This window comes from Eulemur rufifrons, chromosome 6 (genome assembly GCF_041146395.1).
Source record: "Eulemur rufifrons isolate Redbay chromosome 6, OSU_ERuf_1, whole genome shotgun sequence".
Taxonomy (NCBI): domain Eukaryota; kingdom Metazoa; phylum Chordata; class Mammalia; order Primates; family Lemuridae; genus Eulemur; species Eulemur rufifrons.
The window spans coordinates 5,077,499-5,221,677 of record NC_090988.1 but is presented as its reverse complement, the minus strand read 5'-3'; the positions used below and the strand labels follow the sequence as shown (position 1 = coordinate 5,221,677).

General features: G+C 44.2%; 1 pseudogene; it reads left to right on the top strand.

The window, feature by feature from the left end:
• The first annotated feature begins 66,446 nt into the window (after window positions 1–66,446).
• On the top strand, window positions 66,447–141,943 carry LOC138383635 (small ribosomal subunit protein eS6-like; annotated as a pseudogene).
• The last annotated feature ends 2,236 nt before the right edge of the window (window positions 141,944–144,179 follow it).

Here is a 144,179-nt window from a genome sequence, read left to right as displayed (position 1 = left end):
ACTGGGGATGCCCCTACAGCCGCTCCGTGGACACTCTTGGTCCTGGGCCCTCAGCGTCTCTGGCTTCCCTGTTGCCCTCCCTCCCCAGCCTCCACCCTCCTCCCTGTCTGCCCACTGACCACACTCCATGCCTCTCCGCCACCTCTGGCCGTGTCTGATTGGCAAAGTCTCTAGTTTGTTTTGCTGTTACGTGGGCCTTTTGTTTGTTTACACTGGAACTCAAAGTGCTAGTGCCACCCCAGCCTAATGGCTTTCCAAATACAAACATTTTAACAGGGGCGATGAAGGACAGTTGAGGATCAGCCTCATCAGTCGTGGGCAAAATGAGCCCAGAATCCTCCCGGGGCTACCCTTGCGGGCAGGAGAACCGAGTCCCAAAGGAGGATGTCGAAGGCTGGTGGAGAGCTCTCCCTTCCCACCTCCTGACTGACTCGGACCCTGGACCGCTGACCCTGCGCTCTCAGGTGTGGAAGCAGCGCGGCGGCCCACACCTCTGTCTCTGATGCCTCCTGGATGCCTGAGTGCCAGGCGCTGGTCTCATTCTTCCACCCGCTTGCACCACTCCCGCCCCGCCCCCTTGTTTGGACTCTCTACGGCCTTCTCTAGATTTTAAGGCTCTCAAGGCACCTCAATCATCCTTTGGCACCTTTGCATCTTCACTTTGTTCTTAGTAGGTGTATGAAAAAGTCTACCAAATTTTGCAAGCGTGTGAGGCAGCCCTTCCTCACAAGAATGCCCCAAGGCGATAAGGCCTCATTGCTTCCTGCAAGTTGGCCAGCACTTTTGTTAGTTTGCTTTTGCCCTTTTGCAGTAATGAGGTGTGGGAAGCCGGCAGGGGACTGAAGCCCAGAGCTCCAGATGCTAGGAGCTGCATTTGACTGCTTGGAAACTCCTCAGCACACTTCAGGAAGGCTATGAAATCTCAGGTGGGCCGTGTCCGTCCAGGCAGTTTTCCAAAATCACTCTGAGAGTGCCACACGGCCTGGGCAAGAGCAGTAGCTCCCTCCCCACAAGCCCCATCTGGGCTGGAGGTTCAAATGAAGACCTGGGTAAACAGCACCTTTAGAGTCACGTCAGCACGCACATTGCGACCAAGTGACCTCTGTTCCCATCGTGGCCATAGTATTGGATCTGAGTCTCCTTTTATTTTTATTTCTAAAGCCTCTGTTTTACAAGCCTTCTACTTCTGGTAATGGGCTCATAAAACACAATTCCAGTGCAAAGTGGTGATGATTAAATTAAAACTTAATGGGGCTTGAAGAGCTGGGGCAGTTCCTAGTGTGGGGGAAACAGAACCCATGTGGTCTTTCAGATCAAGTGACCAACCCATCAGAGAAGCTGGCTTCTCCATCAGCAACTGCCGGTGCAGACAGTTCCAGCTGAGGAGCCAGTTAAAGCAGGGCGAATTTGTGTTGTGAGGAAGAGGAGCAGGCTAGCTTAGAACCTGTGTCCTTCTGGCTATGTGACCACCATGCATGTAGCTGGCCCACACACCCACATGATCCACGGGGCTTGCAATAGCCTTTCTGGGTAGGGGCTACCTTTAGTCCCCAGGGCAGTACGATGAGTAATGGGCCTGGCAGGTCTGGGGCCAGCCCACCTCCTCCATGACTAGCTGGGTCAGCCTGGGCAAGTTCTGGGGATGCTCCGGGCTGTGTTTCCTCTGGGGAAGAGCGCTGGCGTAGTGACTGAATGAGAAAATGGACAGAAAGCAGAGTGCAGCCCTCTTCGTGCACGGTGGCTGCAGCTGCTTCCATCTCATGCAGACCCTGCTGGCTCAGCGTGGGGCCTGCCCCCCCCCACCCCCATGGGCTGGCTCCCAGGCCTCCCTGGGAGGTGGACCCTGAGGCCTGTTGAAATTAAGAAAAGTCCAAAGGTATGTTTCAACTGCAGCTGAAGCCCTGGGTCCACCAGCTCTAAAACTAACCCGTGCAGCAAAGGGCAACACAAGGGAAATTCTCAGCGGACGTGGTGCTACAGCCTCGGGTTTCTAGCAAAGCCCTCTGCCCATTCCGCCCTCTGCCCTGCCCATGTTACCCCCTTCAGAATGTGATATAAAGCTCTCGCTCACGAAAGTGGCTCTGCCAGACCTTTTCAGATCTGTTGGGGGAAATGGCAAAGTGTTTGCCATAGCAGAAGTCCTTGGGGGCATGCGAGGAGCTGAAGTGAGAGTGTTAAGGCCGGGGCTGGGCCCAGGGCACTCACTCGGGGAACGAGCTCCAACCTGAGGGAGCCCGCTCGCCCCTCCCCTGGTTCTCTGCTACGGGGACCGCGTGGCAGTGGGAGCAGGAAGAATGCGTGGCTCAGAGATGGGAAGGGTGGCTCTGAACCACGGGGCTGCTGTAGGCTGCCTTTGTCATCTTGGGCAATTTACTCCCCCAGGCCTCAGTTTCCACCTCTGTAGAGGGGGTGCCATGGTCAGTGCTGGCACAAGTCACAGCTTTCCCTGTGCCCCAGTGATGTCACCCTCAGAGTGTTGGTCTCTGCTGGCTGTGGGGAGGACACCTGGCTGGTGAGATCAAGGGTGCATGGGGTTAGTCCCCTGTTGGTGTCCCCACAGCACCCGGCAGCAGACACCTGCCAGAAAATGCTCACAGCTCAGTCTCCTGGGCCAGTCTCGGAGGGGCACGAAGCTGCCACTCTCAGGGTCGCCGTATCCCAGGGATAAGCTCACCTTCTGAGCAGAGACGGCTCCCTTTACCTGGAAAGAGGTGTGAAGCATGGATCAGGGTCCCTGACACCCTGGGGAGAAGGCCCTGAAGACCGGGGGGGCCAGGGAGGCCACCCTCCCTGTGTCACTTGAGACATTCCTGCTGCCCGGGCTGTCCCACTCCACTTTGCCAATCCCATGGGTCTTTCCTCACTGCTTAGCCCAAGAGGTAGGCACCAGTAAGAAATGGTCTCCTTTCAAATCATCACTGTCAGACAAGTATCCGACAGTCTAAACATACCTATGACTCAAAAAAAAAAAAAAATAGGTTACCACCCCACCACCAAAAATGTACTGCCCCCCACCACACCCCCCAACGAAACAAAACAATACATCAACCATTTAAAAGCAGACACTTTTTCACAGAGCCCTTGCCAAGGACCCCACCTGCTTCGAAGGTATTTTTTCTGGTGTTGTTTTAATGACGAGTTGTCCCCTTGGGACCTGTGTTCCCCTGTATTTGCTGGAGCATTTTTGTGAAGGATTCTTGAGCTTTTTTCTATTTTTTTAATGCTTTTGTGTTATGCCGATTTCTTGAGAGGTCTGAACTCTTCAAGCACATGGACACCTTTCCGACTCTCCCGCGGCTGCCTCTGCAGGGCTGAGGTGCAGGAAGGGCAGGTGGGAGGCCGGCAGGTAGGGAGGAGGAGCAGGAGCTCCCACCTGGCCAGGGCAGGGGTGGCGGGAATGATTCTGGCTGCCCTGGTGACCTTGCCCTTTAACTCCCCGTCAGAGTCTGGGGTCCAGGGAGGGTATGAGCCAGAGTCCGGGGTCATTTCTTGCCATGTTGCCACCATCCCCTCCCCGACGTCCCGAGAAGCCTAAAGAAGGGCATCCATCTCACAGTGTTGGGGGTGGAGCCCCTGGGCTAGGGCACCGCACAGCCTGCACACCTGTGTGCCGTGTCCCGGGACGTTTGCTTTCATCCTTGGGTTTAGAATGGTGAATGTGCCACCAACGAGTGTTTGACTTTATTCCAAGCGTCAAGTCAGCACCCTGAGTGGCTGCTGCCAGGTAAACAAGGAGCATTTCCTGCTATACTCTTTGATTCCAGAATTTGGGGAGGACAGAAAATCAGTATTTACATTCTATAGCTCACAATCTCAGTAGGATTGTACTTTTCCTGTAACGACATATTATTAATAAAAATGGCCTAATAACTTTCTTAGAGTTACTAATTATGAGAAAAGTGATGCACAGCTTAGCTAGAACAAGATGAAAATAAGTACAAAATCTTAGGTACAGTAAGATGCTTTCTTACCATCTTAAATTGTGACTAATCAGAGTCTGGCTTCTGTAGTAGGAAAAAGTACAAGTTCACCCGCAATATTATCGTGGACTTAGCAGCCTTCTGAGATATGCATAGAGCCCCTGGCAGAGTTAGATTGTGCTTCAGAAGGCTTTTGAAGAGCTTCCTACCGTACTTTTCCGTCTTTCAGAAGAGATCTTTAAATGCAGCTTCCAGCTCGTCAGAGACAATGCATGGAGCTGCTTTCTCACCTCTTCAGACTTGCTCTTGCAGCTCCTGCCTCTCCTTCTACCTGGTTAAAGTATTACATGTGCATAAGTGAAAACTGGCTTCCTGCTTTGCCAGGCTTCAAGCTGGAAGACAAAGAGATTGCTTCCTGGCCTGTTCCCCGGGCGTGAACTGAGAGAATGCAATGACCCCCTCTGCCACAGTGCTTTGAGGGTGGGAGAGGGTTTCCTCTCTCCAGACACAGGCTCTCCCCTTGCCTATCAAATGTATGACATTCACTTGATCTCACCTGGGCTTTTTGACTAAATTGGCTGAATCAATTCTATCCAAGCGCTCTTTCAAATAATGATTTAAAGAAAATAATACGCAGCCCTCAAAGAGAGCAATATCCTGTATGTTTCTGTTTATGCTCTATCTTTTTAAAATTTTAAAGTATTTAATTGATGGATAAAGATTGAGTATATTCAAGGTGTACAATGTAATGATTTGATATACATCTACCTTGTGCGATCAAATTAATGAACACATCCATCACCACCCATGCTGTACATTAGATCCCCAGGACTTGTTCTACTTGTATCTGGACCTACATGCCCTTTGGCTGCCGTCTCCCCATTTCCCCTAAGCCCAGCCCCTAGCAACCACTCTTCTGCTCTCTGCTTGCGTGAGCTTGACTCCTGTAGGTTCCACATATAAGGGAGACCATGCAGTGTCCGTCTTTCTGTGTCTGGCTTATTTCACTTGGCATAATGTACTCCAGAAAAATCCATGTTGTTGTAAATGGCAGATCTCTTCCTTTTTTATCGCTGAATAATATTCTATTGTATTTATGTATCACAATGAGATATCACCTCTCACCTGTTAATGGCTAGTATGAAAAAGAAGAGAGATATCAAGTGTTGATGGAGAAAAGGGAGCCCTGGCACACTGTTAGTGAGAATGTAAATTAGTACAGTCATTACGGAAAACACTATGGGAGTTCCTCAAAAAACTAAAAATAAAGCTACCATACCATCTGGAAACCCCTCATCTGGGTATATATCCTAAGGACCTGAAATTAGTATTTTATTATCTACACTCCTGTGTTCATTGCAGCATTATCTACAGCAGCCACGTTATGGAAATATCCCAAGTGTCCATTGACATGCGAATGGATAAAGAAACTGTTCATACTCCATCTTCATGCTCCTCAGCAGCCCCTGTTCCTTGGCCTCCCAGCCCCCTCAGAGACACCACCCTGCCCTCCAACCTCCCTGCTCTCAGCCCCTACACCTGCTGGGCAGAAGGACTCCACCCGTTCCTATCAGAACTCCATGGCGCCAGAGCCAAGCAGGCTGAGGACGGGTTTGTGGCACAATGTCAGAGAGACATTACGTCAGGAATCCTGAGTTGAGCTCCATTTTCACCAAGGACAGAGCAAGCATCACGGCATGGCAAACTGATTTAGATGAGATCACGGACTCTCAGTCTTAGCTGTGCTTCAGGGCCGACTGTGGAGATTTACACGTTTATATCATTAAGTCCCATCCTGGGAAATTCTGGCTCAGAAGATCTGGGGTGTAATTCAGATGCCTGTTTAAAAAAAAAAAATCCATAGTTGATTATGCTGCATCCGAGTGTGAAAACCACTGGGCCGGATCATTGGAAAATTTTATTGAAATTAAGATTGTGTGTCAATTGAAGGTGGCCGGCATGTGGAGAAGCCTCCCTGAATGATTTTAAAATCACAGAGTATCGAGCCCTATTTCTGTTTTTCCTGGAAGAGAGGAACAGACTGGCTGATACCTGAGGCTTTTTATCGTGCAGAATTTTTCTTGTATGTGCCCCATGTTGTGTGTTTGAGAACAGGATCTGGGCAATGTGTGCCTTTTCAGCTAAAAAATCATACAGCTTTAAAGTCTCAAGGCTGCAGGAAATCCTAAAAGTCATTTTGCGTTTCCTCCTCCCATTTACTGCCTGGATGCTGCCTATAACGTCTTCCTACATTTGTTTTCCACTTAGCATATTTTTAGGTACTAAATAATTCATTTTATTTAATTTTTAATTTTTTTAATTGACAAATAATAATTGTACATACTCATGGGATACATAGCTGTGTTTTGATATATATAATGTATGGTGACTAGGTTAGGATAATTAGCATATCCGTCATCTCAAACATTTATCATTTCTTTGTGCTGGGAACAATCAATATCCTCCTTCTAGCTATTTGAAGCTGTATAATATACTATTGTGAACTACAGTCATCCGGTAATGGTATGGAACACTAGGACTTATTCTTCCCATCTTGCTGTATTAATTACCTAAATTGAACTGTTTGATTTTCAGTAATGTTTGGTTGTGTTGTGAGCAAAACATAGAATTTTCAGTGGAATTTGAAGCCTCCAACCTTGGCCATGTGAATCTAAATCTTTGACATTAGTACATTCTCGCAGCCTTTCTTCTTCACAGCTTGCTGGCTGTGGTCGCTGTGAACACAACACCTTCAAGAAGGAACTTAACCTGTGACTGCCCGCTTTGGGTGAATGCTGTCCTGCCCGTCTCCCAGAACTCTGGTTCAGCAGAGAGAGAGCCCGGCCACATTCGCCAGTGCTTGTCCTGTTTTAGAGAGAGGAAATCACAGCCACTCGGGAAACCATTCATAGGGTTCTCCTGCACCCAGGGGCCAGGTCCTAAGGTATGTGAAAACAATGACAAAGGCCTTCTCTTCTCCCAAACCTTTGGGGAATCTGTCAAAGAGCTCCTAGTTTCCACAGAAGCACTTCAGAAGAGTTGATCATGAGTTTCCATTCTGCTGCTAAGAGAGAGAGGATTGGCAGGAGGGAGAGAATTAGTGGGGTGAGAAGTTTGCTGATATGCTGGGACCAAGCCCGGCAGGTTGAGGTCTAAGGGTGAGCAGATGGCCTTTCTGCATCCCAAGAAGCAGCACAAGTCTTTGGCGCTATGTGGTCAGAAACATGACCCATCTTGCATCTGTCTTTCTAAGTCCAACGTAGAAATTGGTTTAATCTATAAATCACTTCAAGTAATTTTGTAGATGTAAAGTTTTGGCCTTATATAAATAAACTAAAATAAACAAGGTACACAGCTAAGACATTCTGCTGCTTCTGTTTGTTTTCTTGCTTTGTTTCTGGAATCCTTAGCCTATGTGTGAGCAGCACGTGGTCGTTTATCCCTCCCCCACTCCAAAAAAACTACATTTTTCTATTTTTATGGATGTTCATCCAGAGGGAAACTTGGTAAGTTGTCTCAGTAATCTATACGGCCTCATTCTGCTCTGATATATGGTGATTTAAAAAAAAAATGTTTTTGCTGTTTAACCTGCTTTTCTCTCATTGCAGTTTAAACTTTTCTCTAGTTATGTGCCAAGTCAAATTACAACAAACAAACCATAAGACTTCAATATCCTATTTCTCACTAGACTATTGTAATCATCTTCTATGCGCTTAGACCTCATCAGTCATTCTTAGTTTCTCTCCCCCAGACTCAATTTATCACTACATGTTTTTGTTTTACCCTGAAGTTCATGGAGTTTCAAGAAGAAAACCCCAATTTGGAATCTCTGGGACCTGGGATTAGGAAGAGGAGAATATTCTAGATTAGTATAATTCTTTTACAGTGTCTTAAACCTTTTACTTTTTTTTTCCATCCTATCTTCACCACAAAATGACTGAAGAGGCCAGTTTTATTATTCACATCTCACACAGGGGCTTTGATGCCATGTGTTCTGGTTTTGAAGCCACTTTCTTCCCTGCCATATGCAGACCACCCTCGTTCTGCGGATTTAAGGCTCTAGGCCTGTCACCGCAGCGCCACCCTGCATTTGTGCCCTTAAGCTAACATGTCCTTCGCAGTCACAATGTACATGAAGAGGTCCCTCATTCTCCTCTCCTGGACCCAGAAGAATTGGACAGAGGGTGTGAAAGAAGTCAAGAAGAAACGAGAAATTCCTTTGTGCAACTTCCCCAACCATTCTCCTTACCAAACTCTAGCTCATCTGGGGTCTCCCTGCCTCTGCCTTTGCCTCCCGTCAGCGCACTCTTCACGCAGAAGCCAGAGGAGACCACAGGTCTCACACTTCTCTTCCTAAGATCCTCTCCTTCATATGCCTCCTGCGGAGCTCCTCCCAAGATGAATGGGTTGAACCGTGGCCCCATTGCGTGGCTGGTACTGGGGCAACTCCACATACTCACCACTTTCCACTCCTGCTGTCTGTCCCAGATTCTTCTCTCCCCTGGCTAGCACTTCTGCCCACCTCGGTAGCTTACCTGGTGCCACGCCATTGACCCTCAACTTGGAGAGGTTTGAGCACCTGGTCCCCATGCTCTCCTCCGGCAGGGGTTACGACATTTGCCCATTCACCATCACAGTTGGGCAAGGGAGTACCGGAAGGCATCCAAGCAGATCACCCTCGTGACAAACATCACTCCTCCCCTCCTCATTGCACGATTGCAGCCTGGCCATGTGCTGAGCAGCATCGATTAACCTGCAAGAGGGAGGCTGCTCTTCTTGTGCTAGTCCAAAGATAGGAGTCTGAAGAGCCAGGTGGCAGTTTTAGCTTACAATTCCACAGGATTCTTGCTATGTCCCCGGCGAAAGTCTTCTTTCAGGGACCAGGAATCCATAAATCCCATAGTTTCAGGAACAGAAAGTGGAGACTCTGGAAGTGGTAAGTGGGAGTCTAAGCACACCTCCTGCTGAGTCCATCCATTCATTCCTAATTTATTCTGCCTCTTGGGGTCCCAGTCCCATATGCAGGTTTTTGATTCCAAGTGTACACTGAGTACCAGAAGATGATGCCCCGTCCTGTTATGTATACACATTAGCTGTTCCTTCAACAGGCCATTTTGTTCTATTCACCCTGCAGCTTCTGGGAGGCGTGGTTGGGGAGATGTCTGATGAACTGCATGGTCATGAGTCTGCTCCCACAGCTCCTCAGGGGAAGGTAAATATCTTGGTACGATTTAGTGTGTGCACAGTCCTGTGCCAGTGACTCCAGTGACTCCAGCATTCCGTAAGTACTGGGGTATTGTTGCCTCTGAGTTCCCGCAGGCAGGAAAGGCAAACCTGTACCTGGAATACGTGTCTATTCTGCCCAAATGAATTGCTGCCTTGCCTAGCATGGAAGGGGTCCAGTGTTGCTACCAGTTGGCCAATTGGTCACACTCAGTGCTGGTCTTGGCTGTTAGCAGGATGGGCCTTTGGCAGTGACACTAGCTGGATCAGCCTTGGTGTGTGGGGACCCACGGTGTTGAGCTGCAAATCACCTCCATTCCTGCCATCATGACAACTCTGTTCCAGGTGGCCAGTGGGAGGGGCTGACTGTCATCTACAGTCATAGTCCTGTGCCACCTGGTGGTTCAGTGCCGTTTCTATCCTGGATGCCTCAGATAGGCATTAACATGTGGTAAGGAAGCCATCCACTTGGCACCCACTCCCACACGTCCACCCATGTGCCTCTTCCCAAGACCTACGTGACCTCGGTCTTTCAGCCTTTCTCCTTCCTAGTCCCTAATCAGCTGGCCAAACCACGTGCCACTGCCCACAAGTTTGTATCTATTCTATCCTGGGGTCACTTCTCCTTCTGCCTAGAACAGATGACCAGGTGCACCACCTGAAGCTCTGCTCACTGGGAGGGTTTTCACTACCACCCTCTTTCAAGGTGACCCCCGAGTGTGGCTGTAGCACAGTGACAGCTGAGGCAGACTCCAGAGGGCCAGGGACTGAAGGCTGTCAGCCAGAAGACTCCTGGGAGCCAGGGTGATGTGTCACAGCACTGACCAATGTCCTCTCCATTGCCACCCTCTTCTTATATAAGCCCTTGCTCCATGAACCACTTTCCCTGGTGGCTTTTCTCCATAGCAGCTGTCACCTTCTAATACAGGATAACATATGTTTATTTGCTTTGTTTACATCTCTCTTCCAAGAATTGTTAGCTCCTTGAGGAAAAGGAATCTCATAGCTTTAGTTCACAGTTTTATCCCTGCCCCTGAGTAGATGCCCAAAAGAGTTTGTTAAATGTTGATTTTTTTTTTTTTTTTTTTTTTTTTTTTTTTTTTTTTTGAGACAGAGTCTCACTCTGTTGCCCAGGCTAGAGTGAGTGCCGTGGCGTCAGCCTAGCTCACAGCAACCTCAAACTCCTGAGCTGAAGGGATCCTCCTGTCTCAGCCTCCCGAGTAGCTGGGACTACAGGCAGGCGCCACCATGCCCGGCTAATTTTTTCTATATATATTTTTAGCTGTCCATATAATTTCTTTCTATTTTTTTAGTAGAGGTGGGGTCTCGCTCTTGCTCAGGCTGGTCTCGAACTCCTGAGCTCAAACGATCCGCCCACCTCGGCCTCCCAGAGTGCTAGGATTACAGGCGTGAGCCACCGCGCCCGGCCTGTTAAATGTTGATTTAAGAGTGAATAAACGCTACCTCCTTGGAGAGGTAAACTCTAATAGATGACCCTACCCTCTTAAAAAAAAAAAAAAAAAAAACTGGACTAGGTCTGCCCTATGATTCTTTCTCACAGTACGTGTTCTTTTACATCAAAATAGCTGCCACTATTTTAATTTTAAATATATATGCGTGTGTGTGTGTGTGTATCTTTCGTTTATTTCATATATGTACCCACACTAGGTGGAGAATTCTTCTTTGAGGGGAGGAAAGGAGTCTTATTCTCCACTATGTCCCCACCACCTGGTCCAATAACTGATTATAGATGTTCAAGAAATATAAGGTAGATGAAAAGAAGGGAAAAAGAAAGAGAAAAAAGAAAGAGACAGGAAAAGACAATATGTAGCTGATTTTATGTACTTTATCACATTTCAGAGGGTAACACTTTTTTTTTCCGTGTTACACACACAGACACACACACACCGCCCCCAGCGGCTGACGTTTCCAGGGCCTGTGGGAATTCTTAGCTCTCGAGGCCATAAACTGGCGATGCGACTTAAGAGGATACCCTTCAAAGGCGCTGCTAGCGTCGGCAGGAAAGCAAGACAGGAGCAGAGGAAGTACGGAAGGGGCAGTGTGAGCCAACGGGCTGCTGAGTGAGAGAACAAACTGTAACAATGACAAGACAAGGATAACCGCGAGTGTCACAGAACCTTAGCGGAAGTAGGAAAGTAAGACATGAGTAAAGAAAATATGAAAACGGACATAAACAAACAGGTTGCTGAGTAAAAGGACATACTGTAACAAGATAAGGATAACTGCAAGTGTCACAAGAAACATGACAGAAACAACACAGGGAACATTATACAATGTTACAATTTGCCCCCCTCTTCCCCCATGGACTTTGGGTGCCAGGACACATCTGGTCCTAACCATATAAGGTGAAAAACTGCCCCACCCCACAGCAGGAAGGAGACAACATCCCCACTGGGCAAGAAAAAAGGGGCAGAGACAACGTCAGGAAAGGGGAAACCCAAGGAGCCCCCAGGGCCACTGTCTGCTGGGACACGTGCCTGCCCCTGCCTGGTTTGGAGCGCACTGTCACTGCTGGTAAAACGTTTCGCTTTTTTGCACAAATTGCTGTGCCCCTCGCTCTCATTCTTAGATTGTGGGCAGACAAGAACTGAGGTGCTCACATCAACTGCCGGTAGCAGAGGACTCCAGCTCTCCCGGCTGAGCCCAGAGTGACCCTGGTTACAGCCTGACCAGGCGGCCAGTGCCTCTAGCAAGGGCCCTTGTCATCTGATAGAAAAGTGAATATAATGCACCTTATTTGGGTGACAGATACACTAACAGCCCAGACTTCACCACTACACAGCATATCTATGTAGCAAAATTATACTTGTACCCCAGACCCTTATGCAAATTAAAAAACCCTCACATCCGGCTCCCTTGACGCCTTGCCCATGAGGCTCCTGTGCAAGCCAGAGCCATTCTCTGTGCAACAGCCCTGTTTCTCGCTTCTCTCTCCCTCTTCCTTTCTACTTCCCACCCCCCTCCCCCGTTCCTCCTCAGGCAGCAGAAAGCTTCCATGAGACGAACTGCTTTGTTCCAAACGCTTTCTGGTCCCTAAACATGCAGGTGTCCAGGGTGTACAGCATTCCCTCTCAAATTAGGATGGTTTTTCATCCCACAGGAGGGCTGTGGGGATGCCCGGCTCCTCCTTCCCGGCTGGAGAGGGGCTCCCAGGTGGTGCTGAGAGCCCAGAGCTGTGAGAAGGTGCTGTGAGTCCCTACCTTGTCCCCACTCCCAGCAATGGTGCTGCTTGCTGTGGGACCTAAGAGTCAGATGTCCACATCAGCACGGACTTGGCAGTGCTTTCAGCAAGAGACTGCAGTGACGTCTGTGTCCGAATGTGCGTGAGACTCCAGTGGCCCAGTCAGGTCATACTCTGGTGGGAAGAGACAAGGGAAAGGGAGTGACAAGCCGGAATCAAATTACAGGGGACTTTTAACGAGATGAGAAGGAGAACCCATTAAAGGGATGGCCCACACGCAAACACGCACAGGCCAGAAGATAGAGAAAGTCAAGGTACTCGCCAGCCCCCATTCTTGGTGCACCAAGACCTGTGTTTCCAGGTTCCCTTGTCCTACGTCACAGTGCTCTCAGCATGGAAGGAGAGGAGGCCACTGGCCTCAGGAGGGAGTTGGGAGCCCGCAGGCTGGTGTGGGGGGAGGTTGGGAAGGCTGAGCTGGGTCCTGTCCCAGGCTCAGGCCCAGCGTCCCTGGCCCCAAGGGCCCCAAGCTGACTGTCATTGGATTCTAGCCAATGGGAATGGGGCTGTGCTGGCCGGACTGGAGTCACTTCTAAGGTTAGGGGTCTGGGAGCCGGAAAGCACAGCAGCAATTTACATGGCCATGAGAATGGACTGGATTTTCATCACAGCCATCGAGAAGGAAAAATGAGTTCATTTTGTTATGTCCTGGGTTTGCTTACAGGCATGTAAGAAAACACAGTAATATGTATGTATTTTTCTTTTAAGCTTCTCATCAGATGTGCTGGTCACGGTGAGCCCAGGGGTCCCTGAGTTCAGTCCCGTCTGTGGGGGGCCTTGGGAGGGTCTAGAAGGCCCCACCCCACCTGTGCGCGCCTGCACTGATTGCTGCCCAGGGCTGCGTGGCACCAGGTGGGCATACTGCCCCACGGCGATGGCTCCCTAGGAGGAGACAGGAGTGAGACCGACCGTTTATGTGAAGACTCAGCTGCAGATCACTCCTGTGCAGAGAGCAGAGCCTGGTCTACTTCTATTCACACCTTTTGAGCCCGGTCAACTTGCAGAAGTGATGCTGCCCCAGGCAAAGCCATAAAGCCTCTCCTCTGAGCTCATTCTCACCTTCTCTCCCAGCTCACCCCATCTGATTCTCTCTAAATAACTGTCACACAGCAGCTGGCCTCTTATTTTCACTTCCATCCCCCACACTGACCCCTTTCCCTCCCTTCTCCTCACCACCTTCCAGCACCCACCCACCTCCTGTCTGCACCTGGCTGAGAGCACATCTCTCAGGGAAGAAGCTGAGTTTCAGGAGCCGCCTCCTCCCCAGCCCTTGCTCCCTACAGTTCCAGCTTCCCACCTGGCCCAGAGCCTGAGGAGCCCTCCACCACAGGCTTGCAACTGTCCCCTGGGCGGCCCGGGCAGCAGCAGGGCAGTGAGCCGCCAGGGCTCTCTCTGCAGCCGGTCCTGTCTGGGGGAGTCAGGGCCACACCAGGCAGGAAGCCACAGGGCTAGACTTAGGCGTGCAAAGCTGGGTGGGTCCTCGTGGGCTGGAACCCTCTTGCAAGGGTGGGATTGAGGTCACACACCCCTCACATGCTTATTCTATAATGCTGACACTTGTCACTCCTGGGGGATTTCTTGTTCAGCACATTTTGAACTGTTAGACAAAGCAGGGCTAGAAGCCCCTTTTACAGAATCAGGCAAGTTTGCTTAGCTTCATACATGGTCCTTAATTAGAAAAATTAGTCTTAGCCACATAGCAAAATAAAATTGATGATTCAGTGACAGCTAATCGCTTTCAAGAAATGAAAGATGCCTTTACAATGAAGATTTATTTCGTGTTATTTTTTCCCCAAGCACTCTTAACTGACTGAATAATGTAGTAATGATTGCTCTGATATTTCCACATGCACTTTTAAGAATTTATAAAGTAATCTGTCTTCTGAGGAGCCTCAGGAGGTACTTGAACGCTACACTTAAAATAAAAGAGAGCAGAGGCTCTTACTCCTCTGAGGCCTCAGATGGGTCAATTGCAGAAGAGCTCTGGAGCTTGGAGGCTGGGGAGCACGTGTAAGGATGACGCACTTGCCACAGAAGCAACCTTGGATAGTGACGAAATACCCATCAAGTCCTTGACAGGTGGCTGGGATGGGGGTGGGGAGACAGTGCTCTCTCTCCTCCCATGAGGCTAGAACAAGAGGCCTCCGAAGTGGTCTGCAGGGCTTTGGATGGGCGCTCAGGGAGGAGTCCCCACCCTGGGGCCTGAAGAGGAGGGTGTGGCCCAGCCAGCCAAGAAAGCCTCTGACCCTGGCTGGGGTCAGAGAGGGCCTGCCCAGATTAAAGCACATACTGGGTGATCCCAGCATGCCAGGAAGTGTGTTGTAAGTGTGCATGCGCACATGTGTGGCATGTGTTTGTGTGCATGTGCATGCATACGAGTGCCTGCATGTGCTACATGGGCTCAGGCTCACACATGCATGCATGGACATACGCTTGCGAGTGCACGCATCTATGTGTGCATACATTTGCGTGTGCACGTTGTGGAGGGTATGAAAGGCATGCAATGTAAACTGAAGCACTGGCCCCTAAAGGACTTTCAGGTGTGCGTTCTGTAAGCACTGAGAAGTCAGTGAGGGAAGACGTGGAAGGCAGCTGAATCAGGAACGCTGCCCTCCTGGGAAGGGCATTTGTCCCCCACCAGCCAGGCTGTTGGTTGCTCTCCACACTGCTGACTTCCTGCTGGCCTCCCCGAGGAAGCTCCCTGGGACCCTTTCCTACCATTTCCCTGGCTCGGGCCCTCACTGCACACATTCTAGTTGTTCTCTATCGGCTCCACTAGAGCCAGTGCGTGTTCACGGCTACTGGAGCCAGTCAGCCTGGGCTGCAGGCTAATGAAACCATCAATGGCGTGATCCCAGAACATGTACAGGGCAGAGGACTGGCCTGTGGCTGGGGAGGGGTTGATTACTGGGGCCTGTGAAATGCTGGCACAGGGCTGTGCTGTCTCCCAGACCTGGGGGAGGGACTTGGGGCCTGGGCTACTGTCTTCTCCAGACCAAGATAGGGCCGGCGGCTCAGACCTGCATCAGTAAAATAACCTTGGGGTTCCTTGGTTGCTGTAGACCTCTGACTGTTTTCCAGAGTTCCTAGAAGGTTAGTTCAGACAATTTCTGGTTGTATTTTGATATTGAAATGTAGAGGAGGAGGGCTTGAAGTTTCCTCATTCCTCATTTTGGTGATATTCTTCCCTTAATCCTTTTAAAACTTACACCCTGAAATTTTTCTTTTCTTTTTTTTATTTTATTTATTTTTAAATTTTTAATTTTTATTATACTTTTTTTCTTACTGATAGCATCTGTTAATTGTAATCTTGTATTAATTATAGTAAAACACAATACTATTCTCTATTTAAATTAAATTAACTTTTGTATTTAATTATTGTTATCTACAGCACAATTTACTGAATCACTCTGTAAAACATTTTTCTCACACATTATTTGTTATAGTTAATTCTTATAATTCTATAGTCTCTTGAAGTATATTACCTTTTCTTTTCTTTTCCTGGAGTAAAGCCTCCACTGACTTCAAAAATTTTTTTCAGAATATTACAGGGGTTCAAATGCTTTCGTTACATATATTGCCTTTGCACTGCCCAAGTCAGAGCTATTATACAAGCATGCCCAACCCCTTGCACACTGTACCCATTAGGTGTGAATATACCCCTGCCCTCCACACCCCTCCTACCTTCACGACACCCTATGAATGTTACTTCCACATGTGCACATAAGTGTTGATTAATGAGTACCAATTTAATGGTGACCACATGTGGTGCTTGTTTTTCCATTATTGTGATACTTCACTTAGAATAATGGGCTCCAGCTCCATTCAGGATAGTACAAGGGGTATTAGTTCATCATTTTTTTTAATGGCTAAGTACTACTCCATGGTGGGTGTGTGGGGGTGTGTGTGTGTGTATACACACCACATTTTTATTAATCCACTCATGTATTGATGGGCACTTGAGTTGTCTTCCCATCTTTGCAATTGTGAATTGTGCTGCCATAAACATTCAAGTTCAGATGTTTTTATTATAGAATGTCTTTTTCCTTTGGGTAAATACCCAGTAGTAGGATTGCTGCATCAAATGGTAGTTCTACTTTGAGTTCTTTGAGCTATCTGCATATTAATTTCCATAGAGGTTATGCTAGTTTGCAATCTGACCAGCAGTATATGGGTGTTCCTATCTCTCTGCACCCAAGCCAACATTTGCTATTTTGGGACTTTTTATTAAAAGTCATTCTCACTGCAGTTAAGTGATACCTCATTGTGATTTTAATTTGCATTTCCTTGATGATTAGAGATGTTGAGCATTTTTTCATATGATTCTTGGCCATTAGTCTGTCTTCTTTTGAAAATTTTCTGTTCATGTCCTTTGCCCACTTTTGAATGGGCTTGTTTGATTTTTTTCCTGCTGATTTTCCTGAATTTTATATAGATTCTAGTTATCGGCCCCTTATCATACGTGTAGCATGTGAATATTTTCTCCCATTCTGTAGGTTGTATATTTGGTCTGATGATAGTTTCCTTGGCTGTGCAGAAGCTTTTTAATTTGATCAGGTCCCATTTATTTATTTTTGTTTTTGCTGTGATTGCTTTTGGGGTCTTCTTCATAAATTCTTTGCCTAGGCCAATGTCTATAAGAGTTTTTCCAACATTTTCTTCTAGAATTCTTATAGTTTCATGCCTTAGGTTTAAGTCTGTTATCCATCACAAGTTGATTTTTGTGAAAGATGAGAGGTGTGGATCCTCTTTTAGTCTTTGACATGTTGTTATCTAGTTTTCCCAGCACCGATTATTGAATAAGGATTCTTTTCCCCAGTGTATGTTTTTGTCTGCTTTGTCAAAGATTAGATGGCTATATGAGAATAGTTTTATATCTGGATTCTCAGTTCTGTTCCATTGGTCTATGTCTCTGTTCTTGTGCTAGTACCATGCTGTTTTGGTTACCATAGCCTTGTAGTAGAGCTTGAAGTCTGGTAAATTGATGCCTCCCAATTTGTTCTTTCTGCATAAGGTCGCTTTGGCTATACAGGGTCTTCTCTGGTTCCATATGAAGCATAGAATTATTTTTTCTAGATCTGCAAAAAATGATTGTATTTTCATAGGGATTGCATTGAATCTGTAGATCACTTTGGGTAGTATAGACATTTTAACAATGTTGATTGTGACAATCCATGAGCATGGTATAATTTTCCATCTGTTAATGTCCTCTGCTGTTTCTTTCCTTAGTGTTTCATAGTTCTCCCTGTAGAGGTCTTTCGCCTCCTTAGTTAAATATATTCCTAGATATTTTATTTTCTTTGTAGCTATTGTGAAAATATTGAGTCTTTGAATTGGTTCTCATTTTGACTATTGTTGGTGTATAGGAATGCTACTGATTTGTGTACACTGATTTTGTAATCTCAGGCTTTGCTGAATTTATTTATCAATTCCAGTAGTCTCATGGCAGAATCTTTGAGGTTTTCTAGATATAAGATCGTATCGTCAGCAAAGAAGGAAATCAAGGGCATCCAAATGTGGGCAGAAGAGGTCCTTTATCATCTTTTTCACCATTTTGCACAAAAACATCTTTCTATTTTTATATTTTCAACTTTTCATAACTCAACTTGCATTTCCATTTGCTTTGCATACAACTTTAATCTGAAGGATTTGATGTTTTATGGTCCTGGGATTAAAGATAGATGTAATGACACATAAACAAGAAAGCTGTGCTAGTGTATATCTGTAATTATAGACAATTCTCTTTGCAGTTTAGAGGAAGTGCGGGGAATCATATGGTGTAAATATCTCCCTTGGCGCAGCATCACTGAGCACATTTTGGATAATTGTCCTTCTGTTTACTAGATAAAGTGGGACTTTTTTTTCTTTCAATGGCCTTCTGCTTATAAATCTTTAATTGTGCTTATCTATCAGCACTCAGATCTTAGAGAACACAGGCCCTTCTTGTTATTTTAGTGAGAGAGCCGTGAGTTGTTTTTCTAGCTTGTTTACTTTTAAGGCTACCTGGAAATGTCTAGCTATATTTGATTTATTTTTTAATTAAATAATCTAATTATGATGTGAGCCTATTTATAAAAAGAGAATAAGACTCTTCAACTCTGAGCTTTATTCCAGAATATGGTTCAAAAGTTTTCTGAGATGTAAATTTTATCTTTATTTGATTTATACTTTTGGATCTTTGATCAGTCCACTCTTGAAAAAAAAAGAAACTTTTAAAAAAATTGTCTTATGTAGTGGCATTAGCTTCTATGTCTGTTGTAACAAATAAATACAGATTTAATGGCTTAAAACAACACAAGGTTGTTATCTTACAGTTCTGTAGGTCAAAAGTTAAAAATGTGTCTCAAAGGGCTAAAAATGAAGGTGTCTGCAGAGCTGGTCCCTTTCTGGAGGCTGCATGGGTGAATCTGCCCCCTTGCCCTGCCCAGCCCCCAGCAGCTGCCCACATTCCCTGGCCAGTGGCTCTTTCTCTATCTTCAAAGTCTGCGACTATGAGTTGACTCTTTCTCACACCAAGTCACTCCAACACTGACTCTTCTCCTCCTTCTTGCAATTTATGCCCCTTATGATCACATCAGTCCCACCCAGATAATCCAGGATAATTTCTCTATTTTAAGATTAGTTGACTTATCAACCCTAATTCCATTGCAATCTTAACTCCCCTTTGCCATATACCTTAACATAGTCACAGATTCTGGGATTAGGATATGGACATCCTTGGGGGAGACAGTTTTTGATTTTGTCCATCACAGTATTCCATTTCCTATTTTTATTGTTTAAATCATTTTTTTTACTTTAAAAATGTTATACATATGGTTTATTTAATCTTGTCTCATCTTTCTAACTAATTCAAAGGTAGTCTAGAACAAAAAGAATCTAACAAAATCCTGAGTTCTATATAGAGAGAGAAATTCACTGAGAGTAGGTTTCACAATGCCACAAAATATTCAAGACAGATGGTTTTAGAGTTAGAATTTTGAGATCCCAGCATATCAAGCAAGAAGCTGACTATTGGATATTTGGTGTTTTGACTCCTAATTTTTTGGAGCTTCTTGTAAATATATAAATTTATTGATTTTGACATTTCAAAGCTTTCTTTGATGGCCTTTGTTATAGTAAGTCTTTTTATTTATAATGTCAGTTATCAGCTAATTACAAGTGTAAAGATTATAGTTCAGCTTTATAAGGGAAGCAGATCTTTATCCAGGAGAGGCTGGGCAAATTATTACCAGTGCTTAGCAAGTTACTGCCTTCAGGTCACATGTTACTTGTGTTTATAAATAAAGTTTTATTGAAATGCAAGCAGACCATTTGTTTATGTATTGTCTGTGGCTGTTTTTGTACTATAAAGGCAGAGTTGAATAGTTGCCCCAGATATTGTATGGCCCACAAAACCTAAACTGTTTACTGTCTAGTCCTTTACAGGAAAAGTTTGCTGACCCACTGATATCAACAAACTCATGACAAATAAAAGAAAGACACTATGGTCAGTAACCAGTGTGTGCTTTGAATGGCGTTTTGGTTTTTTTTAACCAATCAGAGAATAAAAATAAGCCATACAATTAACACGTTGACAATTATTGACCCCAAAATATGGACTTTCAGTAATTTTTCCTCACAGATTGTCAAGATGGGGCATGCCCTCAAGAAGATGTTATGGGGACCCAAAACAAAGCTTGAACAATTCCTTATTAACAAATACGCTGCAGCTCTAATTTTTAACTCTTCGCCCCCAGGACCACCTTGGAATGGACTGAATACTTGCAGGTCTACACCTCCACCCATTCCCCTTGGAAAGCCCTTTTAAATATTCAACAGAAAAGGACAATTTAAGGCAAAACAAAAATAAAATGAAAGATTTTATCAGATAGGTAAGTAAAAGCAAAGCAAATAGCAGGGAAAGAATCAAGATAATGAAAAAATATTAACCAAATATTATACCTCTAAAACAAAGTTCTAATAATCCATACCAGCAGTTCATAAACAGGGACAATTTTATACCCCAGGGAAAATTTTAATGCCCTGAGACATTTTTGTCACATCTATGGGTGGAGGTATGTAGTGAGTGCCTATGATTTTATGCTGCCTCTGCATCCACTTTGGATTATAAATTTAATGTGTTCATACAAGAAGCCAGGCTCAGTCACCCTTGACCCCACTGAAATGGCTCTAGCTGGTGGCCAGAGATAAAACTCAGAGGCATCTCTCCTGCCTAGCAGGCTGGGCTCCTGGCTTTTCTGAGCTTCTTTTAAATGGACCATTCAGGCATTTGCCTTTGATTTCAAAGGGACCTCATGGAACTAGTGCTTGCTTTCTTCAAACCCACCAATTGAAATTCCCATAGGAAAGCTGAATTAGGTCCCTTCTCTCTCTCTCTGCCTGTGTGATGCTCCTGGCTGTCTCATGTGATGTGTGTGCGTATGTGTGTATGTGGCCTATGGGTGTGCCCTGTGCCTTCCAGACTCTATAAGTAAAAAAAACTCTTAAACTTTCACCTTGGGCTTTTGTCACTGAAGTCGTGCAGCAGTCCGACCCCTGATGGCCAGTGAGGAAGCCCCTAGAGACCCATGCAGGCAGATCCCCTGCCGGTCCCCTTTTGTCCTGGCCTCTGAGCTGCTGGGGACAGTAGATGCCAGCTAGTCATACAGTGTTCATTCACAACAGGACGCTACTTGAATCTACTGGGTAGAGGCCAGGGATGCTGTTAAACATTCTACAGTGCACAGGACCACAACAATGAATTACCAGTCCAAAATGCCAGTGGTGCTGAGGTTAAGAAACCCTGCTTTAATCAGAAAGCTAGGTCTAATCATTTAATGATATACTTCTAAATAGAAGTTCTAATTATTTAATACAAAGACCTAGGGCAAAGTACCCTTTACAAATGCCTAAGCCTATTGACCTTATATGAAGACCTGCTTGGTTATAAATTCCCGGACTTCAAAATAATTTGGGAGAAAGTTACAGAACTGTCAAAGGATGATGAGGGCAACATTCACCATCTGAAATGAAAGGGTAAAGTTTAATTAATGGCTTACTATAGTAAGGGGGTCCTATGCTATTTAGGCACTGTCTCTCTGAGCAGAGTAAGTGCTGGTCTTGTAAAGGTTTGCAGTGGTATGGAAGAAGGCTGCCGCCATGCACAGACGTGAGTGTCCTGGGTGAGACTGTGTCACCTGCTGGCCCTGGGAGGTGTGTTCACTGGAACCTTCCAGGCCTGGTACTGCCTGTGGGCTTGCGGAAGTGTGTCTCTGCCAAGTGTGCTCCTGATCGGTCAAGCAGTTTTAAACCTGGGTCTGAGGACTTCTTATAACCATGGCTAAGCAATGTCTTGCCCGAAATCTGTGGGTTTAAAAAGAAAATCTCAGATGCCTTCACTCTCCCATGGGAAACTCTCCAGGGGCTTTGCATTTCAGTATCACAGAATCAAAATCTTCACCACGGTCTTCAAGGCCCTCTGCAGTCTGGCCTTGGGCTCTCGCCTCTCCCTCCCACTGTCCCTCCACTCAGGACAGCCGAGCCGCACCCAGCCCCTGCAACATTCCCACCCTCAGGGCCTACCTGTGTCCTCCGCAGATCTCTGTCAAGAACGCTGCTCCCTCCCTTCGTGTGGCTGGAACTTCTCATTGCTGCTCTCTGCTCAGAGATCACAGCGTTAGGGAAACTTTTCTTGACCACTGGGACTCAGAAGACTGAAGTTGCCTGAAACCCAGGCATTTTCTACCCTATCACGGTGTTATTTTTTTCACAGCATTTATTGCTGCCTAAAATCATCATATTTGACTCTTTGCCCACTTATCTCCCCTGACGCACCTCTGCTTCCAGGCTGTTAGCCCTAGGAAGGCAGGGCTTCCCTGTCTTCATCACGCCAGCGTCCCCCCACCATGAAGCAACCACATAGCACGGTCTCAATAAGTATTCAGCACATGAGAGTTCAGTTAGTGAATGAATGTAGGAATAAACGCACAGGTCTCAGTTCCTTAACCTGGGAAATGAAGGACTTGCTATAACTCCCCTCTAAGTTCTCTTGCAGTTGGAAGAGTGAGCAAATTTTATGCCTCATACAACTGCAAGAAAGATTCCTTGCCTGGGGGGAGGGCTGCAGGGGACGGAGGGATGCGCAGTGGGAATGAGGAAGAGGTGTTTGTGTAGCCTGGAGCATTGTAAGAGGGTGTGGGAAAAGCTTCAGGCCAGGGGCGGCATTTGAGTTGGTCTTAGAAAACGTGTTGGGATTCACTGGGTGGATGGTGATGGATGATGGAGGCAGGGAGCACAGGCCAGGGGAGGGAAGAGCATGGACAGGACAGGAGAGTGCAGGCTGCCTGGAGAGCAGGGAGCTGGCTGGGGAAGTTGAGGCCAGTGCTGAGGGAAGAGTGGGCAGAAGACACAGCAGCAGGGACCGGGCGGAGCTCATAAAGCCCTGTTCTCCGCCTGGGAGTCACACGGGGCTCTGCAGGTGATGCAGCCACCAGCAAAGGCTCTATCAGAGAAGGATTAGCATTTTAGAGACGTCACAGGGGATGGGGAACAGGATGAGGCCAGGGGCAGGGAGACCGCCCCAGAGGGGACTGCAGTGGCCCAAATGAGAAACGATAAAGGCCTCATGTTTGCAGGCAGCAGGAATGGAGAGAAGGAGACAGGCTTTAGAAAATTAATAAGGACCAGCCTGAGCAAGAGTGAGACCCCATCTCTACTAAAAATAGAAAGAAATTATATGGACAACTAAAAATATATAGAAAAAATTAGCCGGGCATGGTGGCACATGCCTATAGTCCCAGCTACTCAGGAGGCTGAGGCGGGAGGATCACTTGAGCCCAGGAGTGTGAGGTTGCTGTGAGCTAGGCTGACGCCATGGCACTCTAGCCCAGGCACCAGAGTGAGACTCTGCCTCAAAAAAAAAGAGAAAAAATTAATAAGGAACTTTGGCAAAACATGATCATATATTTCTCTCAATTCATTCTAAAGTCCAAATTTAATCTCTGGATCACCAACTGTCCACGTGATCTGGCACGGCACCTGGCTCCTGGGGTCCATACACGTCGGCTGGACCTGAGCATGCGGCAGTTCCCATGCGACTCCTGTGGTCCATTCCTGTTCAGAGCCAGAGAAAGCTGGCGAGGCAGGCTCGGAGCCCCAGTCCGCATATGTGTGAAAGAAGACACGGAATTGGCTCAGATCACACATCTCTAGGCCAGGATGAACTTTCATAGGCAAAAATGCTTGAATTTATGTGGAATTGCTTCTTGACCAAGAAAGACATATTTCTAATTCCCTGAACCACAGGAAGGAGGAGGCGGCCGGCCCCCAGGCTGTGATGAGGGGTGACTCCGACACCACAGGCACTGGGCTCAGCTTCACCCTTAGGCTCCACTTCCAGAGTCTCCGGGTGCCCTGGCTGTCTTGCTTCTGGTGCTGGTGGATTATTTAAACAGAGAGCGACGCAGGAGGAGCACAGGCCGGGGTGGGGAGGCTGCGACATACCACAGGTGCACAGTGTGTGCTGGGTGGCCCTGGGCAGGTAGATGCTTCCCATTTTGGAGGTGGTGACATTGAGGGTGGGAGGGGTTAGGCAGCCCTCTCAGGCGTGCATAACCAGTGTGTCACAGGGGGAGCCAGGCCCAGCGTAGGAGAACTAGACAGGCCTGAGTGACAGTTTCAGAAACTGGTGTAGGACCTGGTCAGTATGAAGGATGGGGGGTGACGGGACCCCAGGCCCCTTGGTGGGTCTCCCTCACAGAGGTGAGAGTTTCTTCTTTGAAATGTGTGCACTTGTAGTACAACTTGGAGAAACTTTGATAAAGTTATGATGCTGGGGAAATTTATTATTTTTATCTTGACAAATTTCTTTATGTAGTATATTAATGACCCAGCTTGGAAAGGCATTCTGGAAGCAGGTGCCCATCAAAGGAGCAGGGGTACGTGTGTGTGCACGTGCACATACGTGAGCATGCTGGACAGAAGCAGTGAGTTGTTGGTGGCAGTTCGTCACTGTGTCTCTCAACCATTTTCATGTTATACAAAAAAAGAGAGCATTAAGCCTGATGCCCAGGGGAGACCATCCTCAGGGGCCCAGCTGCCCCTGCTTGGACTGGGGGATCGGTAACTGCCCGTGACCCGGCTGTGGGAACCAGGATCTCAGCTGGGCAGTGGGCAAGTCCACGCCAGGCTTTGGCATAACTCCCCCACGGTGGGAGCAACGCCTGAGCGTTGAGAGGCAGGACGGAAGCTGCACCGAAGCCAGCAGGCAATCATGTTTGTTATGATGAAGGGATCTCAGGGTACTAGTTCTGGCCTTAAGATGACGATGACTTTAAGTGGATTCTCTTCCGGTACCAAGAGCGCCAGACTCAGAGCCAGAAGGCCTGGGTGTGTCCTGGAGCATTTGCTACTGTCTCTTAAACTCTATGTGCCTCAGTTTTCTCTCCCTGTCTATTAGTCATTTACCAGACACTTGGTGAGCGTCAGTTGTGTGCCTGACACTGTGCTGGGCACTGGGAACAGGCAGTTTTCCATGGGGTAACATGAAAGCTGCCAACACGAGTAAGGATAATCCCTAGATGCGGGTGGTTTATGATCTTCTGGGGAGCCAAGATGTGCACACAGATGGTAATGACACGCTGCCAGACAGGAAAAATCCACAGAAATGTTATAAACAAAATACAGTGGAGCCAAGAGAAGGAAATGATTTCTTTGAAATAGGAGAACACAGAGGGATCCACTGAAGAGACGGTATTTGAAATGACCCTTGGAGGTTGAGGAGAATCCCACTCCGGGAAAGGGGACGGGTAGCGAGAGCCCGGGAACGGGCAGCATCCCAGCAGAGAAGTCCTGGTGGAGAGGGGGGGCGTCAGGGTGCTCCATGTCCACTGGGGCTCAGGGAGTTTGGAAGAAGCTTCCTCGCGGTGGGTGCGGTTGGGTCTGTGCCTGCAGAGCGGCTGGTGACAGCCCTGAGCAGCAGGGAGCCCACCTGCTGGTCCCAGCCAGGCCAGCTCCATGCCTCTGTGGTCCTGTTGCCCGTCACAGGCAATGCAGCCTGTGTGCCACCAGGACCTTCAGTGCTCCACGGAAGTAGCCCTTTTGGGGCAGGATCCTGGGTGGCCTCTGCTCCTGGTGACTCTGAGTGCCGCATCTGCTACCTGAATGGCCCAACAAACACGGAGTCTACTGCATGCTGAGTCCCTGCCCTTCATGATGGAGACAGGAAGCTTCTTTCTCCTCCTGCCTGGCCTGAGGTATCACCATTTGGGCAATCCCTCTGATCGGACAACGTCCAGAGACGACCCCATGCAAGCCTGAGGGAACAAGGGAGCTGGTTTGGGAAGAGGCAGAGGAGGTCCTTGTCCTCCAGGCCCTTCCCAGGTCATCATATCTCAGATCAGTAGCGTCTCTCTGCAGAGATCCAAGCGTCCAAGCCTGGGGGGATGAAGTGAAGGTTGAGAAGACCCCCACCTCCTCTTCCTGCACCTGCTCTAGGCCAGCCTGGCCAAGAAGCCAGGGGAGCCACGGGCCCAGCGAGGGGAGCCCACCTGGAGACTTCTGGAGCAGCATGAGGGCACTGCCAACAGCAGCAAGTGCTCCAAACACAGGCCTCTGAAGGAGTGAAGGACGTGCCACCCAAAATACGCTGGACTGGCATATTAGTACCCCCACTGACCACACTGGAGAAATTGCAGTTTCAGAAAGGGCAAGCTGACTTTTCTCTTGCTGCATGCAGCAGGCCGTAAAGGTTCCTCTGGGAGTGGTACCCTCCCTGCATCGGGGCGAGAAAAATAGCCCTTATCGCCAGAGACTGAGCACTGGGGACACAACTGACCCGATAAACATACTTACCCAGTAACCCTTATCTTCCACCTGTTCACACCCCCTGTAGCTGCTAGTGACTCTCGTAGAAATTTACTGCCCCAGCTAGACCCTCTTTGTCCTGTCTTTTCTTCCCAAATATACAGTTTTCTTGTCTAAAAAGGGTAAAAGCATCTTGCTTTGGCCACTTCTTCAGACTTCGCCCCGTGTGCACGTCGCACTAACGAAATGTGCACCCTTTTCTCCTGTTAATCTGCCCGGGGTCCATTTGGGTTCTTGATCCAGCCAAAGAGCTTGCTAAGAGCTAAAGGGGTTGGAGGGAACCTCTAGCTCCCCTATACCTCAGAGGGCCGCCCTAGACCCACTTTCCACTAATGATAACCTGGTCCACTCATCTCTGAACAGGCAGATACTGGGGGAAAGTGGCACAGCCCATGGGTGCCAGAGAGATTTACTCCTGAAGCAGAACTACACAAAGTTGTTTACGTGCCGATTTCTCTAGGATTCCCGCTGAACCTGACCCATGGCAAGTCTCCTAATGAGGAGTGCCACCTCCCACTGGAACTGTTGCCTGGCTCAATCTCATTTTGTGAGATTGACTTCACTGAGTTTGATAAGGGAGATGTAGGGACCAGAAAACTTTCTGTGTTTTCCTCACTGCCAGCAGCATGGAGCTGGTGAGAAAACCCGGACTTTAAGTCAGACAAACCTGAGATCCAACCCTGGAATCTCCGAAAATAATGTTACCTATGCCACAAGAAGATTGAGAGAATGCATGATTATACATATATTTTATATACGTGTGTGTGTGTATATATATATAGAGAGAGAGAGAGAGAGAGAGAATCTGTTCTGCGCCAGGCACCTGCTGGGTGCTATAGGTATAATGACAAAGAAAACAAACACTTCTCTCAGTCTAGTAAGGGAACAAAAACAAGTAGAGATCAGACGAGATCGGGCGCGTTCAGGGTGGTAAGTGCAGGGACACAGACCAGTGGAACAGAACAGAAAATCCAAATATAAAACCATCCTTATATAGACATCTAATCTTTGACAAAGCAGACAAAAACATACTCTGGGGACAAGAATCCCTATTCAATAAATGGTGCTGGGAAAATTCTATAGCCATATGTAGAAGACTGAAACAGGACCCACGGCTTTCACCTCTCACAAAAATCAAATCACGGTGGATAACAGACTTAAACCTTAGGTGTGAAACGATTAGAATTCTAGAAGAAAACTTAGGAAAGACTCTCACAGACATTGGCCTAGGCAAAGAATTTATGAAGAAGACCCCTAAGGCAACCACAGCAACAACAAAAATAAATGAATGGGACCTCATTAAATTAAAAAGCTTCTGCACAGCCAAAGAAACAGTCATGAGAATAAACAGACCACCTACAGAATGGGAAAAAATTTTCGAATCCTACACATCAGATAAAGGACTGATAACAAGAATCTATTTAGAACTCAGGAAAAACAGCAAGAAAAAATCAAACAACCCTATCAAAAAGTGGCCAAACGACATGAATAGAAATTTTCCAAAAGAAGATATAAGAATGGCTAACAAACATATGAAAAAATGCTCAACATCCCTAATCATTAGGGAAATGCAAATCAAAACCACAATGAGATATCCCTTAACCCCAGTGAGAATGCCCTTTATCAAAAAGTCCCAAAACAGCCCATGTTGGCGTGGATGCGGAGAGATAGGAACACTCATACACTGCTGGTGGGACTGCAAACTAGTGCAACCCCTGTGGAAAGCATTATGGAGATACCTTAAACAGATTCAAATAGACCTATCATTCCATCCAGCAATCCCATTATTGGGCATCTACCCAAAGGAACATAAGTCATTCTATGACAAAGACACCTGTACCCGAATGTTTATAGCAGCACAATTCACAATCGCAAAGATGTGGAAACAACCCAAATGCCCATCAATTCATGAATGGATTAGTAAATTATGGTATATGTATACCATGGAGTATTACCCAGCTATAAGAAATAACAGTGATACGACATCTCTTTGGTTCTCCTGGAGAGAGTTGGAACCCATTCTATTAAGTGAAGTATCCCAAGAATGGAAAAACAAGCATCACATGTACTCACCAGAAAACTGGTTTCCCTAATCATCACCTAAATTCACATCTGGGAATGATACCAATCGGATATCAGACAGAGGTGGGGGGTGGGGGGAGGGGATGGATGTATGCCTACATGATGAGTGCGTTGAGCACCGTCTGGGGAATGGACACGCCTGGAGTTCTGACTCGGGGGGATAGGCGGTACATGGGCAACGTATGTAACCTGAACTTTTGTACCCCCATAATAAGCTGAAATTAAAAAAAAAATAAGTAGAGGCGATTCTAATGCAGGTACATATCACAGTCGGGTAAATCTAGCAAATGAGCAAATAAATGACTAAAATCATTCCAAGTGATAACTGCCAAAATAAATTTTAAAAAGCAAAATGGACCAGATATGGATATTTAAATGATGAAAAGGAGTCATGCCAAGTTCTTGGGGGAAGAATTTTAAAAAAGCAGGATTAGCAAGTGCCAAAGCCCTGCAGTGATAAAGAGCTGGTTGTATTTTCCCCAGAAAACGACACCAGTGCAGCAGAGACCTTGTCAATAAAAGGGAGAATGGCAGGAGATAAAAAAACACAAAAGGCAGGAAGGTGCTCTTTCATGTGGGCCCGTGGGTAATGGCAAAGAGCTTGCATTCTCTCTTCAGTGCACTGGGACTCAGTGCAGGGTCTTGTCCAGGCAGAGGTGGAGTCAGTGGCACTAAAACTGAGGCAAATCAGGGCTAAAAACAAGGAAAGACTTGCTGAAATTAGAACCATTGAATGAACCATCACCTTGCACCATTGGAGGGCTGTGGCAAAGGAGAGGTGCACATCAGGGGAGGGGCTGAGTCAGGTGCCTTCCAACGCCTCCAGCAGGATGGGGGGGGGAGCTGGGGGGCAATGTGAGCAGCCTCCTGGGTCTCGCTGTTTGCATGAAACTATTAGTTTCACCATTTTATAGCTTGGCACCCTCAGGCAATTTGCTCAGCCTTAGTTTCACTGTGTAATAAAATGGAGGTTTAGAGTTGTAGGTTGTTGAAGGATTTAGCATTATGAGGAATGTAAGTTGTTCAATACCCTGTCTGGCACATACTAGCATTTTAGGAATGGCAGGCAGGCTGCAGGGATAGCTGAGTGAGGAGCTCAGAAAATCCCTAAAAAGAAATGATAAACCAAAGGCACAATCCATGAAAAAAATAATTGATAAATTAGACTTTATTAAAATTCAAAACTTATGCTCTGAAAAAAAACACTGTTAAGAGAAAGAAAAGACAAGCCACAGACTGAGAGAGAATATTTGCAAAACATGCATCTGACAAAGAACTGGCATTGAAAGTATACAAAGAACTCTTAACAGTCACCAAGGAGAAAACAGTCAATCCAGTTTAAAAGTGAGCAAAAATTAGAACAGACAAGTCACCAAACAAGATACACAGGTGGCAAATAAACACAGGAAAACATGCTCAACATGGAATTCTATCAACTAATGACCATGAGATCGAGGGAAAAAGGACAGTCTGCAAACGGGGGAGCATGGCCTCTGGGGCCACCAAAAGCTCCTGTTCCGAAGAGGGTGTAGGGAAATTTGTCATTTATGTCTTTTGGGGTCTGTCTTAAACGCATATTTAGCAGGTTTGGGGAAAATCTATGAATATTTTTGAGAGAAGTGGGCAAACGTATGTGCAACATACATTCTATATTACTTTAGGGTGGAGTTTTAACCTTAAAATGAGGGGGATCTGGCTCTTTAAGTCAAAAGGTGAACCATAGCGCACAAAGACGCTGTGCGTGCATTCTCTGCAAGCTGGCTGAAACCAGCTTGAGATCCGTGGCTGTTCATCAGGAAAGAAAGTTCGCAAGATTGTTCTGTCCACTCAGAGTTGTGGCGAGACTACAAGGCAAGGGTGGGGGAGTCTGGTTGACTGGTGTCAGGCAGTCCACTGGGGTCCGTTAAGAGACTCTCAGGTGTAGCTGTTTTGACAGTGTTTTTTGGGGGCTAGTTCCTGTTGAATTACAGCGAAGAAGATCTCGTGGCAGTTAGTAATGGAGGGGTATGTGACCAACTCCTCTCCCTGCTACAGTCTCTTGATTCCCTTTCTGGTGTGCCTCATTTTAGCCATAGGGAGCCCATTTTGTCTGTCAGCTGGCAGTACATTTTAACGTGTGTAGTCAAGAAATTACAAATTAAAACAATGAGGTGCTGTTACATATGTATTAGAATGGCTACAATCCAAAGCACTGACACCACCAGTGCTGGTGAGGATGTGGGACAACAAGAGTTCTCATTCATTTCTGGTGGGAATGCAGAATGGTACAGCCACTTTGGAAGATAGTTTGACAGCTTTTTATAAAACTAACATTGTCTTATAAGATCCAGCAATTATGCTCCTTGGTATATATGCAAAAGAGTTGGAAACTCAAATCAACATAAACACCTGCACATGCATGTGTGTAGCCACTTCACTCACAATTACCAAAACTTGGAAGTAACTAAGATGACTTCAATAAATGAATGAATAAACAAACTATGATACATCCATACAATGAAATATTATTCAGTGATAAGAAATAAACAATTGGGTCACAAAACAACATGGAGGAAGCTTAAAAGCATATTGTTAAGTGAAAGAAGCCAATCTGAAAAGGCTACAGACTGTGTGATTCCAATTATATGACATTCTGGGAAAGGCAAAATTATGGCGACAGTAAAAGGATCAGTGGCTGCCAGTGTTTGAGGTTAGGGAGAGAAGGTTAAACAGGTGGAGCACAGGGGATTTTTAGGGTGGTGAAACCATTCTGTATAGCTCTGTAATGGTGGATACATGTCATTATACATTTGTCAAAACCCATAGACTGTACAACACCAGGAATGAATGCTAATGTAAACTATAGACTTTAGTAAATAATAATAGTCAACACTGGCTCATCAATTGCAACAAATGTACCATAGTAATGCAAGGTGTTAACAACACTTGATACAACAGGTGGGGAGAGGGAGAGGGATGGAGAGTAAGTAGGAACTCTGTGTTTTCTGCTCAATTTTTCTGTAAACATAAAACTGCTCTAAAACATAAAGTCTATTAATTAAAAAAAAGAAGAACAGGCAGTGATAAAGTTTACCACAACTGTCAGAAACAACTCCAGTACTCTGAAAATTGACAAAAGGTATGCAGCAACTTGAGAAGCATTTATTAAAGAAAACAGACAAACAAACATTGAACCTTGCTAGTAACAGTGGGAGTCTGTGTTAGCCAGAGGCTGCTCCCACCTCCCCCACCAGCCCAGCTTCAGGAGCTGTCGTTCCAGAAGAAAACCAGCAGCCTTCTGGTTAAATTAAAGAATCCAACCCCAAAAGGTGGCATAATGTGTAATTCCACTTACATGATATTCTGGAAAATGTCAAATAATAGGAATAGAAAATGGACAGTTGTCTGGGGCTGGCTATAGGGGAAGAGTTTGTCTACAAAAGGAAAGCATGAGGGAATTTTTGAGGTGTTAGAAATTTTCTCTGTCTTGATGTGGGTAACGGTTAAACAACAACATGTGTTTGTCAAAACCCATAGAACTTTTTACCAAAGACAGCAAATTTTACTTTATGGAAATAAGTGAATGACAACAAACAGCCTGAACCTTATGAAACTATTGATAACCTAATGACCTAAAGGACACTTAATTGGTTTAGAGAAAGACTTTAGGATTACACTGCTTCACCATTTGGGGGGAGCAAATTAGCTACATCTCCATTTGCAGTTTACTCATATGTAACATGGGGATAGTGGTAGTGCCTATTTCACTGGGTAACACTAAGAGTGAAGTGGGTTAACTGATGTTAAATGCTTAGGATATTGTGCAAATACTGGAACGTAAAGCTATCTTTATTTTTACATGACATGATTGTTTAAGCAATAATAAATGATGAGAAATATCAAAGCAATACACAGAACTACTAAGTAAATTTAAAGATTTGCCATATCAATATTTTCAAACCTTGCATTTTTGTATACTAGTAGCAAACAATTTTATGCCTTTTTAATTTTTAAAATTATCTTTATTTCAGAATAATTAACACACAATAAAGTTCAATAATTGTGAGTGTACAATTTGATCAGTTTTACAAATGTAGATAGCCACGTGTGTGTAATCACCACCACATTCATTACGTAGAATATTTTCTTCACTCCAAAAATTTCCCTCACAGCCATTTGTACTCTATCCCATCCTCCAAACCCCAAACCTTGGAAAACACTGATCTTCTTTCTATTTATAGCTTTGATTTTCTAGAAATTCATAAAAAAATGAATCATAAAGTATGTAGTCTCTTGTGTCTGCCTTTTTACCCCCCACTAACAAACCCTGTAGAATGGTTAAATTTTTTTTTTTTTAAATGAATATACCAAGTGCTAGTGAGGATGTAAAAACAACGTAAAATCACATGCATCGTTTGTGGAATTTCAAATAAGTATAGTCTTATTGAAAAGAGTTTGGCTCATTTCATAAAGTTAAACAGATACTTACATTATGATACAGCAATCCTTTCCTACTTATTTACCCAGGAAAATTGAAACAAAAGCCCACAGAAGGCCTTACATCTAAAAATTAAATAATAACAATAAAACAATTTAGAACTAAATATAGGAGAATATATTCCTGACCTTGGAGTATGTGTAATAGTAAAAAATTGATCACAACTCCATTTCCATCAACTGGCAAATGAACATACAATTTGTGCTGCATTCACACAATGGAATGTCATGCAGCAATTTCATATAGATCACCTTAATGATCTAATGATCATATAGATCATCCTAATTTAAAAACATAAAGCATACTTAGTGCTGAAATACTGTCAGCAGAAAAAAAGCCAAACTCTTTGAAATAATGTTAAAGAGATTTATTCTGAGCCAAATTTGAGTACCATGACTCAGAGCAATGTCCAAGAAGCCTTGAGCAAGTGCACCCAGTGTGGCTGGGTTACAATTTGGGTTTATGCATTTCAGGGAGACAGGGGTTACGGTAAAGTCTTAAATCAATACATGGGAGGCATTCATTTGTTTGGCCTGAAAAGGTGGATCATCTCAAAGTGGGGGCTTACAGGTTATAGGTGGGTTTAAAGATTCTTTGACTTGTAATTTGTTAAAGACATGAAGCTTTGTCTGAAGGCTTGGGATGTTTTAAGATAAGGAGCTGTTTATCAGAGACAAGCCACCAGACATATATTTGTTGTGTAAATTGAGGACCTGCAGGTTTGTCTTGTATGCCCTTAGGCCTGTTGATGGGTTACAAAGGATGTCTCCAAGTAGGGGGGCATGATGAGGCATGTCTGACCTCCCTCCTTGTGGCAGGCAATTTAGTCTTGGGATATCCCCTTGGCCAAGAGTGGGTCCATTCAGTCAGCCTGTGTGGGGCAGGGAGGAGCCTTAAGATTTTATTTTAGTTCACAATACTAAAAATTTACCAGCTGAGATTAGGAACCAGAAAAGATGTCTGCTATCACCACTTGTATTTAACATTGAATCAGTCATCTTCACCACTGCAAAAGATACAAGTGAAAACCAAAATGTAGGGGGATCAGAAAGGAAGAAATAAAGCTGTCATTACTTGCAGGAAACATAATTGTAAACACAGAAAACCCAAGAGAATCTATGGGAAAACTTTAAGACTTAGTAAGTTAATTTAATAAAATATTTGGATATAAAGTCTGTATACAGAGGTATACAATACACCAGATGTTTTTATACACCATCATAAAATAAGGAGAAAGTGAAAATTAAGTTAAATGATTTGACAATGGCATAAAATATATTCTTAGGAATAAAGCTGAAAAATATGTGCAAGATGTCTATTCAGAAAATTATAAACATAAGTGACAAAAAGAAGAAGACCTAAATGAATGGTAAATATTCTGTGGTTATAGATGGAAAGTTTTAATAGTGTTAAGATATCAATATTCTTTATTCTTATCTATAGATTTGATGTAATCCAATCAAAATTCCAGCTAGAGTTTGTGTGGGCATGCGCACACGTGTGTGTGTGTGTGTGTGTGTGTGTGTGTACATTGGTACCTTGATTCTATAATTGACCTGAAAATGTGACGTTCAAAGTAGTAATATAATATTGATGGTGAAGAACAAAGGTAGCATACTTTTACTGCCAGATAGTAAGGCACATTACAAAGCTGTAAGGGCAGAATAAATGTCTCTTTATCTGTATATTTATCTAAGAATAAACAAACATCAAGAATAGATAAATATGCCAATGAAGCATAATGGAGTCCAGAAATATACTCTCATGTATACGTCAACTAAATTACGACAAAGTAACCTGCAATATCTTTTTAATAAATATTTCTGGAACATTTGAATGTTTATATAGAGAGTGATGAATCTAGATTCGTATCTCATGTCTTGCAAAAAATAAATTCCATCCAGGTTGTAGATGCATATGTAAAAGGGAAAACAGTAAAGCTTCTAAAACTTAACCACAGAAGAATATATTTATGACCTTGGTGTAGGATCTTTCTTGGATAGACGCGAAGCACTGCCACTTCTGTGTAGGAAGACAAGGAAGCGCAGCAACCTGGGCTGTGCTGAGATTGAGAATTGCAGCTGATCAAAGATACCTGTAAGTGAATGAAAATCCAGGTGGGCATTTTCAACAGAGAGGAGGAATATATTTCCATACGTATATGCCACAAAGGACTCACTGAGAATATACAAAGAACTTCTACAAATCAGTAAGGAAAAGGCAGATAATACAATAGAAAAAAAGTGGCTAAGGGCTTGAATGGGCATTTCGCAAGAGAATCCATCCAAATGGCTAATATGCCCATGAAAAGGTGAACTTTCTTTTCTATAGGGGAAATATTAATTTAAAATCACAAGAAGGTGTAATTATACATGAATCAAATGGATAACGTGAAATAACAGCAAAATCAGCAACAGCAGTTACTGTTATGTTTGTTTTGTTATAAAGAAGCACCCTTGAAACCTTCATATACTTCATCTGCTTATGAGATGTAAATTTGTAAAGCTATTTTGCAAAAATGTTTAATATTATCTATTAAAGATAAACATACAATACACTATTATGACCAGCAATTCCATATTTACTGATATGAACAACAGAAATGCTTATAGCCCCAAACTTGAAAAAACTCAAATGTCCAAAAGCAGAGGAACTGATAAATAATTTGTGACATATTTTGTTTTCTTTTTTGAGACAGGGACTCACTCTGTTACCTAGGCTGAAGTGTGGTGGCCTTATCATAGCTCACTGCAACCTCGAACTCCTGGGCTCAAGGAATCCTCCTGCCTCAGCCTCCCAAAGTGCTGGGATCAGAGGCATGAGCCACTGCACCTGGCCCCATGACATATTTATATTATACAACAAAATCTATATATCAGTGAGAATAAATGAATTAAAAATATGTCAACATGGGGTAATCTGTTAAACATCATTATGAGGACAAAGAAAGCCAGGTACATATGATCCACACTGTGTTATATAAAATTCAGAAACAGGTAACAGACAATCTGTGACTGCTGAATTCAGGATAGTTGTCATTTGGGCAAGGCCCCAGTGGATGAAAAGAGAACAAGAGTGACTTTTGGGTTGAGGGCAATGTTGTTTCTCAATCTGGGTGGTCATTACAGGGTTGTGGTCACTTTGTCAAAATTAATCGAGATGTATACTTATGATTTGTGCACTTCTATTATGTTACATTTCAAACCAAACAAGACGAACTTCACATCCAGCCACCTAAGCAGAGGGGGTCTGAACAGACACCTGTCCAACCTCCAGCAGCAACAGTCGTGGCAAGGGAGACTACCTGGGCTGACCCAGGAGTTACTTCATTGGCTCTTGCCTTTAAGCATCGTTCTTGGAGCCTTAGGGGTAGAAGAAGGAGCTAATGTTCTGGATATTACATGGAAAATATACTACCTACTAACTCAGCTTTCCTTGTCTATTTTATCACACACTCTGGAACCATTGGAGGTGCCATTTACTGTGCCTTCTCCCCACCGCCCAGCACACACATAGTCCCTCCCCTCCCTTTATCTAATGCCATTGACTGATCAAAACTTTAAAGATCTTGTTCCATTTTTATCTGGCCTCCATCATTTCTGATGAGAAGTCACCCATCTTTGTCCCTATGCATTTAATGTCTTTCTTTTCGTAGGCTTCTTTTAACATTCTGTCTTTACTCTTGGTTTTTACTAATTTGACCGTGATGTGTCTAGGTGTGGTTTCTTTGTGCATATCCCACCCCACTGTGGTTTCTTGAACTTCTGGAATGGCTTAATTATGAATCCCTGTGCAGGCTTCTGAATCCCCAACAGATAGGGGGGTTCAGCTCCCTTCCTTTTTTTTTTTCTTAAAGAGATGGGGTCTCACTCTGCTGCCCAGGCTGGAGTGCAGTGGCATGATCATAGCACACTGCAGCCCCCAACTCCTGGGCTCAAGGTATCCTCCTGCCTCAGCCTCCCGAGCAGCTAGGACTATAGGCGCACACCACCATGCCTGGCTAATTTTTTTTTTCTCGTAGAGATGGGGTTCCACAGTTCCCTCTTTTTCAGTGTCCTGCCTCACAATTTCCAGCCAATTTAGTAGCCTGTAATTCTGATCTCAGACTCCCGAGCTCAGAAAGAGACAACTAATTCACTCTTCTTGAGGTTTGCTTCCCTGTGCCCCAACAGGAAAACACCAGGAAGCAAGCCGAGAGGACCACAGGGGTCACTTCATCGTCTTTCAAGGGTGAGAGTCCTGGCTGCCCGTTGCTAGTGTCTACACATGGTGGCCTCATACATCGTGTGCAGCGGGTGAAGGGAGCACAGGTCCCGTGCTATTTACTGCCTTGTGGGCAAAGTGAGAAGCCTTTGCTCTTTGTTGTTGCTTTTTAAAAATAAAAGCAATACTTTCCGTGATCTCTGACTCTATTCCTGTACCTCATGTTTGTGCAAACCTTTAATTTTCTTTGTCCTTAATTCCTCTGTCCTGTTCAATTCAGTGTCTATCTCCAGTTCGGTCTGGTTTCGTCCTTGAATAGATTCTCAGCTGGTTCTTTCTGAGAGTTTATAGAACTCAGCCTTATCCATATGTTTCTGCCTTCCCGCAGCCCCTTGCAAGGGCCCACAGGTTGGAACAGGCAGACAGTGAGCACCTCTGGTTTCAATTACTGTGTCCAACGGCCCACGATGGTTCCCAGTAGGTGCCCGCTGGTTCTTTTGGGATCTGCTTGTCTGGGCAATATGAAAGACCCCATAAGCCCCTCTGCTTCCTCTCACACAGAGCTGGCATGGCATAGATCTCTTAGCTGTAAGAAGTTAGTTCCCCCTGCTCATACTTTGGGATTCTTAGGGAGTTAGTGTCACTCGATGTCTTTCAGATATCCATATTATTTTTTGTACCCTACTTGTTTTAAAATTTGTATAGGCAGGCTGAATGAGATTCAAAATTACGGTGATTATCATTTATCTGGAATTCTCCCAGGAAAATCTAATTTTCACTTTTCAAATTCCCATAATTTGACACTCACTGTGTGATTCCTGCAATGAAGGAGAGGAAGCTGCTGTTGGTCTGTTGTGCTTCCTTTACCCACTGGCGACTCTGACCCAGCTCCATCCTCACCAGGGCTGTGGCGGTGGCCCTTGGCTTGGTTACCTACTGGGCTGCAGCTCAGGTGATAGTGCCTTGTTAATTACAGCCCATTTTGGTGAAAGAACAAGCACATTAGCCTACAAAATGTCACTGTCAACAAATCAGAAGTTAACACCAGAGAATCCCTGGTAAGTAATGACTTTACATGCTGTGGATTCTCAGATAATATAAAGTTTAAATTAATAGTGGGAACAAGGTAGTACCTTACCTCCCAGGAACCTGGCTGAGAACAACTCTGCACTGGAGGGGATAGGTTATGGAGTAAGAATAAAGACAGCCATAATGACAACAGATAAAGCACCAGAAAGAGGATTAAATTTCAGAGATTCTTAATAAACCTTACCTATAATTTTATTCTCCATCCTGATCTGTTAAAGTGCAAAAGTTTTGAGGGTTTAAAACTCCATTATTTCTAAACTATTGAAAGAAATTTGGAGCTTATTTCAGTTCAACAGTTTCTATTATCTAAGATAATCTTTCATCCTTTAATATCTTCCTTCTATTGGCCTCATGGAAGTAATAAAATAAATTTTTCTTCCTCATACTGAGCTTATAGTCATTGGAAAACATTCAAAATATATTTCTCATGTGTCAAATACAGCATCTATTGGTCAGTCAGGATCCATGCAGAAAAGAAGTTGGTAACTTGAGCCCAGGTTAATGAAATGATTGTTTGCAAATGTGTAGGTATAATTTATGGGCATCAATAAGAGTTGGTGCTGTCTCCTGGGCCAGTAGTGTTGTGGGGGTCTACGATCCTTTCTAGGGCAGAAGAGGGGGAATGTTATTAGAACACAGAGGAACAAATTGGTCACTGAATTCTCCTCTGTCCATCTTCCAACTTCCTGCCAGATTAGTCACAGGTCAAACCCATCCTAACAGGGACCCACTGTTCTACTCACAAGAGCCAACTTCCAGTATACACATCACTAGGGATGCAGATCTTGAGGGATAAACTGAAGGTTTCCAGCCCATCTAGTTGCCAGGGATACAGGAGTGAACGAAATTATTAACATACTGACTTTCAGTGGACTTATATTCTAGTGAAGAAGACAGTTATTGAACAAATGAGCATAATGTATAAATTAATATTGGTAGTAAATGTTATAAAGCTAAACTAAAGTTGGGTAAAGGAAGGGGATAGAGTAACAAGGAGCTCCAAGTCCAGAGGTCCCAAAAAGGTCTCTTTGAGAGAAGGACCTGAATGAAGTAAGGAGGTGAGTAATGCAAGTACCTGGGCTGAGAAAAAGCCAGGATGGAAACACTTGCATCTCAAGGCCCACCAAGGAGAACTGTAAAGATTCTCTGGCTTGCTGCTGGGCTAACCACAAGGGTTTCCAGCAATTGTTGCACCCACAAAGAAACAAGAGGGAAAAAAGTTGCATTTCTCAATCTCACCTGAGGATAAATCATCAGAAAATAGGTAAACTGCAGCAGGAAGAATTCAGTTTGCAATAAAAGGACTTGCTTTTGTTTTTAATGTCTGAGGTAGTTCAGGACAGCTGTGCCTACTAAGTGTTTCAACCCCCCACTAATTGTACTGTGGTTTATATAACTTTCTTCTCATGATTGGGGGACAAAGAAACAGAAGCCTGGAAAAGGTGGAAATCTTCTCCTGAAGGTCATCAGAAGATGGAGAAGAAGTCAAGACTGTAACTCAAAATCCTTTGGAACCAACCTAACTGAATCCATGACTTGAATTCCTACCTTGCTGGGATGGCCATGTAGACCGAAAACACCAGGTTGGTAGACAAAAATAATTATGATAAGAAGAAGGAGGAAGCAGGGGGTAGGGAAGAGGGAAGAAATAACAACTAAGATTTATTGAGTTCTGAATATACCTACACCTAGACACATGTACATATATTCAGAACTCATATTGAGCATTGTCATAAGCACATTACCATGTACTAAACCACTTAATGCCAAATCTTAGGAGGTATATACAATGTTATGCACTTTTAAACATGATACAGTTAAGACATGGAGAAGTCAAGTAACTTGTTTCAAGTTGACACAGCAAGTAAGTGGAGGCTTAAAAGAAAGAGCTCTACATACTGAGGTCACAAGAACTCTACTTCAATCAAGGCAAAGCATGAAGCTGCTACCCACAACTCCCAATCTCTAATAATACCATATCCAGCTATTGGAGGTCTCTCTTTATCTCCGAAAGCTGTCCTTAGTTTTACTTACCTGCTATTTGGATCAAATGTCAGGGGAACTCTGTAGGAAGGGGAATGGTGGGGGCCATATATGGTCTGATTCCCTTATTCCTCTCTCCCTAGGATAAGCCTACCTCAGTCCACAATGCTGCCTCCAAAGGAGGTCACCATTAGGGATTAATTAGGGCCCAGGCAAGGAAAATCTATCAAACCCAAACTAGAAATATGAGGCAAGTTTAATAAAGGGACTATTTGTAATGGTGGTGTAACAGAGGTAAAGATCTGAAAAGGGGAAAAATATATTATGAGTTATCTCTTTAAAACCTCCCACGTTTTCTGAGAATTAAAACCTGCATTCCTGCTTGAGGCCTGTAATCAAAGGGCAGAAAAATGTTCTTTGTTTTCCAGTAAACCACAGGAGATGGCTCAACAGAATTGTCTGGAGGTTACAAGGTTGACCAAAACCAGCAACTACAGTTAAACATGACACGTGACACTGGTCACGTAGACTGGAGCCCAACCTCTGAAAATGCCCCTTTAAAACCCCTGTATTTCTGCTTAAAGGCAGGACGGTCTTCATTTGCTGACAAATTAATAAACTTCTCTTTCCTTTTACTCAAACCACTTGTCCTCGTTCTTCATTCTCACTGATTCAGCCTCAGGGACAAGTACTAAACTTTTGGTAACAGTGTTGGCAGTGTAGACTCTAGAATCTGCAGAGATGTGCAATACACTGGGGGAGTAGTAGCAGCTGGACTTCAGTACTTAACTTCTATACCTTGCCCTGGAGGGCTAAGGGGACATGGCCTCCTGCGGGAGAGAGGCATGTGCAGAGGGCTGCCTGTTGGGAGCTACACTCTTAATAGATGAAAACAGGAGCAGTGTGCTGGCTTCATCTCCCTCCTTTCCTCTGATCTTTAGCCAGTGATCCCATTTGTGGAATCCCACTGGAAGCCAGAGGCCGAGAGATCCCACTGATGTGGCTTGTTTAGATCAGCGCCCAGGGTACAGAGTGAAGTGAAGAACAGTCGGGATTGGATCTGGAGGAGCAGATGGAAAGGCATCCTATGCACTCAAGCAGTTCCTAGCAGAAAGTGGACTGGTACCAAAGCCTGAGGAAGCGAGAGTCCAGACATTTCACAGTCTAACCTCTGCCCTGCTGCTGGAAATTTATGCCCCCTAAAGTCACTTGCTAGTAAGAGAAAACTGGTTGTATTTTCCTATATCACACAAGAATGCTCCGTTCTCCTATGTCTTTTTTTCTTCAATATTCTTTGATACCAAATCCAGTAAATCTCACCTATATTTTATTGTATCCAGTTGCCTTCTGTGCAGCCAACATAAAGTGAATAAATTGTGAATGTTTGACTTCTCTCTGGATCCACCAGGCTTAAAAACAGTGGTATCACCAGTGTGCCATTGCTCCTGCAGTGAGAAGGGGGTAAACTGATGGCCAGGTGACAGAAAGCGCCTCAGGGATACTGCTTAAGGAGATTTCAGCTGTGATGGTATGTTCTCCATCCTTGAGAAACCCCATAGACCTAGAGAACTCATAGAAAAAGGTCAAAATCAAAGTCATAAGAAAAATACTTCCCATTTGGTCTATGATTTTCAGATGACAAAGTGATTTCATAAGCATGATCTTATTTGAGGTTCTGATAACCATATAAAAGAGAGATTATTTTTATTTAGAGTGGATGGATACAAACAGCAAAGCTGGACCTTGAACCATAGCCTTTGGACTCTAATATCTAAATCATAAGCACAGGAAAGCCAAACATTATGCACTGTGCTTATATCCATATTCAGAGGAAATGAATACAGTCAGTGTTAAAGAATTCAGGGAAGGGGAAAAAAGGGAAGGGAAGGAAGGAGGGAGGGAGGAAGGAGTGGACAAAGGAAGGAAGGGGGGAAGGAAGGAAGGAAGGAAGGAACGAACAAACAAACGAAGAAAAGAAGGAAGGAAAGAAGACATTTCAGATAGAAAAGGATACTAGACCACAGAACAAGATCCACTGATGGAATCTAAATTTTCTTCTTAAAGTTTTAAAGCATAGACAAGAAGCCACTATCCCCAGGAAAGATGTTTACTATTCATAGATGAAAAGCCTAATCATTCTGAAAGGCACAAACACAGTCATCTAGACAGATTTTCATGGACCCAGGACTGGCTCTAAACGAATGTTTAATTGCTGAGAAGGAAAATCTTGTAAGTATTAGGATTTCTTTTCATGTTCTTTTTTTTTTTTTTTTTACATCAATAAAACTTTTTTTCTTTCCTACCAATCCTATGTGCAGTATCCCCATCTATCTTAGTCTGTACAGGCTGTTATATAACAAAGTACCGTAAACTGGATAATTTATAAATAATATAAATTTATTGCTCACAGTTCTGGAGCCTAGGAAGTCCAAGATATAGATGACAGCAGATTCAGTGTCCGGCAAGGGCCTATATTTCACAGATGGCACCTTCTGTGTGTTATTACATGGTGGAAGGGGAAAGGGACAAACGAGCTCCTTCAAACCTCTTTTATAGGGGCACACCAATGCCATTCTGAGAGATCTGCCCTCATGACCTACTTATCTCCTAAAGGTCCTGCTTCTTAATGCCATCACCTTTGGGGTGAGGTTTCAATATATGAATTTTGGGGGGGGACACATATATTCATATCATAGCAGAATACATTAATTCCATCCAAATAGCCCTTGCTCCAGAATCCACTCAAAAGTCTAAAGCTCAGATTCTCATCTAGATGTAATCTAAATAAGCTGTGAACCTGTGAAATCAAACAAGTTATGTGCTTCCAAAATGCAATGGTGGGCCAGGCAAAGGGTAGTAGACATTCCCATTTTAAAAGGAAGAAATCAAAAAGAAGAAAAGGATAATAAGTCCCAAGTAAGTCTGAAACACAACAAAGAAAATAACATTAAACCTTAAGACTTAAGTGTGGGGAGCGGTCTAGGCCTCCTAGTGTACCCGCCCAGGACATGCGTAGTCAGGCCCTCCACCTATCCCTGTGGGACACGCTTGTGGGACACACCTATCCAGGGCTATAAAAGCAGCTTGCATTTCCTGTTCGAGGTCTCTCGCCATGTAACTGTTGTAGATGCCTCATTAAACTACTGCTGGAAGAACTCCAACTGGTCGTGTCGTACTTGCTGGCAACTGCGGCGCGACAAGTGGTGCCGAGACCCGGGAACTCTCGCACCAGGCGGAGACGACCTCATTAGAGGTGAGTTCAGAACCACAGTAGTAGAGGTAGAGTTGGACCCCCACCTTTGATCGTGCTTCACTATGGGAAATTCCCCGAGCGCCCAGCTGCTCCGTGCTCTACAGGAGCTTTTGGCTGCACGAGAGTTGAAAATCCCCGAGCGTGTCTTACGGCATTTTATGCAGGAAGTAGATCGTGTGGCACCATGGTTTCTCCACTCGGGCTCTTTCACCGTTCCGAGCTGGGATAAATTAGAGAAGGACCTTCGCTGTGCCCATGCTACTGGGCCCCTTCGAGAGTGCGTCCTTCCTATTTGGGCATTGGTGCGCACCTGCCTAGAGGACTCTCCTTGTAGTATTCAAGTGCAGCAGGGGCAGCAAGCTCTGAGTGACTATCAAGATAGTATGTCAGAAAGGGATAAGGGTGGTCCAGACCGGCCGGGGCGTTCGAGAACCCGGTCGGAAGAAAAGCGGGGAGCCGCCCGCAAGGGAGGGCGCTCAGGAAGGCGACGGGGACGCCCGTTGCCCGGCCCGTTATCTAGGGAGGACGTGGCTTGTAAAATGGCCGCCCTCCGTCTGTCTTCGTCTTCTTCTTCTTCTTCCTCTTCTTTGTCCCGCTCTTCTTCCTCGTCTCGCGAGAGGGAGGTGGAGCTTTCTCCGGCCGATAAGGCGGACTTGGAGGAGGCGGTGACGGCGTATGAGGCGGAGCGTTATCGCCCGCCTCCGTATGCCTCCGCCCCTCCCCCACCAGTTGATGGCGGGGGAGGTACATCTTTCAAGTCCGACCGGGTTCGGAGAAAAGTCAGCCAGTGCTTTCCTGTATTTGAGGATGCCAACCAACAACGGCACCATGAGCCACTCGACTACAAGCTACTGAAGGACCTGGCCCAGGCAGTGGAGGCTTACGGTTGCAATGCCGCTTATACTAGGGGCCTGCTAGATCGTTTGGCTGCCCACGCTATGACTCCTAGTGATTGGGCCAGCACTGTGCGGGCTTGTTTATCCACCAGGCAGTATTTAGATTGGAAATCCCTTTACCAGGAGGCTTGTGTCAACCAAGCCCGTGTTAATGCTCAACAGGGTCAACCCGCTTGGAACGCTGATATGCTATTGGGTTTGGGTCAGTGGCAGAACAATCAAACCTGTTTCCCCGTACAAGTATATGCTCAGATTAACCAATTGGCCATAAAAGCTTGGCAGCAGCTGCCTAATCGGGGACAGGTTGCAGGTAACTTAACCAAAGTGGTTCAGGGACCTACAGAGCCTTTTTCTGATTTCGTGGCTCGTATGGTGGAATGTGCGGCCCGCATTTTCGGGGATGCTGACATGGCGATGCCCCTGGTAGAACAACTAGTGTTTGAGCAGTGCACTGAAGCCTGCCGCAATGCCATCGTTCCTTGGAAGAACAAGGGCCTTACCGCTTGGCTTAAAGCTTGCCGGGAGATCGGGGGCCCACTGACCTCTGCAGGACTGGCAGCCGCTATCGTGGCTGCCCGGGAGAGTGCCAATGTGACCTGCTATAACTGCGGTCAACGAGGGCACATACAGCGACAGTGCCGGGCTTCTTCGCGCCCGCGCCCCCGGCCTTCCCGTGCGGTGCCGGAAATCTGCTCGCGCTGTGGCAAGGGGCGTCATTTGGCCTCTGAATGTCGATCCGTCAAGGATCTTCGGGGGCGGCCCCTGGACCCTGCAGGGAGTGCCCCCGCTGGAGGTGCTCGGCCTAAGGTCTTTAATGTGCCAAAAAACGGGAGGGAGGGCCCTCGACCCCAGGGCCCGCAAATGTATGGGGCCTTCCATCAGTCCCCGGCGACGCCAGCGCTGATGCCTCAGCTGCAATCGCCGTCACTAACGCCCCAAGGGAGGTCCGGCGAGCCACTTCGGGTTCCGCAGGATTGGACCTCTGTGCCACCACCCTCACAGTATTGACCCCTGAAATGGGGTGTCAGCCAATTCCTTCGGATTTTAAGGGACCCTTGCCCCCAGACTCTGTGGGTCTAGTGATTGGTCGCTCTTCCTCAACCTTGCGGGGCTTGCTTATCCATCCAGGAGTTATAGATTCTGATTTTACAGGTACAGTACAGATATTGGCGACGGCTCCCAGAGGGGTCGTTTCCATTTGCCCAGGGGATCTGATTGCTCAGTTGCTCTTGCTCCCGAGCCTCCACGCACGATTTCCCGCTGCCCCCCGTACACGGGGGACAGTGGGTTTTGGCAGTTCTGAGGTCAATGCTGCATATCTGTCCCTTCATATGGGTGAGAGACCTATGCTCCCCCTTATAATACAAGGAAAGTCTTTTTCAGGTTTGTTGGACACGGGAGCCGACTCCAGTGTCATGTCATCTAAGTGGTGGCCATCCGCATGGCCCACTGTCCCTTCCACCCAGACACTTCAGGGTCTTGGCTGTGCTGCCGCCCCTGATCTAAGTGCTGCTCATCTTCACTGGAAGGACTCTGAAGGCAATCAGGGCACATTTCGCCCTTATGTGATGCCTCTCCCTGTTAACCTCTGGGGCAGAGATGTTTTGAGTCAAATGGCCCTTCGTCTCACTAATGAGTATTCGCCACAAAGTCAACATATGATGCGAGAGATGGGCTATGTTCCTGGAAGGGGACTGGGGTCTCGGCTGCAAGGCAGAACCGAACCCGTTGAGCCTCAGCCTCGCCCCCCTCGGCATGGTCTGGGTTTTTCGTAGGGGCCACTGAGGAGCAACCGATACCCATCCCATGGCTTACGGAGAAGCCGGTTTGGGTGCCTCAGTGGCCCCTCTCCACTCCCAAACTCTCCGCTGCATGTGAGCTAGTCGCTGAGCAGCTTCGGTTGGGACACTTGGAACCCTCTCGCTCCCCTTGGAACACTCCTATTTTTGTTATTCAGAAAAAATCAGGCAAGTGGCGACTGTTGCACGATCTTCGTGCAGTCAACGAACAAATGCAGATCATGGGTCCGGTGCAGCGCGGTCTCCCTCTTCTCTCCACCTTGCCCCGATTTTGGCATCTCCTTATTGTAGATATTAAGGATTGTTTTTTCTCTATCCCGCTGCACCCCGATGATAGAGAACGTTTCGCCTTCACTGTTCCTTCCCCAAATCATGAAGAGCCTGACTCTCGCTATCACTGGAGAGTCTTACCTCAGGGGATGGCCAACAGCCCAACCATGTGTCAACTGTATGTGGCAGCAGCTGTAGCTCCCGTGCGCCACACCTTTCCTTCGATTAGGATTCTACATTACATGGATGATCTTCTTCTTTGTCATTCCGACCCTTCATATCTTCACCGTGCTTATGCCACTTTGTGTGCCCATTTCTCTTCGTACGGGCTGCACTTAGCACCCGAAAAGGTTCAGGAAGGTGATATAGGGGAGTTTTTGGGGGCCCATATAGGCCCCTTGTCCATTCGTCCTCAAAAAATTACTATTCGGGTAGATGGTCTTCACACCCTAAATGATTTCCAAAAGTTACTAGGTGACATCAATTGGCTTCGCCCTTATCTTCGCCTGTCCACAGCACAGCTGAGCCCTTTGTTCCAGGTGCTGGAGGGTGATTCAGACATATTGTCCCCTCGCGTTCTGACTCCTGACGCACGACAGGCCCTTCGGCTGGTCGAGGAGGCGATACAGCACGCCCAGTTGGTTCGGATCCAGCCTGATCAGCCTTTTTCTCTTTGCCTTTTGCCCTCTTTGGAGACACCTACTGCAGTTCTTTGGCAGGAGGGCCCTCTGCTCTGGATTCACGCGCATACCTCTCCGCGACGGGCCATTGAGCACTATCCTACCGCGGTTGCTGATCTCGCGTTGTCTGCGCTTAAACTCTCCTTAACTCATTTTGGGGCCCATCCTTCTGTTCTCCATTGCCCCTATACTAGAGCTCAAGTACAGATTCTCTGTGCCTCGGTAGACAGTTGGGCAGTCCTTCGATGCTCTTTTTCTGGTGTTATAGACAATCATTTCCCCAAGCACCCTCTTCTTCAGTTTGCTCTGCGACATCAGATTATCTTCCCCCGTGTCACGTCTTCTGACCCTCTTCCCAATGCTACTACAGTTTATACTGATGGGTCCTCTAATAGTACGGGTAGTTATGTTGTCAATGGCCAGGCCTTCACCGCTTCTTTTCCTTACTCTTCCCCTCAGCATGTGGAATGTGCCATCGTTGAGTTGGTCCTCCGTACTTTCCCAGGACCACTCAACATTGTCTCTGATTCTGTCTATGTCGTTCAGGCTGTTCGGTTGTTAGAAGTGTCTCATGCCTTGAACCCACGGAGCACAGTATTCTCTTTATTCTGTGCTGTCCGGTCAGCCATCCACTCGCGCAGTGCGAGGTTCTTTATCACTCATATTCGGGCCCACTCGCTCTTGCCTGGACCTATGGCTGCCGGCAATGCCCTGGCGGATCGGGCCACGAAATTATGTTGAATTGCTTCTCCTGTGGAAAGTGCCCGCAACTTCCATTCGTTGTACCATGTCCCAGCTTGTACTTTACGCCTTAAATTTGGTCTCCCCCGCGCCTCTGCGCGGGAAGTGGTCCTCCAGTGTGCGGACTGTGCACCTTTCCGCTCACAACCTTCCGTGGGCGTCAACCCGCGGGGCCTTCGGCCTCTCCAGGTGTGGCAGATGGACGTCACTCACATTCCCATGTTTGGTAAGTTGTCTTATGTTCATGTGTCCGTAGACACCTGTTCTGGGGTTATCCACGCCACTCCTTTAGCTGGAGAGCGCGCCTGTCATGTCGTCACGCACTGTCTAGAAGCATGGGCTGCCTGGGGCAAGCCTGAGGTCCTTAAGACTGATAACGGCCCGGCCTATACTTCCCGGGCCTTTCAACAATTTTGCCACCGTCTCGGCGTTACCCATCGCACTGGCTTGCCCTATAACCCCCAGGCCCAGGGCATTGTAGAACGCGCCCATGGCACAATCAAAGTCTACTTACAAAAACAAAAGGGGGAGGCTGGGGCTTTGGGCGGTGGTAGGTCTCCCAAATCTGCCCTATCTCTTACTCTATATACTTTAAATTTTTTGCTGTTGGATGACCGTGGTCGCTCGGCGGCAGATCGCCATGTGGATCCTGGCCCCCCCCTTTCCGAGCGGGTGATGTGGAAAGATGTACTTTGTAATCAATGGAAAGGACCGGATCTGATTCTCAGCAGATCCAGGGGAGCTGTTTGTGTTTTTCCACAGGACGCCCCGGACCCTATCTGGGTTCCGACACGCCTCACGCGACGCCTCAGTCATCCTGCTGCTTCCTCGCCGGCTCCTGACGACGATGCTGTTGTGGCGGATTCTGCTTTCCCTGACCATGACCCTCCTCGCCGTGGGAGTGCTGTCCAGGGCGAAACGTCGTTGGGCCATCCTGCCTGTATTCCCGAGACCCCTGCCGGTGACCCATGATTCACACATATTCCCTCGACCTTTTACCACCAATGCCTCTTTGGGTCTTCCCTACCTCCCGTGGTCCAATGAGTCTGGGGAGGTTCCGGGCAATGATTCTTACACCCTTGCAGGGTCCCTATGCTTCACTACCCTTACAACGGACGCGGCTGCCAGGGCTGTGTATCACTTCAGTCCCGTATAACAACCTCTCTCGCGCAGCTAATCTATTACAGGGAACTTGGTCCTCCAATTTCTCTAGGCTAGCTGCTCAGCTTCAAGTGGAAATTACCCATATTAATTCTACCCGGTTAGATCCTATGTTCACTGATGGCCTCCTCCCAACCTTTCTATCTCTTCTCCGCAGTGTTCGGGAGTGGGCCGGTCTCGGGTCCCTGGGCCTGCTGGGATGCCTTGGTTTGGGCCTCCTGTTCTGGGGACTCATGTGTGTTCGACGGCAACAACAGAGGGATCGGGCAGTCATGGCTCAAGCCTTTGCTGCCCTTCATGAGGGCTCCCCTCCTGGAGTGTGGATAAGCATGTTACATACGGACGGCAACTACCGCTCTTCCCCTTGACAGCATGGCGTGGCCCTTGCACCCCGAGGGCTTGGGGTGCAAGGGCGCGCGACCCCTGTTTTGTGGTCAGCCCTTGCACCTTCATGAGCTCTCGCTCATTGCACTGAAGAGTGGTGACCATACGCCCCTTGGTGAACTGTGACCCTAGATCCGGACTGGGGCTTCCGTTCACCATGAGGCAAAAACAAAAGGGGGAGCTGTGGGGAGCGGTCTAGGCCTCCTAGTGTACCCGCCCAGGACATGCGTAGTCAGGCCCTCCACCTATCCCTGTGGGACACGCTTGTGGGACACACCTATCCGGGGCTATAAAAGCAGCTTGCATTTCCTGTTCGAGGTCTCTCGCCATGTAACTGTTGTAGATGCCTCATTAAACTACTGCTGGAAGAACTCCAACTGGTCGTGTCGTACTTGCTGGCAACTGCGGCGCGACACTTAAGAATAATCTTTTTCAATTTGATGTCCCATCTCTGGACACTGGAGTGATGGATGGGCACGCCAGGCTCCAGGCAGCCCTATCCCCGTGGCTTTGCTGGGTGTGGCCCATGCAACAGCTCTCACACATTAAAGTTGCATGCCTGTGGCCCTCCCAGGCCATAGGTACACGCTGGTGGCTCTAATATTCTCTGGTCTCAGAAGCGGCCCCATCCCCATGGCACTGCTGGGCATTGCTCTTGTGGGGGACTCTTTGAGGCAGCCCCACCTCTGTGGCAGTTCTGTGCCTGAGCACCAAAACCCTCTATGGCATTCTTTAAAATCTAGGTAGAAGTAGTCAGTCATGCTCCTACAGCTTGTTACCCTGCACACCAATGGTGATAGCACTGAGTGGACCCGGCCAAGGTTTACTGCTTGTGTCCTCTACATTAGTGGCCTGCGGCACACCTGGGCACCTTTCATCGACAGTTGGGATGGCCAAGGAGTGCTGCATTAGAATGATGGGAGTATTAGTCTTGAAATCATTCTGCCCCGCAAAGCCTTGGCATTCTGGGTCGGGCAGCACTTAAGATCTCCGAACTGCCTTCAGGGTCATTTTTTCCATTGTCTTGATAACTAGCACCTGGCTTCCATTAAACCATACTAACCTCCTTATCAAACAGTATCTCGGCTACACCCTTGGCATTTGCTTCCTAACAGACTTCTTCATTCTTCACCACAAGGCAAGGCTGAGAACTTCCACATCTTTAAGTTCTGCTTCCCTTTTGATTATAAATTCAGTCTTAATTCACTTTTCTCTTTTCACATTTTACTATAAGCAGTCAAGACAGGCCATACCAGACCCTCAACATTCTGCTTAGATATTTCTTCCACCAAATATCCTATTTCATTGCTCAGAAGTTCTACCTTCCACAGAACACTAGGACATGAACACAATTCAGCCAGGTTCTCTGCCACTTTATATAACAACAAGGATCACCTTTTCTCTAGTTTTCAATAACCTATTCCTCATTTCCATCTGGGACCTCATCAGAATGGCCTTTATGTTCCATATTTCTTTTTTTTTTTTTTTTTTTTTTTTTTTTGAGACAGAGTCTCACTTTGTTGCCCAGGCTAGAGTGAGTGCCGTGGCGTCAGCTTAGCTCACAGCAACCTCAGACTCCTCGGCTTAAGCGATCCTACTGCCTCAGCCTCCCGAGTAGCTGGGACTACAGGCATGCGCCACTATGCCCGGCTAATTTTTTCTATATAGATTTTTAGTTGTCCATATAATGTCTTTCCATTTTTAGTAGAGACGGGGTCTCGCTCAGGCTGGTCTCGAACTCCTGACCTTGAGCAATCCACCCGCCTCGGCCTCCCAGAGTGCTAGGATTACAGGCGTGAGCCACTGCGCCCGGCCTATGTTCCATATTTCTACCAACATTCTACTCATGACCACTTAATCAATCTCTAAGAAGATTGAGGCTTTATCAACAGCTCTCCTCTTCTTCAGAGCCCTCCCCAGACTCACCTTTAATGATCCATTCATGCCGATGTAGGCTTTTCTTACCACTCTTGTCCATCACTCCACCTTGTCCATTACCCACTTCTAATGCTGCTTCCACATTTGTAGTTATTTGTTACAGAAGCGCCCCACTCCTGGTACCAATTTCTGTCTTAGTCTACTTGGTCTGCTATGACAAAATATCTTATGCTGGGTAATTTATAAACAACAGAAATTTATTGTTCATAGTTCTAAAGGTGAGAAAGTCCACCCTCACCCCAATTCCTCTTTGTCCTGTTTCCTCTAATCCTTAGGTGTCAACTGATAACTAAGGTGTTATCTAATAATAAAGACTGATCCCTTGACAATCATTAGGATATATACTTTATAGGAAACTAAGAGAAATTCACTCTCTCTGTTCTTGGTGTTCCAATTCCCAGATACCTGCCTGGATTTCCCACCCTTGAACCTTGAGGAGTAGAAAAGCAAACAATTGAGCAGACATTTCCCAATCATTGCTGTCTCTGACATTAGATGGTAGCAAAGACTCTGAGTAAGCTAGAGTCCTGTACTATGACCAAATGAGACTCGGTTCAGTTCTAAAAACCTATATGACGGTGGGGGAATATGGGTTTAGAATCTTCCACAAAATCTGAATATTGCATTTTAGACCTGACCATGTGGTTCCTGGCCATGTCCTTATTTGGAAATAATGAATCAAAATGTAAGCCAGTGTACCTCTAAGAGAAGAGTTCATGCAAGCATTAAATTCTAGATGTCCAATCTGCTGATTGAGAAAAAAAATCTGTTTCCTGTAAAGACTCATTCACTGTCCAATGTAATATCTCTTAGATTACGGGAAGTATTCAACCATAGATTATGATGGTGCTGCCCTTGGGTGTGGAGCTGAGGGTGCTAGGAGGGTGGGGCTTTGATAGCAATGAATTTTATTTTTTCTGTTCAAAAGCAACAGGGGAACATAAATCTATAATACAGTAGTGGAGATGAACATAGGCTGGGAGAAGTCTCATGAAGAAATAAAAGGAGTACCCATTGAACTCTCTCTAACACAAATACCTTTTTAGGGATGAAGAGAGGATGAGAAGAGTGATTTTTCTGATGAAACAATGCCAGTTGCTTAAACAGGAGAGACTATGTCCCTAGTCCATGAGATAATTACACTCCAGTCTTCCCTGAGATTGTAGGTGCTGTCTTTGTGCCAGGGGATCCTTAAAAATGGATATACTAGACAGAGAACTAGAGTAGAAGTCAAGAGAACCTGGGATTTGGTTTTGGTTCTTTTCTTAACTAGTGGGGCGGTTTTTCGAAAGCCACCTTTATATAGCATGTGACAACAGCTCTAAGGTTGTTTCCAGGATTCAAAGTATTTAGAGATTCTTTGATGGAGAAGTTCTAGATGTTAAGTACTGAAGTACCTGCTTTAGTAACACCTGCCACTCTCTGTAGCAAGATCATCTCTCTAGCGGAGATTCAAGCACACAGCCCATTTGTTCATTTATACTCACTCGTTTGTGCTGATACTGATTCAACTAATCTGAAAGACTCATAGGCCATTCATCAAGTATGACACATTTCCCCCACACCTTTTGCTTCTTTCTGAGACTGGACTCAGACCTCACTGGGACAGGAGGCCTATCTTCAAAGTACTTTGAGATCATGGGAAAGTCCCAAGTCTTGTTGGTGACTTTGAGGCAGTTATCCCTCTGGCCCCACAAATCAATCACAACTGCATTACTTCTCCAAGTGGTACCTAGAGACAAAGTCAGTACTGAAATTTCTTTACTTGGTGTCACTTTCACCCCCATTTACAGAAAAGTAAACAATAACAACAACAACAACAACAGCAAATTCTGCCTGACTTGGAATTTATTGGTTTTCTCTCTTGGAAATTCACAGAAATCCCTTTTTCAGCTTCTAAGACGTCTTCCTTATGGTTCTTGCCTAGGGTTCCAGTTCAAAGAACATCATCCAAGAACCTCAGGGCCAGAGTCTCAGTCCTGGAACTAAGGAGAAGTTTTTCCTGAAAATGTCTCACCTTCTTGCTTCCTCTCTTTACATCATCTCAGTGGAGTAAACATACATCCTCGTTGCTGAAGTGTTTATTTATTTTATTCATTAACACAATTAATTTGATTTCTACACATCATTCTAATATGAGTTCCTGGTAAAGCGGGTTTTTTTTTTTCAAAGTGATCATTCAGGAATCCGTTGGGTGATTTTACCATAAGAAATATGGAAGAAATGTAAGTAGGATGCTTGGAAGAATTTAGGGTTTAAAATAAAGCAGCTATAGTAAAGAAGTTGCACTTAGAGTGTCTACATTAATCAGCTGGTAATGGCTTTCCTGGTGTGTTTTATTTAAAAGGTATCTAACTAAACAACCAGGGGAGAAAGATGACAAGGATTATGTAAGGTTGCTGTCTGCCATGTCTGCAGCCGGGGAGCCTGGGATATATGTCAGGTATCTGCCATTCCTGCTGTAAACCGAAAGGGATTGACTGGGCCATATCTTTTAGACAATACGTTCTCCTCAAAATTTATGATTTCATTTTCAAGCCTAAGGCAAATGAAGATAGAAACCATTTGGAGGTGGGAAAAATAAACTGAAATAACACCTTCCAAGTCATCTGCAGAAAAAAAAAAATAATCTGCAAGTGAAGCTTGTAACCCATGCTCTGCCTTCAAAGTCCTGGCTCTGCTGTTCTCAGTTTCACCTTCCCAGCACGAACTGCACTAAATCTTCATTATAGATTATAAAAGCCAGCTCTGCATTAGCAAGACGCGGACAGTGTGCAGTCACCTGAGCGTTGTTTCTTCAGAGAAAATGAAACCCACCATCTATTCTCACTTTTCATGGACAGTGAATTTTATTTTTCACTTAAATACCATATCACTCTCTGGCTTATTTCAGCTGGTAAATGCTTTTCCTTCCTCTCATCATGATGGATGGCCATTAGTGCTGCTCGCAGCCGAAAGAAATATGAAGATAAAGAGGAAAGGATGTAATTATAAGGAATAGAAGACGTAGAAAGGGCATTATCACCTTAGGGATATATTTCAAAGTTTTCAGCTTCTAGCTGTCAATGAACAGATCTGCAATTCATTTTCCAACCAAGCTTTCCTTTTTGCAAATGAAGCGAAATCATTTTAGGTCCCCCCCCCAAAAGTTGTCTCAATCAAGAAGGAAAAACCTCCCTCTCTCAGGCCACCCCTTGCTCTTCCCCTTGACAGTGTGACCTCCAGAGCTCTCTGCAGGCTGCCTCCTCTCAGTCTTTGTTCTTACCAGAAGCGTAGCTTCTTTTTCAACATTCTGTGTACCTCTTCTTACCATACTTCCAGTCTATCTCATTAGACATTCTATTCCACCTTCACAACACCTAACACAATCAATATTAATTTATTTGAGCTATTTTTTCAGCTGTTAATTGTGTATTTCCTCCAGTAGAATGTAAGGTCAGTGAGGTCAGGGGCCCTGTCTGCGTCCTTCACCACTGTATTCCTAACATGGCGTGTTACTAGCACTGTCTTACGTGGCTGGGAATTATTGAAGGCACATTTGAAATATCTGACTGGTTGTCTTTCATCCTTTGAGATACTTGTAGGGGGTTTCTATCTGTCTTTTTCCTCCACAACAGTAATCATATTAAACATTGCTATCATGGTCTACATGTTACACTGCATTCCCTTTCAATATCTCACTTAGTGAACACAAGAAGCTTCCAAAGTATGATTATTCCTATTTTACAGATGCTAGAACTAAGGCTTAGGGGTGGTAGATAGTTTGTTCAAGGCAGCATAGCTAAAGAAAGGCACGCACCTAAAAAATGTAGAAATTTGGACAATACATCTGTGCTGCTTGAGTTCTGAATGAGAGTACAAGTTCCTGCTGGCATTCTTGTGGTGATAGTGCTGGAATGTTAACAACCTACAGAGATAATGTTGATTTGGGGTCTTTCCAGAAAGGGACTGGCCAGAAATGGCCATCCCCAGGCACAAGATATAGCGCACTTAGAGGAACATCTGCTCAGCAAAGAATAGAAGATTGTAAAAACTACCCAGGAGAAGACTTCTAACTTCCAAGGAGATGAAATAGACATACTTTTCCCCATTATCCCCATTAGGTACAACTATAAATGCTGGACATTATACAATACAAATACAACATTATGAAATGTAGAGAGAAGAAGGCAGACTGGCTTGAGAATCTTATGAACCAAGGAAAGACATGTTGGTACATCCCAGCCTTTGAGCTGAAGAAACAGGCAACCTGAAAATTACCAAAGAGTACAGACAAAAGAAAAGTCTCACTCTCTAGCCAAAGGACCAAGAAAGGGAAAGCCTTGCCATACAGAAAACTTTTCACAATAGCTGCAATATTGCAGCCAAACACAACAGCAAAAGCAAAAACAAAACAAACAAAACCTATTGCCCCACCCCATCCATGCGAGGAAAGGTTTAAATAAGATCCAGATTCTCATAGCATAACATCCAAAATGTCCAAATTTCTATCAAAAATTACCCTTCATACCAAGAACCAGGAAGATCCCCCCAAAATGTAAAAGGACAATCGAAATATGACAACATAGAAATGATAGAAACTCTAGAGTAATTTGACAAAACTTTTAGGCAGTCTTCATAAGTTTACTTTAATGAACAATTATGGACATACTAGAAACAAATGAAACAATAGAATGCCTCAATGAGCAATTATATTCTCAGCAAAAGAAAAAAATAGAATGTGTAACAAAAATCAAATGTGAATTTTAGAACTAAAAAACACAATAACCAAAATAAAAAACTCAATAGATGAGCTCAACAGCATAATGGAGATGACAGAAGAAACATGGAGCCCAAAGGTAAAAGAATAGAAATTACCTGGTTTGAACAAAAGTAGACTTAAAAAGAGAGTCACAGAGACTTATAGTACCCTGATAACATTTGTGTTATTACAGTCCCAGAAGGAGAAAAGAAAGTGTCTAAGACTGAAAAAGTACTCAAAACACTAATTCCTAAAACTTTCCAAATGTGACAAAATGTATAAATTTAGATTCGAGAATTTCATCAAATCCCAAATACGATAAACCCAAAGAAATCCACACAAAGACACATCATAGTCGAAATTTTAAAAACTAAAGTTGAAGAGAACAACTTGAAAGCTGGCAGAGAAGAAATGCCACATCATTTGTAAGGGGAAAATGAAAAGAAACAAAACAATTTAAAGGACAGCAGATTTCTCATGAAAAATCACAGAAGCCAGGAATAAGTAGCATATTTTTCAACTGCAGAAAGAAAAGAAATGTCAACCCAGAGTACTATGTTCAGTAAAAATATCCTTTAGGAATGAAGGGGAAATCAAGATATTTTAAGACGAAAGATATCAGAGGGTTTTTCATCTGCTAACCTACCCTAAAAGAATAGCCAAAGAAAGTTCTCTAAACAGGAAGAACATGATAAAAGACAGAAACTTAGAACACCAAGAACTAGAACACCAAGAAGGAAGAAAAAAACATAGTAAGCAAAATTATGGGTAAGTTAAGTACAATAGACTTTGCTTCCCTTTTTGAGTTTTCTAAATGATGTTTGAGAGTGGAAGCAGAAATTGTAACACTGCCAATTGTGGTTCTAAATATATGTAGAAAGGGATGGAGGAGATGGGTAAATTCACACCTAATGGGTACAATGTACACTGTCTGGCTGATGGGTACACTTATAACTTTGACCCAAATAATACAGAAGCAGTTTATATAACCAAAATGTTTATACCCCTGTAATATTCTGAAATAAAAAAAATAAAATTAAATTTAAAAAAATGAAAATATAAATAAATAAATATATGTAGAAGAAAAGTTTAAGAGAATTACACTATAAATAGGGAGGGCAGAGAGACATAAATGTAGGTAAAGTTTATCCATTTAATTTGAACTGGTCAAATGATGACACCAGTTGACTACAAAAAGTCTACACACATGCACACACACACACACATGCAGTAATCGTAGCAAAATCACTGAAGATTTTATACAAGATATAACATAACAATATAAATGAATCAAAATTAAATTTTAAAAAATGCTAAAGTAACCAACAGGAAGTCAGAAAAAAGAAAGAAGAAACATTTTAAAATAAACAGAGAGAGCAAGCAAAAAACAAAATATAAAAAAGCAGACTTAAACCATAGCTTATTAAATGTACATAGTCTATTCCAATTAAAACACAGAAATTGGCAGAGTGAATTAAAAGCATGGCCCAACTATTACTGGTGACAAGAAATTAACTTTGAATATAAAAATAAAAGCAGGTTGCAAGTAAAAGGACAAAAAAAGATACACCATGTAAATATTAATCATGAGAAAACAGAAATTGCTATATTAATATCAAATAAAATAAACTTCAGAAAAAATTAAATTTATCAAATACAAAGAAGAATATTATATATGATAAAAGGGTTAATCCATGGTGATTTAATCTAAAGTGTGTATAAACCAAATAACAATGCTACAAAATATGTAAAGCAAAAACTGACAGAACTGAAAGGACAGAAAAACCTGTAATTATAATTGGAGGTTTAGTAACTGATGAAATAACTAGGTAGAAAAATCAACAAAGATATAGAAGAACTGAACAAAATCACCAACCAACAGGATTTAATTAACATTTATGTAACATTTCTCCCAGCAATAGCAGAATCCACATTCTTTTTAAGTTCTCAAAAAGTGTATACAACATAAAGTATTCTGTGCCACAAAATAGACAGCAAAAAAATTGAAAATATTTTAAGTCATACAGACTGTATTCATCTACCACAGTGGAATCAAACTAGAAACTTGTAACAGAAAAATAATAAGAAGAATTAAAAAATCCAAATATTTGGAAATTAAGCACAATTCAAAGAGGATGGTCAACGAGGAAGATTCAATGAAAATAAAATCTCCATTGAACTGACTAAAAATGAAAACAGTACATTAAAATTTGTGGGACACAGCTAAAGCAATTCTGAAAGGAAAATTTATAACAATAATTGCATACATTAAAAAAGACAACATCTTCAACTAATAATCTAAGCTCCCACCTCAAAAATCTAGAAAAAGAACAAAATAACTCCTAAAGAAAGAGAAAGGAGGAAATAATAAAGATAGATGAGAAGTAGAAAGAAAAGTTAAAAGTATAAAGTACAATGAGAAAATTAATGAAACAAACAGTTGAGTTTTTAAAAAATCACCAAACTGACAAATCTCTGTCTAGACTGACACAAAGGAGACCGAAAAGATACAAATTACCAATATCAGGAATGAAACATAGCTATTATATCACTAAAGACCTGCAAACATCAAAACAATAATAGGGAATGCTACAAACAGTTCTGCACAAATAAATTTGACACTATAGATGAACTGGATAAATTCCTCAAAAAGCATAGAACTAATACAACTCACTCATTCGGACTACATAATTTGAATATCTTTGTATGTTAAGGTAATTGAAATAATAATTTTAGAATCTCCAGGTCAATGTAGTTTCACTGAAGAATTTTACCAATTGTTTAAAGAAGAATTAACATCAAATCTGTACAATCTTTTCCAGAAGATAAAAGAGGCAAAAATACTTTCAATATCATTTTATGAATTTAGTATTACCCTGGTATCAAAATTAGACAAAATAGTACAAAATAATATATAATTATAGACCAGTATCCCTCATGAATATAAGCACACAATTACTTAAGAAAATATTAACAGATAGAATTTAGTAATACATAAAAATAATTATACACCATGACCAATTGGAGTTTGTTCCAGGGATACAAAGTTGGTTTAATATTTAAAAAATCAATCATATTGACATGCTAAAGAGTAAAATTATATGACCATATCAATTGATGCTAAAAAGCGTGTAAAAAAATTCAATACTCATTCATGTTAACAAAGCTCTTAGAAAAATAGGAATTAAAGGGAACTTTCTCAACTTGATAAAGAGCATCTATAAGAAATCCTGCAGCAAACAGTTTCTTAACGATGAGGAACTGAATATTTTCTCACTAATATGAGGAATAAGGCAAGGATATTTGCTTTTACCCTTTTATTCAATGTGTAGTGCTAGAACAACTATTCATCACAATAAGACAAAAAAATAAAAATAAAAATAAAAAAATAAAAAGTATGCAGATTAGAAAGAAAAAAACTGTCCCTTTTCTAAATGACATGACTGCTTATGTAGAAAATCCTAAGGAATCTGTAAACATCTCCTGAAGCAAATAAATGAATTCAATAAGGTTATAGGACACAAGAGTAATACTAAAATAAAGAAACCAACTATTGTTTTTCTGTATACTATCAATGAACTTGTGGACACTGAAACTGAAAACTTAATACCATTTATAATTGCTCAAAATAAAATGAAATACTAAGTATCAATCTAACAAAAAATATACAGGGCTTGTATGCTGAAAACTACTAATCACTGATGAACAAATTCAAAGAGCTAAACAAATGAAGAGATATACCATGTTCATGGATTGGAAGACTCAACATAGTAAAGATGTCAATTCTCCTCAAATTGATATGCGGGTTTAATACAGTTATTAAATCCTATCAAGATATTTGTAGACATAGTCATGCTTATACTCAAACACATATGGAAAGTCACAGGCCCTATAACAGCTAAAGCAATTTTCAAAAGAAAAATAAACTGGGAGAAATAAGTCTACCCAATTTCAGGACCTATTATATAGTTACAGCAATCAAGACTGTAGATATTGGTGGAGGGATAAACACATACATCAATGGAACAGATATGAGAATCAAGCATTAGGCTCACGTGTATATGCCCAATTGCATTTTGACAAGGTGCAAAAGAAAAGAGCCTTTCAACAAATGGTGGTGAAGCAATTGAAGATCCACAGTTAAAACAAAAACAAACAAACAAAACCTCAATCTAAACTTCTCACTTATACTAAAAGTGATTCTGGATGCAGGGTACTTCCATGGTGATTTGTCAACAAAATGATGACATCAAGGATTGCCACAACCTGCCTTCACATTTGCAAATGGCTGCAGCAATTCGCAGTATCACATGCAGCCGTGACCACATCTGGTAAGACAGAAGAACGATATTTCCTTTCCAGAAACCTTGTATCGGGGCACACACCTCAGAACTCCCCTTAAGTTTTTAGCTCAGGTCCTATTAGCCCGGAAAGGTCTCAGTGGCCTATTTTTAAGGGACCTTAGAATGGCACTTCTGGCATTTTTCTGCCTCCACAGTGGGAGATAGGCTGTGCCCCAATGAAGAATGGCTGAGTGGATGTAATGGGAGTCCCCAGCCACAACCAGTTCTCAGCTTCCTCTGTGCCTTCACACATCCTGTTCCATGTCCTTACTGCCTTCCCCTCCCCATCCCCTTCTTGGCAAACCCCTACTCCTAGTCTCCTCCCCCGTGAATGCCCCCGCCTCCCTCAGGTACCGCAATTTGCTCTGTTGTAGCCTATCACCGTGCGTTCTGTCAGCTTCCACACTGCTTCCTCTATCGTGACCTCCTTGACCACCCACCGTATCCTCTGCCCCACTGTCTAACGCAGTCCTCACTGCTTGCCTCCCGGGAGTCTCTGCCGGCTTGAGCAGTGACTGGGGGACCTTGTCAGCATTTGCTACCCTGTGAGCCTCTGCACAAAGGCAGGGATTCAGCTGCAGCATCCAGCTTCACTGCGCCACGGGCCTTTGGTCTGTGCTCAGAGAGTTAGGTCCCAGGAAGCAGGAGGCGTCCATGCTGCACTCCGGGGCAGGTGCTGCTGTGTGGGTTTCAGTCTTATTATAGTATTAATAATTAATGTAATTGAATGTAAAGAAAAAACTAGCTAGAAATTTGAAGCACTTAAATTCTGATGTCTTCAGAGAATTTGTGCAGCTTATCTGATTATTAGGAAACGTATTGGGTTTTCTAGATCACTGAGATATCATTATTATGGGTCTAAATGCAGTGTTGTGTGAGTCAGGAAAGGATTTTTTTTTCCTTTTTCATTATGTTTGCATTCTGACTGAAATTTCCTCCAACTCTGTGAATATTAAAAAATTGAATTTCTTTGTGTGAGATTGCTACGCCAGCCTGTCAGGACTATTTCCTTGCCTTGTTTTAGTGGTGATCTGCTCTGGAACAGGGCATCAGGGTGGCATGTGGAGGGGCCACGGGGAAGGTCTGGAGGGGAGGAGCTGAGAGGGAAGCCCCAGCCCATGGCTGAACCTGTCAGAACCTCCCCCTTAGAACAGCTCCTGCACTCTGCGTTCGCGTTAGTGCACCCATGGACTGTGATGCCAACATCCTAGAAGAAGGAATGGACAGCCAATAAAACAGTGGGCCATTTCTACCCTGAAACATGTTTGGGAAAGACTGACTCCCGACTGGAGGATATCTCACCATTTGCAGTAAAGAGACTAGCTCTCAAAAGCCTCCCTGTCCCAGCCCACTGAAGACTATCACCCTCCATGGGCTCAGCACTACTTCTAGTGTTGTACGGGGCCTGCGAGTGCAGAGCTCTGACTCCTAACTTATCAAGAAGTGGCTAGGAAGAGCCCTGGCCACAAGTTGAGAAAATCCTGACATACAGTCATTTGGAAAATCTACAGACATGATTATGGACTCAGGACTACACAACTACACAAAAACCACATATATAGAGACACAATCAAACACACACCATTCATTTTCTTCATAGAATTCACCGTTAAATTAAAATTATTCTCTAAATGTACTGTTTCCTACACTCTTCCTGTGGCATAGACTGGCTGGCTGCTCCCCCAATTATTCTGGGCAGACCCTGGTGACATGCCCCAGCCTCCCGGGCAGCCCAGGTGTCCTCACAGGACAGATCACAGGTGAGCGGAAGTGATGTGCACCCCTGTCTGGCTTGAGGCACATCGACCTTCCATGAGTGATCATCCAGGCTCTTCTTCTCTTTCTGCCAGCTTTATGCAATTCAATATGCAAGAAGAGGAATAAAAGACTTAAAGATTGAAAATGAAGAGTAAATCAGTCTCTATTTGAAGACCTCATATTTGTTAATGTAGAAAATCCTAAGAAATCCACATAAAAATACTAGAACTAATTAGTGAGTTTAGCAAAGTTATAGGACAAAAAAATTGTATTTCTAAATACTAGGAAAAATTTAAAATGACATTTAAAGTGACATTTATAATATCATAAAAACATAAAATGCTTAGAAATAAATTTCACTAAGATATGCAAGATTTTTAGACTAAAACTATAAAACTCTACTGAGAAAAACTAAAGACTTGAATAAAATGATAAAATGGAGAGCTATAACATTGTCCATGGGTTGCAAGAATCAATATAGTTAGGATGCCATTTATCCTCAAATCAACCAGAAGTTCAATGTCATCTCAATCAAAATAGCAGCAGTCCTTTTTGATATAGAAATAGGGAAGCTTATTCCTAAATGTATCAAGGAAAGCAAAAATCCAGTGTGGTCAAAGCAAGCAAAAAGATCAAGTTTCCTGAATTACATTATTCAATTTCAAAATGTATTCCCTTGATTTTAAGTTACTATAATAATTTTAAAAAGTGAATTGGAATAGATGAATGGATCACTAAACCAGAATAGCACATCCAGAAATGGACACGTATATAGATGCCAAGGTAGTTCAATGGAGAAGAATAAAGAATTTTTCCAATAAATGATACCAGATCAACCGAAGACCCATAACAGAAAAAAGTGGACCTCTTTCTCTACCTTACACCAACAAAGACAAGTAATTTGAGATGAACCACATGCTTAACTGTGAGCAGTAATTCCACTAAACTTTGAAAATAAAAACTAGCAAAGTATCTCTGGGGACTTTGGATAGGCAAATATTTCATACCCAATAACAAAAACAAAATAATGGATTCATAATGAAAGAAAAATAAATGATAACTTGGACTTTATCCACATTATTAACTTCTGCTCTTCAGAAGACACTATTAAAAAAATGAAAAGGCAAGCTACATAATGAGAGAAATATTTCCAATGCATATTTGTGACAAAGGGCTGTATCTAGAACACAGAAAGAACTCCTACCAATTTAGTAATAAAGAGACAAAAAAAACCTTTTAAATAAATTGTCCAAAGGTTTATAGATAACCTTTAAAAGAAGGAATATAAATGTCCAATAGACATAAAAATGTAATCAATATCATTAATTATCTGGGAAAGGAAAATTAAAATCTGAATGAGATAACACTTCAAACATACTAGAACAGCTAACACTTAAAAGAATGAAAATAACCGAGGTGGTGAGGATACCGGAACTCTCATACTTTGTTAGTGGCAATGTAAAATAACACAATAACCTTTGAAAAAAATTTGGTGTTTTCGTAAATAGTTACACATTCACCTACCCTCTGTTCCAGTAATTCCTCTCCTAGGTATTTACCCAAGAGAAATGAAGTCATATTTTCACAACAGGACTTGTGCAAAGAATGCTCATGAAAGCTTTATTCATAATAGGCCTAAAGTCCAAACCACCTAGATTTCCACTGCATGTAAACAGGTAAACAAATTGCGGTATATTCACAATAGAATTTCTACTTAGTAATAAAAGGAAATAAACCATGGGCAAATGCAACAACATGAATGAATCTCAAGAACAAGATGCTGAGTGAAATATTCCAAGACATTAAAGTGTACATGTGCTGTGACTCCAAGTATATGAACTTCTAGGACAGGAAATATTAAACTCAAGTGTTAAAAAGTCGAAACTGTGATTGCCTCTGGGGAATAGAAGGCACTTCCTGAAAAGTGGCCTGAGGAAACATCTGGGGTGAGAGAAATGTCCTATGCATTGAGTGTGGTAGTGGTTACACACGCACACATTTGCCAAATTGCGTTGAACTCCACTCCTGAAATCTGGACCATGCTGTCATCTGTAAATTGCACTTCAATTAAAACTGTGTTAACCAAATGCATGAATGAAAATTTTGTTTATCAGATTAGAGTTTACCAAACACTTCCATACCTAAAGATTTCTTGGATCTAAAACTAATTTATTTTATTTTATTTTTTAGTTTTTTGGGTATAAATTTTTTTTGAGTATTTTCCTTGTTTATTGATTTTTTCTCTGACACCCAACACCATTGTATTAAGTAATATAGTTAAGTACAGGTTTTTTTTATTTCAGCATATTGTGGGGGTACAAAAGTTTAGGTTACGTGTATTGCCCTTTCCCCCGGAACCCCCCGAGTCAGAGCTTCAAACGTGTCCATCCCCTAGACGGTGCGCATTGCACTCATTATGTATGTATACACCCATCCCCTCCCCCACCCACATCTGCCCGACACCCGATCAATGTTATTCCTAAATGTGCTCTTAGGTGATAATCAGTGAAACCAATTTGATGGTGAGTATATGTGGTGCTTGTTTTTCCATTCTTGGGATACTTCACTTAGTAGGATGGGTTCCAACTCTCTCCAGGAATATTTTATTTTTTTACTTTAGGGAATGAGAATTAGGATAGTGAATGATACCACATTATCTGAATGTGTTTAGTTTCAAAGTTATTTTTAAAATGCAAATATTTTCATTTCCTGATGTCAGATAGAGAGATTTTAGATGGGTGGGTTTGGTTAGTGCAGGTTAGTTACCTGCGTTTTAGCGCTTCGAATCCTCATGTTTTCATGCTGGTTATAAATGGCAATCTGAAGTGCAGGCGAGTTAGAGTTTGCCCCAAATAGCACAGCTTGAAAGTGGAAAACCGACTTCCAGGGTCTAGCCCTGTTGGAATAACAGGAAATAGTTTTTCCCTGCCACAAGAACTAGACAACTGGATAAAACATATGAAACAATGATTTTCACACATCGAATAGTAACTAATCCCCAAGAGAAGGGAGACAAAGGAGGGAGTTCTAGGATTGTTTCTGCTCACTGTGTGAGGGAAGTTTCCAGAATGCCACAGGGGAGGGGAACTCAAAGACAGCCTGGTGGCCCCACACTTAGGAGAAAGAATTGAGAATTTAGGCAGCATGAGGGTGGGGGAGGTAGAGGGGGAGAGAGATTCTTCTGGAGCCTTCATCTGAGCTCTGAGCTGAGTGCTGGGAAGTTACCTAAGGTCAGGGACAGAATCAACAGAAATGGAACAACCATGTAATAACAAGTGACTCTTACTAACACCATATACAAAAATTAACTCAAAATGAAACACAGATCTAAATGTAGGAGCTAAAGCCATAAAGCTTAAAGGGAAAAAAAAGGAGAAAATCTTGGTAACCTTGTGTTTGGCAAAGCTTTCCTGGATATACAGGGTATAAAAAGCACGGATTACAAAAGAAAAAAATTCAATAAATTGGATTGCATAACTTTTGGTCTTCAAAAAGAGTGTTAATAGAATAAAAAGACAAGGTACAAACAGAGAAAATATTTGTCAAACATATATTTGACAAAAAACTTGTGTCTAATATATAAGTTATAATTCCATAACAATAAGATAAATAGCCTAATGAAAAATGAGCAAACAACCTGAATAGACACTTCACCAGAGAAGATATGTAGCAAGTGAGCTTTCTAAGAGATACTTGGCCTCATTTGTCATTAGGGAAATGCAAATTAAACCCATAGTAAGGTCACACTACACAGGATCTGGAATGGCTACAACTAAAAGTGTCAGCGAGGATGTGGACTCCCACTGCTGCCGAGAATACAAAGTCGCATAAGCACCTGGGAAAATACTTTGGAAGTTTCTTAAAGAATTAGACATACACCTACCGTTCAACCCAATCACTCTAATCCTAGGAGTTTACACAAGATAAGAAAAAGCATATGTCCACACAAAGACTTATAAACAAATGTTCATGGCAGTTTTATTAGTAATAGCTAAAAGCTGGAAACAACCTAAATGTCTACCAGTGGCTGAAGGAATAAACAAATTACGATATGTCCATACAATGAAATGCCATGCAGCAATAAAAGGGACCAAGTTAGTGCTTCCTGTGAAAACATGCATGAGTCTCAAAATAGTTGTGCTGAGTGAAAAGTTAGATCAAAGAATGCATTTTGCATGATTCAATGAATGATTTCCCTGAGAAGAAAATGCTAACTAATCGATAGTGACAGAAAGCAGATCGCTGGTTACACGGGATTAGGGAGATGGATTACAAAGTTGCCTGAGGAGCCTTTTCCGTGCGATGGACAGGTTACTATCTTGATTGTTGGTCTGCTATCACCTCGCTCCTGACCATGGCGAGTTAACGGTCCTTTCTGAGCCCCAGGGTGTTCACGCGAAGGTGATGGACCACCTGGTCCCTGGGGATGCTGCAGGTTCTACAGCCTGTGGCTCCAACTTGAGAGCACCATGTTCAGCTGGCCCCACAGAAGCCAGTAGGCGGGGGCTGGCCCCGTCTGCTCCATGGAGGCTCCACCTGCTGAAATCCAGCAGGGAGGAGAAAGGGAGATTTTCACATTCCCTCTTCGAGAGCCCCAGCTCAGCAGGGTCAGAGGGCTCAGCAGGCCACCACAGTCCCACACCTGCTTTCCTCCCTGGGGCCCTACATCCCCAAGCACAAGTTTGCCAACTCTGTGGTCATCTCTGGGTTTCCCTTGGGGAAACAAAGGGCAGAGCAGGTGAGGCTTAGAAACCCAGAATGCCAGAGCCCAAACCTACACACGGAGCGTGCAAGCCGACCTGTCTAGGCAGAGACGGGGAAGAGGACACCAGGGCCAGGAGCTGGGGAGGGAGGACTTCCCCCAGCCCCGACACTGGCCAGCTTCCACCAGCTCAGTGTCCCCAGTTGTAAAGGGAGCATGACAGCACTCAGCTCCCTGCGTTATTGAGAGGCATAAATAAGGGTGTATCTCAGCACCTGACTCATAGTAGATCGTCAAAAGGGATAAAAAATTAAACACTGAAGTCTTAAAACTAGGGAATAAATAGCAGGCCTTTTATAAGAATCCAAGTCTCCTGAGTACCAATCTCATGTTTTTCTACTATGTTAGGTTGTTTTGGAACAGAATTGATTGCCCTTTTACACACACACACACACACACACACCACAAACACACACACACAGAGACACACACACAGCTAAGGAGAGTAAGTGGGTCGGAGCAAGTGCATTGTACTGCCTGGAGTCTGTGTGGGGTGGGCAGGGCTGCCCTAGACCAGGACTGTGACCACCTCGCCCCAGTCTCAACTCTCAACCCCACACGCCCAGCCGTGGCCAGGGCAGGCGCTGAACCTGGGGCAGCTCCTGCTCTCAGCCGCCCACGAGGGGAACCCCTGCCTTGCTAACTCCACAGGGGCATGGCAAGGACCAAGTAAAATGGTGTGTTTGAAAGCATAATGCATATAAAAGTTATTGTACAGTATAAAAAATATATGCTTTAACGTATAAAATATACAAAAATTCTGATGTTAGAAAGGCCTCATAGTATAGATTTTTTGATTTTCTTCCTCATTGCTGTATTATTTGAGGATGAAAGAAGAGAGCACGTGAGAAAGACTGTTGTGAATGTCGCAGTGCTGAGCAGACGTAACGGGTCAGTTCTATCTGAGAGAGGACAGGCTGCACACAGAAGCAGGATAGGGTCCAGGTCTGCAGCGGGGCGTTCCAGGCCAGACCGCAGAATGCCGGCCCCTCCCTCGGTGGCTTGCTGAAGTCTGTGTCTGACAGTGTGTCCTGCGCAGGGACCAGAGCTTCTGGCGGGGGTGTGGGCCTGCTTCCTCCCCTCCCATTACAGTGCTATTGGTCCAGGCAGCTTCCCTTTGCAGAAAGGGCAACTTTGCGACAATAAGTAATCTTCAGATGAGTTTGAATTTGCTGTTTTCCTTCCTCCCAACAGGACAGAGCTCCCGTCTGCTGCACCCTCGCCACGGCAGCCAGTGGATGACCCACGAGCCAGGCCCACGGGGGAGACGTGGCCTGAGGGGCCTGCCCAGTGGTCCTGCTGGTCCTGAGGCCACTGGCCACAGAGCAGACAGGGGGGCGCTGGCGCAGGGGGATTACACTGGGGGGCGCTTTCACTTAGCCATCTTGGCCGTGCCGTTATGATGAGGTGCACACCTCATCCTTTTCCATACGAGAAGAATATGCCGTTCCATGACCTGCCATGATTTTTCCATAGGTCCTCACTGAGGACTGAGGACAGTGACTGATCCACAGGGTGAATGTAGGCATGTCATCTTCATCTCAAGTTTCTGTGTCCTTGTGAGTAAACTGGGATGGTGATCCTCTGCCCCCCCTCCCCCCCCCAACAGTTGTCAGGCCTAATAGAATAACAACAGGAAACAGCATCAGCACCAATGGCTGCATGTCATCGGGAAATCCCATGTGACAGGCTCTGTGCTGAGTGTCCCACAGGAATTAACTAATGGAGACCCCTCAGCAAGCCTAGATTACTACGGATGAGGAAACCGGGCCACAGACCCTGAGTAGCTTCTGCAAGCCCACATAGCTGGGAAGTGATGGTGGCCAGTAACTGGCTCCAGGGAAATACGGTATGCAAAAGCAGGGGCAAGTGGAAAAGCCCCAGCAGGCGTTGCCCTGGGGGCTCAGGGCCAGTGGCGGGGTAGGGCCAGGCTGCCCATTGACCTGCCTGCAGAGGTCGAATTCCACTCCTGCAAGGCCACCAGGGGTTTCCCCTTGTGCTTGCTAAGCGTCCAAATCTGAAAGATGTGGCCTCGTAATGCTGCCTTGATCCAAAAGGGATTCTTGCACTTATTCCTGGTTTTGCTATAAAAGGAAGAAACAGTTTTGTCTGGTTGTGCAAGGGCTCTGCAGTGAACACCATAAACTGCTCTAAAGATAAACCTACCTTCCAGCTTTACATGGGCTCCAGTGCTTTGAAACTGTGTTCCTCAAACACTATTTTATTTATTCTGGACAACAATTCTAAGAGCTACACAATTCTATTTTCTCTTTTTCTCAATTGAGCAAACCAAGCCTCATAGAGGTTAACAACTTGTCCCAGGTCACAAGGCAGAAAATAGAAGCACTGGGACTCAAACCCAAAATTCTCACTCAAAATCTCATGTTTGCCAAGCCCGGTGCCCAAGTGGAAATTAATCTTTTTTCTTTCCAGGGCTGTGAGCCTGCCCAGAAGCCAGAGGGCATGGCTCGGAGGACAAAGAGTGGGTTGAGGGTAAGACCCTGTGTCCAGCCTGGCCTCACCCTGCAGCACCTGGGAGGGCTCAGCGCCTGCCACAGGCCCCTCACCCTGGGCTCTGTGGTGACCATCCTCTGCCTCCCGTTCAGGGTGCTCCCCGGAGGGTCGCTAGGTGGGAGCCTTCCCACGTTGGTCCCTCCGGCCCTCCACACCCTGGTCCGTATCCATTATGAAAGAAAAACAATTCCCTCCTTACAATAAAGAAACTTACATACATACAAACATACAATGTATGATGATGCATTAAGTAGCCTTCTGCTACTTAAATTGCTGAGTGTCAGTGTGAGGCCACAGCATGTGTCACTAATCGCCAGGAGACCATCCTCTCCCTTCACACCGTAATCATTCCACTCACTTGCTTCCATTACGCTCCTGTGAGTTCCTTAAAGATGGGCTCATACAAAAGACCTATGTGAAGGAGGTAAAACTATAAAACTCTTCAGAGAAAACGTAGAATAAAAGCTTCATTTCAGATTTACTGATGATTTCTTGGATATGATACCAAAAGTGCAGCAACAGAAAAAAATAGATAAACTAAACTTCAGCAAAATAAAAAATTTTATACTTCAAAGGGCACTATTGACAACTCAAAGAATGGGAGAGAGTATTTTCAAATCACATACCTAATGAGGGATCACTATCCAAAATATGTAAAGAACTCCTACAACTCAACAACAACAACAAAAAAAATAATTCAGAATTGAGCAAAGTTCTTGAATAGACATTTCTTCGAAGTTAAGCAAATGTCAGCACATAATAAAAAGTTATTCAACATTACAAATTATTAGGGAAATGCAAATCAAAACCACTAGGAGATACTACTTCAGACCCATTAGGGTGGCCATTATAAAATAAAACAAAATAAAAACTATAGAAAATAAGTATAGAGAGTATGTGGAAAACGTTAGGACTCTTGCACATTTCTGGTGTCAATGTATGATGATGCATTTGTTGTAGAAAGTAGTATGAAAGTTCATCCAACATGTAAACATAGAATTATAATATGATCCAGCAATTCCATTTCTGGGTACATATTCAGAAGAATTGAAAGCAAGGACCCAAACAGACATGTGTGCACCCATGTTCATAGCAGCTTTATTCACAACAGCCAAAAAATGGTGACAACCCAGTGACCGTTGACAGATGAATGGACAGAGTGTGGTGTATACATACAATGGGGTATTATGCAGTCTTTTAAAAATGGAAGGGAATTCTGACACATGCTACGACATATAAATCCTGATGACATTGTGCTACGTATTAACAAAACAGGCCAGACACAAGAGGACAAACACTGTATGATTCCACCTAATGGGGGTTCCTGGGGTCACCACATTCAGAAAGACTGAGCGCAGCATGGTGGTTGCCAGGGGCTGGGCATACGGGAAATGTGGAGTTACTATGTGCTGGGTACAGAGTCTCAGTTTGGGAAGAAGAGAAAGTTCTGGACATGGTTGGTGGTGATGGTTGCACAACCATGCCAATGTACCTAATGCCTCAAAACTACACACTTAAAAACGGTTAAAATGGTTGTTTTATGTTACATATGTTTTAGCACAATAAAAAAAGAGTGGTCTACGGCATGAGCTCTGTCATTATTTGTGAACAGAGTTGGATTCTCACTGGTTTAGCCTTTGGGATTGGGAGTGGGTTTATGGTCTGATCAGGTTGGGGTTGAGCTTCTGTTGTTTATTTCCCCCGGAACACCTCCAGCAAGAGCTCGTGTCCTCGAGGACTTGCTGTGTGGCAGACGAGACACAGGGCTCGAGATTCTGAGGTGGATACACAGCCCTTGCCTTGATGGGCTCACGCTGTAGTCGGGAGGCAGGTGTGTCCGCAGGTAAGTTACAGCGTAACAGCAGAGATGCTGTAGATACGGAAACTGAGAACGCAGGGAGAACAGGAGAGGAAATGGCCAATTCTGTCACAGGATGCAGGAGTGGGCAAGAAGGGTCAGGACACCACTCACATACTCCCCTGCCCTCCTCCACCCCTCTTCCCTGTTCTAGAATGTGCTCTGAGGTGAGGGTGGCATGGCCTCTGCGTAGGCAGGCTCTTAGCTGACCTTGACGATAAGGGTTCGACCGTCAACTGTCTCCTTCCTCCTCACCTTTCTTCCTCCTCCCTTCCTTCCTTCCTCAATTCCTCTGTGTTATTCATTAAACATTTGTTGAACAATGTCTGTGACCAGACTCAGTGCTAGGGACACAGGGAGCAATGAGACACAGTCCCTGCCCTCATGTTCTACTAGGATGGACAGACAGAAGGGGAAACACATGTTTTCAGTGTGAGGTGACAAGACTGAGTGTAGCGAGAAGACAGGAGTGAGGGACCTGCTCTGGCCACGGGGCTGAAGCCAGTGCTCTCAGCAAAGTCCTCATCAACTCTAGCACACGTCTGGATGGCTTGGACTCTTCATCAGAGCTGATGTCAACCACACAGCTTATGTCCCTGAGGACATTGCTGACCACCCAGTGACCAGAAATATCCAGATGCCTCATGGAAGTATTTGATTGGATGAAGCAGTGGATCTTAGAAACAGGCCAGGGATAGGCTGGGATGGGAGCCCAGAGGGGACAAGATGTGATGCAGGGAGAAAATGAAAAGCAGCAAGAGAAAGAGATCAAGGACAACAGCAGCAGTGAGAGGAAGAGACAAAGTTCCCTCCCTTGGGAAATGGTTTTGTTTGTCTACTTTTTAAAAGAACAAGTAAGGCGACCAGGACCTAGATGATGCTATGAGGCACTGCTGAGCAGCTTGGGAATCCCTAGAGGATGGGGAGGGGAAAGTCCCCACTTAATCTGCCACTTCTTCCAGGAAGCCCACCCTGACCATCTGATGGAGCAGGTGTCTGTCCTCTGTTGCTGTGCTGCCACTCCGACTCACCCTGCTCAGAACTGCTCAGATGGCACTGCCGGGGTTCTCAGCCTCCCCGAGACAGACAGCTCAGATGATTCTGTGTTGCGGAGTTGTTCTCAGCACGCAGGAGGTCTAGCAGCATCCACCTCTGACCACTAGAAGATGGCAGCACGCCCCCCTGATTTGCAAAACAAAAATGTTTCCAGATACCACCTGATGTCCCCTGGGGGACAAAGTCACCTCCTGATGAAAGTCACTGCTGTATTGTCTAGCTGTGATGCTTTTGAGTTGACAGACCCCTTTCTCTGTGGCAGGAGTACAGTGCCAGGGGCTGGAGGTGATCAGTCACCGTGTGCGGACAAATGAGAGGATGAGCTTGGAGGCGGAGACGGAAGTACAGCAGACACAGCGCAAGCAGAGGGAGGGATCCCCTTGTCTTCAGCTGCTCAAAGTGGGCACCAGGCTTCTCAGTGAGAAAACTCACCTGCCAGTTCCTATGAGAGTCACCTAATTCACGTTTAATTTGGTGTTCTTGTTGAGTAGCCTTGCAAATATATTTCCATTTCCGTTCCATTTGGGTTTGAAAGATATGTGTGTGAATGGGGAAGTGGAGTAAGACCCTCCCTGGGTTTAGCATAAATAATGTGAATATGGAACATTTGTAATTTTAATATGAATGCTTTGGGCCTGAAACAGGAAGCTATGCTAGGAAAACTTATGGCACGCTTGTTTTGTAGCCCTTGAATTTTCTCTCGATTCCAGAGGAAAGGAAAACCCCGAGAGGCCCTGGGATCTGCCCTTCCAGGACTGGTCTGTGCTGTGAAGAAAGAAATACACTTGCCAGTGGGCTCGTGTGCACAGCGATTTCGTGTGCCCGTGCACCTCCAGGGCATTTCACAGTTAGCACGGTCTCTGTGGCATGGGCTCATCTGGGCTCCGTGAGGACTCTGGGGGGAGGCTGTAGCTGGTGTTATTAGACCCATTTTACAGAGGAAAAAACTGGTGCTCAGACATATGAGGGTGTTCATAGGTACAGAGCCAGACCCCAGGTCTCCTAGAACCCAGTGTCCTTCTCACTGTACCCCACAACCTGCAGCTACAGGGCACTAGGTGGATTGCTGTGCTTTGGGGGTGGGGGTGTCAGCTAAGTTGGAACTGGGTCATGCCTGGCCTTGAGCCAAAGACAGCTTGAAGATTAAGGGATGATGAGGTTGTCCTGTTGGCCAGAGCAGGTAAGGGAAAGCTGAGTATGGACAACACGGAGACCCAGGGAGCTAAGAGGAAGAAAGAAAGCAGAGCCCCAGGGAAGCTGGGCATGCAGGGTCTATGGGGAAGCAGGGCAGGAGCTTCTAGAAAGAAGGGTGCCCCAAGCAAAGCCACTCTCTGAAGCTGGCCAGTGTCTGCACTCACCCTCAGAGCCCAACACTACCCAGCTGGGCACAGCCTGGGGCTGCATGAATCCTCTGACCTGCAGTAAAAGGCTTTGTCAAAAAGATTCTCATTCATCACCCAACAAACATTCCTGAACACTGCCCACTTTGGGGGTACAGCTGCCTGCGCAAAGGAGGGAGGCCATGCTCCAGAGACATAGCTGGTCCCTGTGTGTCCCAGCCCCAAGGCCTGCAGTGAAGCCTCAGCCGGGGCCAGACTGAGGTCTGAGGACACAGAGGCCAGAGAGGAGAGCAGCCTTTCCCAGCCTCTTTTGGGCCTGGCCCTGCCAACTCTTGCAGGTTGCTGCACTAAAGAGGAATGAAACCTCAATCCTTTTTTATTTTTGTTTTAAATAGATCAGAGGAAGAGGGAGTAAAAAAAAGAAAAATAAAGAAAAAAATAGCAGTACATAATTAGGGAGCCACTGAAATTCTCTATAAGCTAATGAATAAATAAACCCTTGACAATTTTCCTGAACTGCTGTTGACAGGATAATTGGACCTAATGTCTTAATTTCAATGCTTTTGATGCATTTGGTTTTTGTTAATGAGATATTAGCATGCATTCCAGGAGTGTGGTTTACGTGCTGCAGGACAGCTAAACTGATTGGCCAAAACATTTGCCTTTTACTTGCTTTTACTGCTATATTGCCCTGTAGGCTGAAGAAGGTAAAGTTGTGGAGGGGTTCTTTTGCAGTTGAGTGGTTTGGGGTTGTTGCTAGCTCCCCCTTTCCTCGCTGTCCTTGGGGAAGCAGGAGGAAAATCGGGTACTTCTGGAGGGTCTGGGGCCTTGGGTGTGGGGGAGGGGTGGGACTCAGCGCTGCTGGAGGCTGCGCTTCCCAGACGAAGGTGCCGCACAGGCCTCACCTATCAACCCGTGGGGTGTCCGCGCCTGTCAGGACCAAGAGAACACAGAGCAGGTGGAAGTGGATCTGGCTTAGGTGTCCATTCAGGAAGGAGAAGAGATTAAGACCCAGGTAGCCTGTGGCAGGGACGATGCCAGCAGCTGGGGTGGGTTCTCATTGCTGCAGCTTACGCAGGAGAGGCATCCAGGGCCAGGGGGTGGCAGGGAAGGATAATGGAGGGTGAGGTTGGGTGAGCTGTGCCCCGTCTCTCCAGGCACACAGCAGCCTCCGGTGAGCATAGTCTGGGAGCAGCAGAAGAGCCAGGGGTAGAAAGAACCCAACGTCCACTCAGGAGTCCCAGGTTGACCTTTCTAACCTTGCCTCCCTGATCTGTGAAGTGGTCCAAGACTCAGCGCTTGACTTACCAGGAAGGTCACGCAGTCAATGTCCATGAGGTCTGACCGTAGGATGCAGTGCTGTCTAATATGGGGGTTACTCTGATCGCAAACAAGCCTGCCACTGCAGAGTTAAGGGGCATCTGGGTCGAGGAGTCCCCCAGAACTCAGGGTGTGGGAGGAGGAGTCCTGTCTCTGACGTGGTCACCTGTGGGGAAAGGTGGGTTTCAGAGCATGGGCACTGAATGTCTCTCGCCCTCCTTTCCTCCTCAGCCTACGCGTATGAGGCCTGGACCAGAGAAAGCTCTGGTGCTCTGTCACTGCAGTCCCAGAGAGGAGAGAATGACAACGAGGACTCCCTTCAGCACCAGCCAGCACAATGCCTGATTTACTGGAGGCTTGGCTTACAGTTCACAGCTCAGCAGCAGCAGAAAGGGCCCTGCTGCCTGGCTGCAGCCACCTGCTGGGTCCCAGCCCAGCCTGGCTGAGATCAGAGGAGGCACAGCCTCTTTCCTACTCAGTCCTGCCACTGAGGAACTGGGACCCTTAGTGTCAGCTGTGCTGAGAGCCCAGCAAACTGCTCAAGCTCCTGAGGTTCACTGGGAAAGCTTCAAACTGGAGTTTCCCCCAAGTCCCCCAGGACCTACTGAAGCAGTTGCCTACAGCTTCCCAGGGTGGAGCCCATGTGCTCAGATCCCACCGTGCTGTTGGGGAGGGGCTCTTGGAGCCTCCAGGTACAGCTCAGAGGAGCCTCCAGATCTTCTGCTCCCTCCCAGCCTGCTGGGGGCAATATGAAGGCCACAGTTGCCAAGCCGAGTTCCGTGCTGACCTGGTGCTGTGCGCCGGAGAGCTCAGGATGGCTTCAGCTGCTGCCCGATCCCCACCACACCTGTTGTCTGGTGCAAGGACTCTGCACAGGTTGCAGGCAGGTCCCCGATCTGTGGCAGCAGGGAGAGCCCTCTCAGAGCTCGGACACAGCGCCTGCAGGGTGAACACGGTGCCCCAGTGCTCTGCCCTGCCAATCTGCCCCGAACACGTGCTTTGATGTTATCAAATGTAACCCCCATCACCTTTTTTATTTTTTTCCACACTGATAGTCCCACGCTGCTTCTCTGTGGTTTCACAATGTTCCTTACAAGAATGGCTGTCTGTAGGTAGGTACCTGCTTCCTCTTTACTCTTCCATCCTTGGGAGCTGTGGTTTTGCAGGCTGCTTCCAATCCACCATTTTTTTTTCATTCCTGATGTCTCCTGATGGTGGCTTCAGGGTAAACTCTTGCGGTGGTGGCACCTGGACCCCGTGCCTACTGTCGCAGAGAAAACTTTCCTCGTGTGGAGAGGTACGCTTGCAGATTGCTTGGTGCCCTCGTCCTTGCCCGCAGCAGTGGCGTGTCCGGGGACCTGCGGTGCTAATTGGCCACGGTGGTGCTTGCTCAGAGCCGTGGCTGGGGCCAGCGCTCAGGAACGGGTGGCCTCATCTGTCTGCCTGGATGGCTGGACGGCTCCGCTGGGGATCCCTGGGCACTACATCCGTCCGCAGGCTGGAGGCCCCCAGACGCCAGCGGCAGCCTTTCTGCCAGGCTCCAAGCCTCTCGGGGGTCGATTCCTAGCAACATCTTGGGCCCTCTTGTTCCACTGCACAACTTCTTCCCGTGGAATCTCCGGTAGGTTCTGGCACTTTTCCCTCAGAGTTACAACTGAGCTGTTTATTTTGGTCAACTAAAACTTTTTCTTCTTTCTGAGACACTTGGTGATCGGTTTCCCTAGTCAGCCATCTCGTCCCTCCTGTCACGTGTGCTCTTTCTAGGGAAGTATGTACAGGCAGTGAGATACATGAATCTTGGCGGTGTGATTGAATGGCTGTGGACTAATATGTGGGCCACGCGTCGCACACTCACACTAAGATACAAAACACTTCTCCGCAGAAAGGTCTCCAGGGCCCCTTCCCAGGCAACAACTTTTCTAACTTTTTAGTCCCAAGTACTGATTCTGTGTGTTCGCACTGTCACATAAGCGGGACCACACAGCGTGCTGGATTTGCCTGGCTCCAGCTGCTGACGCAGGATTCACCTGTGTGCCTGACCGAGTAGGCCGGCTGTGAGAGTCTCTTGCCAACGGCTTTCTCTCGCGTGTCTCTGCCACTCTGTTCATTCCTATGCTGATAGGTATTTGGGTTGTTTACCATTTGGGGCTTGTATTATTTTCCTAGGGATGTTGTAACAAGTCACCGAAAACTTGGTGGATTAAAACAACGGAAATTTAATCTCTCAGAGTCCTGGAGGCCAGAAGTGTGAAATCAAGGTGTCCACAGGCTCAGGCTCCCTCTGGAGTCTCCAGGAAAGAATCCTTCCCGGCTCTTCCTGCGTCTGGTGGTTGTCGGCAGTCCCTGGCTTCCTCAGCTGACAGACACCTCTGTCTTTGCGTGGCATTCTCCCTGTGCGTCTCTGCTTCTCCGTGTCCCAGGACACCAGATGTGTTGTATCAGGGCCCACCCTGGATGCCAAATTTCAACTTAGTAATTATACCTACAAAGACCCTACATACAAATAAGGTCACATTCTAAAGTTCCAGGTGAACATGGATTTTGAAGAAACGCTATTTAAGCCAATACAGGACTATGCCTTAAACATGTTTGCACCAGTCTTTTTGCAGTTGCCTGTTTTCATTTTCTTGTGTGTGTATCCCCAAGAGTGCAATGGCTTGACTGTCGAGTTGAAGGTTATAGGAAACAGCAATTTTTCCACTAGCTTCATACAGTCTGTGTTCGGGTGTAGTGTCTCCCTGGCTTTCTGAAGCCCCCTGTAAGGCCGTCTCCTCCTCCACTTCCGGCCCTGTCGAGGGCCGGGGAAGGGAGCCTCACGCCCTCACAGGGAAAGCCCTGTGGCCCCACCTGGGCCTGGGCCCTGTCCCAGGCACTCTAGGGGGCTGAGTCTGAAGCCCCCCACAGTGGGCACAGTCCTGACACGTGCCAGGTAAAGAAAGAGCCTACGTGGAGCAACGGTGCTTTAACCAAATCCACAGACGGGAGCTTGTAAACGACTGATGGGAGATAGTAGGGACACAGAAGAGAAGACCCTAGCTGTCTTAAGAGGTGTGTGGGAGGTAGGGAGGAGGTAAGGAAACACCAGAGAAGAGAAAGTGGCACCTTTAGGCTGTTAAAACACAGACAAACACGCTTCCCAGTTTACTGGGTAGTGAACCTGAGCACCAGTCTCACACCCCCAGCTCCCTGGGCCATCCAGTGCTCCTCCCTGAATCCACCAACCCTCCAACCCATCAGTGGAGCCTTTGTCTCCTGAGACCTCCTGTTCCAGGCACCGTTATCAGATGTCAGCTTCCCACAAATAGTTGGCCCAGGCCCTTATTCATGGCTAGGGGAGTATGTGGCAGGGGCATGGCCGGGGCAGTGTTGGCTGTCATCCCTCAGCACAGCATGCAGTATGCACAGTGTTGGGGACACCCCAGGTGGGGGCCCAGAGACACAGGAGGGGTGCAGCATGTGCCTCAGCCCGGAGCAGGGAGGACAGCAGGCCCCGCGGGACGTGCTCTGGGCTTCCCAGCTTTGCATGCGTGACTGCAGCTTTCCCCCTGTGCACCCCTGACCCCAAGGCTGATCTGGGCCCTGGAAAGGGGTTTGGGAACAAAGGGGCATTGCTCTCTGCACCGTCACATTTAGGATGGGATGTGGTCCCTGGGAAGCACTCAGCAAATGCGTTGGACTAAAGCACCGCTGTCTCTGGCCAAGTGCTGCGTCAGTGTCCCCGCACACGGCTGTGCCTCTACGGGCCGGAAAGGAAGGGTTCGCAGCACGGAGGTGGCTCATCGGGCTTGTCTGACGCCTCCACGTTCCTTCACGGGAGCCCTTGCAGGCTCCACCTCCCTGAGACCTAGAATTCAGCTGCCTGGGAGGCCTGACTTCACAGAGTCCAAGCAAACAGAACTGAGGGTGTCCTGAGTATTTGGCTTCGACTCTGTCTTAGTTCTTCCTGGCTGCTATACAGAATACCGTAGACTGGGTATTCATAAACAGACATTTATTTCTCACAGATCTGGAGGCTGGAAGTCCAAGATCAAGGCATGGGCAGATTGGGTGTCCAGTGAGGGCTTCTTCCTGGCCCACAGACGGTGCCTTCTTGCTGTGTCCTCACATACTGGAAGGGCAAGGATCTCTCTGGGACCTCTTTCCCAAGATCCAGTTCATGAGGGCTGTAACCGCATGACCTGATCACCTCCCAAAGGCCACACCTCCTTCTAATACCATCACACTGGGGGTTAGGATTTCAACATAAGAATTTTGGTGGGATGAAAACATTGAGGCTACAGCAGACTCACAAGATTGTAAATTCCCACAGGTTAGAAGCCCAGGACCAGAAACCCAAGCCATCTACACTGAAGCACCTTTGATTGAATTAGAACAAGAGATCCCTCTGTGTGTCCGAATTAGGAAAAGGCATCTTCTCCGGACAGGGACATCTGCATGGTCCCAGAGCTTACACGGCGGAGCTCAGACTGCCCTGCTGCTCCCATGAGCCTCCTCTGTCTGGCGGTGTCTGCAGGGCAGGGACTTCACGACCTCCTCCCAGCCTGCCAGCTTGTCTATGTCAGAGACTCCTGGGCTCTCTGGGGAGGGCACTGTGCAGAGGACCACAATCTGCTGCCTCAGGTAAGTGCTGGGTGCTGGAGCTGCCACGGTCTGGATGTGTCCCCCCAAATCATGTGTGGGAAATGTAATCCCCAATACAACAGTGTAGGGAGATGGGGCTAATGAGAGGTGATTAGGCCATGGGGGCAGAGTGAATGCATTAACTCCGTTACCATGGGAGTGGGTGTGTTATCTCGTGAGAGGGTTGGTTATAAAAGGGGGAGTTTGGCCCCTTTTGCTCTCCCTCTGTCACCCTCTCTCTGCTCTTCTACCTTGTGCCAGAGGATGACACACCAAGACACCCTCGCCAGATACCAGCCCCTGGTCTTGTACTTCTCAGCCACCAGAATTATAAGGAAATGAACATTTATTGTTTATAAAGTCCCTAGTCTGCGGTATTGTAGTGTCACAGCAGCACGAAATGGACCAAGGCAGTAACTCCGCAGGGTTCCATCTGAGCTCTGCCACCTGCAGACCCCTCCCCACCCAGGGAGGCAAAGCCACGCTCTTGGGCGTGGCCCTGAGCCAGGGCATGTGAGGGTTTAGTAGACAGTAAATCTCCAGGTAAACGTATGGAGTAATGATGGTAGTTCGTGCAAAGGAAGGGAAGATTGTATCTCAAAAAAGGTAATCTGAGCTCTCTGGACAGCAGCAATGTAGTCGTTTCACCAGTGTGGAAACTCTCTGGGATACCGAATAAAAAACACATTCTTCTCAGCCCCACTGATCCTAAGTGGTGACCATGAGGGACCTGTGAGTTGCGGAGATGCGAGGAGAAAATGACTGAGGTTTTGACTTGTTTTTCATGACTCCCCACGGCCTCTTATCACTTCCTTGATCTTCATGTCACTTCCTTGAATGACCACCCCGCTGCTCTAGGGATAGAAGCCTGCAGAGATGGCAGTAAGGGACAATCAGGCACTTGTGCCATGCCACTTTCTCCAACATGAAGTGCTTATCACTAGAATTATTCATGACACGTGAGTGCAGACAGAGTGCGAGCCCTGGCGGGAGGTGCCCCCTGCTCATTTGGGTCTGTCTTACCTGTGGGCTCTAAAGCTCCTCCTCATTATTTTACCTGGGGAGGTGAAATGCAGGTTTCTGCCCTCAGGACCTGCAGGTCCCTGCAGCGGGAACTAACTGGCTACGCCTGGCCCCAGCAGGGCTCAAGACAACGAGCCTGCCTTGGAGTCTGGAGGCAGCATGGGGAGTGTGTGAAGGCCCCAGGGGGGGCTCCACCTGCAGTGGATCAGTCTTAGTGAGCCCTGCACCTCCAAGGGCTCAGCCAACACTCTTACCTCCTTGACTGGCTGTAATTCCCCTGAAACCCACCTTGCACTGGATCTCAGAGAACAAACGACAAGGAATCCTCTTATAGATCCTGACTTAGGCTGAAGTTCTTCCTCCTTTTCCTTCTCCTTCTGCCTGGAGAAGTGCTTCATTCAGCCCCCTCCCACCCATGACACCTCGCCAGGAGACAGACCCCAGGCCAGTCTCAAACAGCGTGTCTCCGTTCATCTGTTTCTCACCGCACCCCCTTTCCCTTTGAGGGGAGCCCTTGAGGAAGTGGCTGGCAGACTCTGTGGCGAACCTGAACTGCTGTCCCCTGATACCTCTGAGGGATAGACTGTGCTCTGGGTTTCTTTATTCTGGTCTCCATCTCCACACCTCCCTCCTCCTGGGCAGACACTTACAGAGAACCATTATCTAGCTCAGGGTAGTGGTGACCTGCAGGGAGAGGTGTGGGCCACAGCCAGCCTCACACCTCACCCCTGGGGAGCTTCCCTAGAGGAGGAGCAGAGAGCTGAGGATGCAGACAGCAGACAGCCTTCCTGGGGGAGGAGCCCATGATGCATGGAGTCACCTTTGCTTTGAGGGTGGGGAGCAGGGTTCAAGGGCAGAGTCCCAGCCTGCCTCAGCCCTGGGCAACAGGCCCCTGGGGTCAAGCTGAGGATGTCACCGGTACACCCCCAAACATGGCCTTGGCCCAGGTCTCCTGTGAGTCCTGGAGCTTTCAAATGTATGTTCAGGCTTTTGGGCCAATTGTGCTTCTCTCCCTCCCTCTACCTCTCCCTTCTCCCATGATTCCCAAGGAAACTTATATAGTAGGATAGGATGAGAATATCAATCCTTAACTTCTCATGTTTGTTTCAAATATTCCCCTAGTCTGTTGTTTCCTTTTTAATTTCACTTATGGTATTTTTGAAACACAAAAGTTAAAATATTGTATTTAAATGTATAGATTGCAAATATTTTCTCCTATGTCATAGATTGTCTCTTCACTCTGTTTATTGTTTCCTTTGGTATGCAGAAGATTTTTAGTTTGATACAGACCCATTTGTCTATTTTTGCTTTTGTTGCCTGTGGTTTTGGTGTCAGATTAATAAAAGCATTACCCAGACTGATGTCAAGAAGCTTTTTTCGTATGTTTTCTTCTAGTAGTTTTATAGTTTTAAGACTTATGTTTAAGTCTATCCATTTTGAGTTGCTTTTGGTATCTGGTATGAGATAAGGGTCCAATTTCATTCTTTGGCATGTGGATATCTAGGTTTCCCGACACCATTTATTAAAGAGACTGTCCTTTTCCCATTGTTTGTTCTTGGCCCCTTGTCAAAAATCAAATGATCACAAATGTATTTTGGGGCTCTCTATTCTGTTCCATGGGTCTATATGTCCATTTTCACTCCAGTTGTTCCACAGTAAGCAGGTCTAGGCAAACTTGCCCCCAAAGGCTGAGGGAGCTGAGAGACCAAAGAAAGAGGCTGACAAATCCAGTTTCTCAGAAAGAAACATTTAATAGGGACTTACAAACAAAAGCCAAGTCCCAGGTGGCCATGAGAGGGTGGATCCCCCACCATTACCCACTGACCCAGGATTTGTTTACTATAGGAAAAGAATGTGTAGGACAATTGATAACATCAAGGTTGTTTTGACCTAAGGGCAGGATTTTTATAGTGACAGTAGATAAAGCAGAAATCTTGGAGGCATTCCCAGAGCAGAGGGTAATCTGAAGTCCACATGGCAGGTTAGCAGACAAGATGGGGTTGCTTTAGCCTCCACACCAGTTAATTTCCAAAATACATAAGGAAATCAAACAACTCAATAGTAAGAAAACAAATAACATGATTTAAAAAATGGACAAAAACCACGAATAGACATTTCCCAAAATGTTACTTTTTCAGTGCTACAAAATGTTCCAGGGCTATTTCTTGACCCAATTTTAGAATCAACCATTTATGCAGGGAGCCCTGATTTCTTCTGTTGAAGAATGATATAAAAACCAAGATCTGAGTGCTAGGTACAAATTATTTTTGCATGATATATTTGCATCCTTCAAACATGCTAAGTTATTTTGTATGTATGTGTTTTGTAGTTTTCTTTTTTTTAAAAAACTAAGATAATCATATCATCTGTGAAGGAAGATAGTTTTACTTATTTATTGCTGTTCAATTTGTTTTCTATTTAATTTTCTTGCTTATTTAACTGTTTAGAAGTTCCAAAACAATGTTGGAGATAAGGACAATACTGCCTTTTCTTGTTACTAATTTTAGGTGGAAATATAGACTATTTCACCAGTAAGTATGGTGCTAACTATGGGTTTTTCATAGATTCCTTTTGTTAGGTTGATAGCTGAGAGGTTTTATTGGAATAGATGTTGGATTTTGTCAAATTCTTTTTCTGCATCAATTGAGATAAAATTGTGTGGTTTCTCTATTTTCGTTTGTTAATATGGTGAATTACATGTACTGATTTTTTACTATTTTCTGACACAGAGCACCTACAAGTTAAGGGCTGAGTCCTCAATTAAACTGTCTGCACTTCAGATGCCAACCACACTTTGGGGTTTCCAGGCCACCTGCACTTCTAACTGGATACAAATCCAGAGGATTCCACAATCTTCCTTAGGTTCAATAATTCAATAGAAAGACTCACAAAACTCATAAAAGCATTATTGTTATGATTCCAGTTAGATTATAAAGGATACAAATGAAGACCAGCCAAATCAACAGACAGCAGGCAAAATCTAGGAAGGTCCCCATCATAGAACTTCCATGTTCTCTCCCTGTAGAATCAGGAGCATATCAGTGTGCTCACCAATCAGGAAGCTTCACTAAGCCTTGGTGTCCAAGGTTTTTATTGGGGTTTCATTACATAGGCATGATTGATTGGGTGATTGGCCAGGTGAACTCAATTTCTAGCGCCCTTCCACTCCCTACAGGTCAGGCTGTCTTGAAGCCCCAATCCTCTAATTGCATGGTTGGTCTTTCTGGTAAATAGTTTTATCCTGAGCCATTTCATCCCTTAGCATAAACTCAGGTGTGAGTCAAGGGGCTCATGAATAATAAAGATAATTCTATTACTTAGGACATTCCAAGGATTTAAAGCCTCCCTCCCAGAAACCAGGGGAAACACCAGTGGAATTATTTATTATATAATATAATGTTAAATCAACTTTGCATCCCTGAGGTAAACTCCATTAGGTCATGATGCATTATTCTTTTTATATATTGCTGGGTTCAGTTTGATAATTGTGCTTAGAATTTTTGCATCTGTGTTCATGTGGAATATTGATTTGCAGTTTTATTTTCTTGTAATGTCTTAGTGAGTTTTGGGATAAAGATAATTCTGGCTACAAAAATTCCATTGGAAAATAATCTATCCTTTTCAAATTTTTTGAAGACTTTATGACAAATTGGTATAATTTTTTCTTTAAGTATTTTATAGAATTCACTAGTCAAGCTGTATGTTTCTTTACGGAGAGATTTTAAGTACAAATTAAATTTCTTATATAGATATAGTCCTATTCAAGTTATATGATTGTTCTTGCATTATCTTTGATAACTGGTATCTTTCAAATAATCTGCCCATTACATTCAAGTTGTCAAATTTATTGGCATAAAGATGTTTGTAATATTTCCTTACTATCCTTTTATTCTATAATCTGTAGCGATGCTGCTTCTCTCCTTTCTTGTTTTGGTAATTTATAGCTTTGGTGAGTCTGATGAATTTTTATGAAACTTTTTTGATCTTATCAAAGAACTAGCTCTTGATTTTTTCTTTTTTATAATGTTTTCTATTTTATTTTTTTCCTCTCTGGTCTATATCCTTCCCCATTTTAAATTACTTTGAATTTAATGTTGTGGTTTCCTTTTTGGTCAGGTCAAAATATTTTCTAATTTCAATTTTGATTTCTTCTTTGACCTGAGGGATTATTTATAAGTGTGGTTATTTTAATTTTGTTTCTAAATAATTGGAAATTTTCAAGATATTTTCTGTATTGATTTCTAATATAATTTTATTGTGACAAGAGAGCATATTTTGTATATTACTGCTATGGCTTGGATATTTGCCCCATCCACCCTCCTCAATCTCATATTGAAATTTGATTCCATTGTTGAAGGTGAGGCCTAATGGGAGGTTTTGGGGTCATGGGGGCAGATCCCTCATGAATAGCTTGTCACCATCTTTGAGGTAATGAGTGAGTTCTCACTCTGTTAGTTACTGCGAAAGCTGGTTGTTTGAATGAGTCTGACATCTCCTCCTCCTCTCTTGCTTCCTCTCTTCCCATGTGATCTGCACACACTGGCCCCCTTTCACCTTCTGCCATGAGTGGAAACTTCCTGAGGCCCTTATCAAAGCCAATGTTGGTGCTACACTTCTTGGACAGTCTGCAGAACCGTGAGCCAAATAAACTTCTTTTCTTTATAAATTACCTAGCCTTAGGTGTTAACAGCAACACAAATGGACTAAGACAATTATTTTAATTCTTTTAGATTGATTGAGGCTTTTTCTGGGCTATAATATGGCCTATGCTGGAAAATATTCTGAGTACAGGCAAAATGATTGCTTAATGTGCCGTTTTAGGTGTAATATTCAGTAAGTGTCAAAAAGGTCAAGTTGCTGAATAGTGTTTTTCAAATTTTTCTGTATCCTCTCTGATTTTCTCTCTACTTGTTCTATGAATTACTGAGAGAAGGGCATCTTAAAAATATGATTAAACTTGTGGATTTTTTTCTCCTTTAAGTTCTAAGAGTTTTTCCTTCAGATACTTTGAAACTCTGTTACTAGGTACGTATAAAATCATTTAGGATGGTTATGTGCTCCCAATGAACTGGTGATTTTTCTTATAATGGGTTGTATATTCTTGTATGTCAGGTAAATTTTTATTGGTTCACAAAAATTACTAGTTTTACCTTGTTAGGTGATATATATATATATATATATATTCCTGTACATATTATCTGGCTTTGTTCTGTGTTGCTATTATGTTACTTCAAATCGATTTGGTCATTTTGAGTCTTACTACTAATATTTCTTAGGCTGGACTGGAGCTCTATTCAGTCTAGGGGTAATTATTTTCCACTACTGAGACAAGTTTCTTCTGTGTGCTGTAGCCAATGTCTCACGCACTGTGCGGTTGTCCAGTCTGGCTGGGGGAAGCAGGCACTATTCTTATTCCCGTGTGAGTGCTGCTGGGCACTGTTACTTCTAATTCTTTTGGATAGCTATTTCCCTAACCTTGGGTAAATTTCTCACATCCATGCACTGATAAGTACTCAATCACTCAGCTTTTATTTTTAATACTAAAGTGAGTAAGGCAAATCTTCTGGGAGTAATTTGACTTGCTCCTTTCAAAACCAAATATAAATCTTCCAACCTTTTGGAGTCTCCAAGCTTTTGATTCCCTTTTCCCTGTTATAGAGGCACTTGAGGACCGGCTGGGTATGTGGGTGGGATGCATCCTCCCTCCCACAGGTGATGGGCTGGGAAGACAGAGCCCTTGGAGTCCAACATCATCCTTGGGATTTGTTCTGGCTAAGGTATTATATGGGACTCGTGCCCCTGTGTGCTGAGCTGGTCGCAGGCAGGGACCAGTCACCCCAGGAGAAGGGGAAGGAGTGTCCTGGGACTTACTAATTCTACATTCTAGTGACTTTTTTTGTAGATTCCCTTCTCGATTAAAGCATATGATTTACCTTGAATACAGATAATTTTACTTATTACTTTCTAATCTGCAGGTCTTGTAATTTTACCTCTTGTCTTAATGGACAGGCCAGGATTTTCAGAACACTGCTAAATAGAAGGCGTGAGAGGGCACATTCTTTCCTTATTCCCGAACATAGGCGTAATTACAAAGTGTATTGAATTGAGCGAAGATTAGAACACAACATTTGAAAAATTATGCTATGCAGTTAAAATAATACCTCACAAAATCTGGGCCTTTGCTTGCTCAGAACAAAGATGTGATAGTAACTATTCTAAGGTGGAAAAAGAAGAGCAAAGCAAGTCCAAGATGAGTACAAGGAAGGAGGAAAGAAAGATAAGAGTGGAAATCCTTCAGATTTTCTAGATGTCAAATACAAATAGTGGTTTATTGTAAACAATTTCATGTCAATAAGCTAAGTAACTTGAGTGACATACAGGAACTCTTGGAAGGACATAGGAGCGTGTGAGACGTGTTCAGCGTGTCTCCAGCTCCTCCTGCAGAGGCAGCTGTTCTTTCCCACTCATTGTGCCGCTTAAGAGAGGCTGTATCAGGACCCTCCTGATCTTTTCTGTAGGTGTCCAGTGGGTTTCATGGAGGAAACACCTGCAAAAAAGTGTTGACTTCCCCTATATTTGCAGTTCCAGAGGCTTCGCCCTGTCTTGCCAGAGTGCAAGCAGGCTGCAGCTGCTCAACTGCCCACGATTAACTCTTCTCACAGTGTTCCGCTGCTTCTGCCTGAGTTTAGTCAGTGCTCGTGTCTTGTTTTTACCTGCAGGAGCCTCTGCATCTTGAAATTCTGGATAAGGGGGTTGCACAGTAATCTCAGCCTTCCAGTGGGGTCAGGAAAAGCTGTGAATTTGCTGTTTATCTGGGTTTTCTTCATTGCAAGTTTGGGAGCAATGCTCTTTCCAACTATTGAGTCAGAAACTGGAAAACCTCTATGTTCCTTTGGAATATTTTTTGGTATTATTGTTTACTTCTAAATAATCTTACTAGCTACACTCTTTATATTTCTTTAGTGGTTGCCTTAATATATACATTTTTTTTTTTCGGTTTTAAAAAGGGGCAATCTACTGTCAAAGAAATGACTTCATGTGAAATGTTGGAACTTGAGACATTATATTTCCATTTTTCCCTGTGTCCTTAGTACTACTGTCTCTCAGGATTGTTGTGAATCTTATAAATCCCAAATATATGACTGTTATTTTTCCTTTAAATAGTTTATTATCTGTAATTTTATTAAAAAATAAAAATAAGTTTAATTTATACCTTCCTTTTTATTATATTTCCTATATATATTTTTAATTTTTGTAAATACATTTAACATTTGGTGTAATTATCCTTAGTATAAAGAAGTTCAGCATGTTCTTGAACACTTCTTCAGAACTTTTGTCTTAAAATGGTTTTTTTGGCTTATAATTTTGCAGGATATTTTTTCTAGATGTGGAATTTTTAGTGGACTTTTGTTTCTTTTAGTACTTTAAATACTAAATATGTACTTCTATTATCTTCATGCTTACATTGCTTCTATTGGTAATCTACAAACATTCTAATATTTTCTCCTCCATACAATGAGTCTATTTTTATTCTGCTGATTTCTAAGATTTTTTATTTATCACTGGTTTTTAGCAATTTAATTATAATGTGTGTTTTCCATTGGGTATATACTGCTTGCATTTTTTCAAGTTTCCTGATTTTGCCCCACAGGACATTGCCCTGCAAATTCCAACAGCCTCAGTCTCCCTGAATTTCAATCTCCGTCCCCTCATTTCAGTGAGATGGCTGTGCTCTGCCTGGTTTCTGTCTCCTGGGCCACAGATGGGGAAGGGACTCCAGAGAGGTTACCTTCCCTTGGGCATCACAGTCCTGTGCTATGTGTTGTCTACTTTGGGAAACACGCTGTTTTATACACCTTGTTCAGTTCTCCCAATGTGTACACAGCTGGCCAATCTGGTACCAACCACTCTGTTAGGGCCAAAGCCAGCGCCCTCTTTAACCACTCATTAAGGATTCATTGGTTAGCCACACCGTTTACTTTATAACTGCTACCATGTAATAGGTGCATAAAGCAAATTAGGTCTCTCTAATCAGGAGACTGATTTTAAATTTAAAAACGCAACTCTTTCCATACCATTTAATGTCCTGTTTTCCGTGTTGTTTAGCTTGAATCTGGTAACTTCGAATTGCTTACAGGTACCACCCATAGGGCTCCACATGCCCCCTCTCCGCTGGGGCCTGTGTTTGCTCAGCTGGATGGCTCTCCTGGAGAGGAGGGCCTTTCCTCAGTCTGATGGAAACCTGCATCCCCAGCCAACCCCATGGCAGTCACAGTGACCTAGACTCAAATTGGCCTCATGCTCACTGGCCAGAGTCCTTCAGCAGAAGTTTGAGTCTGGTTCTGGCATCCTCCGCCAGGGTGCCGGCACTCATGGCCAGCATGAGTGAAGAGAGGGTAAGGAGAGCAGACAGCTGCAACTGTAGCAATAGATAAAACTGCTTTATCCGTTCGCCACTCCCATGTTAGATTGAGGTAATAGTAAATATTTACTGAGGGTCACTGTGAGGCAGGCATGGGTGGTACTGTGTACACACTAGAGTATAAGACCAGTGAGCCCTCTGACCCTGTGGAGTTTGGAATCTAGAATCTAGTTCCAATAAGACCCACTTCAATATCATTTGTCAATAAAATTCACTCTGTTTGGATTAGTGAATGCCATTTGCCCTCTTTAGAAATGATCTTGTTGTATATTAGACCAGCATTTGGTGTAATTCTCAAAATCATCTGAAATATCCTGGCCATGTATGCTCAAAAGACACATGATAGTGGCCAGACACATAACTGATTTTTACAGCATGTCTCCGGCAATCCCTGGAAACAAACAGATGAGGGTGTTAGATAATGAGCATCTGAGGACTACGGACTCTGAAGCGTGCCAGGGAATCCTGGGCACCTTCTAAGGAACACTCTGTCCTCCAGGAAGCACCGTATCCACAATGCAGCTACTCCATATGCCCGTCTCTGTACGGCGCTGCACAGCGAAGCCAGCCTGGTTTATTATAAAATCCTCCGCTGCCAAGAATACCATTTGGCCACCTCCAACTGTTACCAGTTAAATGTCATAACTAGACTATCCAGTGTTCTTTGAAGCCAACATAAATTAAATTTCCAATGGTCAAGAAGGTCCCCCCCACCATGAATCTAAGTGATAAAAACCCAGTCACCTTAGGATAAACACGTTGCATTTCTGTCTTTTGAGTAATTTAGCATGAAAGCAGAGAGGGCAGCCATCCCGCAGAGAGAAATGAGGAGCAAGCCAGTTTTATTTTTGAGAAACAAGCACACATTCCTGCCTCTTTCTTAGATCCTGGGCGCCAGATGTCCTTGCAAGATGCCGCACAGAATGCTAAAACAGGAAGCTAGCCAGTTCATGAAGAAAATGAGGTGCTTTCATTGAAAAATAACTGTGTTTTTATATTTTGCTCCTGTATTTTACAATCAGCCCCTGGTAGCCAATCTATCTTTCCTCTTTCTAATGTTCTCTGCAGCTTTTCTCTGCTCAGCCAGTGGAACCAAACTGGCTGGAATCCGCCTGTTGGAAGTGTGCAGCTGTGTAAGGCTTTGTAGCAGATATTTGTCATCTCAGGGTGTCGCTCAGGAGAACTGGTCCCCACTACCCTATCTCCTTTTCTCGTTTTGCCGAAGAGGGAAAGCTGTAGTCATCGATGGAATTATTTTCCTCCTTCCTTTCACCCAACCCCAATCTCTCTCTCTCTTTCTCTCTCTCTCTCCTTAATATAATGACTCAGGTTAAAAACTTGCTGGTATAATGCATTAGTAATTTTTATCTCCTCATGCTTATTCTAGTGTGAAGTTGTTTTCCAGGTAGTAATTGACTTATCCAAGACTTCCTCCCCTGGTAGGGCAATTTCCAATATTTGTGAAGAAATGCTAATTTCGCTGATCTGTTATCAGACTTGACATTAGTGTTTCCCCCCCACCTCAATTCCTATATTGTCTTCTGTCTCTCATGCAAGCCCATGCTCCTTTATTCATTCATTACGGGTGCTTTTCCTGTGGTGACAATCAATGAACCTAACAGCTTTCTTGAGATCGAATGTGTGACTTTGAAGGTATGGAACAAGGAAAAAAATGCAAAGTCTTGAATGTGGTATAGACGAACCAAGACCCCCATCACGTCCCTGGGCAGGCTCTGCACCTCGAGTCTGCACAGAAGAAAAGGAAGGAATGTCTCACTGGTCAGCACAGGACCAGGGAATACCAGGGGCTCTATGGTCACACATGACTGCATGGAAATTCCAAGTAACTGGCCAACACCCAGTGAGGATGGTGTGCTTTATCAGGCTATCTCATGTGATTGGATCATGTCTTGACATTCATCAAGACTAACTATCACAGCAGGACTTGTGGGCAGGGCAGTCAGATAGTGTTACTGGACTCTCCCACTCCAGTGAGAAGTGGCAGCTGCTGGTGCAGATGGAGGACTGGGCCTGTCTGAGCAAGGGCAGTGTCCGAGGGGGGGCAATGGTCAGGTCGAGTGGAGCTCAAGATGGACTAGAAAGGATGATCCAGCACCCACTGTGGGTGAGGTTTGGAAACAGTCAGGTGGCATCCAGGAATCATCAACACACATTGCGAGGCCCCAAACACCAGCCTGGAACTGAGGGCTCAGTGCTTGGGAGGAGCTGTGAGGGCGTTAGGATGTTCCCTAAACCAGGGCCAGGGCAGAAATGCAGCCCTGAGAATCAGGGCCAGGTCAAGGACAGGGGGCTCATAAACAGAAAGACAGCTCCGGGTCATGTGACAGGCCCCACTGCTGAGCCCCTCGGAGCGGCCCTGAGGATCGCAGGAGACCAGATTTTGTGCTATGATCAACACTGATCTTAGCAACCAGGAAAGGAAATACAGAGGACTCCTTCTGGGAACAAGTGGCTGCGTATGGAAGTTGGCAACTACGTGGGGCCTGAAGGTTGGTATCACTATTCATGACAGCAAGGTCATACTTTTTTGTGTCTGTGGGGCGCTTAAATTAGTACTATACCATAGCCATGGACTACATACCTGGTTTTTGCTAATTCACTTAAAAATATATATTAAGGGTGCCAAGTAATTGAGTGCCTGAAAGAGAATGAATAAAAAGTCAGTGCCTGGCACCTAGTAGTTGCTCATCAAACAATGTAGAATGAACGATCAGTAAAACTCCACCAGCAGGAGCAATGATCCAAGTATTCCTCAGCTGGCAGGATGGTGCTATCAGGCTGGGTCTGGCGACAGGGCTAATCTACAATGGCCAGAGTAAAAGTCCAGTAGAAGGAGGGTTTGTCTTAGAAACACTGAAGATGGATAAAAAATTGTATAGCTCTTGTGTATTGCAATGCCTTGTCACATATGTTTGATTTTATCTCTGAAGCAACCTCTACTGTTGATGGGATTATTACTCATATTTGCAGCCCAGGAGACTGAGAGTCAGAGGGACTGTCAACATCACACAGCCATTGGCCACACAGATCCACACAGTGAGGGTGGACACACAGTGGTCAGGATGGTTCCTTAAGGCAGGACACAGAGGTCAGTTCTGTAGGGACAAGCTGGCAGCAAGAAGGGACCCAGCCAGCCAGCACCAGTAGGCTCTGAGACACACGGAGCTGCTGGTTACAGTCCTGGGTAGGGACTGTCTGCTCTGTGGTGCGCGGATAAGCCCAGGTCCCCAAGCACAGATTCCATCAAGAAGTGGGTCAGGGTCAGAAGTTAGTTCATGTTTGAGGCAGGAAGATAAATTCTAGGACGATTTCCCTTGCATTTTGTCCAAAGAAAATTTTAGCTGTGAGATCTCAGTTCAAAGTTTAACTTTAAAGCTTAACATTTAAACCCTAAAGTTTCTTAAACTTTCACATGATGTGGGTTAAGGGTAGGGTACCCATGCAACATATTGTTCAAATGGGGCAAATATCGAGAGTCGAAGGGGGTGCTATTAAATATTTCTCTGGAATAACAGGTTTATACAGTCCCTGGCAAATCTATGTCATGCTGGGCGTGACTGCTGATGCCAGGAGCAGAGCGTCCCCCAGCTCAGGACAGGGCCACGCCCTCCTTCCCAGAGGAGGATGGCACTCTGTCCCCACCGTGAACTCGCACAGGTTCTGTTTGTGCGCAGCACTCCCACTAGTCGTGCAAGTTCCGGAAGCCCAAAGACATCTCAGACCTTTGGGTGCTGAGGATGAGAACGGGATCATTTAAGTTATATTTTTAAGTTAAAAGACTTTATTTCTTGATTCCTGTTCTGTCAGTAATCGGCCTTGAGCCACACGCCTACCCCGTCATAGTCCATCACTTTGTTCATCCGCTAAATGGGAACGGGAGCCCCTCCCCCGCCCGCCCACTCCGCGTCTCCTGAAGGCCCAGGCACGCAAGCCGCCTTCCAGTGCCCCGCGAGCCGAATGCTGCTACGAACGTGCGATGGTTAACTCTGTCCACTTGCCTGAATGAAGGGCCCCCCAGACAGCTGGTGAAACAATACTTCTGGGTGCGCCTGTGAGGGTGGGTCCAGTCTGCACGATCGGATGTCCCCCCGCGTGGTGGCACCGCACCGTCCCATCGGCGAGGGCCGGGTAGAACCGAAAGGCAGAGGAAAGGCAGATGCTCTCTGCCCGTCTCCCTGCTGGAGCGGGGAGGCCTTTCTTCTCCTGCCCGTGGACACCAGAACTCCAGGTTTTCAGGCCTTCGACCTCGGCCCGGGAGTTACAGCAGCCGCCGCCCTGGTCCTGAGGCCTTTGCGCTTGGCCGGAGCCGCCACCGGCCTTCCTCGCCCTCCAGGTTGTAGGTGGCCTGGGTGGGAGTCGGCCCTCAAAATCATGTGAGCCCATCTCCTTAATAAATCTTCTCCCAGGTGTCTATATCTATCTGAACTCATATTTGCATCCTGTCAGTTTTTCTCTCTGGAGACTCTGATAACCAAAGGTTAAGAGCTCATTTGCGGGGCACCGGTTACTCTCAGCAGTCGCGCCCTTGGAAAGGAGTGCGCCACGGTTTCAGTGTCTGTCCCCTCCCAAGCTCATCTTTAACTTTAATTGCCATTGCAATAATTCTAAGAGGTAGAGCCTTTAAGAGGCGATAAGGCCACAAAGGTTCTGCCCTCATGTGTAGGTTTAATGTCTTTTAAAAAGGGCTTTGAGGACGGGGCTCTCTCCCTCCCCCTCCGCCTTCTGCAGTGGGGAAGGCAGTGGGGGGCTCTCGCCGGAGGGTAGCACCTGGATGTTAAGCTTCCCGGCCTCCAGAACCGTGAGCCAGCACATTTCGATTCATTATAAATTACCCAGCGCCGGGTATTCTGTTATAGCAGCACAGACGGACAAAGACAGAGGGAGGGTTTGTTGTTTTCCCGTTTGTACGCCTGTGAGCTCTGTGGATGGATGTCGCCGCGGAGAATCTGGCCCTTGGGTTTGGGAGCATTGGATTAGGGTTGGGGAGTCTTCAGGAGGAGGAACAGGGAACAAGGCAGGTGCTACTGACGGGACAGTAGGAAAGAGGAAACGCTGCAGGAGCCAGAGATGGCCAGGCAGACGCCCTGTGGGTGCCAGTATTTTGCATCCTAGATCAATGGCAAATAAGCCCACATCCCAGACATACACTTCTCCCTCCTCTCAGGTTTTACAACAACTCATCAGGGATCGTGATGCCAAACACTCAGTCTTGTCCAGCCAGGGGACTTCAAAGATGCGTGATGTGCAGGAAAGTCAGACTGCAAAGGCCAGGGGAGGAAGGGCCAGAAAGACAGGATAAATGATCGGAAAATGAGAGGCGAGGAATCCCTGCTTCATTTGGTTCTAAAAATAAAGGCATCTGGGTTCCTAAGCAATAAGTCTTGAAACAAATTTAAATTAACATTAGGATGCCATGTTAATTGCTGTTCAAAATGGTCTATTTCAATTAAATTTTTTTTTTTAAACAGAGAAAGCCATTGCAGAGGGGAGAGAGTCATTGCATTTAAATATTCAACATAACCTTTTGAGGGCATTCATTTCTTTCTTTCTTTAATTATGGAGTTTTGTGGAATTGTAATCATCAGTGTGTAAGTGCACCTTACGTGGATTTTTATTTTCCCCTTCTCCATGCACAAGGAAACTCAGAAGGATCCGTTAGAACTGAAATTGGTGGTCTGGGAAGAGGCAACTGCAGCAACAATAACAGCAAACCCCTTAAACTACAGCACCCGTAGCCGGGGCTTTGGGGTTTTGGAAGGTGTTCTGAGGCCATGCAGCTGAAGTTGCAGGAGGTATTTAGTACCTCAGTAGAATTTATGACAAGTGTTTTTCAAAAGGGCAGGGGCAAGGGAGCTGGGCAGGGGAGTATTGTAGCCCAAGGCTGAGCATGAAAGTTTGGACTATATGAAGTAGTGACCGGTAGAATAATACTAATACCAAACGCACACTGAGTTCTTGCCACCTGGCAAGCCCTGTTCTGTGTTCTTCATATGCATTAATTCATTGGCTTTTCTTGTCCCACCTTAGCACATGAGGAAATGGGGTCCTCCAGAGGTTAAGAAAAATTTCTAAGGTCACAGAGTTAGTACAGGGTAGGAATGAGATGAGGAATCCAGAGATGCTAGACTGTCTTCTGAGACAACACCTAACGGGAGGAGTGCATTAGATTTGCCATGTTTAACTGTCTTCAAATCATACCATCTTTAGGTATTTCTTGTCAAAATTACCTAAGTGTATATATACACTAATGAAACATATTTTAAAAATAACAAACAATATTGTTTTACTTAATCTGTCTTTGTATAGAATGAGTACAATTTAGTTTAGATTTTGAAGCAAGTGCTGGTTTGGGACTGTGTGCGTTAATATTTCATTTGGAATGTTTGAATCAATATTTGTAAATGGTATTAGTCTAAAATTTTCTTTCCCTATGCTATGTTTATCAAGTTGTATCAATGTTATACCTGCTTATAAAAATGCTTTGAATATGTTTTTTATATTTGTTGGCTTGCAATGATTTATAAAGCGTTTGAATTATTTGATCTTTGAAGGTTTGTTGGAATTCACCTGTGAAACCATTTGGACTTGGAATTTTTTTTTTTTTTGGTGGGATAGAACTTTGGTAATCTTCTCTATTTCTGTTATAGAATTCATCTAATTAAGCTTTCTAACTCTATTGGGATCAATTTTGAGAAAGTGCATTTTCCTAGAAAATTGTCCATTTCATATAGTTTTTACATTTACATTTATAGATGTATGCAAATAGCCAATTCGAAAATTTCCTCTGTTTTAATGATTATTTACCCCTAGTCACTTGTTATTTTTTTTTATATTTGTGCTTCTATCCCTTCTCTTCATTAGAGATCAGTGGTTTGTTTATTGATTTATTATAATATTAGATCTAATTTTTTCTGTTTTTTGTCATTAATTTCTGATTTTGTTTTTAGTATCCCCATTCTTTTAATTTATACATGAATTCAGTTTTTGTTATACTTCTAGCTTTTTGTGTTGAAAATGTAATTTGTGTTCAGTGTTTTGCTTAAAATGAAGATTTTGAAAAGGTTTCAATATGTGAGAGGAGACAAGGGTCTAAAATGAGACAGTGAAAATCTTGGCAGACATGACCACAGTGTGGTTAAGAACAGAAATGGCTGATACACGGCATGATTAATTAGTTAAGTTTATTTGTTAGGTAAGATATGTTGTGACTCTCCTCTGAGACTCTCAAATCCTCAGTAACATCCTGTACACATAATTGACTTGTGCGCTGGTGTTTTGGAGAAAGCAAGGAAAGGGTGTTATAGTCCATGTTCAGGATGTCGGGGTACAGAGAGAAGGGAGATGTTTGAAAGAGAGACCAATTGTAGGGGGTGGCATTTGGGAGTCTTCTCTAGGAAGAGGGGACTAGAAAGAAAAAGAGAGGCAATCATGGGAACATCGTCCCTGGGAATTCACCAACATGTTGAGGGCCAAACATCGGACTGTGCCCAGCAGCTGGGAGTGAGGATGGAAGAATCTTATTCGAGTATTGAGAGTACCTGGTGACCTCATGGTGACATCGGGGTAACTAGGCACTGCCTTTCACAACCCACCACTCTCTCCCAACTGGGACTGTTGTTTACATTTCTACCTCCACGGCATTGAGACTAAGATTCTAGAAAGAATTTAATCCTGGCATCCATGCCCCCACTTCCACATTGTCTGAGAGGAGGTGCCTCCCTGTGACTGCATGAGGCTGGGGGACACTGCAGTCACCTGGAGGAGGTGGCACTTGTCAGTACTTCTGAGACCACATGCAATCAAGAGCTTAACAGGCTTTTCAGCGATTTGAAGTTTAAAAGTACTGACAATTTTTTTTTCCTAATTACCCAAATCTTGGTTCAGTTATTAAAAAAAAAAAAAAAAAAAAAGGTAGCAAATGCTCTCTCCCTGAACCTCTGTAATTTCCCCACTTATGTTTCCCAGAAATCAGAACCTAGTAACTCATCCTGTGCCCCTGGGTCATAAGTGCAATAAACAGGTGGGCAGTCAGGGGGCTGGCTGCAGCTGCCCTAGCAAGCGTCACCCACTGTGCTCCCTGTGGCCTCCTCCACAGGAGGATGGGTTAGCTCCAAAGATCATTCCAGAGCCACTCTCAGAGCGTGAGCAGCCTTGTAGTTGATTCCACATCTCCCTGATGCTGCTCGCAGTAAACCATTGCTCAGTGTCTCTAATGGTCCTGACACCTCACAGGTCATCTCAATTCCCACCTTTGCCTCTAAGATAAGCCGTGGAATCTCTGCAAGTCTCTGACAAAGAGCACTGAGGTATAAGCATTGCTCAGCACCCATTTTCCCCAGAACATCATTCACCCATACACATTTTAGGCCTTCTCCTTCTCCTATTTTACAGGTAAAACACATCCAAGCCGTCTCCAGATGTAAGCTCAAGGTATCTCCTTGGTTTTATGCCCAGGAAAGTGTGGCCACCTTGAAGTCTAAGTTCCATGTCTAGTGCTTGGGTAATTTAGTTGGTGAAGAACAGGAATTGATAGTAGGAAAATGTGTGCTCTCTTTGAGTCTAACTGATGCTATTCGCTTCTGTGACTATGCTTGCTTTTAGTTGTTTAATAAATATAGTTAATCAGAATGAAAAACAGAGATAAGAACAAAGGTAACTCCATGATAGGCTAGGCTTCCTGGATGTGAGAAGCCTAGTTCTGCTTCTGTATATATGGCTTGCTGGCTTGGTGCTTAGCGTAAGTGGAGCCATGGCAGGCTTCACTAAAGTAAAGGAAAACAAAGCCCCGGGGAGGTAACTGCAAGTTGCTTTCTGATAAAGGGCTGGAGAATCCAGGTGCCCTCCAACCAACTAAGTAAATGAGAAGAGCAAGACATGATCAGCGCATGAACGGCTTGTGCAGGGCGTGTGTTCCCAGTATCGCTTGTAACCAAAAACTAGAAGGTATGCAACAACAGCCCCCCTCCCCCGTCGGAGACTCTCCTCTTCCCCTGGATGATGTTAACTACAACTGGCGCCAGTGCAAAAAGCCCAAAACTTAGAGTCAACAAACCTGAAGCCAATGCGATCAGCCACTTCTAAACAAAAGGAACAAATAAACTGAAGGGGAATAAAGTGCAGACTAGTGTGTCGTGTGCAGACTAGTGTGTCGTGTGCAGACTAGTATGTCATGTGCAGACTAACGTGTTGTGTGCAGAATAACGTGTCGTGTGAAAACTAGCATACAGAAAAGTATAAAAGCCTAATCTTTACCCCAGGGCGGGGTCCTAGTTCCTGGAGAGGCCACTGCGTTGGTGCTCTGGAATTTGGACCCTGGCCCGGGGCTAGTTAATAAACTCCTTTGCCTTTTTGCAGCCTCAGTGACTCTGCCTCTCTGTTCCTGGGGCCAAGGGGAACCGGATCTAACATTGGTGAACACATTTTTTTTGGCCACACATCTAGGTTAGTCTAAAAATTGTTTCTTCTTTTCACCTGGAGAGAATTTAGTTGCATTTTCGGAATGGAGTCTAATAAAAATTGAGAGTCCTGAATCCGAGTTCTCACTCAAATGTTGGTTGGAAGCACGATCCTGCCTGTCTTTAAAATGGACAGTAACACCTCGTGGGTACCACGGTCTGCTCTCACCATGAGGCCGCCCCATGGTAGGAAGTTCCATGTGATTCTCATGCCCGCTGACACGGGGCCCAGGGCAAAGTCATGAGTGATCATGGTGCTGGTCCCCACCCCTCTCTGCAGCAGCCGATCACACCAGACCACAGCTTCCCAGGCAGATGGGCCAGGATGGATGCGTGTGTGAACTCTGCGATGTCGCCAGAATAATGTACGGCGGGCAAAGTCTTACTGGCTGCAGCCCAGCCTGAGGCCTTTAGAGAAGTATGGGGTGGGAGCTGGGGCAGGTGTGGTGGGGCAGAGCATTCCAGAAGGTTGAGCATGTTGGGTTCCAGTGGGACTGTGCTGTGGTTCCTGGTGTACCAGGCATTTCTGTGGGATTCCAGACAGTGTTTCTCGCCTGTTGGACTTTAGTCAGTACCTTCCTCTGTCAGGAGAGAAGCTCTATTACTCCTGAGCAGGAATATGTGAGGTTTTCCTTAGACAAGATGCTGTAACCATGACACTGGCCAGATTTTCACTGTTGAAATCTTACCCATGCTTCAAGGCTGAGCTCAGAAAGCTGGTCACGACTGCCCATTGATTATGTCCTCCTTTGAATTCCTATATTGTTTTTGTATAAACCATTTAATTTTATGTAAATTGTGGTCTAACTGGGATTATTTAAATGCCTGGTGAATTTATCAGATTTCACTCTCTAGAACACAAGCCCCCAGGCAGGGAACTTCCTCAGCAGCCCTCTCCCCTCCCACACACGTGCCTCTCAGCAGAGGGATCACAGTTGGGGAGTGTTTCGTAAGTATATGTTGGGTTCTCTTAAACTGGATGATTGGTTGACCAATGTGATTACAGAGAGAAGCAGGGGAGGGCATCCTCCTAGGGAAAATCAGTCGCCCACTGCGGCACACCCCAGTGGAGGGGCTCTGGCTGCCATGCTTGACCATTTGGCAAAGACAGCACTGACCTGTCATACCAAGTGGGTCTGTTCTCCAGCATGCAGCTGGGCTGCAGAGTCTCTCCTGTCTGACTTCATGTTGAAAGCCCCCTGCCCACCTGTTGGGGAAACGTGTACATCCCACCCCTAGGAGCCGAATGACTTGTTCTTGCAGATTTCAAAGTCTATTATATAGCAATACTGATTTAGGCAGTATGTTACTGGTGTAAGAATAGGCAATCTGACCAGTGGAACAAAACAGAGAGTCAAGAATGAGATGTGTAAGTTTATATTCATCTGATTTATAATAAAAACATCATTCAGTGTAATGGGGGGAAGAATAGTCTTTTCAATACACAGTGCCAGGACAATGAATATCCACCCTCGAATATCGGAGTCCTGGTGTGCGGCCTGCAGGTATCCTGGTGGGCTGATTCACCTGCCACTGCGGAGTTGTCTTTAGACCACAGGTCACTCTTGTGAGATGAGCCTCAAAGAATGCAGAGCCACAGCCTAGAAGGCTCCTCCTCGCACACCCAGGGTGTCCTAGAATCTCTAGAAAAGATCTGGCTCCCCCTGGGATATCTTTCTGCTCCAGTTTTGCAATTCTCAAGTCTGTTTCAGACCAGGCTGCCTCCTGTTGGTGTGGTGTTAATTTTTTTCTTCATTTTTGCCCCTGGTAAGTATGCAGTGGTAGCTCATTTCGGTTTTAATTTACCTTCTCTGATGACCAGTGAGCATGAACACTTTCTTATGTCTGTCATCGTCAACTGGATATCCTCTTATGAAGTGTCTTTTCATGATTTCTGCCCACTTTTTTAAGGTTATCTGTATTTGACCTTATTGATACTCTAGATGTAAGTCCTTTATCAGATATGTATATTTCACATCTGGTTATCTTTCTACACTCTTAATGATGTATTTTTTAATAAACAGAAATTCTTAATTAGAGTGTAATTTAAATGGCCATCTATTGGGGATTTTCCTTTTTTTAAAAACCTTGTGCAATTTTAGGAAGTATTTCTCTATTCTAAGGTTATGAGGATGTTCTATATTTGTCGTGGAGTGCTTTTTTTGGTTGACATTTTACATTTAGATCTTCAATCCTTAGAGAATTGGCTTTTTGAGATTGTTGCCGTATGTGGTGAGAGGTGGGAATCACATCTGCCTGTCAGTGTGGAGGTGTCTTCAGACTGCAGGTCCCAAGTGTCCATGTAGTTATCTGGTCACCCCAGCACCATATTCTGAAAAGTCTATTTTCCCCCGGTGCACTGACTGATGGTTTCTACCATAAAGCAGGTGACCATATCCTCACACATCTCATTCTTGACTCTATTTTGTTTCATTTATCAGATTGTCTACCCCTCACATCCGTGATATACTAACTAGCCAGTATTGCTTTATAATATACTTTGCTATCTGCAAGAGCCAATAATTAAGCTTTGTCCTTCTTCAAGATTACCTGATTATTCTTAGTCTTTTGTATTTCCATATGGATTTTACAGATAGCTGGTAAATTTTACGCACACCCACTGCTGGGATGGTGAGTGGGACTGCTTTGAATCTGCAGGTTAACATAGAATGATGGCCCTGGCTGTGTGCCAGCCTGGCTCCTGTCTCCTTAGCAAGGCAGCTATAAAGCAGGAGATGGTTAGGCTTGTCTACAGGCCCATTACTAATGTGGCCATGTCTGCGTGCACTGGGCCTGTGGGCTCAGTAATGCGACAGCGCGGCATTAGTCCAGCTCATGCCGATGGGCACTGCTGGCTTCTCCCCGTTGTCCTTTAATTTCCTACATTTTCAGAGCCTTTAGGGGGACTCAGAATTTATATTGTTTTCAATGAAAACACTAAATTTGACCAAGCAGGCCCCCCAAATCAAGTGTAGAGTCTTTACTGAAAATATTTAATTCTTGCTTTCGACCTATTTATACGCAATTTATGATGAAAACAGAAACAAAAAATATCAGTCTCAAGCATCAAGGAGCCAGGTATTTTATTTTCTGCAAGAGAGGTAATGGAAATAAACTTAACAGCCCCTCAGATCTTCCTTAAAAATGACCTTCTGAACCTTCCTGTCACTGTGTGAGATTATGAATTTTCCTCATTTCTCCGCCTCCTTCCACCCTTTGCTAGACGGCTGGCCTCTGAGCGGAGGAGATGGGGAGCACCAGGCAGCCATGGCAGGTGCCGGTGGGGACGGAGCTGCAGGGGGACAAGCAGCCACATACCTTCATCTCCAAGGTCCTCACCCTTTCAGGAAAGAGGCAGCAGCAAGCTCGAGCTAGTCAGATTCGCCCTGAATGGAACCTTCCTGCGGGACATCATCATAACAACAAATGATTTGTATACGTGACCTCCCAAAATAATACAGTGAAGTGGCCCAGAGCTATCCACATCTAGAATACAGTACTTTTTAGAGAAATTTTCAAGCATTGTAAATTGATAGAATTTTATGGTAAACAGCAATATACTTAACATTCGGATTCTGCTATTAACATTTTACTATACATGGCATCGCATATCTATCCATTTATCTTCACATTTCTCCACCCATCAATGATCCTGTTTTTGCACTTCAAAACTCATTCTAGACATCAAAGACTTTCCCTTCAGTTCAAGTAACAGGCTGAGTTTGCCTGCCTGTGAAACAATCCAAAACTGGACAAAACATATAAAATAAAGGTTTTTAAGGCACTCTACAGGAGGCAGTAGAGAATGATAATTTCTGAGAGATGTGAAATAAATAGGTGAGCTCTACAATGGAACCCAGTTTGCCCCCTCAAGAGGGCTTCCAGGCTGTAAAGCAAAGCACCAGAACCCAGGCAGAGCCTAGCTGACTCCCCAGGGTGAAGAGGTGGATCTGAAAGTCGGGGGAAATGAAGGCAGAGAGTCCATGGAATTGAATGCCGAAGAGGAGAGAGTTGTGCAGAGATGAAACCCCCAGAGACCTGCAGAGGAGCCCCCTGTTGTATTCAGCTGAGTGCTGCTCAGCACACACATGTGACTAAACTATTCAAGGCCGCAGAAGGAACTCAAAAAAAAAAAAAAAGAAAAGAAAAAAAAGAGAGAGAGAGAGAGATAACAGTGCCTAGAATTTACACAGAGTTAGAAATATTAATTATTTCTGCAAGTCAGACTAGAAAACCTCGTGATTGACAGGGCGTTGAGTAGAGTACACAGAAGCCTGAGGTGCTAAGATCTTGCCTTAGCAGTCAGGAATGCCCGGACCTAGACTCAGCACCTGTCTGGTCCCATCCAACACATCTCAAAGGCAAGGCTCAAAAGGAGCAAAATGTTTTCAAGTAATTTATCTGTGATCCAGAACGAAGCTCAAGACTAACACTAAAATGTAAAATTCAAAATGTCTGCAATGTAAAAAAAACTAGCCCGGGCAACAGAGTGAGACTCTGTCTAAAAAAAAAGAAAAAAGAAAAGAAAAGAAAAGAAAAGAGTAGTAAATATTATCCTTAATGAAGAAACAATCAATAAATGAAGAGTAACTCAGAAGTAACTTAGATGCTAAATTTAGCAGACAAGGACAGTTATAATGGTATTTCATAATAAAAATGTTTAAAAAGTTAAGCAGTGACTTGTAAGATATAAAACCAAATCAAACCTTAAGAGTAAAAAAAGAACAATGTGAAAGAAAAGAAAATACATAGATGAGATTGACAAAGATTAGACATTAAGAAAAGATTAGTGAACTTGAAGACATACAAATACAAACTAACTGAAATAAAAGGCAAAGAGAGAACAGATGATGATAACAATAATATGAACAAAGCAGCATTCTGAGAGTAGTGACTTATGCCTGTAATCCCAACACTTTGGGAGGCCAAGGCAGGAGGACTGCTTGAGCCCAGGAGTCTTTTTGCTTTTATTTTCTTTTATTTTTTCAGAATATTGCAGGGGTACAAACATTTTGGTTACATGAATTGCTTTTGTACAGACCGAGTCAAAGTTATAAGTGTGTCCATCACCCAGACAGTGTGTGTTATACCTGTTAGGTGTGAATTCACTCATTCCTCTCCTCTCCACTCCCACCTGCTTGATTTCCATTGAATTTTACTACCCTATGTGCCCATCAGTGTTGATCTATTAGTTCCAATTTAGTAGTGAGTTCATGTGGTTTTTGTTTTTCCATTCTTGCAATACTTCACTTAGAAAGATGGTCTCCAGTTCCACCCAGGTTGTTAAAAAAGGCACTATTAGTTCACCATTTTTTTATGGCTGAGTAATACTTAATACTCCATGGTGTACATATACCACATTTTATTAATCCACTCATGTATTGATGGGCACCTGGGTTGTTTCCACATCTTTGCACTTGTGAATTGTGCTGCTATAAACATTTGAGTGCAGATGTCTTTATTATAGAGTGACTTTTTTTCCTTTGAGAGCCTGGAGTTTGAGGCCAGCCTAAGCAACATAGCAAGACCCAATCTCCAAAAAAAAAAAAAAGCATCAGTGAGTGAGCTGCAAAACAATTGTAAGCCAACTAATATCTGTGTGATTAAAGTCACAGAAGGAGAGAAAAAGTAGGACAAGAAATATATTTGAAAAAAATAATGCTCCCAATATGTCCAATTTGATGAAAAATATAAGCCTACAGATCCAAAAATTTCAATTAACATCAAGCACAAGAAATATGACTAAAATTACACAAAAGCACAACATAATCAAATTACTCAAAACCAATGATGAAAAGAAAATATTTAAAGCAACCAGAGAAAAAATGACATATTATGTACAAGGAAAAAAAAATAAGAATTATGGTAAATTTCTCATTGGAAAGACTGCAAGTGAGAAGAGAGAGGAGCAACATCTTTCAACTATTAAGGAAAAAAGTAAACCTAGAATTGCATACCCAGTGAAAATATTTTTACAAATAAAAAAATAAAATAAAGACCTTTTCAGATATTCAAAAGCTGAAATTTTTGTCATATGTAAAAGTAGAATGTATGACCAAATGGTACGAATGTTGGTAAGGGCAAAATGGAGGTTACTATCGTAAGGTTATTATACAGCAGATGAAATGGTATAATGTCACTTGAAGGTAGAGTATGATAAATTAGAAATTTATAATATCAATTCCAAAGCAACAACACAAATAACAAAACTAAATTGTAGTTAATGATCCAAGCAAGAAAATAAATAGGGTTTACCCAGAAATCCAAGTTTGGTTTAACATAGGGAAATCAATCAATGTAATTTAATTCACCGTTTTAATAAGATGAAAAAGAAAAACCATGCAATTACCTCCTTTGATGCAGACAAAGCATTTGGCAAAATCCAGCATGTATCCCCAAGAAAAATTATCAGCAAACTCCTAATAGAAGAGAACTTGCAAAGCTTATAAAGGGCACTTAGAACAAAACTGACACTATATTTAAAAGTGAAAGACTGAATGATTTTCCTCTAAGATCAGGAACAGGTCAAGCTTATCTGCTCTCACCACTCATTTTCAGCATCATATTGGGGCAAGAATACAAGAAGAGGAAATTAAAGGCAGCCAAATTGGAAAGGAAATAATAAAGCTATTTTTATTTTCAGATACCATAATAGTCAATGTGGAAGCTCTGATAAAATCTACCAAAAGAAAAAAAAAAACTAATAATAAGTCTTGCAAGATTATAGAATACAGTGTATGGACTGAACATTTGTGTCCCCCACACCCCACCAATTCATATGTTGAAACCCTAACCCCAATGTGATGTATTAGGAGGTGACGCCTTTGGGAGTTAAATAGGTCATGAGGATAGAACCCTTATAAATGAGATTGATGCCCTTATAAAAGGGACCACAGAGAGCTGTCTCACCCTTTTTCACCATGTGAGGGCGCAACTAGAAGTGGGCATCCTACAGCCCAGAAGCAGACCCTCACAGAGCTCCACTGTGCTGCACTCTGATCTTGGACTTTCAGCCTCCAGAACTGTGAGAAATAAATTTCTGGGTTTTAGAAGCCTTCCAGTCTATGGTACTTTGTTATAGCAGCTCAAATTGACTCAGACACAGACCATGTCAATATATCAAAATAAATTATATTTCTATATACTAGCAATGAGCAATTGAAAATTAAAAATTTTGCGATACTGCATAAAATAGCATCAAAGATATGAAACTTAGAGATACCTCTGTGAAAAGATATTTAACACCTGTACACTGAAAACTGCAGAATTCCAGCTTCTGATCCAATAAATAAAGAGGTTACAAGGCAAAATTCCACAAAAACTGGAGAGAGAGGCAGATGCTGAGAATCACAGCTTGCCGGCAGCAAAAGCCCAGGGCAGAAACCCACCACAAGAGCCAGTGCGAGCAGGAGCACTTAAACTGTAACTGACAAATTATTGGAAGTTTGGTGTAGACTAGATAGAGTTATAAACCTCAGGAACCCAGTCATAGTGGCCCTGCATGTCATGTTTCATCTCTAGGAACTCCGCCAGGTCCTCAGGTTGAAGACCTAAGAAAAATCCCTTCAAGCTGTTAGCAGGGAAAAGTGCATAAAAATGCATAAACATTTTGAAATACACCCAGAGCATTATGCTCTCCTTAACAAATGATTGCCTTCAAAAGAAACTATGAGGCCGGGCGCGGTGGCTCACGCCTGTAATCCTAGCACTCTGGGAGGCCGAGGCGGGTGGATTGCTCAAGGTCAGGAGTTCGAGACCAGCCTGAGCGAGACCCCGTCTCTACTAAAAATAGAAAGACATTATATGGACAACTAAAAATCTATATAGAAAAAATTAGCCGGGCATAGTGGCGCATGCCTGTAGTCCCAGCTACTCGGGAGGCTGAGGCAGTAGGATCGCTTAAGCCGAGGAGTCTGAGGTTGCTGTGAGCTAGGCTGACGCCACGGCACTCACTCTAGCCTGGGCAACAGAGTGAGACTCTGTCTCAACAAAAAAAAAAAAAAAAAAGAAACTATGTAACTAGACCCTAATTCGCCTGGATTTTACCAGAACCTTGCTGACCCTGGGGTGGGGAATTACCCAACTGCAGGCCCCGCTAGCCTTCCTGACTCACTACAGTGGGGAGCACCTGAGGAGTAGTGTGGAGGTCACGACCCAGGGACACAGGCTCACTAAAAGACTAAAACTCAATCATAGGTTTAGGGAACACTTGCCCCCACCCCCCAACACGCACACACGTAGCACCATATCGGTCAGGCTCCCGTGTAATAACAGCGGATTACAACTAAACAGCTTGCAAGGACCAGACTCTATTTAAGGAGTCTCTAAGGAAACATAAAAACAACAGGGAAGACAAAAAGAGGGCATTCAAGGAAACTTTAGCCTCTGCCACACACAGCTACAGCAAACAGTAAACGGAGTATAACTCTTGGCAAGATAAACATGAACTTCACACTCAAGGTCTTCTTACTTCAGTTCCTTTTACTCAATTCATCATGTCCAGCTTGTAACAAAAACATACAAAGGATGCCAAAAGGCAAAATAAGTAAATAAAAACCAGTCCGGAGAGACAAAGCAAGCAACAGAACCAGACAGCTCAGATGTGGCAGAGATTTTAGAATTATCAGTCTGGGAATTTAAAATAACTATGATTAATATGCTAAGGGGATCTAGTGGAAAAAGTGGACGGCAGGCAAGAACACATGGGTGCTGTAAGCAGAGACAGGGAAACTCTAAGGAAGAATGAAAAGTGACGGTTAGAAGTCGAAAGCACTGCAGCTGACATGAAGAATGCCTTAGGTGGGCTTGTTAGTAGACATCACATGCCTGAGGAAAGAGTCAGTGAGCTTGGAGACACGGCAATAGAAATTTAGAATGCGATATCCAAAAACTGTGAGACAGTTACAAAAGGTGTAATATATACAAAATGAGAATACCAGTAGCAGAATAAAGAAAGAAATAGAAGAAATATTTAAAGAAATAATGGCTAAGAATTTTTCAAAATTAATGACAAGTCACCAAACCACAGATCCAAGTAGTTCAGGGAGCATTAAGCAGGATGAATACCAAAGCAAAAACAAAAGCATGTAGGAATATCATATTCAAACTTCATAAAGTCAAAGTCAAGGGGAAAATCTTGATACAGCGGGGAGTGCGAGGGAAGCACCTTCCCTGTAGAGAAACAAGAACAAGAATTATGTCAGACTTTCTCCAGAAACCAAGAGAACAAGAAGAGAATGGAGTGAAATATTGTTAAATTGTTGATAGAAAAAAAAATTGGCCCACTAAAATTTTGTATCTTGTGAAATTAATCCTTCAGAAGTGAAAAAGAAATAAGGACTTCTCAGACCAATACAAATTGAGAGCATTTGTCACCAGTATACCCATCTTGAAAGAATTATTCAAGAAATTCTTCAGAGAGGAGGAAAATGTTATAGGTCAGAAATTCGAATCTACATAAAGAAAGGAAGACAGTTTTGGGTTTGTTTCATTTGTTTTGCTTTGTTTTTGTTTTTGTCAATGCATATTTTCATTCCTTTGGGTGGCATACCCAAGAAGTAGAGCCTTCAGGTTATAGAGTAGGTGTATGCTTAGTTTATAAGAAACAGGCAGGACCTTCTTCAAAGTACCATTTGAAAAGTTCGGTATAGACTAGATATGCCTCCAGCAACAATGGATGAGAGTTCCAGTCGTTCTACATCCTCATCAATGCTTGGTGTTGTCACCGGGCATTTAGTAGCTGGGGTCTCACTGTGATTTAACTTTGTAATTCAGAACCTAAACTCTCCGTCACCACCCAACACACCAGTGTCTCCATAAATCCCTGGTTCACAGAGGAAGTCAGCGAAAGAGTTTTCCCCCAGGAAATAGAAAGGTGATGTCTTGTAATATGTGGTTTTCATGGGATCACACCGAGCCACGAACGTCTTTCTTGCTTTCTCTTTCCCAGTCACATTCCAGTTCTCTGAGAGCCTCGCCAGTTACCGTACATTCTGCCCTCCCCATTCTAAGCACATGTAATGAGGTGATTGTAACTATGGTGGACAGCTAGTCACATGCAGATGTCATGGCCCCAAGAACATTTGAAGATTGTAACAAGTAATTAAGGATTTAATAGCTGGCTCTCTTCTCCAGAGACTTATTCTTATTAAAGGAGACTGTCTCACATTCTAGTCATTGCAAGGAAAACTGATACATTTGTTTTCCTTTGAAAGCAATTAGCATTGTTGGGTGCTCAGCAACAGTATATTATTTATTCCTCTTCAAGTTTCCTTTATTGTTTTTGTCTTATGATGGGTGGCACAGTGATGGTGGTCATTTGGCCGCCTCATCCCAGTCAGTGTGGAAGAGCAGCAAGAGTCCTGGCTCAGACTCCCCCAGTTTCAAGGGTTACTGGATACGTCCAAGGCACTGAGGAGGCCAGTGAGGTGGGGCACGGAGTCACCACGACCCACAGAGGGGCCCACGATTGCCTGGCAGGAAAGCACAAAGGTAGAGCTCCTCAGCCAAGGGGAGCTTTGACGCCGCTGCTGATGGTGCTGGCAGTGTTACCGCCCACACTTCACCCACGCTAACCAGGGCTTGGACTTACACAGCCCTGTCACAGTCTTAGCTCTGCTTCCAAGAACCTCGGTTTCTTCTTCTAAAAAGTGTCTTCAGAAATAATTATTTTGGTTAAAGTGACTAATAAGTTTCCTGGCACATTGTGATCAGTTATTACATGTTAGTTTCCCAAGGTTCTTTGGGGATTCGAACCATTCATGTTTGTTCTATGGCAATACCAGGCAGTATAACTACAAATCAATCAGTAATCAGTGTCGGGCTGAGCCAGTGTCCTGTCCCAGGACTCATTTAGCTCATGAAATAAGTCTTTAACTGTGAAAGTAGTGATTGGAGGGATGCATTTATACGGCCCCACAGGTGAGGCCAGGACATGCCTTTTGGCACGTGTAGGTTCCCAGAGGGGAAGAAAAAGCTGAAGTGACATTAGCAGATGCAGTTGCTCCCCCATCTTTACTGAGCTGGTCCATATCTCAGGCCCTGCAGATGCTGTCTACATCTGCAGCCTTCTCTGGGGGACTGTCCTTTGCCTGTGGAGGCCGCCTGCCAGGAGTTGCTACTTGGGCTGTCCAAGGCCACTGACCGAATGATGCCCAAGTAGGAACTGCCAATCCCCATCCCAAGATAGGACAGGCTCTGTAATGCGGGTGGTGTGCCAGAATTCCCCATGGGATTGGGCTGAGGTCGGACCTTTGAACCCACGAGGTTACCTGGTTCCTTTCTCTCTCCTCACTTGCTTGCCTCACTCCCATACTGATATTTCCTTAGGACGCTCTCTCAAGAAATTGCTTGCTCAAGAATTCTCAGCTCAAGCACTAGGGAAACTGACCTTACAGAGTGCCAAAAGTCAGGCTGACGAAGTAAGACTTCCCACAACTACCTGGGTATTTGCAAATATCCTGATGATTTGTTTTTAGTAATCAAAATCTCTGGGTATTGCTCTCAGCTTCGCTTTCCAGTGGTTGACATTTATTTTTAAAGAGGTCAAGAGGACCAGGAGAAGTCACTTGATTCACCTTTCAAATAACTGGTAAGAATTTGCTCCTAGCCCTCCTAGGGCGACGTGGCCTTGGGCATGCACTGAGGATAATGTCTGGGGTGGGTGGGCAGTGCGGTGCGAGGGAGATTATTAACCGCAGAGTCAAAACCTTGATATTGGGCTGTGGATCCACCACCCCTTAGCTACGGGACCCTTAGCTGCAGTTTTCCTATCTACAAATTGGGAATAAAAATACCCACCCTGAAGAGTTTTTCAGAAAATAACATGAAATAATGAATGTACATGTGCTTTTATATTATAAAATGTAACAGTACATATGAGAGTTTATTTATATACTTTAGAGTGCAATGGCTTGGTTAGAGGTTAATTCATCTTTGTCATCACTCAGTAATTAATGCCAATTGTTCTGTAAAGTGGTCCTATCAATTTTCCCACCAGCAGCATGTACAAGTAACAGTCCTAGACAGATGAGATCCTCGCTCCCAGTTCTTCACTCTCTGCTTGCATTAGAATTACACATCCACAACCAAAGTTCTGTGACTCTGGAATTTCTCCCTCTAGAGCAGGCACAAAGTGCGTCTCTACCCAACTGATGTTGGGTTGGGGCAATGGGATGCTAGCAGATGCACTGTGAGTAGGGGCCTTCAGTCTGCTTGCCTGGTTCGTCTCAGCCTTGTGTACTCCAGTGGTCCTCCCTGGGAAGTGTGCCCATGTAGCCACTGCCCCTTCAGTCTGAAGGCAGAACTGGACCCTAAGGAAAGCCTGGGGTCCAAGATAGCACAGCCTACATGCATGGAACCATACTGACTTACAAACTTCTGAGTGAACGTTGGAAGCAACTGAGATTTGAGATACAGTAGTTCCCCCCCACCCATCCGTGGTTTTGCTTTCTGTGGCTTCAGGTGCCATGGGCCAAAAATACTAAGATATTCTGAAAGACAGAGAAAGACCATATTCACATAATTTTCATTGCATTATATATATTGTTATAATTGTTCTATTTTATAATTATTGTTGTTAATATTTTACTGTGTATAATTTATAAATTAAATGTTATCATAGGTATGTATGTATAGGAAAAAACAGTATACATAGGGCTCAGTACTATCCATAGTCTCAGGCATCCGCTAGGGCAGGGGTGGGGAACCCGTGGCCCTCCAGGTTAATAAGCCTTTTGACTGAATCCAAATTTTGCAGAACAAATCCTTTTATCTTTATTAATATATTTTTGTTCATCTTTTATACTTTTATTTTATTGTTAAAATAAATGTATTTAAAATACCAAAGAATAAAATAAGTTTCGATGAAATAATCCTCCCAGATTGGCACAGTTAGAACATTAGGAAGCCATAGGGCTAAATTGACGGCTGCTATGCTCATGCTTTAGTTCTAACTTCCCCTGTCTGATTGGCACCACTGCTGCATGAGGCTGGTTGGGGAGAGTTTATGGGGGTTGAGTACACCAGTCTGTTGTCAGCTTTTGACAATGGTGCGCTGTGTTTCTGTTTGAAGTGGAAATTTGTGAATAGTTGCACAGCTCGTCAATATCTTTTAATTCTGTCTGCTTAACAGCTCATCATGTCAAAGAAGACCAAGGGAACGCTGAAGGAAGAAGACATATTTTTTTAATGAAGACTGGGAATTGCAATATTGTCTTGTTTCTGCTAAAGATAAGATGATTGGCTTGCTTTGTGATACTAGAATATCAACAGTAAAGAAATTCAGTGCCCATCAGCATTGTAACACTCATAAGGACCACAAATATTTTAGATTAGAGGGAGAGACGTGAAAGGTTGTACTGAAGAAATTAAAAGATGAAAAGCAAAAGCAAAGACAATTCTTTCAAACAGCAATAAAACCTGTAAATAATGTCAGTGAAGCAATTTATAAAGTAGCTTATACACTTAGGAAAAAAGGGAAGCCATTCAGCGATGTAGAAATTGTGAAAGAATGCATTGTCGGAGTTGTAGGATGCTTAGATTCTCATAACATTTGGAAGTACAAACAACTGCCTCTTTCAAGGAGAAGCATAGCTGATCAGCAGCATGAATTAGCCTTCACTTTAACAGAGCAACTTCATGCAATACTTCAGGAGGAAAATATATATTATTCAATCAGTTTGGATCAATCAACTGATACTACTGACTTGGCACAGGTTTTATACTTCATTCAGGTCAGAAGATTTTCTTTGCTATGAAGAGTTACTCGCTTTGGACACTCTTGTGAACAGAACACAGGGAATAAATATCTTCAACAGCTTTCAAGATAAATGTTGTGAAGTTGGACTGAATTTGGTAAATTTAGTGATTGTATGTACAGATGGTGCACTTTTAATGACAGGAAAACATGAAGAGTTTATTGCACAGATTAAAAAAGTATTAACGATCCACAATCCAGATGCTCTCATTTCTCTTCATTGTATCTTGCATCAGCAAAATCTCTGTGCTAAAGCTACTATTTTAGGTGACGCTTTGCAACAAGTTATAAGTATTGTTAACTATACATGGCATCATCAGTTTCATAACATGCTAAAGTTGAACACTTTGTTGGCTGTCGCAGGGACAGGTGTTAGACAAAATTTTATCTCTGGGAGAACAGATAGTTAAATTTTATGAAGAACAGAATCAGCAATGTGAATTAATGGAAGATAATTTCTATAGGAATGCAGTATATCTGTGTGATATCATGTCAAATCAAAACAACTTGAATATTTCTTTGCAAGGCAAAACTAGGTCTATATATGATATGTGGCAAAAAAAATCCAAGCATTTTGGAAAAAAGCTATCTTTTTTCAGAACACTTCTTCAAAAGGAAATTTCAGATGAACATTTTCCCCAGTTAGCAAAGGTCATTGATGAGCAGGATGATATATGTGAATCATTTGAAGAATACACAGCTGTTGTAGAACTATTAATTGGAAAATACAATGAAAGGTTCACTGACTTTGAGAATCATGACATCACACTCAAATTAGCATTTCAGCCTCACCTAGTTGATATCACCAAGGCACCTAAAGAATTACAGATCGAATTGATTAAGCTCTTAGTAGATGACATTTAAAGTCATTGTTTGATGCTAAGAAAGATCCAGTTGAAATAGGGGAAAAGGCAGTAGAATATCCATGCCTTTGGCAACATGCCAGGAAATGTTTTTTTGCTATTTATCCACTTATTGCCGCAATATACATTCTCCTACCTAACCCAAATCAAGATGCCCTCAAGGTCACAAATGACTGATACACATCTAGAGGATCAACTGAAACTGTAGACCTCTGTGCTGCAACCAACTATTCAAATGCTTTCCAACAAAAAGCAGAGACAACAAAGTTTAGTTAACTTTAAAATTAACAAATAGTTTTCATTTTTTGAGATTACTAAGTATATAGTACTTAGATCTTTACAAAATAATGTACATTTTTAAGTATATCTAATTGAAGTTTCTTGAATGTGGCCTTACTTGATTACAGCTAAATTAATGTGACCCTCCAACATGAAAACTTTCCCCATCCCTGCACTAGGGGTTTTGGAACATAACCCTCAAGACTAAGGAGAGACTATGGTGCTTTGTTACATATTACAAACTGACAAATACATCCCAACATTATACTATCCCAACATAAACTACCATGTTGTCATAACATGGAACATTATAAATTAGTGAAAAATGAATCAAAAAGTTTACATGTGTCCATAAGGATGAATACTTCAAACACATATTATATAAAAAAGTAAGTTTCAGAAAAATATTTATAATATAGTAGCATTCACAGAAAGTTTAAATATGCAAAGCATACCTTTATTACTGAAAATATGTTATGAAATGAGTGGTGGTAGTTAGGTCAGTGAAATGAATCATACAGAAGTTGGTGATCAGGGATTTAACCATGTTGATTCTGTTCTATTCCTTAATCTGGGTGATAAATTCATATATAGTCATGGTCATATTCTTATGTATTTTATATTCTTCAGTATTACATATTGAATGTTTAAATATAAACATTAATTTTTGAAATGGTTTAAGTGTCTGAATATATTATTCAAATGTTAATAATAAATGTTATTTTTGAGTCTTGGTCATTTAAGGATGCATTGGTAGGATAAGGTGGAGCATTTTTCAGTCTTCCTAGATGGTGTAATATTTTGGTCCATACCCGTGTGTGTCCTGAGAACCTCTGACAGATGGGATCCTGGATGGGAGAACCCAACAGGGGCTTAATTCCTAACCACTAGGAGTCCTGGCCAGGTCTTCTTCAGAAGATCACATTTCATAAAACATTTTCTAGATTACCTCTTCTCTCTCTTCCCACCTGAAGGTGCATAGGGCGCTGTTATCATTAGTTAAGAGTCACTATGGACTGTACTGGCTGGGCCTGCATATGTGCTTTTTATAAGCTTGTGGCTGACTATTCTTGTAAAGGAACAGAAATTGAGTTATAAACCAAGTGGAACAAAACATGTGCCTGCCTTCCTTTCTTCCTGGACCCACCCTACAACCAGCTGATGGCTGATGATAAAATTGGTATTGTGTGTATCTTGGAATTGCTGTGATCTCTCAAGTTTTTGGTTCTATTATCTGGGTGGTCTGGGAAGTACAGAAATTAAGATTTGTGCTCCTTGCACTTATATTTTACTTGATTTTGGTTTAATCTGATTTTATGTTTCTAGGTTCCAAAGGTAGAAACTTAGATAATTCATTTCAGATCATTCTTCTATTTTTAAATTAGCACATAAACTTCTATCTTAATAGTGCTTCAGCTGCATACCACAAACCATGGTGTGCCGTGTATTATTTTCATGTGGTTCAAAATGTTCTGTAATTTTCCTCTTGATTACTCCTTTGACTCATAAGTTATTTACAAGGGTGTTATTCAAGTTCCAAATATTTGGTGCTTTTTGAAGTATATTATTGTTGGGGTTTTTAATCTAATCCTACTGTGCTGAGAGAACAAACTGTAAGATTTTAGTGCTGTTAAATGTATGGATATTTGTTTTATAAGCCAACATATAGTCTTTCTTGGTGAAGGTTATATGTACACTTGAAAATAATGTATATTCTATAGTCGTAGGACAGAGTGGTCTATAAATGTCGATTAGGTCACATTGGTGGATAGACTTGTTGAAGTCTTCTGTATCCCTGTTGGTTGTCTATTTGTTCTATCAGTTGTTGGGAAAGGAGTACTTCACTCTCTAAATGTAACTGTGAATTTGTCTATTTCTCTTTTCACTTTGTCAGGTTTTGCTTCATGTATTTTGAATTCTCTTACCAGGTGCATACATATTTAGAATCAATATGTTTTCCTGATTTACTTACCCCTTTATCATTAGAGAATGTTTTACTTTAATCCTGGTAGTAGTACTTTTTTCCTGTCTACTTTGGTGTTATCACTACCACTCTGCGTTGTCATGTGTGATGTGCCCATGGTATATCGTCGTCTGCCCATCGACTATTACCAATTCCGTGTGTTTATGTTTAAAGTGTTTTTCCTACAGACGTCATATACTGTGTGTTTTCATATTTATTTATAATTAATTCAGACAGAGTCTTTTTTACTATAGTGCTTATATCATTTAGATTTAGTGGTATTTATATTTTTCACATTAAAACTATCATCTAACTTTATTTCTTTTTATGCAATATGTTCTTTATTTTTCATTTTTTTTACTCCATTAAATATTATTGAAGTATTTTTTAATAATTCAACTTTATCTTCATTGTTTGCTTATTAGCTATACTCCTTTGTTTTAATTATTTAAGAGTTCTTTAGGAATTACAATATTCACCTGTACTTTTAAATGGTATTATAACATTGATGTAAAATGTAAGAATCTTATTACACTATCCTTCTATTGACCACCTTTGTCCTTTATTATTGTAATACCTTTTACTTCTAAATGTCATATTTACATATAATAAATTGAGATATAATTGATATACCATAAAATTTACCCTTTTAAAGTATGCCAATTCAGTGGCTTCTAGTTTAGTCCAAGAATTGTGCAACCATCACCACTAATTTTAGAACCATTTTATTCCTCCAGAAAGATGCCTTCTACCCATTACAAGTCACTGCCCAGCCCTCCTTCCCTGTACCTCCAGAAATTGCTCATTTATTTTCTGTCTCTGTTGATTTGCTTATTTTGATATTTCATATAAATAGAATCATATAAAATGTGTCTTCTTGTGGCTGGCTTTTCTATTTAGCATTTGAGTTTCATTCATACTGTGGTATCTATCAGTACCTCATTAAAATATTTTGGGGTGAAATACACATAACATAAAATTGACCATTTTAAGTTGAACAATCAAGTGGCATTTAGTACTTGCTTTCAATTTTTTTCAGTATATACCTAGGAGTTTAATTGATTGGTCATATGATTGTTCCACGTTTAACTTTTTGAGCAACTGCCAAACTGTTTTCTGCAGTGGCTGAACCATGTTATGTTCCTTCTTACAATGCATCAGAGCTTTCATTTCTCTGCATCCTCACCAACACTGGCTGGCTATTTTCCTGTTTTTAAATAATAACCATCCTAATGGGTGTGAAATTGTATCTCCTTGCGGTTTTAATGACTAATGATATTGAACATCTTTTTATGTGTTTATTTACCTTCATTGGGACCCATCTATTCAAGTTCTTTGCCCATTTTTTAATTGGGTTGGTTTTTGTTGTTGTTGAGTTGTAATTCTTTATATATTTTGGATATTAATTCATTGTCAAATATGTGATTTGCAAATATTTTCTTCCACTCTGTAAATTGTCTTTTCACTTTCTTAATAGTGCCCTTTGATATGCAAAAAGTGTTAATATTGATGAAGTCTAACATATCTATTTTTCTCTCATTGCCTGTGCTTTTGGTGTCACAGCCATAAAATCATTGCTAAATCCAGCGTCATAAAATTTTTCTCCAAAGTTTTCTTTTAAGAGTTTTATAATTTAACTCCTAAGTTTAAGTCTTTGATTCATTTTGAGTTACTTTTTAGAAGTGTGTGCGTGTATGTGTGTATGTGTGTGTGTGTGTGTGTGTGTGTAGTATTTTTAAAATATATTGCCCCATTGTCTTTTGCTTTGCCTGGTTTCTGACCACAGGTCTACATTCTTATACTTGTTCCATTGTAAGTAATTTGCTGTGTGTGTGTGCGTGTATTTATCAAATTTATCAAAATATAGTTCACTGTATTTTGTTGTATTCCTTCAAAGAGTAGTGAATTTTATTCTTGTATGTACTTAAATTATTGGTAAATGAGTTTTATTTCTCAAACTGATGAATGTGTATATACCTTTCTTTTAAAATGTCTTGAACATAGTATAGGAAGTCTTTTCTCTACTGAATATCACATGTGTTCAATGACGTCTCTTCACTAGTGCTAGTTGGGACTTGAACAATTCTCAGTACTGCGTAAACCCTGGGAATTTTATGGCTTACAATTTTTATCCCCAGAAGTTATTCTTTGTTTAGACTCATGGTTTTTCACCATATGGGCATTTAATCAAATACTCAGGGGGAACTTTTGCAGATTTCTGGAGTTGTTTCTTGGCATAGCTGCTTCTTCGGCACTCTGCTCTGCAAATTCTAGTTGCCCTGGTGTCCCCAAACTCCACCTGCACCTCCTCAGCACAGTGATTCTAGTAGGCTCTGTGGTTTCATCTTCTTCTGCTGTGGTTCTGCACCTGTCTCCAGACAGGAAGCCAGGGTGAGTGTAGGGCTCGCCTCGTATGTTTCCTTATCTCAGGCATCGCCCTCCATTGCCTGTTGTCCAGTGTATAAAGTTAGTTTTTTTTTTTACATGCATTGTGCAGTTTTGTAGTTGTTTGTACTTGAAAGTTAACTCTAAAGTCTGTAAAAAACATTTTAAAGAAAGAATATTGACCTTCAATTCAGGGGACATGTGTTCTATTCTCAATTTGTGCACAATTACAGATGTTTTACGATTTCTAAAATATGGGTTTCAACACATCTACTTCCCAGTTCTGAGTGTAGGTGTCCCATGCTTAGGAGGCCTTTCCTGGCTTCGTCGGCTAGGCCTGGTGTCTCTGTCATATGCTTTCCTGGTACCCTGGATCTCTTGCTGGTATCCACGACTTCTTTGTAATTATGTATTAAATGTCTGTGTTCCCGAGAGACCGTGAGCTCTAAGACGGCAGAAGACATTCTGTCAATCTTGCTTGCTGCTCTGTCTGCAGAGCCTGCAACAGGGCCTTGCACATAGGCCTTCAACAAACATTTATGGAATAAATATGTGTACATTGAAAAGTAAATTCAATATCTATTATTATTACCAACTTTGTAATCTTGGAAAATATCTCTTAAAAACTCTCTTCCAGAGTTTCCCCTAACTGGAGATTGAAGAGATGAGTAGATATTATTAAGGTCCTTTATACCAAAATTTTGTTTCTCTAATTTTATTTGATTCTCATAAATATCTGATAAGGAAGAATAAATAGTCATTTTAATTTTCAGATTATAAGTGAGAAAATTTTTCAAAGAGATTAAGCAACTTTTCTAAGATTATACAGCTAATTAGTAGCGAACGGCTCAAATTTGTTTGGCAATTAATCATACTCTATTTTGAAATATCCCTTTTACTTCCTTTTTAGTGTAGCTTATCCCCTTCTTTTTTTTTTTTTTTTTTTTTTTTTTTTTGAGACAGAGTCTCTTTCTGTTGCCCGGGCTAGAGTGAGTGCCGTGGCATCAGCCTAGTTCACAGCAACCTCAAACTCCTGGCCTCAAGCTATCCTTCCGTCTCAGCCTCTCGAGTAGCTGGGACTACAGGCATGCACCACCATGCCCGGCTAATTTTTTTCTATATATATTTTAGTTGGCCAGATAATTTCTTTCTATTTTTAGTAGAGACGGGGTCTCACTCTTGCTCAGGCTGGTCTCGAACTCCTGACCTCGAGCGATCCACCCGCCTCGGCCTCCCAGAGTGCTAGGATTACAGGCGTGAGCCACCGCACCCGGCCTTATCCCCTTCTTAAAAAAGAAAAACAAACAAAAATTCTGTGTGTTTATATCCTGCTTCCTTACCTAGATTGTGAGTTTCTTGAAGGTCAGAACTATGTATCACACATTTTTATGATTTTCCCAAAGCCTTGAATGTTGTCTACACAGAGTAGTGACCAGCAAATGATTTGATATGATTCTTTCTAGGAAAAGTGAGTGAGGGCTGAACATCTGGAAACATTTCCCCTACCTGTCTCTGTACCCCATGTGCCATGCAGGATTTATGCTGGGGTAAGTGATCAAAGCTGGTTGTTAAGCCAATGAATGATGGATCTAGCAGAGTGATAAGTTTTGAAGTCCTACCATCTGTACCCTCCAGCCTCAAGGCTGCCATACCACAGTCAAGGTTCTCTCCAGAAAGATGGTACTGGACTGTCTAGTATGGGTGTGCGGAATCGAGCCTCCCTTATTTGTTTCTCTTCTTCCCGTTTTTATTGCATCCTTTATCCTGGCACCACATGAATTTCTCTCAAAGCTTTACTACTCAGGGGAGAAAAGCTCCTGTGCTTTTTAGGGCCAGACAGGTAATATAAATATGTAAATCTGTGGTCATAAAACAACAAAGCTGGTAATTCCTGTAGCAAACTAGAGCTAAGAAGGCCTTACCTATAGGCAATTAATTAATTTTCAAATTATAAAAAAAGAAAAACAATGCCTTTCAGAGAAAATAAAGCATTTGTGCATTGAACTAAATCTATGGCCCGCAAGTCCCTGCCCCCTGCTTGGGATAATACCATACTTTGCTCAAATATTTTCCAGGTATTCCATCTACCCATTTGGAAATACCCAGATTCCTCAGCTGGGCACACAAGCTGCTCCAAAGTTAGGTCCCAGCCCACCTTTCCACTTTCTTTTCCCCTCTGTTCCCTTATACATCCTCCCACATTCCTGTCTAACTCTGCTATTCGTTGTCCCCTGAGCAGACAGCCCTTTGCTGCCTGAGTCTGTGCATGTCACCTGCCGGCCTGCAGTGTGTCCTCATGCATGCCTGCTGGAACCTGAGCTGCCTCAGCTGCACCCTCCACAATGAGACTTTTCCTAATGGCTCCTGAAGAACGCATGTATGCCTTTCCCTTTTATATGCATAGGCCTGTAGATGCGATTTATATTCACTCTCAAAGGCATTCTTTGTGTCCTTGCCACCAAGTTACAGGTGAGGAACCTAAAACACTGAGATCTAAGTGAATTGACTAAAGCCAAATCTGGGGAAGTGTCCTGTCTGGGAAATTTAGTATTTCTTAGTATTAGTATTCCTTGTCTTAGTATTTCTATGTCTGCCCTATCAGTTTTAAAACTATCTGTGGGCACCTTTGCAATGTTTGTACTATCCATTTACTTCACAGTGTTTGGCATATAGTGGATGATCAATGAATGTTTGAGAGGTGAATGGAGTTTATGCTCACTAGGGATGTGTGTGTGAGTGTGTGTGTGTGTGTGTGTGTGTATTGAGCAAGGAACATGATCTAGAGCAAGTGGTAGGGGTTTTTAAACCTAGGGAATACTTTTTGGGTAATATGATGTCATTACTCTTCCTCAATAGGCACTAACAGCTGAAATTAGCATCTAGAGTTTGTTTCCTCCAAACTTGTTTTTCATCTTTAATTTTCCCATTGATGATGGATACTTGCCACCCATTGGCCCATCTCTGTCTTTAACCACTACTGGATCCACCCCTCACTCTTTCTCACTCTTCTTGTTAACCTGCTTGGATGCAATCCAAGCCTTTGATACAATAAAGTCTTTGCCGATGTACACTTGCCAGTGACGTCATGGTTTCCTAAGCGACAATCAATCTGCTGTATAGAGACTCTGAGGATAAAAGCTGTTAAAAGGAGCATGTGAGAGATGTGTGTGTGTGTGGGGAGGGGGGGTTCATGCATACCTGAAAAGAAACATGCATAAATGTCCATGCACACCCACTAGCCAATTTTTACAAAGAACAACAACAAAATTCCACTACAGTGTGCATGAGATGTCTCAGCAGATGAAGTGGTTTCCATGGAAATGTGTCAGCATGCTTTGCAAAAACAGCCTGTCCTGCACATGAGAATGATGGGAAATAGTGGCTTAAATCCCATGTGAACTCACCCTGCTCCAAATATGGCCAGATGGTACCTGGAACATGGGTTGGGCAGAAAAGCGAGCTGAATGTAGGAAGTAGAGTCTATTCCACCTTCATGCCTTTGTTCCTTTTTGTCAGAGACCCCAGAAGCTGTGTTCTCTCTGAGGCTGGGCACTGCACCTTGAGAGTCGTCATGGCTGTTACTTTGTTTTTATTACTTTATTATACCATGCATAATTGCTTTATCTACATTATCTCATTTAATTATCACACAATCTAAAGTATGAGGTAGGTGTTATTACGTCTTTTCTATAGTCAAAGAAGCTTGGGCTCAGATTGACTGGGTGTTTGAGCCAAGGTCTCAGATGATATAAATAAATACAGTAGTTGAGAGGACTGCCCCCAGGTCTGCATGACTTCAAAACCTTACCTTACTGCCTGGAGGCCTTGCCCTGGTGGATGTTCAGATGAATGAGTGGGTGCTGGAATAAATGAGGGCGGATGGGAAGATGTTGGAAAAAAGCAGCTTGTTACTGTGACATCTCTGCCCAGGCTCGGGAGGGGGTCTCCGGCTGGGCACCATGGATCTACCAGACACGTGCGCTGGCAAACGAGGTATGGGTGCTTGCTGACTACACTGCTGGACCGAGTCTCTGCAGCACCTCCCTAGGACATTGGTTGACAGGCCCTGGGAGAACAAGCCACTTAGGCCAGCTGAAGCTGAGCCACTGATCTCAGTTCAGAAGCCCACTGAGGAATAGACTTTGTCTTCTCCTGAAGGCTTAGTACAAGAGCCATGGATTCTGGGCCACAGGCCTGATCTTCTCAGCCCCTTCTCTGGCTCCAGCTGAGGCTGGCCACATGGGAGATATTTCTGAACACAGAGGATGGTTTAGGAGCTGTCATCAGAGGATGGTTTAAGAGCTGTAGCTTCTAGTTAACAGAAGCAAAGAGTAGGTCTTCCAATACCAGAGCAGAGGGGACAGTGGGAGGAGAAATTTTCAGCAACTATGGACTCCTCCTATGAGTTTAAAAAAGAAAATAAAAAAAGAAAAAATTCCTCTTTTGCTAGTTGTTGACACTTTCTTCCATGGTCTTTCAATAGAATCACTGTACCTTAGGATATCAGATAGACCCACCACCCAGACCGGACACGGTCTTGCCCAACCCAGAGGTGCAGGGTTTGTGCTCCTCTTGGAGCCAGGGCAGGGCCCAGTCGCTGCAGGTGCAAACCTGGGGAAAGACCTGGCACTGCCAACCAGAGCATCCGTCAGACCAGTGTCTGTCCCTCCATCTCCTGGCTGTGGCTCTGTCCTGGTGTTCCATTCTGGACTCCTTACCTACAACCCACGGTCCCCACCCAGGTTGTGACAGAGAGGACCAAAAGCTGCCCAGAGCAGGGAGAGCTGTGGAGCCTGAAGGGACCAGCTTTTACTTCTGGAGGCAGCAGTCGTGGGGGAGGCCTCCTGGTGAAGGGGGCACACCACTTGGGCCATGTGGGACAGCTGCTGGCTTCCAGTCCTGGTGAAGAGAAGAATGGAACCACCATGTCTGATACTTCATAGTGTAAAAATCAAGGAACATTTCTGGACCAGTGGTAATGGGCCATGTGCTGGTGAAGATTCCTTTTTTTTTTTAATTTGACAACCAATAATCGTATGTATATTTATGGGGTGCAGTGTGATGTTTTGATATACATATACACTGTGCGATGATTAAATCAAGCTAATTAACATAGCCGTCACCTCATATACTTACTATTTTTCTGTGGTGAGAGCATTTAAAATCTGACCTTTTAGCAATTTTGAAATATATAATGCATTATGAACTACAGTCACCATGCTGTGCAATAGAGCACCACAGCTTATTTTCTGGTGAGGTTTTTTGATCAAGTTTTTGCCCTAAATATTCTTACAATCTATATGGTGTATATAAGTGTGTGTGTGTGTGTGTGTGTATAAGCTGAATGTTTTTTCAAGAAAGAATACAATATGCCTAAACTATACATAACCCAAACTTTTGTACCCCCATAATATGCTGAAATAAAAAAAAAAGAAAGAATACATGGCTTGATTTGGACTGAAATCAAGCTCTTCAAACTATGCTTCTTCATTTCAATAAGAAATTCTGTTTGAAATTCCTATTTCTGGCCCACCTCCAGTTTTCACAGGTTGCAGTGAAGCCTATTCAGGGAACCCAAGAACAGCCTTCAGCCTACCACATTAATAATGTATTTCACATCCTGCTCTTTCTCACTGTGCTCTGGGAATAAAGTCTTTCCCCAGCCTCCCCATCTGTCCGCCAGCTCTGCTAACTCCAGGCAGCAGGCCGTTGTCCCACTGACCACATTCTCTCCCCCACGGTCGTGCCCTACCTGCTGTGGCCTGTGCGTGGGGGTTGGGCAAGGCCGCATCCTGGCTGGGCCCCTTCGTCCCTGGATGGGGAAGGGACGTTGGCACAAACCCATGTAGGAGGGGGGCTGGGCTATCACAACCCATTATGACCAAACAGGAAAAACTGCTGTTCTCTGTGGGAACAGGACGAGGAGGACTTTTATTTCTAGAAGACATTATCTCATCTCCTATATTAATCCTAGATCTAGCAATGGCATTTACGACAAATATGCCTTCGGGATGAAACAGTTATCTATTTAAGAGTCTTCATTTTATTTCTAAAAGAGAACAGAGTTGGACTCCGAACAAGTTACAGAGTGTCTCAGGAACTGGCAATCTGTCTTGGAACAACAGCCGGAACAGCTTTGGAAAACAAAGAGTGCTGACATTTCCGGGTCCAAAACGCACTCTAGGGAAGGTGGTAATGCGAGCACCAGCCTCCAACCGCGGCCACCAGGGAAAGAAGTCATCCCTCCAACCTTGTTTCCCCCAAATCTTCATTCCCATTTGCTGAGATGTTTTTGTAAGTGCCGGGATCTCTGTGATTCACTAGGTCTTGACTTAAAAATAGTGTTTGATTTTCATACCAATCCTTGGGGATCTACCCAGCAAAAGAAGCTCGTGAGGAAGAGCTGGCCACGCCTCCTGTAGCACTGGGACGTACATGCTCATCACCAAGAGTGGGACATGATCTTGTGATGCCTCCAAGTAAACATTACATAAATCTGACAGCCCCAAGGCCTGCGGGGGATCCCCAGAGAGGACAGGCACCTTCCCTGTTTACAGTGTCCTGGCAGTGACCTTTGCCCTTCTGGAGGGGCAGGCCTGGGGCGCCCACCACGGCTGTATGTTCGCCCAGGACACACATGTTCTGGGGGTTTCCACAGGGTGATGTTTACCTCGTGGCAGGAAATCAGGTCTCCTCCAAGGCACTGAGTGGGCCGGGTGAGGGTGGAGGGATTCAGGGGAACAGCACAGCTCAGGTGTGAGTGTGAGTGAATCCCCCACCTTCATGCCTGTCCGCTTTTGCTTTGAAGACTTCTGGGAAGCCGCTGTCCATGTGCCTCCTGACCGCAGCGAGTGGTAGAGGCCGATGCGCACAGAGGAAAGAGGCAGGTGGGCAGCGGCAGGGACGGGGCGTGAAGATACAAACAGAATACGGGGTGGGGGAGGCGGACGGAAGACAGAGATGAGGACAGGGAGATGGTGGGCGGCAGGGCCAGGGGGACAAAGGGGAAAACATGAGGGAAAAGGGAAGGCAAGGAAGTATCGGAAAGTGTATAGTGCGGAAGGTGTGGAGGGGAGTCAGGGAGAGAAAGAACAGAAGGCAAGAAGAAAGCTCTGCTCAGAATATTAGAGAAATGGATGTAGAACAGAGGGCAGGAAAGCTGCAGCTGGAAGCTGAGTAGAGGCAGAGACGCCAGCTCTGAGCGTGTTCCCAGGGCAGGATGGCGGCCGTGGCTGGTGCAGGATGGAGGCCGTGGCGGCGCCTGCCCCAGCCCCAGCCCCAGCCCCAGGCTCCTGCCTGTGGCCGGACTGCCCTGTAATTAAGGACCCAGAGGCTCATTTTTCCCAACTTTGACGTGTCCAGGTGTAGGGATCATGCAGGGTCCAGAAGGTGTTCTCTTCATGAAGGCGGATGGTGGCCACATCATGTGATGGTCCAAGAGCACCTTGCTGAGGGCGGCCAGGCTCTCAGCCCGGAGTGCTGGCTCAGAAGCTCCCGGTCACTGAGCTGCCTGGTGAGGACAGCAGTGTGGTAACACAGAGGGATGGGGACCAGCCCCACCTGCACAGGAGGTCTCCAGGCTGGGGGCAGGGAAAGCAAAGGTCATCAGGTCTAGGGCAATGCTCCTCTTAGACCCCATGTCCCTCGGTTGGGACGGACAGGAGCGCAGAGCTCAGGGAGAAGAGGGTGGGAAGTGGGGAGCTACCAGAAAGAAGCGGCTCTCTCCTGCATGCCCACCAGGCCGCTCAGCCCCATACAGTAACAATCTTGGTCTTACTACTAAGACCTGAACATGAGAGAACTTTCCAAGGTCAGTTTGCTCTCAGTTTGTAATTAGGAAACCCATGGTCTAGTCCAAGCTCTGCCTTTTACCAGTGGGATAAATTTTATTATAAGTTAGCTAATCTCTCTGAGCCTTAATTTCTTCACCTATGAAGAGGTGTTGCTGGAGCGCACCCTGCAGACTCACTGTGGAGAAAAACAGCAATGTAGGGCCAGTGCCAGCAACCCTTCTGGCACATAGTTTGTGACAATGCATGAAAGCCATTTGTCACTGCTGTCTATGAAGAACCTGGTGGTCCAAACAGCCATTCATGTAAACCACATTTCATTCAATGCAGATAACCAAGAGGAAACATCTCCCGATTAATTATTTCATTAGAAAACACTATTCTGGATTATTCCCCTTCACCCCCACCCTGCCAAAATGTGTTCCTTTTCTGCATCCCCAGATGGAGTCGGCAGGTCCTACAGAAGCTCTGCAGTCAAGGAGAGGTCCTTGGACGTGAAGCAGCCACTCCGGCGATGACAGAAGAGTTCATTCTCCTGCTTTCCCTGACTTGTGTGACTAAAATTGAATCAGCAGAATTCAGCAGATTAAGAAAATTGGTGTCATCCCACAGCTTCATTACCTTGTAAGAGATAATGGCACCTCCAGATCCCAGAGGGCAATTACCAACTATAACACATCATTCATGAGCAAACCACACACCCGCCTCCTCCCTGAGCTGATTCCCTGCCACCCACCCTTAGTGCAGAGGACTCTACTTCCAGAGAGCACCTCCCAGCCCAGCGGTGCAGTGCGTGCCCCTTCTCCGACAAGTCCTGATCATTGGCAGGCGCAGCTGCTGTCTGGGCCATAGAGCATACGGACTGATTTAGCGCCTAAATCCAAAATGAGATGATACCTTTGCAAGAAAATGTTACTTATTGTCTTAAGGAAGCAAACTACAAAAAGGAGTAGGTGTAGCTGTGTCTCATGGATGACTTCATCCAGGACACTGCAGGCCACCAGGAATATCTCCACCTTTCATTTATGATCTCTGCAGAGTGGCTTAGGACATAGGACAAGCTCTCCTATTCTCCTACGTCTCTAGCAAAAAAAAAAAAAAGAGAAGTTTTAAAGTTTTCACATGCCTTCCAGCTTCCAGTAGGACGAGGAGTAGGGGAGAAGATAAGATGTACTTCCCTCAGTAGACAAAGCAAAACATCAGTTATGATAGTGCTGTGATTTTTGGAAGCAAATCTAACAAGGATAGTTGTCTTTTAATGTCAGGCGACCCTAAGTGGGATCTTCTGGTTTCTCTGCCCTCTCTATTTTCCCATTGCAGTTGTGGATGGTGAGGGCTCAGCCTCTGCGGGTTCACTTAGTGCTGATGATGGGTGAGTCAGAGGAACAGGAACACAAACTACCTCACCAACTGACCCGCCACTCTGACTTTGCAAGCTCATCCCCCTCTAATCAGCCTCAATCTTCATGGCTGGGCCCCAGACACTCTTTTTCTCATCTGTCCAAACCCTTTATGGAGGATCATTCAAGTCATTACACACCGTTATGAACAGATGTGAACGACATGCATGTATGTCTTCAGCACATACTTGTCTGCTGAGCTCCAGACCTATATATTCAGGTGCCTTTCTGATTTCTCTCCTTGGGTGTTTCAAAAGCTCATCGATCACATCCTGTCAAAAGCTAGATTAGTGACCCCTCCCTGCTCAATCCTCCAACCCGGTCATCCTGTTCTCTGCCTATAATTGCTGTTCAGCCACCGGCAAGAACTTGAAGCATGGCAGTCACCCTTGACTTCTCCTTTAGTCCCCATATCAATACCTTACCAAATACTTTCCTAACTAAACATTTATTAAATGTACTCATTTGTCTGTTCCTCAACCATAATTTTAGTCCAAGCTATAATCATTTTCTGCCTGAACTGCTGAGAGGGCTATCTATTCGGTCTGATGTCCTATCCCCACCTGCACCAAAAGTGACGTGTTCAATACTCAACTATGGGAATGCTGATCATGTTGTTAAAAACCCTTCAATGGCTCCTCATTACTTTCAGGATGAAGCTAAGTGTTTTTTTGTGTTACCTGTGAAACAGGTAGAGGCAGAGATGGAACCACACATAGATTCAACTGCAATGTGTCCTGCACAACCCAAGATGATAATTTCAGCTCCAAGGCCAGAAAAAAAGGGAGGGGGCATAGGACATTTGTCTTACTTGGTCTGTGTTCAGGGGACATTAGAGATCTTTGGGCATCTGGCCCTCGAATCAATAGTACATAATATATGTAAAGCATGGTTCCTGGTTGACAGAAAGAACAATAGATCTTTAAAAACTTCTCATGTCAATGAGCAGACTCTAATCACAGAAATCAGTAAGACTTCCAGAGGTAAAGGAAACAAAGAGTTTATTCAGAGATCTAGAATAAACTGGCCTGTGACACATGTATTTCTGTATATATGGAGGTTATATATATATGCATGTAAATCTTGGAGGGAATCTAAAGATGGTAAGAAGTTCATGTGGATTTCAAGTCCTCTAAAAATAATTTTGCTGTTAAGTCTCATCTCATCAGATATTAATTACTTAACAATCCATTTAGCATAGTGGTTAAGAACATGACTCCGGAGTCAGAGCACCCAGCTAAATTCTGGCCCTCCTGCTGATCATTGCAGTACTCGGAGCAAATGACTTGACCCCCCTCTGCCTTCACTTCCTCAATGATGAGACGGATGGTAATGACAGTACCTACCCCATTAGAGCTATTGAGAGGATTCATTAAATTCTGTATAAAAAGCATTTAAAACAGTACCTGGCATATAACAAGCACTATATAAAATTTTAGTATTTTTATGGGGGATGGTAGGCAGAATAATAATTCTCCCAAAGGCCATTCTATGTCCTAATCCCTGGAATCTATGAACAAAATCTGTGACTTTGTGGCTGAGGGACTTGGCAGATGTGATTTCAAGTAAGGACCTGAGGTGGGGAGCTGTGAGAGGCTGTGTTTGGAGTGGGCCCCCACGAGGAGAGCTTTTAGGCCTGGAATGGCAAGTGTTTGCACGTATGCTTCCGCTCTCCCACGAACAATTGCTTAGAGCCTCCTCCCACCCCCCATCTACCTGCATCAGGACACAGACACTACGTCCGTCTGCACCCATCTCTCTAGGCACTGGAGCACCAAACTAAAGTCGTTTCCTCCTCTGAGTTTGATGTGGCTGAAAGGCATTTCAGGGGCAGAAACAGTGAGGGGGAAGCAGCGACAGGCTGACTGTGGGGAAGCCTGCAGAGGACAGACGGGAACCAGGGGTGGGCAAAGGCAAAGCACAGTGGTGGAGAATGGTTCTGGGGAAGTAATGATAATAGCAACAGCGACAGACAGCATTTATTGTGTACGTGGTATATACTAGGCACCAGTCGTCCCACTTAACTCTTATTCTCAATTCTTACCACTCTGTGAGATAAGTGCCATAATTATTTCTATAACACAAATGAGGGGACCAAGGCATGGAGCTATTAAGTGCCGTGCACAAGGACGCATGCCTGGTAAGTCATAGATCTGGTAGATCTGGGGTTCAAACCTGCAAAGTCGTGTACCCTACGCCCCTTCCCTATGCTGCAAATAGACCTGGATTAGATCGTGGAGTATCTTGAGTGACAGGATTTATTCTCTGGCAATGGGTAACCACAAAAGACTTTTGGATGAGATGTGGTCGCGTGAGAGCCGTGCTGCAGCAAGACTGATCCGGCGTCAGTGCGCGGGTACACCCAGTGGACATGAGGAGCGAGCAGCCTGCAGCAGGTTCCCCAGTGGAGGAAAGGGAGGACCAAGCAGGCAGAGTTTGGGAGGGGGCGGTGATATTTAAGCTGGAAGATGTGCCTGAGCTGCTTATCTGGGAATCACTTTAGAAGATTGTCAGGCCAAGTTTTGAATTAAGCACAGGAGAATCAATTTATGTAGCTATAAAAGCCCAGTGTGGGTGGCTGAGTTGGTTGCTTTCATAGACTCTAAATTGAGTAATGCCGTGTCAGAGAAGTGAAGGCAAAGAAGTCTCAGCCACAGAATTTATCTGCAGTATCTTCTTCAGGGTATAAATATATTTTTATTAGCTTTATGCACATAACCATAAGGAATTAGACAATCAGAGGGAAAAAGAATCTCATAAAATTGGCAATGGTTTTACATGGTTTACTAGCACAGCTTACCAGGGTGTCAGGGTATCGGGGCACTTTCGGGTGACTCTCGACAGCATCCCTCCCCTCTCTGCTGCTCATCACTCTGCACAAGCTCAGTTGATTGGGTAGATTCATCCTTAAAACCACCATGGTCACAGCGTCCCAGCACAGGGACAGGCACAGAAACCCCTCCTGCCATTTTCTTTCCCACAAGCTAAGCCATCCTAGGGCACTGATCTCTCTCCTGTAGGTTTTTTTTTTTTTTTCCAGCCAAGGACCTTAACTAGGGGGTCAATGTGTGATTCTAAGCATTGGGACCACCAATCGCTTCACTATATGGAGATCAGTTGCCGAAAGCACCACCCGTATGGGCAGTCCATTGGAGAACGGGTTGAGGTTTGGTGTTAGGCAGTTTGACCTCATCATTAGAAGCAGCTGCAGAAAATATTCATCAATGTTCTATGTGCTAAGAAGCCAGTTAGCAATTCTTTACTCTGCTTGTACTTTGGATTCAATGGGGACCTTTGGATACAAATGTCTATGTCTCGCCCTAAGCTGACTGACCCAGAGAAGTTTTGGCTGATTGATGCCCAGGTATTAGTATTCTTTAAAGCACTCTCTGGTACATCAAATTTGTATTCAGAGCTAAGAAATATTGTGCTAGACTCTTTGAAACATGCAAATGAGCTATGATTCCTGCCCACAGAGAGTTTGCTATCCAGTTGGAGGGGAACTTGTGGATACAGGGATTATTGGCCACAGGGAGTGGCAGATGCGAAATGCTGAGAGCTGTCACTGAACACAAACAGTGAGGAGACGTACAAATATGAGGCCATGCGGGAGGGCGTCATGGGAGAGGTGGGACTTGTGCTGGGAGGGGAGCAGAGTTAGGACTTGAACAAACGGAGGCGCACCTCCGATGCGGGAACCCGAGAGCAAATCCACCGAGGCAGGACGCATAAGGCTTAAGTGAAGAACTGACCCTCAAGCCCACCTGGGGTGGCAGAAACAGGAAGTGGTTCGGTGCTTTGAGGAATTTCTCCACACTTACAGGGTCCGAAGAGATGAGGTGGTCTCCTGGTCCTGCCCAGTCTTCCCCCGGTGGACTGTAGGGTTAAATAATGCCAGCCCCTGTCTCCTCTTGGGTCGGTGAGGGCAGAGGAGAGGGGGAGAAGGATTGGAGCTGAGAAGACGGGGAGGTGTTGAGGCTCCGTAAGCTGTGAACTAACCTGTCTCTGAGCCCTGTGTGTTGTCCCTGGCATGGTGGTTCTCAAGCCAGAGAGATGCTGAACACATCCCTGAGCCCCACTCTCAGGGTTTCTGATTCAGTAGGTCTGGGGTAAAGGCCAGGCATTTTGATATCAAACAAACTCCCAAGTGACAGTCATTCTGGGGTCTGAGACCACTGTGAGAGGTGCTGGGCCAGCATTTCGTCTTGTGTCCTGTGTTAGTATTTAGGAAAGATCTTTTTGAAAGGCTCCACCTCAGCTGCGCTAAAGGGAAGTGAAGACAGAAGTGTAGGCTCACCCCTGGATGACGCAGACCTGGAAAGGTGATCACACCCTCCCAGGGGCCTGCCCGGCGGTGGCTGCAGGAGCCAACATAGGGGACTTCTATGGCTACAGAGATGCGGTTACACATTCGTGTAATCACAACCTGGAGCATTTGGTGGTTTGCTGCAACTACAGAAATGGCTTCCTTCTCACGTGTCAGGGTATCCAGGGAGTTGCTGTGGCCACACTCGGGGGTCTTGGTTAGGGGGAAGAAAGTGGTACGCAAGAAGGAGAGACTGAGTCAAACTTTCTGGAGAGTCTTAGACTAGAAATTAAAGGACATAGATTTGAACACATGTTCTATACTTGCCCATAGAATGATTTCAATCTTGTCATTTATTCTCCCTGAGCTTTGTTTCTAACCTTTGAAATAGGGCTGCTGATGGAGACACACTGATTTTGCCTGTACACCTCGGACCAGGCCCTGCTTCCCAAAGCAAGCAACAAACACGTCCTTGGACCTCCGCTGTCCGGTGGCAGGAGGGGGAGCAGCAATGAGCTGTCTCACATTCCTTGTGCTGGTGGTTACAGCCCTGAGGATATTGAGGGTACGGCATGAGGAGGTCACTATGGCCGATGTCCTTCTCCTTCTCATAGGAGAGGAACGTTTAGGAACCGACGGGCACAAAGGACAGTGGTGGAGAGAGGGCTTCCTGGAGGAAGTCACCTTGGAGCTGAGCCTTGAATAATTGATGGCTTGCCCGGCAGTCAGGAAAGAAAGGTCTTTGTGCGTGGAGAGAGCATCACGTACAATCGCAGTGGTCCTGAAACACAGGGTGGCATGATCAGTGAATGTCCAGTGACCGTGTGAAGCCACAGCGTGCGTGCCTGCTGGCGGAAAGGAGGGGAGCAGCCTGAGTCAGGAGAGGCCCTTGCATGCCCTGCCGGGGAGCAGCGGCACTGACTAGTGTTGGGTGTTGTCTTTCATCCAAGCGAGTGACATGTGGGCCATGCCAGCCTGGCCCCGTTTCCCCACTGCAGGATGGTTTTGCCTATCTCAGCTCCACTCTGGGCTCTGCCGGTGACCACTGTGTCCTCTGGGCTGGTGCCTGAGGGTCGGGGACGATCTCTTCTACTCTGGAAGGATGGGCCTCCCTGCAGCCGGGGGTGAAGCCTCCCCCTCTGAACACAACTCAGTGCACCAACCAGCCAAACACGTGTTAATCTCTCGCAGGTGCAGGACAGAGAGAAGGGGGATGCTCAGGGAAGCCTCTTTTTATAATCTTGTGGAAAAGAGGAGGAAAAATATATATACTTATTAGGTCTCTGCCATCTGGCAAACCCTGGGCCAGCGCTTCCAAAGATTTTATTTAAAATGCACAATTCTGTAAATCAGTATTATTCCCATTTTATAGATCAGGACACCAAGGCTCAAGGATGCCACATAACCTGTGTAGGCCAAGACTGAGAGGACGCGGGGTAAGATGTCTATCAATGAATGTGATGAACGGCAAACCCCGGCTCTTGTTGCTCTCCATGTTGGCCATGGCATTAAAGTAAGGTAAAGACCCTCACGTGGGAATAAAGTCTGCAGGGGTCTCATAAGGTGAAGGGGCATAAATGACGCTTGTGGGAATAGGGACCGTGACTCAGCACTGCAGGTGACCTGCTGAGCCTGCTGCTTCCCTGCCTCTCAGGGCACAAGCCCGTCCCCTCCCGGGAACAGCCTCTGTGCTGTCCCTGACTTTGGCCTCCACCCCAGCAAACTCTCCACACTGGGGACAGAGAGTTAGCAAAGCACCTGGCCTCAACTCTGACATGGAGTAAAAGCTGGGTCATCACCTGCTGTTGCTGTTGCTTTAAATAACAGCAGGACTCGGGCCAGGGCATGTCCTTCCTTAAACACCTGCTGTGACTTTCTATTCCCCATCATAAGAAGTCCCCCATTCCCGGCCTCTCCCACCCTCCCACCTCCCTTCCCTCACGTCAGGCTGAACCACTGCACTGCTGCACCCAGACCGCTTGTGCAGAGGCTCTGCACGCGTCCGTCCCTTCTGTGCCCCTCAGCCCGTCGCCCCCTTGTGCCTGGTCCACCCGACCAGCTTCTCCACCCCGATGGCACCTCCTCCTGGAAGCCTTCCCTGCCCCCTGGCCTGGGCACTCATTCCCTGCACATTGTGTTTCCTTCCTTCCTGACAGTCCCCGTGGTCCACAGTGATGGCTGAGGTGTCTGTCTCCCCAGGCCATGGTGACCTCCCCTAGTCAGAGACTGCGTTTTACTGACATTTCATGCCCGTCGCCTGCACAGCTTAACATCCATGGTGGATGCGAGGGAAATGTTGGCAAAAGGAAGAAACACTGTCCCCCTTGGGAAGACACTTTCCTCCCTCAAGTGCTGCCTTTGACAAGCTCTTCTCCCGCCCTCCCACCCTTCAAGGCTGGGCTTAGTCTCCCTCCTCTCCAGGAAGCTTCCCCGGCCCCCCTCATGAGGAGTCGCTCACTCTTTCCCCTGAGTTCTCTGCTGCTGGTTTCTTCTGCTGCGACAGCATTTCTGTCCTTGTAATATTTCAAACGGCCTGTGTCCCTGTGTCCCTGTGTCCCCGTCAGCTTGCGGAGGGCGGGAGCTGCCTTGCTTGTGTGCTTAACACATAGTCAGGCAAGTTGCCGGGGCTTGGGGAACATTTGCTGATTAAATGATTGATTATTGATTTGATTGACTAGATAAATGAAAAGAATATCTGCACTGGTATCCAAAACATATGCCACTGTGGGTTTAAGGAGGAAGAAAAGCCACTTTTTTGTGTTTGGAATAAAAACCAAACAGACCTTAACGTCTGTGTTGGCACCATCGGACACTAGCTTTAAATCAGGCAAACTTAGGGAAGAGTTATGGAAATAGACCAGCGCGTAGCTACCCGCCTCTCACCCCTGCTTTCAATGAACACACTTTCCGCACATGCTAATACGAGACTGTGGGCAAGGCAGTGATAGGTCAGAGTGCTGTAACAGGAGAGTGTACCCATTGTAGTGCACTCACTTCCTTGGGGGAGGTGAGGCTAAAGAAAATCAGAATGATTGTCTCCAATAAGATTTGGGAATGGGTCCCCTAGGGCACAGAAGCCCTCCCTGAAAACTGTTGCCTGCTGAACAATTTATTTAACTGGGTTGGCTTGCTCTGTAGGTGTCAGGATGGTTTAGATGAAATTTGGAGGCTTCTGTCTCCCAAACTGAACACCTGATTTTTCTCCTTTGAGTTTTCAGTGGCTCATGCGGCTGAGCCAGGGAGCAGCTCTCCAGGTCCGGGGAGGGGAACTTCCCCGCCTTGGGCACTTCTGCTCCTCGCTGCCATCCACGCTGGAAATCCATTCTGTCGTTTCTGAGCCATTGCAGTTTTGAGTCTGCCAGTGGGAGTGGTTCAATCTCCCCTAGCACATGCAGAATTTCCATCAGTAGCAGTCACTTTGGGCCTAAACTACAAACTGCATTTCACTTTTATATAGCAGGTGTTTGTGCCTGTGATATTGTCACCTACAACCTCAGGCCCATAAGCAGAACCAGGACTTCTGCTTCAGTTCTTAGGACAGCATTGTGTTTTTCCTCTGGCCTATTTATGGAGGCATTTGTGTAAGCTCTGTGTTTCCTCCTCCTTAAATGATTGAATGGATTCACTGGTGAATACTTTCTGACCTGGATTTGTGTGTGTGTGTGTGTGTGTGTGTGTGTGTCTGTGTGAAAGTTTTAGATCACTTATTTAATTTCTTTAATACCTACTGAAAGTAATATGGCTTTTCTCTTTATTCTATATCAGCTCTGAAAAGTTGTGCTTTCCTAGAAGTCTGTACCTCCCATCTAATCACGCACATTGACTGACATGATGCTGCTCTGATTGGAGACTACGATCTCTATGGTCTGTATTTGATGGCATCTTTTTCCCTCCTGGGAGGAGAAAATTGTCTTTTTTCTTTTCTTTTCTTGTTAAATCAATCTCTCCAGGGGCTTTATCTATTTCATTAATCTGTTTTAAGAACCAACCTTTGATTTTGCTGACTATCTCTACGAAACATTTGCTTCCATTTCACTAATTTCTGCTTGTACACTTAATTTTTTCTGGTTCTTATATTTCAGCTCTTAGTGCAGTGTCAGGTGGGTGGAAACTGCTCCATAAATGTCAGTATCACTACTGCAAAGAATATAATTAAAGTCTCAAATCAGGGTGTCTATTGTAAGAGTTTATTAAAAGTTAGAACTTTTACAACTTCTTGGGTAATGAGACCTCAGAAAACTTTAAATCCATTTCACCTCATCCAAACTTGTACTATTGTCATTATGTATTTATGCAAGATATTACTATATAGAATTAATATTTATTTATATCTAACTTACATATTTTCTCTTTCCATTGCTTGTTATTCCTTCTAGAATCTTTATGTTTCCTTTTGCTTCTGCTGAAAACTCCCTTTAAGTCTTTTATTTACTGTGCATCTTCCAGTAATAAATTGTCTCCATTTATCTGTATCTTAAAACAGTTTACTTTCACTTTTATATCTGAAGCATTTGACAATAATTTGCTTTTACTACTTTGAAGTAGTTACCCATTGTCTTCTAGTTTCTGTTGTTTCTGTTGAAACATTAGCTAATAGTGTTATTGTTGGGGTTTTTGGAGGAAAATTTCCTTTTTCTCTTCCTGCTTTTAAGTTCAATAGCACAGTAGGGTAATTGTAGCTAACAGTAATTTATTGTATATTTTAAAAGCACTACTAATGGGAAAAACTGTAATCTTCCCAGCACAAAGAAAATACAAATATTTGAGGTGATGGATATCCTGATGATGCTGATTCGATCCTTACACACTGTATACATGTATCATAATTTCACCTGTACCCCCAATATGTACAACTACGATATAGCAACAAAAATACAAAAAAAAAATTTTAAAGTAAATTTTAAAAAGAATGTTCTCTTTATCTGTTTTTCAGCAATTTAAGTCTGATGTGACTTGGCATATAGCTTTTAAATCTTTCATGGAGTTCTTTATGCATATTTAACTTATGATTTTAGAAAATTTTCAGAGAATATCTCTTTATGTAGTATTTGTACCCTATTTTCTCTTGTTTCCTTTCTCTCTCCCTCTCTCCCTCTCCATACATACACATGCATATATATATATATGAGTACGTACATTCACCATTGCCTGTATATCTCCTAAGGTACGTTCTATATTTATAATCTTTTCCTCTAGGTTTGAATCTGAATATATCTAAATTCAATAACCACTAATCCTCTCTTTAACTCTGTCTCATTTTCTGAGAAACCAGTTTATTATTTATTTCAGTTATTTTTTTAGTTTTATAATTTATATTTCATTTATAAATTCTGCTTCTCACATGAAATTCTCCACCTTGTTATCTTGTAATTCTGTGAATATATTCATTATACTTATTTAAATCCCATGTCTGGCACATACCAGTATTTATTCATCCAGTGGGTCTGTTCACCATGTTGGTGGCTTTTTGTTTGTTTTTCTCTTGCTTTCCAGTCAAACGATCTTGCCTCTTGGTATGCTGGTTAGTATTAATTGACTAACACACATGTGTGTGAAAAATCAAAGAAATAATGTACATCTCTGGATGATGTGGTCTTCCTTCAGAGTGCAATTACACTTGTTTCTGGCAGATAAAGATAAGAGGACCTAGCCTTAATTTGATCATAAATTAATAATTAGAAGCAAAACTTCAGACTTTCTGAGAGTGTTCTCTTTCCAGCTCCCCCTTCCTCTTAGTACATATTTCTCTGTGCAATGTGTAGGGTGTTTAACGGGGCCTTTCTTTCTGGGTGAGTTGTGAGTTCTCATTTTATTTCCCAATCCCAATCCCCATGAGACTTCTAGAAGCTCTATTTGTTCTCCAGTCTTCTCATCTGCCACACTTCTGATCAGTGTCACAGGCATTCAGACTTCACTTGGGCAATGGTGAATGTTCGGGCAAATCAATACTGAATGTTGTCTCTGAGTCTCTTCTCTCTCTCTCTCTCTCTCTCAGATCTTGTCCTGTCAATTCTTCCCTGACTTGGAGATCTCTGATGCTTTCACATGTTTTTTCCCTCCTTCCTTTATTTTGACAAGCTTTTCTAGTCATTCTTAGCAGATATCTTGTTCTGCTAACACTGGTGTCCTGCTTCCAGAAGCAGTTGTTATTTTCTAGTCTCGGTCATAAAAAATCATAGAAATATCTGTATTATGGAGATGATATGATAAAAAGAGTATTTCAGAAAGTTTAATCTGCTAGTGGTACGGAGGTTCATTCAAAAAGGAATACTGCTGGCAAAAGTGAGTTATTGGAGACGGACACAGATGGAATAACTAACAATTCTTATTAAGTATTGAGAATATGCTAAATGCTTATTGGTGTTTTTATTCTTACTTTCAGTATTTCTATATATTCCACAAAATGAATTCAAACAAATTCAGAAGCTATCATTCTGGCCCTCAGTTTTCAGTGTAAAATAGGAAATGTTGATTGAGGAATAGTTAGAAACTACCATGCTTGAAATATTGTTGTGAATAAGAAACTAATGGATTTATATGAGAAAGTACATAATTTTTGTGTCTCTCTTCAATGTCAGTGTCCTAGTGAATAGTGAACCCCTCTAAGTAGAATGAACTTTTGTATAAGGATAGATGAATACGTCACAGATCAAGATGGACAGGTATAGACACAGACATTGACATAGACACAGATATAAAGCATACACATGAATGTGCACACACACACGTGCGCGCGCGCACACACACACACACACACACACCTCCTTGAGAGGAAGAAGGGAAATTGGGGAAAGCACCTGAGAGAACACAAAAGGAGTTGAGTCTAAAGGGTGAGCAGGACTTAGAAATATGAAGAACCAGAAGAAAAGCTTTCAGTCTTTAAGTACTGAAAACCTTGTCAAGCTCTGGTGGCAGATCTAAGTGCTCTAAATCCTTAATTTTCACTTGAAACCTCAGAGGTCTCACTGGCAACCCATACGTGAGTTGTTTTTCTTGAGGTTGCATTAATTTTTGAGAAAAGATCCATTGCATGAAAAAAAAGCAAGAAAAAAACCTAGGTCAGCTTGTGACGCACACACTTGGCGGCGCGCGCCCCGAGACAGCAGCGAGCTTCAGTGCGGGTCGGGTGGGTGCTCCCTGCTCTGCCTCACGGAATGTTACAAAGATACGCATTTGAGGATACAATTTAACAAAATTAATATTTACTACTGCTTCATCAAGGCAATTTTTAAGTGAAACTAGCCTTTCCCCCCCTGTGCCTTTGTGGCACTGAAGTGACTGCAGAGTTTGGTGCCACTGCCTTGACTGGTGCTTTATTTTTGCACCATTGGTGGCGGTGTCAGCTCGTAGTATGGAGATGGGGGTCCCGTAGCTCTCCCAGTGGTCCTGAGAGCATGATTTGAAAACCGTTGATGTAGAGCTTAAGACGTGGAAGAACAAGCCTCTCTTCTCCCCTCCTCCCACCTCCTGTCACTCTGTTCCTGGTCATCTTCTCCTTCTTCTCTCTCACTCTGCCCCAGAGAGTTTCTTGGGGGCCTTCTCGTGAGGAGGAGAGCCCAGACGCCACCGTGGCCACACTGCAGGCTGAAATATCTCGGTCGGGGAGGGTTTCTGCCTCTTCACTGTTCTGCCTCCTTTGCGTCTCTGTCTCTGCACCAACTCATCCAACCCTCACGCTGTCAAAACAAATACAACATGACAATGACAATGCTAAAAATTCTCCAGGGATTAATGTGGATACTCCTTTTAATGTTCCCAATACACAGATAAAGCATTAAAGGAGTTTTCACAAAACTTCCATAAGCATTTTTTTTCACTTTATCTTCACAGCAAGCTTGACAAATAGGTAAACAAATATAATTATTACCATTTTGCTCATGAAGAAACCAAGGCTCAGAGGTGCTGAGGCCATGGTACAAGTCTATCCTTAGCCACAGTCCGATTCTCTCCTCTGACGTCTGAGCTCTCAGGGCAGGGAAACGTCTCTCTGGGCCAGGCGGGAAAATCATCCTGAAATCCCTGTGCAGTCAGCAGGACGCAGGGAGGAAGCTCTACATGGGGCCTTTCTTTGTAATTGCTAGGAGCCTTTTCTCCAGCGTGCCAAGGCCTTGGCTACTGGACCTTCCTGAGAGCCCAGTCTGGGCTTGAAATGGCAGCCGAGCCGTGGTGAGTGTGGAAATTGAAGATAGAGGATGCAGGCATTTGGTGCAGTGTGTCCACTCTACCTGCACCTCTCCCTCTCCTTCTTCGTTCCCCCAGCTTCTAGAGCCAGGCCAAGGCCCTGGCTGCCTGGCTGGCAGAGATTCCAAAAGATGGCCACTAAATGGGCTCAGGACAAACGGCTCATCTGCCCTCCAAGTCACCACTCCTCCAGGTGGTTCAACTAGACTATGAACCTGCTGTCTGCAATCAAGTGCTCCTGACACTGGCAAGTGATTGGCAGGTGCTAGGCGGAGGCAGAGGGGAGGGGAGCTGCAGGGAGGGCGCCACAAGCTGCTGGACTTCAGGGCAGCTCTACTAGCTCTGCTCAGCGGCTCCCCTTCATAACCTTTAACCTTTTAAAATAACACAGACAAAATTACTTCCAGGATTTGTTGAATGTGTCCCTTTGCCTTCAACACTTGAGCTCTCCTGGTTGAGATGGGAGTTTGTACACATTCTGCAGATTTACAGTCTCGGTGAAGACTCTGAGAAGAGAAAAATCCCTCTGGCTCCCTGGAGAATTGGTCCTAATGACACTTTCAGGTCCTAAATCAGTACCAAGGTCTCCACCCACAAATGTGGACTGCATTCCACGCAGGTGGGAGAAAATGTCCCCAATCCTTCAGGTTATAAACTTCTGTGCAGAACAAGTTTTGTTACTCAGTGGTTAATTTTACAGAATACAGCAACAAAAACAAACAAACAAAAAAAGTAATTAGCAATTCCGATTTCCATATGTAGGATCATTTCAGAACAACTTGGATAGAAGGTGAGGCAGACACCCAAGGGAGGCAAGCAAAGAGCACTCTGTGAACCCCACTGTCACCGACCTCTCTGGCTCTGCGTCCTTGATGGAGTAATGAGGGGATGGAGCACCCGACCTCGGGACATCTGTGATTTAGTCCACCTGCCATCCTGGGTCCCTGTGTCTCTTGCTTCAATGTCTTGTGAGCTCCTCTGACTGTTTCTGGATCATAGGAAGGTGAGTGGGCCAGAGGAAGAGGGAGGTTGACCTGGTCTCCTGGCTCCCGGAGCAGCTCTACCCTCAGGCACAGCGAGTGGGGACCCTGTGGTGGGTGTCGGCCAGGCGGGTTGCCAGGGGACGTGCATCATCCTAAGCCTTTTACCTGCAGCAGACAGCTTCCGATTTAATCCTCGTCTCACATAGGCTGTGAGAGCTTGTGGAGACCCTGTGAACGAAGTGACAACTCTTTCTTTCTCACTTCCCTCCGCTAGTCCCCAGCGCTCTGCGGGAGGCGTGTGCCTGCCTGAGGGAATATCCCCCAGAGCAGGTGGTGCTTTTTCACCTTGCTTTTCTGCGGGCAGGTGGATTGGGCTGTCTGCAGCACCTTCCTACCCAGTTAGCTCTGTAACAAAACGAGAGAGCTGGGTGGGAGAGAGAGACCATTTTCTGAATCTACTGAGCAAAGAAGGGCTTTCCCGAGTTGTTCCCAGTGGAGAGTTTAATACTATGCACTGCAAGTGGGGGAAGCGGGGCTGAGTCCTCCTCCCCGCTGCCAAGGGCATACCAGGGTTTTAGCATCCTGACAGGCAGTCAGTGAGTCAAACCGGGCATGCACTGGGTGGCCAGGGGAAGGGAAAGTGTCAAGTCACAGGCAGGTCGCGTGCAGGTATATCAGTGAAGGCCAGAGCAAGCGGGGGTCAGCAAGGCCAGCCGTAGGCTGAGGCTCTCCCTGGGTGCTGATGCAAAGCAAGTCAGGCCAGGCCCTGGGCAACAGGAGGGCAGGTCAGTGGCCAGAAAATTTAGGAAAGAAAAACATGGAGAGCTTTTTTTTTTTTTTTTGTGGTACCTGAGAGACTGTCAGCTGCTTCAAGATGAAGCGAATATCTCCTTCCCAGCCACTGGCTGCCAGAAACTCATTGATGTGGATGATCAACACAAACTTCGTACATTTTATGAGAAGGATGTGGCCACAGAAGTCACTGCTGCTGCCCCGGGTGAAGAGCGGAAGGCAAGTTTCCCCGAGAAGCAGGAGTTTTGACCCATGCCGTGTCTGGTTACTACTGAGTGAGGGGCATTCCTCTTACAGACCAAGGAGGGCTGGAGAAGGAAAGTGCAAAGCTGTTTGGGGTTGCATTGCAGATGCCAATCTGAGTGCTCTCAACTTGGTTATTGAAAAAAAAAAAAAAAAAAAAGACAAGGAAATTCCTGGCCTGCCCGATAGCACAGTGCCTCATCGCCTGGGGCCGGAAAGAGCTGGCAGAATCTGCAAAGTTTTCAATCTCTCTCTAAAGAAGCTCATGTCTGCCAGTATGTCATAAGAAAGCCCTTGCGCAAAGTAGGTAAGAATCCTAGGACCAAAGCACCCAAGACTCAGTGTCTTGTTACTCTATACATCCTGAAACACAAGTGCCAGTGGGATGGACACTCCGCCAGAACAATGGACTAAGAAACAATTGACCAAGAAAAATAAGGAAGAGGCCACATAATATGCTAAACTTTTGACCAAGAGAATGAAAGTGACCAAAGAAAAACACGAGGAGCAGATTTGCCCAGAGAAGCAGGCTGTGCTCTCTGAGAGCTTCCACTTCTGAGTCCAGTTAAAAGTAAGATTTTTTGAGTAACAAATCAATCAGATCAGATTCTCCCCTCTCCTGCAAAGGGAAACCCATGGAGAGGCCTGAGTTCCCAGGGCACCACCGTTGTCAAGTTACATCCTGCCAAAGGCCAGTTGCTTCAGCTCAGCATACATTTGTTCTTGATGACTTTTCCATTATTATATCTCCAGAGGCTACTAGGTACAAAACAAAATTAAATTCTTAATAAAAAATACATTGGATGAGTAAGGGGGAAAATGGACATTAATGGCTGTTTAGCTCCACTCTGGGTCCTGGCTCTTGCCTTGCTCCATCCTCCTGCTCTCTCATTGCCCCAGCCGGTGTCTTGATACCAGGATGCTGTCTCCGCTGGGCCTGTCTTCTTGTTTTTATGCTGCTGTAACTGACCCTGGCTAAGTTTCCATCTCCCTGGCTGACTTGTTTGAAGCCAGTCTCCTGCAGGTGGAAGTAACTTCTCTGCACTTTTCTTCTCCTTGCACTTTCTGAAGAGGAAGAGGCGTTCACCTGATTGGTGAGGTGTGAGAAGACTGATCAGGGCTTGGTTAGTAGACTCTGTGAGGTCACCAGCAATGTATGAAAGGGGCACGTTCTCTTCTTTTCTCCAGAGAATATTCTCACCCTCTATTCTCTTCTGTCTCTCAATTTCACCTTCTTTTGCTCCACACACATTTATTGAAATGTGTCTATGTGCCAAGAACCATGCCAAGTGCCAGATGTGCAGTGGATAAATAAAAATAAAATGAATTAAAAAACAGATTTGGATTCTACGCTCATGGAGATTTTATTTTACTTATTTATTTTGAGGTTATACTTCTGTTTTATTTTTTAATTTATGTTTTATTTTATTTTAGCATATATTACGGGGGTACAAATGTTTAGGTTACATATATTGCCTTTTCCTCAGTCTAGCAGGGGAGATATACATGAAGGCATCAAAAAGAAATTAAAAAATGCTTTTGAACTAAAACATGGTGATAGAAATGATCCAGGAAAGAGAGAAGGAAGAAAGATATAGAGGAAGAGTTAACTGCCCAAGATATAAAATTTTTAAGAAAAATACAAGGGCTGATTCCAGAACATATGGGCAGGGCTGGCAATATAACACAGTCGTTCAGGATATCAACTCCGGGATAAGACATCCTGGTTTTAAATCCCAACTCTGATGCTTAGTAGCTGTATTCATCTTGGAAATTAATCTCGTAATCTTAGGAAGTTCTTTAACCTCTGTGTGAAAAATTTTCTGCATCAGGAAAAAAAGAAACTAATAATAGTACCTACTTAATAAAGTTGTGACGTTTTAGTGACTTAAAGTTGTTATACATAGTAAGGGGTCGAGGTGTGTTTGCTTTTTTTTTAAATAAGCTTTATTTCTTTGATTTGTATTTTAATTTTTGTTTTTTAGATTTACACAAAACCTACATAGATAATACAGAGAATTCCTATATACCCCTCACCCATTTTCTTCTACTGTTAACATACATCTTACATTAGTATGAGATATATATATATATATTTAATTTCAAAATATTAAGGGGGTACAGATGTTTTTTATATATGGCTTCAGTCAGGGCTATAAATGTGCCCATCACCCAAAGAGTGTTCATTGTACTTGTTAGGCAGGTTCCATCCCTCTTCCTTGTTTGATTTCCAATACCTTTTACTTTCCTTTGTGTACCTGTGTGCCCATCAGTTATTCCAATGTATTAGAGAGTACACGCGGTGTTTGTTTATCCATTTTTGAGATATTTCACTTAGGATAATGGTCTCCAGTTTCTTCCAAACTTCTGCAAAAGGCATTAATTCTTCTTTTTTTATGGATGAGTAGTACTCCATGGTATACGTATACCACATTTTGTTAATCCATTCATGAATTGATGGGCACTTGGGTGGATTCCACATCTTTGCAATTGTGAATTGTACTGCAAAAAACATTCGAGTGCAGGTGTCTTTTTGATAAAATGGCTTTTTTTCCTTTGGGTGGATAGATACCCAGTAGTGGGATTACTGGATCAAATTGTAGGTCTACTTTTAGTTCTTTTAGAAATATCCATACTGCTTTCCATAAAGGTTATACTAATTTGAAGTCCCACCAATAATGTATAAGCATTTCTTTCTCTCAGCATCCATGCCAGCATCTAATGTTTTTGTGCTTTTTAATAAAAGCCATTCTAACAGGAATGAGTTGATATCTCATTGTGCTTTTAATTTGCATTTCCCTGATG